At 41.4% G+C, this 121174-nt stretch overlaps 1 protein-coding gene across 1 annotated transcript; it reads left to right on the forward strand.

Annotated features, from left to right (window-relative positions):
* The first annotated feature begins 11112 nt into the window (after positions 1-11112).
* On the forward strand, positions 11113-90525 carry ASXL2 (ASXL transcriptional regulator 2). Its single transcript, XM_080813405.1, has 11 exons — positions 11113-11190; positions 40469-40577; positions 43998-44148; positions 60009-60124; positions 64714-64843; positions 65879-66022; positions 73865-74028; positions 77830-77926; positions 80098-80203; positions 82850-83567; positions 87640-90525. Exons 1-11 carry the CDS (start codon positions 11135-11137, stop codon positions 90115-90117), a joined length of 4269 nt encoding a protein of 1422 aa, XP_080669531.1. The 5' UTR covers positions 11113-11134; the 3' UTR covers positions 90118-90525.
* The last annotated feature ends 30649 nt before the right edge of the window (positions 90526-121174 follow it).

Below are 121174 nucleotides of genomic sequence, written 5' to 3' on the forward strand. Positions count from 1 at the left end.
TCAGTCAGCAACCACGTTTTAGATCTGCCATATGATAGGCACTAGGGATATTTTATATACAAGAGAGGAAGGCGCAGCCCTTATGAAGTTTACGTACCACTGGGCAAGACCAATAATTTAAAATGCGTTTATAGGGGCGCCTGGGTGGCTCAGTGGGTTAAAGCCTCTGCCTTCAGCTCAGGTCATGGTCTCAGGGTCCTGGGATTGAGCCCCGCATCGGGCTCTCTGCTCAGCGGGGAGCCTGCTTCCAATTCTCTCTCCTGCCTCTGCCTACTTGTGATCTCTGTCAAATAAATAAATAAATCTTTTAAAAAATGCATTTATAATAAATACAGTGTGATAAGCTGTATTTATTGGGGGGGGTGTAGAATGCTACTGTAGAAGCGTATTGGTTTTTGAAACCATGTGAGGATGAAAAGGTGCAAGGAGATTAGAAATTAAGAGAGAACCCTGAGGAAGATCAGTGTTAAAGGATTGTGGAGAATGAAAAGTCTCAGGTGGAGAGGCAGGAGGGAAGGGAGAGTCTGGTGTCGCGGCGCTGAACAGAGGAGAGCATCTCAGGACAGAGGTAGTGATCAACAGATACGCTAAGCAGCCAGGTAAGGTCCTTTTCCCTCTTTCCTTTTCAGATATTTGACTCTATTAGTTATTCCTTCAAAATTCCATGTGTTCTGTTTCGCTTCTAAACTCACTTAGAGAGTTTTTGATAGTTTGGTAGGTGGGGGTACTGCATCCTTGGAATTCATCTTGTTCCCAAGTAAGTAGCACTTACTGTAAGTAGCACAAGTTTGGATAACAAAGGATTTGTCGAACTTGGTCTGGGTCATCTATTCCCCTTTCATGTTGGGATGGGGGGAATTGGGCAGCTAGGGGTACTTTTGTTTCCTTTTATCCTGGTTCCATAAAACTTGATCAGGTCCATTTGACTAAAGGATTTTTCCTTGACTGCACATTTCCTTCACTGTTGTAGGAAGAGTTGTTTTAACTCCCTGTTGCTGCCTCTGGACCTTCTGTGGAGTGCTTAGACCCTCTCAAGTTTGATTTCTTCCCTCTTAAGTGGAATCTGAACTTGTAAAGCTAATTAAAGAGCTCCTTCTTGCAAAATACAGTGGATTTTGAGGTTGTTATCTCAACTCCTAGTTGGTTTTTGACATTGTTGACCATTCCAGCCTTCTTAGAAATCTTCTGTCTTTTCTGAGGGATCATGATCTTCTGATTTTCTTCCTATTCCTCTGGCACTCCTTAGTTATTCGCTGGCTTTTCTCTGACTCTGTGGCATTGGTGTGTTGGTTCTGTAGAACAGGTTTTCATCATTCTGCATATGCTCTGGGTGACCTTCTTCATTACTGTGACGTTAGTTACACCAACTGAAACTCTTGGATAGTAAGTCATATAACACTGATATAAATCTATAAAGATTATATTTTTACCTGTACATTTTAAATGCAAAATAAAATTATCTAGATGATGTAGAATTTGGGGTCTGCATATCTCTGCGTATCTAGAAGGAACTCATAAGTGCAGGAGTAATTGAAATACTGCTGTTATTTGCGCTAGAGTTAAACTTGAGTCTTAGGGGCTCTCTACATTATTCCTGGTACTGAAAGTATAATTTTAATATCTTTTTTATTAGCTGGATGGAAGAATCTGTGAGTAAAGAAATAGATGAATCAAGTGGATTTTATTTATTTTTAAAGATTTTAATGATTCATTTGACAGAGAAAGAGAACGTGCACAAGCTGGGGGGAGTGGCAGGCAGGCAAAGATGTGGGTCTTGATTCCAGGGTCCTGGGATCATGGCCTGAGCCAAAGGCAGATGTTCAGTTGACTGAGCCACCCAGGCACCTCTTTAAGTACACGTCAAAATATTTTATAATGCTTTAATTCAGTGTGGTGTTAATTTTAGTTATTCTGAGCACGGTTGCCTGGCAGGTGACTTTTGATCTTTGGTTGTGAGTTCTAGCCTCACGCTGGGCATAGGGTTTACATTAAAACAAAAAATTCTTTTGAGGAGCTACTCCGATTGTCATGAAGTAGTAATAGAAACTGTTTTATAACTAGTTCCCTGAACAATTCCAAAGGAATGATACTTTTGTTTGATAAACACTGCCCTCCTGTGGTTAAAGTAAGCTAAATGTTTTGTAAACGTACTGTGGTCTTGTTTACATTAAACTTGTGGTAAAATAATGTAATAGGAATAGTAATACAATATATAATACTATGTAATACTGATTTGATGGAATACAGTATTTTTGCTCAGAATATTTGTGGCCATTTTGTTTCTCCGTCTCTCACTCTTGGGTTTCTCTGCTATGCGTACATTTTTTCTCACTCTTTGCATATTTCCTTTTTTCTTTTTTTTAAAGATTTTATTTATTTATTTGACAGACAGAGATCACAAGTAGGCAGAGAGGCAGGCAGAGAGAGAGAGAGGAGGAGGCAGGCTCCCCACTGAGCAGAGAGCCCGATGCGGGGCTCGATCCCAGGACCCTGGGATTATGACCTGAGCCGAAGGGAGAGGCTTTAATCCACTGAGCCACCTAGGCGCCCCTGTGCATATTTTCTCATTTAAAAATTAAGTGAATTCAAAGTTAGATGGAAATGAAAAGATGGAAAAATATTAAGCTATCAAAGGAAGAGAAGATAAATTTAGAAGTGCTAAAAGAAATCCAAAGAAATAATACATTGTATGTTAATTAAAAAAAAAAAAGAAATCAAAAGAAAAGACCAATCATTTGTGATGTGTGAAGTTAATAAAAACCTCCATGGAAAAGCAACATAATGAAAAGATGAATAATAAGCTGGAAAAAATATTTGTAGGAAATGTGACAGTAAAAGTTTTATTACTTATTTATTTTAAAGTTTTACTATATTGAATGTGAAGATAGAACTCATACAAATGTAATATATACTAAGTGGACAGTGGTCATGAATAACCAGTTTGCAAGGGAGGAAATACAGTAATTCACAAAAATATATTAAAATTCATAATAACATTCCATAAAATGTTACTCATAAAATATTTCTAATGATGCTTCCCAGCAAACAACCCAAATTTTTTTTTTTTTTTAAGATTTCATTTATTTATTTGAGAGACAGATCACAAGCAGGCAAAGAGGCAGGGAGAGAGAGAGGAGGAGGCTGGCTTCCCGCTGAGAAGAGAGCCCGACGTGGGGCTCGATCCCAGGACCCCGGGATCATGACCTGAGCCGAAGGCAGAGGTCTTAACCCACTGAGCCACCCAGGCACCCCGAAAACAGCCCAAATTTACTGGTCACTTTTGGAGCATACTAGGAGAGCCAGCTAATTATTCTCAAAGTCATTAAAAGAAACAAGCACTTACCCTTTTTCTGTATGAGCCGTGCGTCCTTCAGGTAACCAAATAGTAGATGGAGGAAAAACGTGTTTTTTTTTGTTTTGGTTTTTTTTTTTACTTTTTTTTTTTTTTTTAATTTATTTTCAGCGTAACAGTATTCATTGTTTTTTCACCACACCCAGTGCTCCATGCAATCTGTGCCCTCCCTAATACCCACCACCTGGTTCCCCCAACCTCCCACCCCCCCGCCCCTTCAAAATCCTCAGGTTGTTTTTCAGAGTCCATAGTCTCTCATGGTTCACCCCCCTTCCAATTTCCCTCAGGAAAAACGTTTTTTTAGAAGGATTCTAGCTGATGAATGAAGAAGGCATGGTAGACTTTATCATCATTTGTGAACACCTAAATAAAATAACAAGTCTAGGTGGTGATCATCAGCGGTTACGACAAGAGGTTGGAATGCTGGTGGAAAACTGTTGTTTGTAATATAAAATAATTTGTAGTTTATAATATGGAACTCTCTCAAAGAGAGTTTAAGACCTGGGTTAACCAAATGTGATGTGTAGGGATCTTTGGATACAGTTTTGAGCAAAGCAACTATGTTTTGTTTTGTTTTTTTAATTTTATTTATTTATTTGACAGAGATCACAAGTAGCCAGAGAGGCGGGCGGGGGGGGGGGGGATGCGGAAGCAGGCTCCCTGCTGAGCAGAGATCCCGATGTGGGGCTCAATCCCAGGACCCTGAGACCATGATCTGAGCCGAAGGCAGAGGCTTAACCCACTGAACCACCCAGGTGCCCAAACCAACTGTTTGAAGAAGTTTATCTTGGGGGTACTTGGGTGGGGTAGGCAGTTAATCTACCCACTCTTGGTTTCAGCTCAGGTTTTGATCTCAGGGTCATGAGCGCGCTTCACTCTCTGTCTCTCAAATCTTTAAAAAAGAAAAAAAGTTTTTTTTTCCCCATGAAAATTGGGGACGTTGTCTAAATTGATATTAAAGAATTACAGTTACTTCTTGAAGATTTAAATAGTTTTTTTTTTAAGGATTTTTTAAAATGTATTTAACAGAGGGAGAGAGATCACAAGTAGGCAGAGAGGCAGACAGAGAGAGGGGGAAGCAGGCTCCCCGCTGAGCAGAGAGCCCGATGCGGGGCTCGATCCCAGGACCCTGGGATCATGACCTGAGCCGAAGGCAGAGGCTTTAACCCACTGAGCCACCCAGGTGCCCCCCCACCAGAGAAGATTTTATTAATTTCCATTTTCTAGTTCTTCGGGCAGACAAAAAAGCCTCATTATGATTAATTAAATCATAATCATTATTAATTAAGTAATCATCATTAATTAAATATTTTTGCAAATGAATGCAAGTGCCTTTTTCACTCTTTTTTCTTGCAGAATAGTCTTATATCTGGTTGTAATGTAGACAGGATTTAAAGCCTAGAGAAGGGGCACCTGGGTGGCTCCGTGCGTTAAGCCTCTTTCTTCTGCTCAGGTCATGATCTTAGGGTCCTGGGATCAAGCCCTGAATTGGGCTCTCTGCTCAGCACGGAGCCTGCTTCCCCATCTCTATCTGCCTGCCTCTCTACCTACTTGTGATATCTCTCTCTGTCAAATAAATAAAATCTTTAAAAAAAATTTCTAGAGAAATGACTTGATATGATTGTGAAGTCTTGGAATTTATTTTATTTTATTTTTCTTAAAGATTTATTTATTTATTTATTTGACAGAGAGATCATAAGTAGGCAATGTGACAGGCAGAGAGAGAGGGGAAGCAGGCTCCCTGCTGAGCAGAGACCCCGATGAAGGGCTCAGGGATGGAGGGCTGGGGGCTTGATCCTAGGACCTTGAGATCATGACCTAAGCCGAAGGCAGAAGCTTAACTCACTGAGCCACCCAGGCGCCCCAGGTCTTGGCATTTAATGTAAAATTATTTCATATTGTAAATTTTGCTTCTTGTGTAATTTTTCGTTATTACCAGCAGGAATTAGTGTAGGGCATTGTTAATTATCTGAGATGAAAATAGTGGAAAAATCAAAGGCAGGTAGCCTATTTTTTGGTTGTTGTTGTTTTTAAATATTCAGCTTTAAAAAAAATATTTATTTATTTGAGAGAGGGAGAGTGAGAGAGAGAGAGAGCGAGTGCCCAAGCAGGGGGAGCTGCAGGCAGAGGGATAGGGAGAAGCAGGCTTCCCACTGAGCAGGGAGCCTGATGGATCCCAGGACCCTAGGATCATGACCTGAGCTGAAGGCAGCTGCTTAACTAACAGAGCCACCCAGGCACCCCTCTTTTGTATTTTTCATCCCCCTTACGAACACTGGTGAAACTTTATTTTTAGTTTTTTATTTTTTATTTATTTTTTAAAAGATTTTATTTATTTATTTGACAGAGCAAGAGAGCATAAGCAGGGGGGACAGTGGTGAGGGAGATAGGGAGAAGCAGACTCCCTGCTGAGCAGGGAGCCCAATGGGCTCGATTCCAGTACCCTGGGATCATGACCTGAGCCAAAGGCAGATGCCTAACCATCTGAGCCACCCAGGCGTCCCCACTGGTGAAATTTTAAATGAGGGTAGTAACAGAAATGTAAAGTGGGAAACAATTTTGTTGTATAGTTATAGTTGATTAATAATAACAAAAGCCACTTTTGTTTATCAACCACTTATGGTAAATTAAGAATACTGCAGAATGTTTTATTTCATGTTCCTGTTTATGAGAATGTTCTAACCCTCACTCTAGCAATGAAGGATCGGGATTTAGAGTCTTTAGTCACCTAGGATGTATTCTTAGAGCTATTAGAAGCAGGCTGTTTGACCTCTGTACCTACGCCTTGAAACACTTGAATGTTTTCCATCAATTAAATATATATTTTTTAATTTATTTATTTATTAGAGAGAGCGAGCGAGCACAGGCAGACAGAGTGGCAGGCAGAGGGAGAAGCAGGCTCCCCGCCGAGCAAGGAGCCCGATGTGGGACTCGATCCCAGGACGCTGGGATCATGACCTGAGCCGAAGGCAGCCGCCCAACCAACTGAGCCACCCAGGCGTCCCCATCAATTAAATATTTTTTCCAGCCTGAATCCCTTGCTTACATTAATAGTTCTTACAGAGACCAAAACAGAGCCTCAGTCTATTCACTGCTGCGTGTCTGTAGGGAGAGGAGTATTTATTGTAATCACTTGGTACCATTTAAGAAAATCAAGGAGATCTCTTATTTGTGCTCTTATTTAAATTTGTATTATGTGGTTTTAGTGTTCCAGATTTCCTAATGATTAGTAACAGGGTGAAATTTAATCACCAGGTTGAGGACTGTATCAGTTTCCCTAGAAATCCCTTCTAGTTCTTGACCAGGGCAAGCATAACGTCTGTTGCACAAAGTGGTCTTCTTTTGTCAACTCCCGGGTTTTCAGTATGGTCTACAAAACCCTCTACATCTTCCCACTTTCCTAAGAAGAACTTGCGGTTCCTCGTAGATTTCAGTGGCTTTGTGTTTTCTTCCAGCAGCCAAATGAATTATTTGAAGGGAAGTTCTGTGTTGAAACTGAGTCTGCCTAGAATAGCAACTAAACATGGAGCAATACCCATACCAGTGCTTTTAATGTAGTTTTCTGCTTTGGGCCAGTAAGGTGTAGTTTTACTCTTTTAACTTGTTGAAAGAAATACATTTAGGTAGACTTGGCAAACTCATTGACTATTCTGCTTTTTGTAATGGGATAAAAGCAGTGTATTTCTAGTGTTAAGACAACTCTCTGATATTTCTGTGATATAATTGCCAGGTTTTTTGTTTGTTACCTGTTTTTTAAGTAGGCTCTACGCCTAACACGGGGCAGAAACTCATTATACCAAGACCAGGAGTCCCATGCTCCACTCACTGAACCAGCCAGGCACCCCTGTGCTTGTTAAATTTTATACGTTTTAAAATAATTTTATTTATTTTTTATTTAAGAAAAAATTATTAAAGATTTTATTTATTTATTTGACACACAGAGAGAGATCACAAGTAGGCAGAGAGGCAGGCAGAGAGAGGGGGAAGCAGGCTGCCCTCTGAGCAGAGAACCTGACACGGGGTTCTATCCCAGGACCCTAAGATCATGACCTGAGCCGAAGGCAGATGCTTAACCCACTGAGCCACCCAGGTGCCCCAATAATTTTATTTTTTAATCTGATTTTTATTATTTAGATCAAGTAGCTTATGACCTCATGTCAGGGTCATTCAACAGAGGAAATATAAATGTCTAATGATGTGAAAAATTAAACCTCATTAGTAACTAACATTTTAAAATTACATATCTGTATATTTAAAATAGTCACCAAGGATTTTTGAAATGATACAAATGCTGGTTAATGGTATAGTGAAACTCCTATACATCAGGTGGATAACAATTTGGTAATATTAAAATAACTTTATGCAGCAGTTCCACTTGTTTGAAAACTTAAAAAAACAGGGGCTCCTGGGTGGCTCAGTGAGTTAAAGCCTCTGCCTTCGGCTTGGGTCATGATCCCAGGGTTTGGGGATCAAGCCCTCCATCGGGCTCTCTGCTTAGCAGGAAGCCTGCTTCCTCCTCTCTCTCTGCCTGCTTCTCTGCCTACTTGTGATCTCTGTCTGTCAAATAAATACATAAAATCTTTAAAAAAAAAAAAAAAGAAAACTTAAAAATAATCCGAAACATTTGGCATTTTTCACAGTAAAAAAAGAATCAGTAACACAATTACTGAGAATTTGCCTTTTTTCCAGTTTTAAGCAAAGCAGCTCAAAGTAAAATATTTCCTTTGATACTCATGGTTATTCCATAAGTTAAAGATGTTCTTTTTTTTTTTTTTTTCAAAGGTGTTCTTATTTTCCTATACGTTATTTACCTTCTAAGTTCAGGCTATGCTTGTAACTTCTCTGAGTCTTACTTTTCTTCCTGTGAAATTGACATAACTTATTCTGCTCTTTCTTGCGTTGTTGTGAGGGTCAGATGAAGTAGAATGGCTATGCAATGTTTATAAACCATGAGGCATTGAGAAATATTTACAAATTAAGGGAGAAATGTAAAAATTTTATATGTATTATCTGGGCAGCACAATAGGAAGATAGTCTTTATAGGAAGATATGTTTTTTGTGGGTTCAGGTTTTGTTTTTTTAGTAAGTATATCAGTCTTTTGTGTTCTTATTTGAGCATCTTCTGTGTGTATGTCTCTATATAAAAGCTCTTTTGGGGGGTGCCTGGGTCGCTCAGTGGGTTGGGCCTCTGCTTTGGGCTCAGGTCATGGTCTCAGGTCCTGGGATCATGCCCTGCATCGGGCTCTGCTTGGCGGGGAGCCTTCTTCCCCCTCTGTCTCTGCCTGCCTCTCTGCCTACTTGTGATCTCTCCCTCTGTCAAGTAAATAAAACCTTAAAAAAAAAAAAAAAAAAACTCTTTCTGTGCTACATAAGCGGCATAAGTTGCCATTGTGGAAAACAATATGGAGGTTCCTCAAAAAATTTTAAAGAGAACTACCAGCAATCCTACTTCTAGGTATATATCCAAAGAAAATGAAATCAGTATCTTTAGAGAGATACCTGCACCCTTGTATTCATTGCAGCATTATTCACAATAGCTAAGAAATGGAAACAACTTTATTTTAATTTTTATATATTTATATTTTTTAAAAAAGATTTATTTGACAGAGAGATTAAGAGCATAATTAGGCAGAGCAGCAGGCTGAGGGAGAGGGAAAAGTAGGCTCTCCGTTGAGCAGGGGGCCAACATGGGGCTCTTTCCCAGGACTCTGGGATCATGACCTGAGCTGAAGGCAGCCAGCCATTTAACCAACTGATCCACCCAGGTGCCTCTGGAAACAACTTTAGTGTCTAACAACAGATGATGGGATAAAGAAAATTACTATATGAAAAAAAAATTACTATATATATGCAATGGAATATTAATCAGCCACAAAGAAGGAAATCTGCCATATGTGTAGTAGCTGTATACTAAGTGAAACAAGCCAGATTAATACTGTGGATTTCCCTTAAAAATCCATCCCCCCAATCATTCTCCTTTGTATTTAAAGAGATATACAATAAGATAACATAACATCATAATGTCTAATACACAATCCAGAATCGCTTGACAGATGAAGAACTAGGAAAATCTCAAGAACTCATAAGGAAAAGACAACCTACACACAATAAACCCAAGACGACAAAGATGTTGGAATTATCAGAGAATTTATTAAAAAAATATTTTTTTTGGGTGGGGGTGTCAGAGAGTGCGCACACACATACAAGCAGGCAGAGTGGCAGACAGAGAATCTCGGGACTCTGGAGTCATGACCTGACGTGAAGGCAGACACTTAATGATTGAGCCACCCAGGCGTCCCCAGACAAAGACTTTAAAGCAGCTATTATAACTCTGCTTCAGAAAGTCAAGTTTAAATTCAATGGAGAATGATGGTGGGGGAGGTCGATTTTTTAAAAGCAGGCATTTGACTTTGTTACGTTCAGATCACAAACTTTCAACCCATCATCTTGGCACTGAAATTCTGATGTCTAGTTTTCAAAGCCTTTGCCGAGGGCTTAGGGTCTGTTCCGTGTGTGCACCCCTAGTGGCTAATTTGGGGATGTGATAGTACGATTACGGTCAGATACACATATGCATAGTTCTGAAGTGACCTCAGGAGTGTTTCTAGATCTTCATGGTATCAGTTTCTCGAGCTCCTTTCTCTTTACAAGTTCCCCAATACTTTCTGGCTCCTAGAGACCCTCTTCCTTGTCCCATGGCTGGACAGTTGGGGCTTCATTTCTGTTTTACTGTATACTTCCACAACCACATTTGAGTTTGATGCCAAACAAGATGGCAGAGAAAGAAAGCCATGTGGGTTCCCTTCACACTTACGGGAACAAAAGGATTCTGTTTTATTGGAGTTTTAGGTCCCTGTTTGGCCACTGTTGATATTATCACTGCCAGGGCTGCTGCCCTTGGCTTGTTTGGGGGGCATAGGTCAAGGGGAAGAGGGAAAAACCTAGAAAACCCCATCTCCTTAGGGGCCCCCTTTAAGGATGCTTAGACCAAAAAGAATTCTTTTGGAGCCAATTCTGTCTGTACTTTGTTGACAGTTCTGAATTTGTACTGCCTTTGAGTCTAGGCTGAATGGTCCCAGAGGGAACAAAACCAGGAAATTCACTTTGGGGTTAGTATAACTTAAGAGTTGTGGTTTCCTGCTCCAGGCTGACTACCATTTCCAGGGTCCTTATAGCTGCTTCATGCCTTCTGTCCAGGTTTTTAGTTATAGTCAGCCTGAGAGACAGGACAGACTATGCTTATTCCTCCTCTTTTTTTTTTTTTTTTTAAATAACCAGAGCCAGAACATAGGTACCTTTTAATATCCCTACAACTGTATTATTCATTTGTTTTGGTTAAGAATTTATTGAGCACTCATGGCATACTAATCTTTGCTGGAAATGTAAAGATGGGTAATCTTTAAGTACTTACAGTAGATCCACAGTTAGGCATGTGATAGGGGGGTTGGAGGCAGAAAGTAAACAATTTCATACTAAACAATAATAATTTAGTTATTAGTCTTATCCTTTTGATCTGTTTCTACTTCAGGACTTCATGTGGTTTGTGGCTAAAAGAGAGAAGAACCTATTTTTATTCCATTAATTTTCTGTTTTTCTTATTGTCCCAAAATATAAGGGATAGAAAGTCTCTGGATATATATGTGCTGGATGAAATTAATACTTAGTTTTAATAAGAATGAGAAATGTAATTACATATATAATTATTGTAACTAAAAATAAGAAAAAATAATTTATTATTATATACTTGTTTCTCAGGTCTTAGAAAAATACCCCAATACACCCATGAGTCATAAAGAAATTCTTCAAGTTATCCAGAGAGAAGGACTAAAAGAAATCAGGTGAGTTGTTTAAATTTTATTAGTGATAATTATAATACTTGATTAGAGTATTTCATTGTGTAAGCAGTATATATTACTCCTGAAGATTGATTATTTAGTAATAACTGCTTTGCTAGTTTCTGATTTATTTAGTTGTCAGATCTTTGAAGTTTTCAGTCGTAGCACAATCACAAAACCACAAGTAAGTTAAAAAAAAAAAAATTCTTAGCTGTGTCCAACCCATGCACTTTAATTCTTAGGAAGGCCTGGAGCCATCTTCAAGCCTTCATCTATGAGTTCAGGTTTTTGATTTAATAAGCTTGTCATTAGCAGGTGAAAATACTACTGTCTAGTACAGGGAGAATGCCAGAGGTGGACAGTCTAGGAAGAAATAACCTTGGCCCAGAGGAATAAAGTGGAAAAGATACAAACAAAGCAGTATATATTTCAAATAATAGATGTATGTACAGCAAATAAAACAGCTTAGGGTTGATTAATACAGGACCAAAGATAAAACATACTTTAATTTCTAAGAGCCTTGTATTAATAATAGCACTTAATAGTCACTTCATAATCAAGACCCTCTGCCATCAAGAAACATTAAAATTACGGTCAGCATACTTGGTGTTGTTAATGTGGAAATCTGGGAGTCTGCCTGAGATATTGTTGCTAAGGTGGAAAAGGTTGCAGTGCTTTAAAGCTGCTGCTAGTTGTTCTCAAGTAGGGGTGGCATTGTGTAAACGCCCTTAGGGAAGGTGTCAAGAATTTATGGGGTTATTTTTGATTTTCAGAGTGTCTGGAAAGAAGGGGAGCACTGTGGCATGTAATGTTCAGGAATCAGGAGGCTAAATGTCTCATATTGTGCTATATAGTCCTTCACATCAAAGAATTGTTCAGCTCAGATGCCAGAGTAATAGTGAGCTGTGCTGAAATATTTGTAAATGGACAATAATAAATTTTTTGATACGTAGCTATTGCGTGTTCTAGATTTTAATTCTCATTTTCTTTAATACAAAATTGAGTTCTTGGCCCTTTGCTAACACAGCTAAAAAAATTTTATTCTGACTTGTGGCCAAATGTCAGTAGGCTGGGAATAAATTAGGTTTGTTTTATTACTATGAAACAATGAAATATAAATTAGTATTATTTCATTTTATGTAATGCGTCTCAGAATTTGTGTGAACATTTATAAATTAAAACGTTGAAATGCATTTGAGGAATTAGCTTTTTTTTTTTTTTTTTAGGATTTTATTTACTTATTTGACAGACAGAGATCACAAGGAGGCAGAGAGGCAGGCAGAGAGAGAGAGGAGGAAGCAGGCTCCCCACTGAGCAGAGAGCCAGATATGGGGCTCCATTCCAGGACCCTGAGATCATGACCTGAGCCGAAGGCAGAGGCTTAACCCACTGAGCCACCCAGGTGCCCCAAGGAATTAGCTTTTAAACATTTTTGTAAATTAAAAAAGGAATCTCTTAATTTATCAGTGATACAAATCTAAATATTTATTTGAATTAGATAAGATATTAGATTAAAACTAAAGCATAATGCCTATTTATTTAATTTTTTTACCTTTTTTTTTTTTTTGAGATTTGTTTATTTATTTATTTGGCAGAGATCACAAGTAGGCAGAGAGGCAGGCAGAGAGAGGAGGAAGCAGGCTCCCCGCAGAGCAGAGAGCCCGATGTGGGGCTTGATCCCAGGACCCTGGGATCATGACTTGAGCCGAAGGCAGAGGCTTTAACCCACTGAGCCACCCAGGTGCCCCTAATTTTTTTACTTAAAAAAAAATTTAAACCCAGTTAGTTAGCATATAGTGTATTATTAGTTTCAGAGGTAGAGTTCAGTGACTCATCAGTCTTATGTAATACCTAGTGCTCATTACCTCATGTGCCCTCCTTAATGTCCATCACCCAGTTACCCCATCCCTGCATAATGTCTATTTAATACCACCAATTTGTGCAAAGCTGTAGGAGAAAAAGACTAATTTTTGTGGTCTGAGAAACAATTCTGCTAAGGTATTTTACTATTCTTTTATAACGGTGTTGACTTATAGAATAGGAATGAGCAAGAGATTTTTTTTTCCCTTAAAAATTAGACTTTTGAAACACTGGGGAAATTGACCAGGGTATCTGGTGTATAGAGACTAGACTCCCATCAGCCCCTTAGCTCTGAATGCCAGTTGCAGGGTCATCAAGCTCTAAATTTCTAAGGCTCTATGACTTTATATTTGTCATTATCATTTCTAGGGAGCAGGCAAGAATAGTAAATAAGTAAAGAATAGTAAATAAACAAAGAAGGATAAAAAGAAGATACTTAGAAAAAGTAACCAGATGGAAGTGTCATCAAATATAGCTTCTGGCTTCACTTAGTGGTAACAATTTATAAGTAGATGTTCTTGTTTAAACTATATTGTTGTGATGCAGTTATGGGACCACAAAGCAGTTCTAACTCACCAGTGACTTCCATTTTGTTAACTCCATGTGACTTTTAGTACCTGGCTCTTGCTTCTTAACATATTTTAACACAGCTGAATACTGCTTCCTTCCTGAAACTCTCTTTTGTTACCTGAAGCGACCACAGGCATTCTTCCTTCTTCCTTCTTAGTTTTTTTGCTCAGTATCTTTTTCTTTCTTTCTTTCTTTCATTCATTCATTCATTCATTCATTCATTCGACAGGTGAGAGCGCATGTGCGCACAGCAGGGGGAGCAGCAGGCAGTGGGAGAGGGAGGAGCAGGCTCACCAAGCAGGGAGCCCAATGTGGAGCTCCATCCCAGGACCCTGGGATCATGACCTGAGCCAAAGGCAGACGCTTAATGACTGAACCACCCAGGCATCCCTGCTCTTTACCTTCTAACTTAAGTGCAATTTTCCATCTCATTGCTTTAAGTATTATATGTTGTCAGTTCTCAAATAGGTAGGGAAGCTGTTTCTCACCTTAGCCTTTGTATTCCTGCCTTCATAGCAGGAAATGTGCTTTTCTCTCAGTTCAGTCTTATTTGTCAGGTGTCAGTTTGAATATGTGTTTTTCAGAGATCTTTGGCTGAGTTTATGAGCTAGAGCAAATTTCCTTTTTTAGTGTATTAGTGTTCTGTTTATTTCCTCATAAGACTTGAAATTACATATTTTTGTGATCTTAAAAAAAATCACACAGCTTCTCTATAGCTTATATTAAGGGAGCTCCGCGAGGGCAGTGGTATCTCCTCTTCTTCCCCCTCCTCTTTTGTGCTTGGTATATACCAGACATTGAAAACCTACTTGTTAATGCGTGTATGAAGTATCAGATGTTGGAAGATCCTACTCAGATGTAGTCACAGCTTATCCTCTTGCTGCAGTGATGTGTTAAGTGATAGTCTTAAGATTTTAAGTCTTAGACAGGTCTTTTAGACAGAATGAAATAGATAATTTCTTTATTGACGATGTGCTACTTTTTAGTTAATTTTCAGTCTTCAGTCCTCAGTTCATGGCTTTTGGTCCTTTTTTCCCTTTGTAGTTTTCCATGTGTTCCCCATTCTGAAGAAGCTCACTTAATTTTGAGTAGTCCATATTATATTGTTTTATTTTAAAATATATTAAAGAGGAAACGGCCCAAATGTCCATCAAAAGATGGGTGTATTAATAAAGTGTAGTATACACATTTAAAGGTCTTAAGAAGAATTGAAATTCTGGGGCGTTGGGGTGGCTCAGTCCGTTAGGCGGCTGCCTTCAGCTCAGTCATGATGCCAGAATCCTGGGATGAGTCTCACATGAGGGAATTCTTCTCCCTCTGCCTGCTGCTCCCCTGCTTGTGCTCTCTGTCTGCCTAATAAGTAAATAAAACCTTTAAAAAAAAAAAAAAGAAGAATTGAAATTCTGATACATGCTATGTGGGTGAACCTGAAAAACATGCTAAGTGAAATAAGACAGACACAGAAGGACAAATAGTGATATAACAGGGGGAAAAAGGACAAATATTGTACAGTTCCATTTATCTGAGATACTTAGAACAGGCAAACTGATAGAGACACAAAGTAGAATAGAGGTTACCAGGGGCTGAGAATAGGGAAGATCGGAGAGTTATTGATTAAATTAGTATAGAGTTTCTTTTTGGGATGATCCGAAAGTTCTGGAAATGGACAGTGGTAATGGTTGTGCAACATTGTGAGTGTACTCAGTGCCACTGAAATCTACACTTACAAGTGGTTCGGATGGTAACTTGTACGTTACGTATATTTTGCCACAACCAACCAACCAACAAAGTATTAAACATGAAGTGATTGTCTGAGAAAGACTGATGTAGTAGTCTCTTCAAGAACTTAAAAGGGTTTTTCAGAGATGTTTTCTGCAGTCTTTGAGTTATACAGTTTTATAAGTCTCAGGGTCTGGTTACCAGACAAAAGCTACATGGTAATGTGAACAGGGAAGTTATTCAGTTAACTGGTTAAGTTATTAATTGGTTAACCAGAAGTTAACTATTTAAGGGGAGCAACCAATACCTATAGGGCTGAGGCAGTGTGCCCTAAGAAAGAGTAACTTTCAAGATTTCCCTCTATGTCCCTAGGTTGTGATTCTTATCTTAATGAAGTAGGTGGGGCTCTGGTCCAGTGGAGACAAAGATCACTGGTGCTGTAGCCTGGCCTGGCAAATAGGAAACTGCCTACTGGGTATTAGTAGAATTTGCTGGAAAGCCTCCTGCTGGGCAGTTGTCCCACATTCACTGCAGAGCCAGCTGAGGCACCAGCAGAATTTTCTGGGAAGCTACCCACAGTCATTCTGCTGAACCTTGCTGAAGGTTGGGTGCCACTGAGTGTCCCTCATGTTGCTGGGTGCTGCCTGCCATAAGAGCAGGCAGGCAAGAGCACAGTAAAACCGGAAGAAAAGCCCCCTTTCAGTCTGCAGCGTTCTTCCAGCGCTCTGCTGACAGAACTTAACACCGAGCCAGCTGGCAAAGGAGAAGTGTTTATAGGGTCCAGCTCCACTACCACAGAGAAGGATAAAGAAGGTTGAATTTGGAGGTAAAAATCAGTAAATTGATAACTAGCTCAGCAGCCTTCAGTGGTTTTTCAGTGGAATAACTGAGATCATTGTCTGGCCCCACACACCACTTTGGTTTACTTGATTTGTTTCCATCTGCTCTCTAGCGGAGTGGATACATGGCTATTTTCTGTATGGGACCTAGGATTTCTCACCTTAGGACATGGATCAGTCTTTTATCTTCACTTTTTTATGGAAAATCTTGACTGTTTTAAAACCAACTCATAAGTTTTTTCTTATTTAGCCTTTTTATCTGGTGGATTTTAGGGATTTTTTAAAGATTTGTTTGTTTATTGTTTATTTGTTTATTTGGAGTGCCTGGGTGGCTCAGTCGATAAGCGGCTGCCTTTGGCTCAGGTCATGATCCCAGGGTCCTGGGGTTGAGCCCCACGTTGGGCTCCCTGCTTGGCAGGAAGACTGCTTCTCCCTCTCCCACTCCCCCTGCTTGTGTTCCTTCTCTCACTGTGTGTGTCTCTCTCTCTGTCAAATAAATAAAATCTTTAAAAAAAAAAAGATTTTGGTTATTCATGTGAGAGAGAGAGCACAAGCAGGGGGAGAGGCAGAGGGAGAGGGAGAGGTATACTCCCTGCTGAGCTGGAAGCCTGACGTGGGGCACGATTGCAGGACCTAGAGATCATGACCTGAGCTGAAGGTAGACACTTAACCATCTGACCCTTCTTTTGAATAATTTGAGTTTTGCAGTATAATATATTTTTTAAAGATTTTATTTATTTATTTGACAGAGATCACAAGTAGGCAGAGAGGCAAGCAGAGAGAGAGGAGGAAGCAGGCTCCCTGGTGAGCAGGGAGCCCGATGCGGGGCTCGATCCCAGGACCCCGGGATCATGACCTGAGCCGAAGGCAGAGGCTTTAACCCACTGAGCCACCCAGGTGCCCCTGCAGTATAATATATTCTATTTTACTTACGTATTTATTTCTCTTTCCCTCATGGAGTATAGTAATATTGAATGCATTTTTGTCTGATAAGTCTAACATCTGGATAATCTCAGGGTTGGCAACCGCCCATTGCTTTTCCCTTGAGAATTGCTTACATTTTCCTGGATCATTGTTTATTGAGAAATTTAAGGTTGTATTCTGGAAATTTTGAATATTACATTATTTGTGATGATGACCTGAGCCAAAGGCAGATACTTCATCAACTGAGCCACCCAGGCGCCCTGCAGTTGTTTTTCTTTTTTTTTTTTTTTTAAAGATTTTATTTATTTATTTGACAAACAGAGATCACAAGTAGGCAGAGAGGCAGGCAGAGAGAGGAGGAAGCAGGCTCCCCCTGAGCAGAGAGCCCGATGCTGGGCTCGATCCCAGGACCCCGAGATCATGACCGGAGCTGAAGGCAGAGGCTCAACCCACTGAGCCACGCAGGCGCCTCCCCCCCCCCCCCCCCGCAGTTGTTTTTATTTAATATATTTACCAGGACATTTCCATTATCCCCAAAGGAACCCTGCAATATTAGCTGTCATTCCTCTTCCTTGCCTTAGCCCCAGTATCCCAGCCCTAGGCAACCAATAATGGGCTTTCTGTGTCCGTGGAGTTGCAATTTTGGGTATTTCATATAATGTAATCATAGAATACGTCTTTTTGTGACTGGCTTTCTTCATATAGTGTGATGATTTGAAGGTTCATTCATATTGTAACATTTATCAGTACTCGTTCCTTTATTGCTAAATAGTATTCCATTGTATGCACATGCCGCATCTTGTTTATCTGTTCATCAGTTGGTGGACAGTGGGGTTATTTTCACTTTTGGGCTATTAGGAATAATGCTACTGTGAACATCTGTGTACACATTTTTGTATGGGAAATTGCTTTTTATGTTTTTGTCCACAGGTTTTAGTTGTAACCAGCCAGAGGGAGAGAGGCTGTTGTGGGTCTACTCTGTCCTCACCAGGTCTCACCCACTCAATTTTAAATCATGAAATTGGATTGAAGGGGTTAAGGAGATTAATAAAGGGGCTGTTTTACTAGAATAGATGAGATGCGGTGGTTTGGATTACCTGACTAGTGCTGGAGACAATAGACTGATGTGAGATACATATTTTAAGACTTGCTGTTGGATTGGATGTGGGAAGGAAAAGGAAGGAGGAAATAAGAAATGATTTCTGGTTTTCAGTATTACGTAGCTACCATTTACTATAGAAAAGAACGGAGGAATTAAACTGGTCACGTGAGGAACTGATAAAGGATTCATTGAGCGTGTACTTGTGGGTTCAAAAGAAAAGCTCTGAATGTCAAGAGGGATGCAGAGGTCTTCAGGTGCAGGACCTGGTTATAAGTCTCAAGATTAGCAATGAAAAGGTAGAATGATCTGGAGATGTAGAGTAGGTATCTGTTGTCAGAGATAAATACCTAATATCTGTTTTGGACATCAGTGAGTAAGGAGTTCTCCTGGTGTGTTACAGAATCCAAGAATATATCCTTTTTTTTTTTTATGATAATATACTTCACTTATGTTACAAGTCTGTGTTAGTAAGGTAGGTACTGAAGTCAGTTATTTAAATATAAATGTTTACTTTTAGAAAATTGCAAATTGAAACAAAGGTATGTATCCTCCAGCTAAACTATAAATGGTCTTCTCAACCCATACTATATTGAAGTCAGCCTTAGGCATTTTATTACTTCAGCATTGCAGTATATATCTAACAGCTGAGAAGTTAAGAGACTGTGTGCAAACTGGATATTGTGGCTTATCAGAAAGAGAGCAGCTAAGCACAGACGTTAAGTATGCATACTGTGGGTAAAACATACAAAGAGTAGTCTGTAAGTCAAATGCTTCTGTATGCTGTGAGACCATTCCTGCTAATCCTTGCTGTTACCCCTCATTAGTACTTTTTCCCTTAGTCTTCTCTACAACAGGTTTTCCCCCTTCATCGGCTTGGCAACCATTGATGTTTACAGGGTACTTTTATAGCATTAAATGTGGGACTCAGGCCTTCCTTCTAAAGTAGCCATTGCTTTTGGTGCCTGTCCCCCCCCAAGTTTTCTTAACCTGCCTTGTTCATCCTATTAGCTCTATTACCTTGACTCTTCTTATATATGCTAATAGAGAAAGAGTTTTTAGGAAAGGAGAGAAAAATAACAAAATAATAATTTTCTGAGACGCTGTTCTCTTCCTGTTTTTTCTTTACATTCATAAGTAGAAGAGGAAAGACAAATTAGGAAGATTTCTTGGTTTTATGAATTTATCATCCACAGATTGAGTGTTTTCTGAATTAGGCCAATTATGAGTGGTCACAAGGATTCCTGATATATAATAATTTTGGTGAGGCATGAATTTGAATCTTGAATCTTCCATAAAATTGATGTGGGAGAATAAGTTATGTAGCTAGTAAGAGTATAGCCAACTACCTAGCTTTTAAGTTAGGTTGATCATTACTTATTTGTCATCTCTCAAAGAAGTCGAGAAGTATTTAAAAGCATTGGTTCTTTATGGAAAAAGACCTGCAAAGGAAGACTAAATGCTAGTTATATAGTAGTATTGGAAAATTTGGGGACAAGCAGATGACGTGGTTGTGGGTTTCTTGCAAATGAAGTTTCTCTAGTTGTTTACAACATCATAGCCCCGATTAAAAGAGTAATTTCTTGCATTCCTCACCCTTTTGTCCCTCCCGAACCCCTTTTCTAAGCCAGTTACGTTACTTTAGTCACAAAATATTATAGCTGGCAGAGATAATTGGGATATTACCATTACATTTCATTACTAAAGAATTAAGGCCCGTAGAGGTTGATCAGGGTCATACAAGTTCTATGAAACTAGAAACCCAGGTTTGCTGCTTCTGATTTTGCTCTTACTAGTATATCATACTGCCTCTACATCCCTAGTTTTCACTACTCTTCTGATTAGTCTCTTTGCTCTCTTTTTCAAATCAAACTTATATTACGTGCTGATATATAATAACTTTAGGATAGTTGCTGTCTAACTGTAAATGGCTTTCTGGAAGAATTTGAAACAAAAACCTCAGCCATTATAATAACTTGGATTCTGAAAGGGCCAGTACATTTTTGGGGAGAGGTGTGTGTGTGGCCCAGTGTGGGACTTGAACTCATGACCCTGAGATCAAGACCTGAGCTGAGATTTGGAGTTGGATGCTTAACCGACTGAGCCACCTAAGGGCCAGTACAAGTTTAAGAACTTATAATAATGGGTCATTTAAATAGATCTTTTTTTTTTTTTAAAGATTTTATTTATTTATTTGACAGAGAGAGAGATCACCAGTAGGCAGAGAGGCAGGCAGAGAGAGAGGGGAAGCAGGCTCCCTGCTGAGCAGAGAGCCAGATGCAGGGCTCCATCCCAGGACCCCGGGATCATGACCTGAGCCAAAGGCAGAGGCTTAACCCACTGAGCCACCCAGGTGCCCCTAAATAGATCTTTATATTGTTGTTTTGTAGAGCTCCAGTTTCTTCCCTAACAAGAGTCATTTTTCTGTTTGTTTTTTTTTTTTGTTTTTTTAACATCTCAGTCTTATATCCCAAGCAAGCACCTTTAGAGTTGAATTGTAAAGAATCCTGGGAACCAGCTAGCAAAGATCATGCTCAGTAAACAATTTGCCAGATTGAAATTCTACCTCTTCGAAGGAGTTTGAGTTTGATTAGTATTAATACATTTACTTATGAGCAAAATAATCCCTCTCATATGGTATAAGAGTATGTTTTAGCTCATCTCATACCAAAAACTAATCCTAGCACCTGTTTTTTTCCTGTCTGTCCTCATGTAAAATAGGTAGCAAAGGAAGTACAGTCACCATTGTCTGCAGCTTTTCAAGCAGAAATCATTATCCCTGCAGAGTAGGTTATTGGACTGTTTGCCAAGCTGATTTGTCTTAAAGTATTTCACTATAAAAGAGCTCAGTGTAAGAATGAAGAACATTATTGATTAAATTGATGCCATATTAACTAAAAATTAGTTGACTTTGAGTTCAGCCTGTGTTTTCTTTAACTGTCTGTTAGTCTGCTTTCGAACACACAGACTTTGTAGGGATCTCCAAAAGGATTAATGATGAAAAAATAACCCCCCAATGCTTGCATATTGACAGAAAACAGTATTCTAATTCATTGTATTAAGCTTCATGGTAGTGAGTTTATTATGGATCAAAGGGAAGCTAGTAAACCTTAGGGTCCATAGCTGATGGCTTTATGATGGCTCCTTGAAATTGAAATGCATGGGAAGAATATTAAAGAATATTCATTCATCTACATTTAACTCCAGACTGCTTTAATAGTTTTAGTATGCCATATAATTGAGGTACTGCTCCTGCTTTCTGAAATGGTTTAGACTGTTTAGCTGAGTTTAACTGTGCATTTTTAGACAAAGTTGTATTTTGGGCTAACTTGTGAATTATAAAGAAGAAATAAATGTTTTATTTAGCAAAGTGGGGGGAGGGTGCTAATTTGAAGAATTGTGGATATTGCTGGGAGGGGAAGGGAGAGTTTATTTTTTGACTTCATTGTTAAAATTAAAAGTTTTTTTCTCTTTCTTTCATTTTCTTGGGGTGCATTCCAACTCCAGAAGGTAAGAAGTATTACTTTATTCTAAGGATGTATGTACAATGATAAAGTCTCTTCTACAAGTTTAATTGAACTCACCTTTGGATGCATGATTTTTACTTTATAAGTAAACAATTAGTCTAGAACTAAATAAGAGTGAAATGAGTATGTAAATATTTTATTATATGTGTTCTTTTTTCCTTGCTGTTTGTAATAATCTTTATTTGGCCATAATTTTATTTATTTATTTATTTATTTATTTATTTATTTATTTAAAGATTTTATTTAATTTGACAGACAGAGATCACAGGTAGGCAGAGAGGCAGGCAGAGAGAGGAGGAAGCAGGCTCCCTGCTGAGCAGAGAGCCCGATGTGGGACTCGATCCCAGGACCCTGGGATCGTGACCTGAGCTGAAGGCAGAGGCTTTAACCCACTGAGCCACCCAGGCGCCCTATTTGGCCATAATTTTAGAAACCAATCAACATTTAGTTTTAAAATTATCATTTGACTTACACTATCATTGGGATACCTAGTGTTCTGCAGAAACTATTTCAGATTGAAAATATGTGGGTTAACATTTGCTTTATGGCTGTAGGATTGAAAATATATATGTTTATGTTCTGATTTAGAGACAGTATTGGTCAAATCCTCTGTGGGAGTGACACTTAGTTAAAACCAGGCTATAACAGGTTAAAATTTATAGTTTGGATCCTTTACTGAATTGGCTTTTTTCTGTGTTGACATAGCATTTTATTTTTTTAATTTTTTAAGAAAAGATTTTATTTATTTATTTGACAGAGAGAGAGAGCACAAGTAGGCAGAGCAGCAGGCAGAGGGAGAGGGAGAAGCAGACTCCTCACCAAGCCGGGAGCCAGACTTGATCCCAGGACTCTGGGATCATGACCTGAGCTGAAGGCAGCTGCTCAACTGACTGAGCCACCCAGGCGCGCTTGACATAGCATTTTAGACACACCTCTGTTTTAACAATTCCTCTGTTATATTATAGTTACATATTATAATTATCTGCATTGCCTGTGAGACATGAGAACAGGAACTACAACAATATATTTTCATGTAAATAGGCATGGCATGACATTTAGTTAGAGCTTAGTACATCTTTTTTTTCCTTAGTACATCTTTTTAACTCCAGCTAAATTTGCATTCCATTAAGTTCATTTACAAGAATTTATTCATTTTTGAGTATCAGTTTATGGAGGAAACCTTAATCCAGGTTGTACAAACAGTTAAAATTATAAATTAAAATACTTAAAACTAGATAAGAAAATTTTTGTGTTTTTTTTTTTTTTTTAAGATTTTACTTATTTATTTGACAGAGGGAGACACAGAGAGAGAGGGAACACAAGCAGGGGGAGTGGGAGAGGGAGAAGCAGGTTTCCCACCAAGCAGGGAGCCCGATGTGGGGCTCGAAGCCGGGACCCTGGGATCATGACCTGAGCTTAACGACTGAGCCACCCAGGCGTCCTCATGTGTATATGTTTTGAGGGGGACTTAATATTGATTAGATGCTTTAGGTACAAGTAACAGGAACCAAATGTGAATGATTAAAACAAAATGGGATTTTTATTTTATTTTATTTTTTTTTTGAAGAATGTGGGGTAGCTCATAACCTCAGGGGAAAGAAACAGGCTCTGAAATTGAGAGAACTAAGGCAGCTTCAGAGATCAGGTAGCTAGAACTAACGGATTGACTCATCAAAACACTTCTAGCTGGGATGAGTTAGTCCTTGTCTGTTCTCTTCAAGGTTGAATTTTGAGAAAGGGTGAACCTGGCTGGCTCACTGTCTAGGCATGGTGAGATACTTTGACTTTCCAGCGGGGTAGGTCATAGTTCCCCCAAAGCAAAGTACACATTGTTTTCCAGAAGAAGAGAAAAAACAGATGTCCACTGTGTTGCTCATGGTAGAAAATTACAAGAGAAAAGTACAAGCTACAAACAGTTGTAATAAGTAACCCTTTATACAGATTGTCTCAGTGGTAACATATGCTGTACTCTCGTACAGTATCATCATCAGAATACTGCTTTTGCTGCAGTCTACTTTGTGCTTGTGTGTGTGTGTGCGTGCACACACGTATGGATATATATTTGGACTATGCATTTTTATCACATATATAGACTCATGGATCTACTACCCATCTGAATACAGAACAGGTTCATCAACAAGAGAGTCCCTTGTGTTGCCGGTTTCACAGCCACACCTCCCTAGTGCCAGCTCCATCCACTCACCTTAACCCCAGAAAACCACTAATGTGTTCCATATTTCTGTCATTTTGCCATTTTAAGAATTTGTATTAATGGAGTCGTATAAAGTATGTAATTATTTGGCTTTTATTCAGTGTCATTCCCTGTAGATTACGTCCAGGTTGTTGTATGTGTCAATATTTCACTTCATTTTATTGCTGAGTAGTATTCAGTGACATGCTGTAGCGGAGTTATTTAATCATTCACCCACAGTAGGACATGTGAACTGTTTCCAGTTTTTCTTTGTCCTGTTTTTGACTATTACAAATAAAGCTTTTATGAAAATTTGTGTACATGTTTTTTTGTAAACAAAAATTTCCTTTCTCTGGCATAAATGGCCAGAAGTATAGTTGTTGGATGGTCTGGTAAGTGCATATTAGTTTTAAAGAGATTTTCACATTGTTTTTCAGAGTGATTGTACCATTTTACATTCTCACCAGCATTATATGTGAGATCCAGTTTCTCTGACATTGGAATGGATTCTTTGTAAATAGCATATAGTTGGGTTGGTGGGTTGTTAAGGCCAACTCTGCTCATCTTTGCCTTTTAATTTGCATATTTATATCATATATGTTTAAGGTAATTACTGATAGAGTTTATGTCTGCCATTTTATTATTTGTTTTCTGTTTGTTTCCTCTGTTTCTTGTACTTTTTTTTTAAAAGATTTTATTTATTTGAGAAAAAGAGAGCTAGAGAGAGAGAGAGAAAGAGAATACAGAGGGAAAAGGAGAGAGAGAATCAGACTCTCTTGCTGAGCAGGGAGCCCAATGTGGGGCTCAGTCCTAGGACACTGAGATCATAATCTGCGCCAAAGGCAGATGCTTAACCGACTAAACCACCCAGGCACCCCCCTTGTTCTGTTTTTCTTTTCCTGCCTTCTCATGGGTTATATTTTTAGGATTCCATATTGGTTTATTTATAGTGTATTTCTTTGTAAATGCATAATTTCCTCAGTGTTTGCTCTGGGTATTACAGTGTACTTTTGTGATTTATCAGTCTGATGGAATGAACATTTTACCACTTTGAAGTGTGGAACCCATTCCATTTAGGGTCTTAGCACTTAATGTTACAGTTTTTTGTTTCAGTCATCAAATATTAGTTAAAAATTCATGAGAAGGGTAGTCTCTAGCATGTATCCTTATTTCTATTCTTCCTTCTTTCCTGATGCTCCAGTATCCCCCCCCCTTTTAAAAAAAGATTTTATTTATTTATTTGACAGAGAGACATCTCAAGTAGGCAGAGAGGCAGGCAGAGAGACAGAGGGAAGCAGGCTTCCCACTGACCCGAGAGCCCGATGCTGGGCTCGATCCCAGGACCCTGGGATCATGACCTGAGCCAAAGGCAGAGGCTCAACCCACTGAGCCACCCAGTTGCCCCTCCAGTATCCCTTTCTTAAAAATCTTTTTTTAAAGATTTTAATTATTTATTTGCGGCGGGTGGGGGGACCCATAAGAGCAGGAGGTAGGGACAGAGGGAGAGGGAGAAGCAGACTCTCCACTGAGCAGGGAGCACAATGTGGGACTCAATCCCAGGACCCTAGAATCATGACCTGAGCTAGAGTTAGATGGTTAACTGACTGAGACAGCCAGGTGCCCTCTAGTATCCCTTTTATCTTTTTCTTTCTGTTAAAAGAACTTCCTTTAGCCATTCCTTAAAAGTGGGTCTGCTAGCAGCTCACTTCTTTAGTTTTACTGTTTCTGAGACTGTCTTTATTTCTCCTTTGTTTCTAAAGGATATCATATAGAATTCACAAGGAATTATTATAAAATTGACCATTCATTTTGTACAGCATTTGTAAGACTTTATACCACTTCCTCTGGTCTCCATGGTGTCAGATGAGAAATCGGCTGTTGATTGAATTAGTGTTTCCCTATAGGTAATGTGTTGTTTCTCTCTGACTGCTTTCATGACTTTTTTTTTTTTTTTATTTAATGCTCAGAAATTTCATTGTGTGTGGACTTTTGAGTTTATTTTATTTAGCTTTATTGAGTTTCTTGAGTATTTTTGTTTCTCTTTCACCAAGTAAGTTTTTAGCCAGTAGTCAGTCCTTTGAATACTAAGTCTTGCTTTTCCTTCTGGGACTCTTGATGGTATGAGCTTTAAATCTTCTGTTATTATCCCACAACTCCCTCAGGTTCTGTTAATTTTTTTCAGTGCTATTTTTTCTCTGTTGTTCACATTGGGTAAATTTTGTTGATTTGTCCTTAAGGTCATTGATTATATCCTCTCTCATCTCTGTTCTACTGTTGAACCTTTCTAGCACATTTTTACATTATTGTGCTTTCCAGATTTATAACATCACTTCTTTTTACAACTTCAGTTTCTTTGCTGATATTTGTTATATTTTCGTTTGTTTCAAGAAAGTTTGTAAGGGCTTATCAAAGAATCCTTCTCTTATAATTTCAACATCAGTTTTAGTGTTGGTATCAGTTGATTGTCTTTTCACATTTAGGTTGCAATTTTCTTGGTTCTTGGTATGATGAATGATTATTACATTTGGATCCTGGATATTTTAGTTGTTACATTAGGAGATGTTGGGGTCCTTTTTTTTTTTTTTTAAGATTTTATTTATTTATTTGACAGAGAGAGATCACAAGCAGGCGCAGAGAGAGGGGGAAGCAGCCTCCCTGCTGAGCAGAGAGCCGGATGCAGGGCTCGATCCCAGGACCCTGAGATCATGACCTGAGCAGAGGCTTAAACCACTGAGCCACCCAGGTGCCCCTGTTGGGGTCCTTTTAAATTCAAATCTTTTATTTAAGCAGACATTCACATTGTTTGGGTTTACCATGTGAGAACTAGACTCCTTTGGTGGACTGTGGTTCAGTAACAATTTTCAGAGCCTTTGCTATGCTATTTTGGTCTTGTTTTATCTGGTTACAGAGGCTCCCAGTAATCTCTGCTGCTTTTTTCTGAGGGGCTAGGAGGAGTTTCCACAGACCAGGCTGCCTGATGATTCTAAATGTGGGGTAAGGGAGTCTCCAGCCTGTGGGGGCAGAGAGGCTTTCCAGACCAGACGCTTATGATGGGCCTCTTTTGCTTGTGCCACTGGGCAGCTCAGCATCTCTGGGGAGAGAGGTAGTAGTCCCAGGTCCATAAGGATAAAGAGACTTCCTGGGCTGGGCTGCTGCTTGTGGTTTGATCCCACTTGTGGGTACCACTTTGCCTTTCCATTTGTAGTCTCTATTTTCTTTATTTTAATTTTTTTAGAGGGAGAGATAGAGGAAGAGGAAGAAAGAATCGTAGGCAGACCCCACGCCCAGCACAGAGCCTGATGTGGGGCTCTGTCTGATGAGCCTGAGTTCATGATGTAAGCTGAAACCAGGAGTCGGACTCTTAACCGACTGAGCCACGGAGACACTCCAGTCTTTATTTTTGAGGCTTGAGGGAAGCTCATTTGCAGTAAAAACTATTTAATTATATAAGCTTTACCATAATGTTACTTTTGTGAATTAGAAAATGCTAGGAATTGGTAAAATTAATGAATCAACTGGCTCCTTTAAAATTCTGAATCTTGGGCTCCCTGGCTGGCTCTCTTGGTATAGTGTGCATGTCTGGATCTTGGGGTGGTGAGTTGAGCCTCACACTGTCACGTTGAGCATAGAGGTTATTTAAAGAAAGAAAGTCAGATTCTGAATCTTGACATAGGTGGCTATGTCAAGACCAAGAGTTTGTGTTCAAAAGCAGGAAGTAATTTAACGAGTAGCTTTGGCTCTTTAGATATGAACTATATTGCTAAATGAGGAAGAAATGCCAGATAGCACAAAGATACAAAATTACAACAAATTCTTTCTTTTTAAAGTCCTTAGGTTGTTTTTCTTTTTTAAGATTTTATTTATTTTTTTATTTTGAGAGAGTGAGTGAGTGAGTGCTGCTTGGGGGAAGAGCAGAGGGAGAGGGACAAGCAGACTCCATGCTAAGCACGGAGTACAGTAGGGAGCTCAGCCTCACGTTGAGATCACAACCTGAGCCAAGATCGAGTCAGTCACTCAACCAGCAGAGCCTCCCAGGCGCCCTAACAAACTCTTATTTTTTGAAGTACTTAATCAAATCCATTCAATTTTATTCTCTCTCTGGCTTATTTCTTTCAGAACTATGTCCATAGCTTATAGAATTTTCTATTTTTAGTTTCTTTTTTTTTCACTAATACTTCTTTTACTCTAAATAGTATGTCCTTGTATACAACCCTCTATATCTCTTTAGTTCAGAGACATGACATGTGCTGTTCAGGAACTTGGCCCAGGCAATTAAGACATGTCAGCATCCTGATCAGCTGAAATAAAGGCAGTTGATGATACTGTTTTATATGCAGTAGATACAGCATGACCTTTTTTAGAAGGATTGTGTTTCTCTTATAATCTCTACTTTCTTTTTATTATGTATTTCTCATAAGATTGAAAAGGGAGATGCTTTAGTTAATCAGTAGTGGAAATGGCTACTGGCCTAAGTCACATACTTCGTGCGTATGATCTATTTAATCTTAAATAAACCCCCGGAAGTCTTTATTTCTTAGATAAAGACATTGAAGCAATGAGAAATTATGTAAAGAGTTAGTGATAAAACTTGAATCTATATCTGTCCGATTGAAATACAAGTCCTGCTTCTGTTGCCTCACTTTTGAGTGGGATGAGGAGACAGAGTAAGTCCCTTAAAGAACTCTTAAAGAACTCTTTTATTACTTGTTAGGTGAAAAGTTATGGTGTTCTTCTAAGTCCTCTATTGAGAGTTTGTGATTTTCTAATCTAAATACAGTTGAACCTTGTTGACTTATTTACTTTAAAATAGAGCAGAATCAGTCAGTCAAATAAAACAATCATTGGACCATATTTTTTCTGTTTTTTCCCCCCTCTTTGATGAAATGGTTTTGCTCACACCTTATTGGTACTGGACAAAGCATGCTTTTGATAAAACAGTAGTGGGGGAAAAGACAATAATGGGAAAATAAAGATGAGAGGATAGAGAGAGGATACAGACAGATTTTTCAGAATCTGTATTTATTTCTGTGACCTCCCTCTCCAAGCTAATCCTAGATTACTCTTATTTTGTGCCCTTTCACTACTCCTAATCCACACCTCTCATTTTGGGGTCCCAACTGGGCTTCTCCAAAAGTGTCTGTTTAAAAATTTCCCTGCACACCCTTTCCCTCTCCAGTAACTCTTTTCCATTTGTTTCATGGTATGTTTGGGGAGGAAAGTAGTTTTGAAGAAACGAATTCATTCAAGTATGGATGGTTCAGATGCTATTTTTTAAATTTAAAAGCTTACATTTAAGTTACTTCATTTTTAAAAGTAGGTTAGTTGTTACCCAAATGAATTTCGTGTTGGAAGAAATGCTGGTGATATGACCAGGACAGAGCAAGCAAAAGACTTCAAGGGTTTTTGTTTTTGTTTTTGTTGTTAAGATTTTATCTATTTATTTGATAGAGATTACAAATAGGCAGAGAGGCAGGCAGAGAGAAAGGGGAAAGCAGGCTCCCCGCGGAGCAGAGAACCTGATGTGGGGCCCAATCCCATCTGGGATCACCACCCGAGCTGAAGGCAGAGGCCTCAACCCACTGAACCACCCAAGCGCCCCTGTTTTTGTTTTTTTTTAAAGATTTTATTTATTTATTTGACAGAGAGAGACACAGCGAGAGAGGGAACACAGCAGAGGGAGTGGGACAGGGAAAAGCAGGCTCCCTGCCAAGGGCTAGTCCCAGGACCCTGGGATCACGACCTGAGCCAAAGGCAGACGCTTAGCCACCCAGGCACCGCAATGAAAGGGTTTTTAAGAATACAACAATTGTCAGTGAATTAAAAACCCACCAAGATTATTTATTTATTTAGTGATTTCTAAACTCGCTATTTTTCCCTTTTTTTTTTAAAAAAGATTTTATTTATTTATTTGACAGAGATCACAAGTAGGCAGAGAGGCAGGCAGAGAGAGGAGGGGAAGCAGACTCCCTGCTGAGCAGAGAGCCCGACGTGGAGCTCGATCCCAGGACCCTGAGATCATGACCTGAGCTGAAGGCAGAGGCTTATTAATCCACTGATCCACCCAGGCGCCCCTAACCTCCCTCTTTTTCAACTTAATGGTGCTGTTGAATTTGGTTTCGTTTTGTGTGGGTAGGCATGCCATCAAAATCAGTTCTTAGTTTTAAAGTTACTGGTGCTGAATTTTTAGCTTATGTGTGGATAATTACTGTACATGCATTTTTATGTTTGTATAGATAACATATATCATGTGAATGAAAGATTCTTACATGTTTATTACCTTTGTATATTTAAAATTGACCTGAAATAGGGCATTCAAGCATCTGTTTGGGGAACTGGGTGACCTCTACATTTTTTTAACCTTGGAAATCTGAGTCTGTTACTTAATCCTATTGAAATTCAAGGGATTGAACTTTGAAGGATAAATATAGAGTGTATAATAGTTTAGTCAGAGATAGGGAAGCTGATTAATTGAGGCCTAGTTTTGACAAGCCTGTTCTGTAGGAGAGAGTACAGAAAGATGAACAAGAGATTGAGATTAGAGATTAGGCTGGGTAATTTATTGCGAGGAGAAATATCAGTAAGAATAAATAAATTGGACTGGTGAAGTCCCTTAAAGTTTTTTTTTTTAAGATTTTATTTATTTATTTGACAGACAGAGGTCACAAGTAGGCAGAGAGGCAGGCAGAGAGAGAGGGGGAAGCAGGTTCCCCGCTGTGCAGAGAGCCCGATGTGGGGCTCGATCCCAGAACTCTGGGATCATGACCTGAGCCGAAGGCAGAGGCTTAACCCACTGAGCCACCCAGGCGCCCTGCTTCTGTTTTTTAAGATATTATTTATTTCAGAGAGAGAGAGAGAGCATGAGAGGAAGTATGGGCAGAGGGAGAGGGAGACAGAGAATCTCAAGCAGACTCCATGATGAGCACGGAGCCTGATGCAGGGCCTGATCTCATAACCCTGAGATTACAACCTGAGCTGAATCAAGAGTAGGTCGTTTTATCACCTGAGCCACCAAGGTGCACCAATAAAGTTGCTTTTCAAAAAAAAACAATGTGGGGGCGCCTGGGTGGCTCAGTGGGTTAGGCCTCTGCCTTCGGCTCAGGTCATGATCCCAGAGACCTGGGATCGAGCCCCGCATCGGGCTCTCTGCTCAGCAGGGAGCCTGCTTCCTCCTCTCTCTCTGCCTGCCTCTCTGCCTATTTGTGATCTCTCTGTCAAATAAATAAAATCTTTAAAAAAAAAAACAACAATGTGGAAAAGAAGTTAATACTGGTTTCTCATTCACTGAAACATTTACAGAGGAGCTATCACGTAAGCACAAGGTAGTAAGTGTTGGTCATATAAAAAAAGGAAGCAGAGGTTTCTGTAACTACACATGCTTACATTTTAATGTAAAAATAAGAGGTACCTGGGTGGCTCAGTGCAGTAAGCATCTAACTCTTGATCTGGACTCAGGTCATGATCTCTGGTTCTGGACTGAGTCAGGGCTCCATGCCCAGATTCTCTCTCTCCCTCTCTCCCTATGCCCCTCCGCATGCTGCTGTGCCCTCACACACTCACTCTGTAAACAAATAATAAATAATAAAATTAATGGAACTTGCAATGAGCAGAGCCAGATACGTCTTTATTTCCTAGCACGTGCACACACACTGTACACCGTCATTAAGTTGATGATTAACTGGTATTTCCCTCCTACCAGAGAGATGAGGCACGTTGGTGCTCATTTTAAATGTGCAATAACAAAAAAACTTAGCCGTATTTGTAATTTTGCTATAAATTTAAAAATTGAACATAATCAGAAGTAATTATATACATAACCGTAAACCTAAAATGGACCACCTCAACCTAAGTGTACACCTCTCTCACACTTACGTACCTTCACACTGTTTATACAGCCAAGTTCTAGATCTCTTGAGAAACTCAAATTCTATTCCCATTAAACCCCTCTCAATTTCTCCCCTACATCCAACCCCTGGCAACCACTCTTCTACTTTCTGCCGCTATAAATATGATTCATGTAAATGGAATCACAGTATTTCCCTTATTGGGTCTGGTGTATTTCACTTAGTAGAGTGTCTTAAAAGTTCGTCCATAGTGTAGCTTATGTTAGAATTTCCTTCCTTTTTAAGGCTGAATAATAGTCCATTGAATATGTATGTCACATTTTGTTCATCCATTCACCCATTAGTCGGCGTTGGTGGTATAGTGGTGAGCATAGCTGCCTTCCATTCACCCATTAGTGGCCAACTGGGTTGTTTCTGTCTTTTGCCAAATGTGCCTATCTCTACTAGGAATATTGGTTAAAAAGATCTATTCAAGTCCCTACTCTCAATTCCTTTGTGTATATACCCAAAAGCAGACTTGCTGGGTCAAATAAAATCCTGTAACTCTTACTCATTCTTTACCTTGCTCTCAGTTTATGCAACACCTACAGATAAGAATCGGACAAATCCATACGTTGACAAGGAGCTTCCCAGGTCATCCAGCCCATTTACTACAGATGCTGATAGCTCCTGCCGAAACATCAGCAGGTCATCGTCCAGTCTTTCACACAAGCACATAAGGTGGTGGAGGCTACTATGTCCTCAAGCATTTCCAATAATTCATAAATTCTTCCTTTAAGCTAAGCCAAGTGTGTGTCTTCCTGTAACTCCATTTTTAGTCTTGATTTTTGCTGGGAAACAGTGGCTATCGTGGTGGAAAAATCTGTGACTTTCTGTCCTTTGTATTTTCCAAAATGACCCTGCAATAAGTTATCTTTGAGTGGAGAGAAAAAAACTTAACACTGTTTCACTATTCCGTAAGACAACTCTTTAAGTACATTTAGACTCATCATAAAATCCTAAGGCCTACTCCTATTAATATTTTTGGTTCTCTCCTCATTGGCATCCCCTCCTACAATCAATCCAAAGAAATGTAAGAAATTTTACAGTCCATCTGCAAAATTCACCACAGTGGAACGCCTGGGTGGCTCAGTCAGTTAAGCTCTAACTTTGGCTTAGGTTATGATCCCAGGGTCCTGGGATCGAGTCCCACAACAGGCTTCTTGCTCAGCAGGGAGCCTGTTTCTCCCTTTGCCTGCAGCTCTCCATGCTTGTACACTCTCTCTCTCTCTGACAAATAAATGAAAATCTTTAAAAAATAAAAATAAACTGAAAAAATAAAAAGCAGAAAAGCTTTCTTAAAAATAATTAATTAGGGGCACCTGGGTGGCTCAGTGGGTTAAAGCCTCTGCCTTTGGCTCAGGTCATGATCCCAGGGTCCTGGGATCGAGCCCCGCATTGGGCTCTCTGCTCAGCGGGGAGCCTGCTTCCTCCTCTCTGTGCCTGTCTCCTTGCCTACTTGTGATCTCTGTCTGTGAGATAAATAAAATCTTTTTTAAAAAATTAATTAATTAAAATAAAATTCCCCAATGTCCTCTGGTATTTATTATGCCCATTTCAAGGCACTGATAAAAAAGCTTTAAGGGGCGGGGGGCCTGGGTGGCTCAGTAGGTTAAGCCTTTGCCTTCTGCTTAGGTCATGATCTCAGGGTACTGGAATCGAGTTTCGTGTTAGGCTCTCTGCACAGCAGGGAGCCTGCTTCCCCCTCAAATTGCAGCAGATTCCCCTATTAAGATTTTATTTAAGAAAAATCAGAAGCTGCGTTGTCTCATGATAATCATGTAATCTTTTGAGACGTTCTAGCTTTAGCTGCTTCAGGTGTCAGGACTTCCCTCATACTGTACTGTACTTCACTTTGCCTTGGCGCTGATCTCCTCAGTAACAGGGTGTTACTGCCTGTTCAGATGGTACCTATTTCTTGGAGTTAATCCAGTTATTTTTATTTCATTATATAATTCCGGTACTATTTTCCTTGAGGATCTATTCCTGCCATCATGGGAACTGTAGCTTATCGTACTTTTCTGCCATTGCTTCATTATTCATAAAAAGAAACTCTGCCAGGATTTAGATTTTCTGTATTTTCCTGAAACCAAATCTAAAACTTTCTTTTAATGGTGTAGTGTTCTAGGGGTGCCTTCATGGCTTAGTTGGTTGAGCGTCTGACTCTTGATTTTAGGCTCAGGTCGTGATCTCAGGTTCTAAGATCCAGCCCTCGAGTTCTGCTTGAGATTTTCTCTCCTTCTGCCCCTCCCCTGTTTGCATGCTCTCTCTCTCTCTCTCAAATAAGAAAATAAATCTTAAAAATAAAAAAGAAAACAGTATAGTGTTCTGTATATCTTGTGGGTTATTCCAAACTTCCTTATTTCCTTTAAAGGAAAATTATACCCAGATTTGCAAGGAAAGTATTATGATGGTGTTTGTGTGACCTTACCACATCTTTTCACCAGATGTGCGTGTCATTTACTTTCATTTCTTGGGTTTTACTTTAAAGAGTTTTTTGCTTTGGGTTAGGTTGTTTTGATTTTCTTTGGTTTGTTTTGTTTTTTTGGGTTCTAGTTACTAGATCCTAGATCGCATTATTTGTATCTTTTTCTGAGTTAAAGTACTTTATTCTTTTAAAAAAATTTTTAGATTTTCTTTTTTTTTTTTTAAGATTTTATTTATTTTACAGAGAGGGGGACAGAGAGTGAGCACAGGTTGGGGAGAGGCAGGAGAGGGAGATGCAGGCTCCTCTCTGATCAGGGAGCCTGATGTGGGACTCGATCCCAGGACCCTGGGATCATGACCTGAGCCAAAGGCAGAAACTTAACCTTCTGAGCCTCTCAGGGAACTCAAAGATTTTCTTTTTTAATTTATTTTTATTTTTTAAGATTTTATTTATTTATTTGACAGAGAGATAGAGAGTATAAGTAGGCAGAGCAGCAGGCAGAGGGAGAGGGAGAAGCAGACTCCCCGTCGAGCAGGGAGCCAGATATGGGGCTTGATCCCAGGACCCTGGGATCATGACCTGAGCCGAAGGCAGCCGCTTAACCTACTGAACCACCCGGGCACCCCGAGATTTTCTTTTTTTAAAGTATCTCTACATCCAAGATGGGACTCAAACCCACAACCCAGAGGTCAAGAGTCAACAGGTTCTACTGCCTGAGTCAGGCAGGTACCCCAGAGTACTTTAAATATACAGATCTGCAGTCTCTATTCCATAATTCTAAAATCCAACATACTTCAATTTTTTTTAAAGATTTTATTTATTTATTTGACAGGCAGAGATCACAAGTAGGCAGAGAGGCAGGCAGAGAGAGGAAGGGAAGCAGGCTCCCTGCTGAGCAGAAAGCCTGATGCGAGGCTCGATCCCAGGACCCTGAGATCATGACCTGCGCGGAAGGTAGAGGCTTTAACCCACTGAGCCTCCCAGGTGCCTCACATGCTTCAATTTTTTTCATACATTTAATACCAAAACTTGTTTGACAATATAGCATTTCCCTTAAACTGACATAAAACTATATATATTACTAGTTTATCCTATTCAGTGTAAACATTTATGTTTCAGTATGTTCAGTTATGGGATGATGTCCCTAAACGTCTTGATGGTGTTACATAATAGATGGCATATCATATTACTTTTCTAAAATTCAAAAGATTTTTATACCTAAAACATTTGGCCTTAAGTGTTTTGGGCAGGGATTGTGGACCTATGTCTCTTTTGATAGCACTGATTACGGTGTGCTGTGGTTTTGTTCTCTTTTCTGTCTTCCCTTTTCTGAGCTAAGAAAGATTTCCTCTTTGGACCTACCCACAGACCCTAGCTTATAGGGCTAAACAGAGTGGCTACTTAATACTGGAATTGAATACCATTAGATGTGGCAAACTTTCACCAGATGGATTATCGAACTACAGATAACATGTTTTTTCATTGGTCTTAATTTTCTTTTTAAGCAGTCTTTTTCCTGTTCTGCTTCTGTTTTCTTTCTCCTTACTGGAATCCCGGCTTCACCATTTACTAATCGTATGGTCTTGTTACTTAACACCCTTATCTGTTAGTTTTTTCATTTATAAAAATGGCATAACAATTTTGCCTGCCTCAAAGGATTGTTGTGAGGGCTAAACAGAATGCTTCCTGGAACTCAGCACTCCTTTTGTTGTTAACGTAGTTGTTATTGATTCATGCATATCCTGTTGCTCACTTTACTAACACATGGTCAACCATTCCCTTATTAATGGACTTTGAAGTCATTCAGTGCTTTGACATTTTTAACAATGCTGGATGTGATCCTTTCATATATGACTGTAAGTCCTTGTGGCCTTTTTTTTGTAGGATGGATAGAAGTGGGATTGTTGGATCACTGGGCTGTAATATTTTTCATTTCAGTGGATATTTCCATGTTATTCCCTAAGGCAGAATTGAGATGGGATGGGGAAGGTAGCAGTTTTTAGTTCTGCCAGTCTATTAAGAGTGTTCATTTGCCAATAACAGTACTAGCAATGGATTTCATCAATTCATGTTTTTTTTTGTTTTTTATTAACTTATTTATATTTAAAGATTATTTATTTGATATAGAGAGCACTGGTGCACACTCACACGTGAGCAGGGTTGGGGAGGGGCAGAAGGAGAAGGACAAGCAGACTTCCTGCTGAGCGGGGAGCCCGATGTGGGGCTCCATCCTAAGACCCCAAAATCGTGACCTGAGCTCAAATTGGATATTTAACTGACTGCACCACCCAGGAGCCCCTGTTTTTTTATTTTAAAGTAATTATAGACTTACAGGAAATTGGAAAGATAGTTCCGTGCAGATGTTACCCAGCTTTCTCCAGTGGTAACATCATAAAACTGTCGTACAATAACAGAGTCAGGCAATTGATGTTAGCACAGTACTGTTAACTAAACTTGGATTCATTTGATTTCTTCCATTCTGATCAGTGGTACCTTGATTTTTTTTTTTCCTTTGATCACTAGTAAGTTTGGGCTTCTCTTCATGTGTTCCAGTGACCATTTATGTTGCATGTTTTATGATCATTTATTCATATCCTTTTATCCTTTTTTTTAATTTGTGTTTTCCTAAAAGCAGCTCTCTTAGGACTGTCCATTGTTTTTTCTTTTTAAAGATTTATTTAACAGATTTACTTATTTATTTATTTGACAGAGAGGGAACCCAAGCAGGGGGAGTGGGAGAGGGAGAAGCAGGCCTCCCACAGAGCAGGGAGCCTGATATGGGGCTCCATCCCAGGAGCCTGGGATCATGACCCAAGCCGAAGGCAGAGGCCCAACGACTAAGCCACCCAGGCGCCCCAGGACTGTTGATTGTTTTGTCTGCCATTTGTTTTGCAGTTATTTATTTCAGGTTCTTATACTTCCTATAGTTTGGTTGATCTTGTTGTTTTTTTTCCCCGTACGTAGAGCTTTTTATTTTTATTTAGTCAGTTGGTTTCTCTTTTGTGATTCTTCGGTTTTTTCTCTTACTTGGTAAGGTTTATCCATCTGACAGGTCATATACTATTTTCCTTTTCCCTTTTTTTTTTTTTTAAGATTTTATTTATTGGAGAGAGAAAGCAGAAGCAGAGGGAGGGGAGAAACAGACTCCCTACAGAGCAGCTTGGGCTCCATCCCGGGACTCTGAGATCATGACCTGAGCAGAAGGCAGACACTTAACCGACTGAGCCACCGAGGCACTCCCTGTTTTCCTTTTAATGCCTTCTACTTTATACCTTTTTACTTAGTTTTTTAGTACATTTGAGATGTGTTTTAGTTGTTCTGTGAGAATTATTTTCCACAGATGTATAACATGCTATTCTGGCACAACCTAACATAAACTATTTTATTTACGACTCTTTTGGTTGTGTATGATGTAAAACCTCAGCAATACCAAAGGTAGGAATGACTCAAGGCAAGGCTTGATACAGTGACAAAAGTAATATTGCTAAAATTATTGCTGTTTTCCTGGTTTTTTTTTTTTTGCAGTTCAGTGCCTTTTTGGGTGTTGTATTTTTCCCTATAATCCTTACCCAACCCTTTCCTTGTCTGTCCTGTGTGTTGTTTACCCCAACTCCAGATACTTTCCTCATGGTCACATATTGAAAGTTTTAGGCATTACTTCCTCTTACTGCTCAGGGAAGAGAAAGAGTCTCTTTCTGGGGCTTCTCAGCAGAAAAAGTTTCTTTTCTTAAATGCCCAAGAAAATAGCTCTTTAGGGGCGCCTGGGTGGCTCAGTGGGTTAAAGCCGCTGCCTTCGGCTCAGGTCATGATCCTGGCGTCCTGGGATCGAGCCCCACATCGGGCTCTCTGCTCAGCAGGGAGCCTGCTTCCTCCCTTCTCTCTCCGCCTGCCTCTCTGCCTACTTGTGATCTGTCTGTCAAATAAATAAATAAAAATCTTTAAAAAAAAAAAAAAAAGAAAATAGCTCTTTAGATTGTTGCCCCAGATTGAGTCATGTGTCTGGTCCTGAATCTGTCACTGTGGGAGTGGGGAAGAATGGAGTGCACACAGAAGTGCTGACTGGCTTTTTCAACCAGGAAATGTGCTGTAACAGTTTGGTTTTACACCTGTGATGTGCAGGGTATTAATTCAGTCTCAACCCCCTGTATGAAGGTGGGAAAGGGATAATAGTTTATGGGAAATTTTAGGTATTGTCTCCAGAAGAGTGTTTGGGTAGATGCTAGGGAGTCAGACCACAGGTGACCAGATCATAACTCACAGAAAAGTGCAGAATTGTACAAAGGTACAGAGATTGCACCTTTTACACTTATTATGATTTGTTTCTGTATTTTGTTTTGTTCTGGCGACAGTCTAGTGTTCATTTGCCTATTTATCCTGTCCTAGAAACATACTGCTTCAATAATAGTAGCTTAGAGTACATTTTAATATCTTCTTAAGGCTCCCATCATTTTTTCCCCAGAAATTTCTTACATATTTATTTGATATAAACTTTGGCATTCTGACTAGAATGGCATTATGTGATTTTTTAAGATGGAAATTCCAAATTATATAAAAATAACTGTGAGAATCAACCTGGAGACTCAGTACTTCTTTAACAAAAAATTCTTTGAAAAATCTTCTTGGTTGTCCTCTGTCTTCTTTTTTTTTTTTTTTTTAAAGATTTTATTTATTTGACAGATCACAAGTAGGCAGAGAGGCAGGCGGAGAGAGAAGGGAGGAAGCAGGCTCCCTGCTGAGCAGAGAGCCCGATGCGGGGCTTGATCCCAGGACACTGGGATCATGACCTGAGCCGAAGGCAGAGGCTTTAACCCACTGAGCTACCCAGGCGCCCCTGTCCTCTGTCTTCTTTACAGTTTTTGACCCTCAGCACTCTCACAAGTATCAGGGGACAATGGACCCATGGTCCTGCTCTCCCCCACAGAGAACTCCTATCTTTAAGTATACCCAAGATACCTAGCAGCATCTTCTCGTAGGCTTATTTGAGATACTGAGTGGTACCAGCAGAGAACTGAGAGGGAGAGCAGCTCGAAATGTGCTCATAAGCTGCCTCATCCCTCAGGTATTAGGAGGGATTTTTTTTTTTTTAAAGATTTTATTTATTTATTTGACAGACAGAGATCACAAGCAGGCAGAGAGGCAGGCAGAGAGAGAGGAGGAAGCAGGCTCCCTGCGGAGCAGAGAACCCTACGCCGGGCTCGATCCCAGGACCCTGAGATCACGACCCGAGCCGAAGGCAGAGGCTTCAACCCACTGAGCCACCCAGGTGCCCCAGGAGGGATTTTTTTTTTTAAATTAAGGATGCCACACATCTTCTGTTACTTTGCTATTTGTCATTTTAGATAAGTACAAAAAGATAGGAAAATGTAATGTGATAACAGAAAGGAAAATAATATATTTTTTACAGATAATTTATTACAGGCCTAAAATTCTAGAAATATGGTAAATGTGTATTGGAATTAGTAAACATTTAACCACGGTGCTACATAAATGATAAATATTCCAGAACTTACTTTATACCTCTTTAAGTGAAACCGTGATATGTCTAAGTACAAGAAACCATTGCATTATATGTGTGTATGTACGTGTGTGTATACATGGCATTACTATGTTGTATAGTTAAAACTAATATATGTCAGTTATATGAATTAAAAAATTTAAAATATAAGAGATAATAGAAATGTGTTCATTTCACACCTCAGATTCAGTCTGTTGCAGAAGTGTGCAAGAAAATGTTTGTGTGTGTATGCATATATATTTTAATTTTTTTACTTTTTTAGGGAGACCAGTATTGTTTATTTGAACTGTAGATGTGTTCTTTCCTCCCTGTGTTTTACTTCTGGACCTGTAAAGTTTGTGTTAAATGAAGGGGATTATTTGTTTTGTTTCTTTTAATTTCAGCTTTACTGAGGTATAATTGACAAAATTGTAAGTGAAATACAATATTTACAAAACACATTTGTAAGATTTCTGTGAGGTCCATGTTTTCTTACATGTTAAATACTGGATCAGGATTAAGAAAAAGAATTTTTTTTTCCTTTAGATACATTGGGATGAATTTTACATCAGTTTTCTCCAGGGCAGCCTCTCTATAGATGGATAGACTTTTTATAGTTTATAAAGTGTGTTTATGTCAAATGATGTTGATCAGTTAATTTTATCTTAGTCAGTGTAACGTAGGTTACTCTGAGACAGAAACTAATCATTGGTTCCTCTTGTTCTTTCTTTTTTTTTTTTTTTTTTGCAGTGGGACTTCCCCTCTTGCGTGCCTGAATGCAATGCTGCATACAAACTCCCGAGGTGAAGAAGGCATCTTCTATAAGGTTCCAGGTAGAATGGGAGTATATACTTTGAAGGTAAATATTTCTGTTAGGGCATCATTTATAAGGTAAAAACAGGAAGTGACTACATCTAAATGATACTTACATCATAGAGACAGAACTCTGTTCTTGAAGAGCTTATTTTCAGGAAGAGGTAATATGTGTAACTCTGTATCCTGTGCATTTTTATACTAATCTGTAGGCACCTGTAGGTAGACCAGAGAACTAACTATATTTTTCATTCTGTATGACAATGCTATCTTGAAAGGATGAAGTGAAAATGACTTCTTCCGGTGCCTTTTTAAAAGACCTCATAGCATTTGAGTAGTGAGTGTTACCTTGGAGCAATAGAGCCTTGATGCTTTCTATTACTTTGTTATTTAATTCTCCATTACAAATCAGAGCTGCAGTTCCTCTTTTTTTGTAATGGAGAACGCCCAAGTTCAGAAGATCGGATTTTCTTACTTTGTGTTTGCCGGACAGTGTAAGAACTGGAATGTGAACCCAGATCTGACTGAATTCCTGAGCTCCTGTTCTTTTTACCGTAACAGTCTTGCTGATTTCTGATTCTGGCGCTGAGAAGACACCTTGACTTATCAGTGCCCTTCAGTCGCAAACAGGAAAACCAACTCAAATGAGCTTGATTAAAACAGAGAGTTTATTAGTTCATGTAACTATAGATTCTAAGAACACTCAGCCCAGATCCAGGAGCTCAGATGATGTCATTGGGGATTGATCTCTCTGCGTTCTTTTGGCTTTATTCTTGGCAGGTTCTCTCCTATCATACATGACTTCACTGTTAACCTCCACTCTGCAGGCTGTAAGTCTGAAAAGAGCCTCAGGAGCTGAAGTGGGACCCCTTGAGTTAGGTCTGACTTGGCTTAATTGGTTTGGCTTGGCCCACGTGTCCCTGCCTGAACAATCACTGTTGCCAAATGCACTGAGTCTTCTGATTGGCGATTTGTAGGTTCATGATCACTCTTGCTGTCTGGAGGGGAAGCCCTCTGCCAGATGAATTCAGGAAAGGGATTGTTTGCCAAAGGAATTATCAGCAGGAGGAGAATTAATACTCGGTATGCACTGACTATTATCCATGTGTACGTGGGACTCTGTCCCCTCCTTTTGGCTTTGAGGTGAAGTCATCACTATGCTCAGTGGTTGTGAATAGCCCACTAACGTTAGTATAGTACCTCCTTCTTACACACTTTATTAAACTTCCTGTGATACAAGGCTCTACTCCCGCAGGGAGCTTTTTGTGTTGCTTTTAAGGTTTAGCTGTTCTGGACCTTCCATATTGTTAATAACATTAATTAAATGCCTATTCTGTGCTGAACACTGTAGAGACTGTAAAGAAGAATAAACTGTGGTCCCTTATCTCTTGAGGCTCATATAATTACTGAAGTAATTGCACACTGACAGGCATACTGTGTTACGAAATACTGTATTATAAGCCATCATCGTAGTGTAGAGAAACAAAGATGCATTTTGAATAAGAGGATGTAGAAAGCTTTTGTTTTTGTTTTTGTTTTAACTTTTAAGATTTGCATTGAATGTTGGCTGATAAGTAATAGGGGGAAGGACCTTCCAGGATAAGGAACTATCGGAAGCAGAGGCACACACAGAAGGATTCAGAATGGATTTGCAACCAGAGTAGATAGAAGTGGTTACCTTCCTCTTTGTGTGGGCCAGTGTGGTAAGGGTTTGGGGGCAGGGTAAACATTAGGTGAAGATCAAATTTTGGAGGCTTTTTGAAAACCTGACTTAGCAGTTTGAGAGTGAGAGAGAGAAAGAGCTGAGGAGATGGCAGAGGTTTTTCAGAATAGTATGATCAAATCTGTGTTAAGAAGATAATTCAAATCAGATAGATTTAAGGGTAAAATGGATTGTTTGCAAGAGAGAATTGGCCTGAACTATGAGATCAGTAAAAGAGAGGCAAGGGACATTAGAGAAATAAAATGGATACTGTGGAGTGGGGAAAAGGAGGGGTGAAATGTTTCTGAGATTTGCGGCACGCGCGGTTGACCAGTTGATCCTGGACGGGTTACGAGTCTAAGCTTAAGAAGTTATATTTGTACTTAAAATACTTATCGAGCCTACAGGTCAGGAGGTCTGACTGGCAACTAACTCTGTAAAAGCTCTTCCACATTTTGAAGGAAAGGATAGCAAAATATGGGGTGTGTATTTTAAGAAAGTATATAAGAAAAAAAAAAGAAAGTATATAAGAAATGTCTTAGAAATGGCACAAGGATATAAATGTAATTGGGAAGCAGCAGTTCCTTTCTAGATCAGAGGTTATTATCTTGGCTATAATGTTGTGAGTCAGTTGTAGGAAGGAGGGTCACACGGACAGAATTATTTTTTATCTGATTATAAAATGTGGGAAAATAAAAAAATATATTGAGAGGAAAAAAGAACTAGCCATAGTTTCTTAACCTAGAAATTCACTAATATGTTTACTTGTGTATATTTTTATATACTACATGTATACATAGTAGCTCGTATTTATTACGTGCCAGGCACAATCCTAAGCATTTAAATTTAACTCGTTTAATTTCAGAATGATCTCGTAAGGTAGGTATTATTATTTCCATGTTTTAGACAGGGAAACTGAGGCATAAGAGGTTAAGATTTTGACCAGACTGCATAATTAGGAGACGATAAAGCCAGATTCAACTCCAGAAAATCTTAATTTTCTAGTTCTTGATCTTGCACCTGTCCTGCTGTATCTCTTATATACTCTGCTGACACAGGTATCTTTTTGGGTTAGCATTGTCAGTATTCAGTGTAGAAACCAAAGATTCCTGTGAGTTTTTTTAAAAAATTATTCCTTTTGGGGTTCCTGGCTGGCTCATTCAGTAGAGCCTGCAACTCTTAATCTCGGGGTTGTAAGTGTGAGGCCCACATGAAGAGTTTATTTAAAAATAGGAAAAAAGAATTGGAATTATTCCTTTTGTATTTGACTCTTGCTGTTTACTAACCAATATTTAGAAATCAATGAGATTCAAATAATGTACTGTTTCTTCCTATCCAGAGTCAACTGAACTCACAGAACTTAACAAACATGTACAAACACATACACAAGCAAGCACATATCCTTGGATGATGAGTATATCTACCTTTCACGAAATTATTATTGTAGTTTTTTTATTCTGAACATCTTCTCATTTACTTGGACTTCCATAGACCCCGTTTGTTCTAATATAAGCCTTTGTGTTGTGCTTTCATGTGATTGTCATGTATAATTTTTATCTTTGGATGTAGATGGAAACATGAGCTAATTTGACCCACAGAAGGGAGATGACAGGAATTCAGAAAATATTGCTGGTTCTGCTACTGAACCCTGTAATACTCAAAATTAATCAGCACAGTTAAGTTACAACAATGCATAATCAGAAATTTAATTCCTATTTGCTGAAATGGTAATGATTAATCCTAATTGGATGCCTGCATTTTCAGAAAGACGTGCCCGATGGGGTGAAAGAGCTATCAGAAGGTTCAGAAGAAAGCAGTGATGGTCAGTCAGATTCCCAGAGTTCTGAGAACAGCAGCAGCAGCAGTGATGGTGGCAGCAACAAGGAGGGAAAAAAGAGCAGGTGGAAAAGGAAAGGTAAATCCACCTGATCTCTCAATAAAGTCTTGAATGCTACAGGACACATGCCCTGTTAGTAGCTCCTCTGGATTCAGACCCCGGGACAGTCCGTCTCTTTCCTTTCCCTTGAGATTGGTACCGTCCAGTAGAATTTCTTGCGATGATGGAAATATCCTGTGTCTGTGATGTCCAACCCAATGCAGCCAGTGGCTCATTATGTCTGTGAGCACTTGAAATATGGCCGTTTGACTGAGGGACTGAGTTTGTTCTTCTTTAAATTTTCATTTGAATAGTCACGCGTGGCTAGTGGCTATCAACTGGACAGCACAGCTTTCTAGGTTTTACCTGGATGAATATTCAGCTCTTGGTCATCCGTAGCCTTTTTGAAGGATGCTCTGATTTGCCTCTTTAATCCTCTCTTCTAAAATTTGAGCACTGACTGCTCGAACAGCCCTCTACTTACCAGGGAAAGAATGCTTTTCATTTCTACTAGCAAAGACTAAATTTAGTCTGTTCTTCGCTCTCCCCTGCTTGGTGTCTGCTTCCTAGCTTACCCAAAAAACATTTCTTAGGGAATAATGTCTGTTGCTGCAGCTTCCCTGGGATGGAATTTCCACTTAGGGATACATTTTATTATCTGTTCTTGGTAATTATCTGTAGCTTCTTAGCAGAGTCTTCTTGAAGAGGGCACATTGTTTTTACCTCAATATTTATAAACTTAGCTGTACATGACAGGGCAGATTTAAGCCAGCTCAGGATGTTCCTTTGCAAGGACTGATATAGTGATATTCTAGAACAAAATGACGTCCAGGAATTTCCCTAGCTTGGATATCATCCCTTCGGTTTGTGTTATAGGTGAGCAGTTTTTGGATCTAGAACCTGGAGTTATATTTGTGGGAATGCTTGATTCATTAATTTTAAGTGCCTTTGGAACTATTGATTTGGAACTGTATCAAAAAAAAGGTCTGATTCATTACCATCCCTGCATTCATATGTGTGATACTCCTGGAGAGAACTGAGATAATTGGTGGCATCATTTGTGTTCTCTGGTAAAGCTACCACACATACAATTCGGGCATGTTTTGTAATAAGAGGATTTTAGCTGTAAGATCACGATCACTTGGAGAGTAACCCAGATCTCAGATGTTAGGAACAAATAGGATAAATCAAGATAAAGCTAGCTCCTATGACCAGTATTCTTGAGATAGAGATATGTTTTACGTCAGTGGTGAAAGGAGGTGTGGTCCAGGGCCTTACATTCCTCAGAGTCCACTAAGGATCTTTGGGAGGGTGGAACCGAAGTGTTAAGGGCCCTTTCTCTCCTGCTTGTACGAGTTTAAACTTTTTTCTTTAAGATTTATATTTCTTTTGTTTTAGAGAGAGTATAAGCAGGAGGGGCAGAGGGATTCCCAAGCAGACTCCATGCTGGGTGTGGAGGCAGTCTCGCAGGGCTTGATCTCATAACCTTGAGATCACGACCTGAGCCAAACCAAGAGTCAGACACTCAACCAACTACAGCACCCAGGCGCCCCACCTAGTTTAAATTTTGGAAGTTGGTGATCTAAGATTAGGAACCAAGCCAAATCATCAAGCAGGAGAAACAGGTAAGATTCATAATTTCTGGATGTGTCCAAAGACAGGAAAATCAGTAACTAAGTGAGCCAGACTAGAGATTTTGGGAACAGAATCATGGTCTCAAAGGTCGTTCCTTTTTACTTTTTTGGGTTTTTTTAAAGATTTTATTTATTTATTTGACAGACAGAAATCACAAGTAGGCAGAGAGGCAGGCAAAGAGAGAGGGGGAAGTAGGCTTCCCACTGAACAGAGAGCCCGATGTGGGGCTCAATCCCAGGACCCTGGGATCATGACCTGAGCTGAAGGCAGAGGCTTTAACCCACTGAGCCACTCAGGTGCCCCATCCTTTCCACTTTCAATAGCCACATATGCTGCAGTAGCTGTTGTGAGTAGTGGCTGTAACATATTTGTTACAGGTGATGTCTAAGAAATTAAGGTGTATGTATTGTGATATAGGAAGATCTAAGAAATAACAACAGAATCCCATTGTCAGTAGGTTAATAGATTTAAATAGCCTAACCTTGCACTATATTTGGCATTGTTACAGAAGGTATTTAATAACAAAATGATAGCAAATTCAGAATTGTGATCCAGATAAAATGTTACTGAACTGCGTTGTTATTCATTCTTCCTCTAGAAATGATCATATTATTGAATATTTATCTTCAGTTTACATTAAGATGAGATGTTCTGTAAAGCTCTTTTCTGATTATAGGTAGTCTGTTAAACTGAGAGTAGAATGTGCTATAGATGGTGTTTGGAAGATGAAGGTAAGAGGTGCACATGATGTCATATGGAATTCATGTTTACTCTTTGCTGAGCGACCAATAATGCAGAATGATTCCGTTTCTCATAGGATGTGCTTCTCTTGTTCATGGGTCATACATACGGCATATGGCATGGATGTGTGAATTTTTAGGTACATATTATATAATCTGTGAATGTTTGTGGCCTCCGGTGCAGGTTAATGCGCAAAGCTTGTAGTTAGCGGTGTTAGCAGCAGTGTGCAACAGAGCAGTTCTAAATCAGTTGCATTTATTAATAAAGGTAGAGCAAAGTAATTGTGCCTATTCCTTTGTCTTATTTAGGGCTTTAACTCTCAATCTGACATCACTTTATTTCAAATGCATTGTAAGACAGGAAGAACATTGAGATAGTATCAAAACCCACTTCCTTTTATGTACAAAAATAAAGAGCTCTGACAGCAAAACTGATACTTCTAGTTGAAAATCGATAGAAACTGGCTTGATAATAGATATACCTTTCAGCCAAATAGGAACAGAGAACAGAACTTTGAAATCCAGTCCAATATTAAAAGTAGTTTATTGATTTCCATGTAAAGTGGAAGAACTTAGAAGTTCATAGTTTTGGTTCCTAATTGTCAGACAGGAAACAATGTTCAGAGAAGAGCTTTATGGAATTCCAAGCCAAGGTAAGGTGGACTAAATCCAGGGAAAAAAAGATTAAAATCAACTTTTTCTGTTGCTTTTTTGGTAGAATCATAGCTAAGCAGAGTCTCTGCCTTTTCCCCAAAATAAAATATAAATATTGCTGCATTAAGCAATGATAGAAGTATTATTTTTATCTTCTGGTAGAGAAGGTTTATTAAATTTTGGCCTGCTTTTAAAGTGTCTTAAGAAAAAAGTTAATTATGTAAAATACACCTTTTTACTTATAAGGAATTACTAATTCTTTCCAGGGGCATAATCTAATGTTAATTTAATCGCTTGTTCAAAGCTACTTTAAATTAGGAATTTGATAAATACTGTGTTTGGAGTTATTTCCCATACCAAAGACCTGCCTGCCCTGTAATATCATTTCTATATGTAAGTTTACTGAATGGGGATGATTATGCATAGAAATGTCTCCTTTACTCGGGAGAAAAACTCCTTTGGGCACAGTTAACTTATGTGGAGAGTGATCTTTGAGAGAGATCTTCTCTTTTTCTGTCTTGTGGTTGGTGGCTGAGTGAGCGGTTTGAGCTCCGTCATGTATTAAACATGGCTCTATTAGGACTTGGATAGGTAGGATACCCAGGAGCAAGGAAAGGTACCCAGGTATGACCTCTCCATCTTTGATCAGGGGATTGTTTGAATATTAATCAGTAGCTGCAGCCTGCAGAGTTTGAGGTAGACTCTACCTGGTGTGGGAAGAAGGTACTTAAAACCAACACTGTCTCTTAACTTCTGGAAATTAAATTCCTCAAAAGACAGACTATGGTGAAAGTAAAAACTCTCCCTTAGGAGAAGGATTATGGTTTAGGAAGATTAAAACAGTTTTGGATACTTCAGTTGTTAATCAGTCTTTCAGCTATGAATCCTTCAACTATAGAAAAATGAGCTTCAGTTTTGTTGTTACTGCTTCATTATTTCTGATAGTATTTCTAATACTTGAGAGGGGCCCCTTAAATGTCTTCAGGAAGAAATAAAATAGTGATTATTCAGTAAAGCCTTTAATTCAAAGGCATCTAATATGGATAGTCTATATCCTTTTGACCTTGTTCAGTATATTATCCATTGAAATAGAAAATTCTCAGTGCTGTAATATATCTGAAAAGTAGTATCTTCTGAATGTATACTCAGTGGGTAGTAGTAATTGTCCAGCAACCTGAAACTGCTTCAGTAAACTATGTAAAACTGGCTTTAAGTGCCTCAGGTTCTAGGGGCGCCTGGGTGGCTCAGTTGGTTAAGCATCCAGCTCTTGATTTTGGTTCAGGTCTTGATCTTACGTGAGTTCAAGCCTCAAGTTCTAAAATTTGTTTTAAATAATTTAAATAATAATAATTTTCTGAAAATAAGCTTAAAAACTCACTTCTCTGCTAGGTTGCTGGGGTGGGAGTTTATTTTTAAGTCATATAACAACTGTGGGTCCTTTGATCAGAGCTTGTTAATATTTTTAAAAGTAGCTAATATTTCATGTCTATGTATTTATATGACAGCAAGCATTTTTGTTTCTAATCAGATACTAAATATGTTCCTAAGTAAGGTTTAAAAAAAAAATTAACATATAATGTATTACTTGCTTCAGGGATACAGGTCTGTGAATCATCAGCCTGCCACAATTCACAACAATCACCATAGCACATACCCTCCCCAGTGTTCATCACCCAGACACTCCATCCCTCCCACCCACCTCCCCTCCAGCAACCCTCAGTTTGTTTCCTGAGATTGAGAGTGTCTTATGGCTTGTCTCCCTCGCTGGTTTCGTCTAGTTTCATTTTCCCCTCCCTTCCCCTATGATCCTCTGTCTTGTTTCTCAAATTCCTCATATCAGTGAGGTCATATGATAGTTGTCTAGTAAGAGAGCTTTTAAGCATTGAGCAGTCCACATTGGAGCACCGGTAGATCAGGATATAATCTTGAGCAGTATTATTTAGGCCATTCATTAGATTACTTACAAAATCAAAGAAATATCTCTATTTAGACTGTTTACCGCACTCATTCCTTCTCTGGTACGTATGTACTGTTTGTCAAGTATTTGGGAAATACAAATAAGATATGGGCCCCGTCCATATCTAGAGGTACAGAAAAAGAAGCAGACAGTTAGCAAATGGCTTTAATAAGTAATGAGTGTTTATGTATCATGTTATGGCAACACCAGAGTCGGAAGTTGTTAATTTTACCTGGATTAGTAAGTATTGTGTGAGTTATAGGATATTCTAATATACTTCCTTCCATTGGGAGTATAACCTCTAAGGAAGACAGGATGTGTCATGGAGAGAAAACATACATAAAGATAAGAAGGTAGAAAGAAGAAAGCCATATGAAGATAAGTTTGGGTGGATGGGGAGATTCGTGGAAAGAAAGAAGGGGAAAGAAGTAGGGATCAGTCTGTTCATCCTTAGTGCTAGTCTCCGTTAGTTATAGGGTATTGCTGTGCATAAAGTGATTTCTTAGGAGAATTAAGAAATGTACTATGTATGGGTCAGAGAATAGCAACACCACTGACTGTTTCAAATTTTCATAGCCACATACCAAGAGGAACAAAAAAAAAAATTTAAAGATTTTATTTGACAGAGAGAGAGAAAAAGAATGCACAAGCAGAGGGATCAGCAGGCAGGGAAACAGGCAGGGAACCTGACACAGAACTCGATCCCAGAACCCGGGGATCATGACCTGAGCCTAAGGCAGACGCTTAACCAGCTGAGCCACCCAGGTGCCCCAAGGAACAAAATTTTTGTTTATAGACCTTTTGCTGTTGGTTTCATCCTCTTGTCCATTTAAGATCCGAGTTACTACACTAGCTTTTCTAAATTTTAATTTTAATTTATTTTTTTTTCTTTCAAGTTTTCATTTAAATTCCAGTTTATTAAATACACTAGCTTTGATTTGTTTTTCTACTGATTATTGTTGATTGTGGTGTCTCTCCCAGTTGGGTGGGGGCCCCCAAATATGGGGCAACAATCAGGTGTTAGCTGGTGGCGCTGGTGGCGCTGGCAGTCAAAGAATTCACCTGAGGCAGAACGAAGGAGCTAGAAGTTTATTGAATACACACCACAAGGGAGCAGCAGGCAAGACAGCAAAAGAGAGACTGTCTGCACAAGGTGGTAGGTGAGGGCTGTTTTTAAAGGGGGAGAGCTAGGACATATGGGGATATATGGCATTGTCCCCCTTTTTGGTAATTGTGCCTGATTATAAGTAGCCCATTGGTCAGTTAGGGCTTGTGGATATTGGTCAGATTAGGGTCCACTGAGGACCCTTCTGTATTAAGCCGGGGGGCCAGAAGGAGGGGCCCCTTTTGCCTGGTTCTACATTCCATTGCTCAAGCCTGTTGCCTAAAAGCAACCTCTACATTTATGTTACTTCAGTTTATTTCTAATTACTGGTATTTGGGTTAAAAGAGTTCATTTCCATTTCACTCTTGAAAAATCATTTGTTCTATGGATTTCCTTGATAGAGGATGAGATTAATTGGTGATACTAATTGGTCTTATTTGGAGTAAAAACAAACTGATAGTATAGAAGCGTGAGGGATGATTTTTCTCCAAGTGCCACTGTGTAAGATAGGATTATGAACAGTGTTTCAGTCCTTGTGGGACTTTGTGGGCCAACACACTGGTATCCTAGCACTAACCAGTGATCTGTGAAACCCAGGAAACATTGGAATGGAGGGAAAGCAAAAATCATGATTTCCCACTGCTTTGTGTTGATTTGAGAGCTAAAGAAATATAATGTGTCTTGCACTGAAATTGAATTTACACTGAAATTGCACTGAAATTAACCTGTAGCACACATACTGTCAAGAAATAAATGTAATTTGTTTTTTAAAAAGATTATAAATAGGGGCTTGATGAAGTTAAAATGCAGCATTAATACTCATTTTTCAAACAATGTCCTATTCTTAATATCTTTATCCTTTTTAAAATGTAGCTCTAGGAGATCTTGGTTCCTTATTGTGTAACTCTGTAACTCTCTGTAACTCTCCATGCCCTTCCCACACACCTCCTACCCTGTATCCTCTCCTTCCCGGTTAGCTGGTTTATTCCCAGACTTTTCATCACAAAGTAGTCTTCTCTTCCCTCCTCCATCTATTATGGACTGACACGTAAGTAAAATATAGTAAAAATGGCCCAGCGGTGTCAAATTTCTAGTACCAAATGTTTGGTACCCAAATGTTTGTTCTCACTTTTTGTATTTATTGTATAATAGACCAGTCTTTGGACTACATTTGAATAGTAATAGTCTAGCTGGACCACATTTAAACAGCAGTGATTTTAAATAATTTGTCAGTCTTACAAACTATTGGGAATGCTGTTTTTCTTTAACAGGGAAGGAAGAAAAATCTTGTATTTTTCCTTTAAAGGAAGAAAAACATAAAATGATCTTGCCCCCCCCTTCTTTGAATTGAGACTGGAAAATAACTCCACCTTCCTGAGCAAATAGTGAACTATAATGATTGTTTACTAGCACTGCAGAGGCATTAGGCCAGCTCTCAGTCACTGCTCATCCTTCCTCAGAAGTAGCTACTGTTGTGGCCTCTGTCAGTATAGATTAGTTTTGCCTGTTTAAAATTTTTTATTAAATTATATTCAGAGGGGTGCCTAGGTGGCTCAGTGGGTTAAGCCAGTGCCTTTAGCTCAGGTCATGATCTCGGGGTCCTGGGATGGAGCCTCGAATTGGGCTCTCTGCTCAGCAGGGAGCCTGCTTACCTCTCTCTGCCTGCCTCTCTGCCTACTTGTGATTTCTCTCTCTGTCAAATAAATAAATAAAATCTTTAAATAAATAAATAATATTCAGAAGAACGCACTTTATAAAGCTTGCTGGATTTTCACAAATGGGACAGCACTGTGAACCAGTGTTCAGATCTAAGAACAAAACATTGTCAGTGCTCCAGTAGTCCTCTCTATGCTCCCTTCTGGTAATAACTGTTGCCCCAAGTAACCACTGTAATAATTTCTGATAGTGTAGATAAGACATGTCTGGGACAGAACCAGAAGCTGTTCTTGAACTTAAATTGAATCATGCCTTTTGGGGGGCGGGCGCAGTAATGTTTGTAAGTTTTCATCCATGTTTTTGTATATATTCATCAGATTCTTAAAACTGTGTAGTATTCTGTTTTATTAACTATTTCCCCCAGGAGCTCTATTTACCTATTCTACCACTGGTAAACATCAGGTTATTTTTAGTTTTTGCCTATTGTGAATGCTTTTGTATCTCTTTTTGTGCTCATTTCTTCTGGGTGTGTACTTGGGAGCAGAATTAACTGTAGTGTGTACTGCCCATTCTTCAGAGCGGTTGCACCAATTTATACTCCCACCAGTGTGCGAGTTCAGCTGTTTCACACGCTCACTCATTGTTGGTCTTTTAAATTTTAGACTTTGGTTAATATGTAATAGTGTTTAGTGTGGTTTTAAGTTGTATTTTCAAAATGGCCAACAGAATTGGAGTCCTCTTCTTTGTGAATCATTTGAATATCTCTTTATGGGTGCCTTTTCCAGTCTTTTCCATTTTTCATGGGTCATCTTTTCCTTAATGATTGTAGTTCTTCATATATTGCCTTATTGAATATATATCTTGTTTGTAACTACTCCCTCTTTATGGCCTGTCTTTTTTACTCTGTAAAAAGTATCTTTTGATGAATACAATTTCCCAATTTTTAATATAATCCAGTACATCCTTAAGAAAATTGCCTCTCCCACTGACATGAAAATAGTTTCTTCTGGGCCATAAAACATGCCTTAACAAATTTAAAGGAGTGGAAATTATGTAATGTCTGCTCTCAGATCATAGTTAAACTAGAAATCAGTAATAGAAAGATAACTGGAGGGCTCCTGGGTGTCTTAGTTGGTTGTGTCTGCCTTCGGCTTGGGTTGTGATCCTGGGGTTCTGGGATGGAGCCCCACGTCAGGCTCCCTGCTCAGCGTGGCGTCTGCTGCCCAGCCCCTGGTTTATGTGTGTGCATGGCTCTCCTCCTTAATAAATAAATAAAACCTTTAAAAAAGAAAGATAACTGGAAAATAGCAAAATACATGGAGATTAAACAACACACTCTGAATAAAAACAAGGGTCAAAGAAGAAATCTTGAGAAATTTTTAAATATTTTGAAGTGAATGAAAATGAAAACAATGTATCAAAATTTGTGGTATGCAGTGAAGAAAGCACTGATCCACCTTTTTTAAAAAAGGGAAAAGACCTACATACACAAATTCAGGTTGAAGTAAACCCAAAACAAGAAAAACTTTTTCACAGTACTTTAAGAACTTAGATGAAATGGGATGATTTTGTAGGAAAATAGATTGCATAAAAATTGAACCCAGTAGAGGTAGAAAATCTAAACAACAAGTTTTCATTCAAATAGTGATATAGAAGAGCTCCCCTTCAAATGAACACCATACTTAAATGGTTTTTCAGGGAAATTCAACCATATGTTAAATGGGTCCATTTTTCATACCATACTCTAGAATAAATTCCAAAAAAATGAGGGATATAATGTAAAACATGAAACGAAGTACTTAGGGAAAACATGCGTGAATTCCTTTTAAACCTGAGAATAATGAAACTTTAAACTGTTTCTGGAAGCATGTGATTTTATGCCCTGACTCAGCAAACCCACTTCTCAGAATCAATCCACAGACACACCATCAACAATACAAAATAACATAGCTTGGGGCGCCTGGGTGGCTCAGTGGGTTAAGCCGCTGCCTTCGGCTCAGGTCATGATCTCGGGGTCCTGGGATCGAGTCCCACATCGGGCTCTCTGCTCAGCAGGGAGCCTGCTTCCCTCTCTCTCTCTCTGCCTGCCTCTCTGTCTACTGTGATCTCTCTCTGTCAAATAAATAAATAAAAAAAAAATCTTTAAAAAAAAAAAAATAAATAACATAGCTTAAACTAATGCTTCTCAAACTTGAGCATGCATCAGATTTACGTGGAGCTTTCTTTTTTTTTTTTTTTTTTTTAAAGATTTTATTTATATATTTGACAGAGAGAAACAGCGAAAGAGGGAACACAAGCAGGGGGAATGGGAAAGGGAGGAGGCTTTTTGCTGAGCGGGGAGCCTGATGAACCAAAGTCAGACGCTTAAGAACTGAACCACCCAGGCGCCCCCATGGAGCTTATTTTGACACAGATTCCTGGGCCCTACCTTCAGAGTTTCTGATTCGGTGGACCTGGGCTGGGATCTAGTAATTTCATTTCCAACAGATTTTTAATTTTTAAAGATTTTATTTATTTGAGAGGGAGAAGTGAGTACAGGGAGAGCGGGAGAGGGAGGAGCAGACTCCCTGCTGAGCAAGGAGTCCAGCGTGAGGCTCTATCCCAGATCCCTGGGATCAAGGGCATATGCTTAACTGAGCCACCCAGGCGCCCCTCCAACAGATTTTTTAATACTGATTGTGTTTTCCCTAGTGTAACACCTTAAGAGCCACTGGTTAAGACTGTAGTAATAAGAGCAAAAGTCCAGAAAGAACCAATATACTCATCATTCTGGTTGAAGAAATTATAGTACATCTGCACAGTGGAATTCTGTGTACCTATGAAAAGGAATGTGGAAGATCTCTATATTCTGTTCCAGAATGTTCCCAAGGATATATTGAATATATTAAGTTTTTAAAAAATCAATATTCTGGACAGCTTATGATACTTGATTCTTTGCTTCAGTGAGTTAAAGTATTAAAATATCTGTACTGTTTTCACCAAAACAAAAACACAAGTAAAAAAACAATGGAAGGGGTTGGCACCTAAGTGGCTCAGTGGGTTAAAGCCTCTACTTTCAGCTTAGGTCATGATCTCAGGGTCCTGGGATCGAGCCCCGCATCAGGCTCTCTGCTCAGCAGGGAGCCTGCTTCCCCCTCTCTCTCTGCCTACTTGTGATCTCTCTCTCTCTCTCTCTCTCTGTTAAATAAATAAATAAAATCTTAAAAAAAATTTTTTTTTTAAAGATTTTATTTATTTATTTGACAGACAGAGATCATAGGTAGGCAGATAGAGGGGAAGGGAAGCAGGCTCCCCGCTGAGCAGAGAGCCTGATGTGGGGCTCGATCCCAGGACCCTGGGATCATGACCTGAGCTGAAGGCAGAGGCTTTAACCCACTGAGCCACCCAGGTGCCCCAAATCTTTTAAAAATATTTTTAAAAAACAGTGGAAGGATTTAAATTAATATAAATGACCTCCTAAATGGGGAGAGAATAAAGAGGTATATACAGGGGAGGGAGCTAGACTCACATGGAAGTAAGTTGTTTTATCACTTTACATCATTAAAATAAGTTTTTAAAATGTACTTTTTAGAAATATGAAACAAAACAAGCTCAGGAATATGTCAGATTTGTGGCATAATGACATAAGTATGTTGCTTGGAATATATCTTAGTTACAGGAGACCAAACACCAATAAATCTTAAAGTTCATTCACTTGTCTTATTTTCAGTAATAGGTATGGTTTCTTTGAAATTAGATCTATAGCAGAAAGCAAATTAATAATTACAGTAATGTTATCAGGAACCAGGATTATCAAGGAAGAAGAAAAGTGATAGAATAATAGAATCAGAAAAGTTAGGTGCCAGTCCTATAATCTTAAATTTAGTTTGGTATCCATCCATGAATTTATTTTTCTCTTTCTAAAAGAAGGGCCTTTCTTGTTCCAACCATTGAAAAGTCCTAGAACCAGCCGTAACCCTGTAGCAGTGAGCACTCCCTGCCATGCACCACGTGTACTTTTAACAACATTTCCAGTTAAAAGACACCAGGGTCTTTGTAGAAGGGGCTGATCCAAGTTGGGCAAAAAAATATGCAAGGTTGCCTGAGACACTTCTTGTGGCAGATAGTGAGGAAGCTGGATACTGCTGAAGCCATGTCCCAGAGGTGGTTTACAACTTGAAGGGTCTCCCATAAAACCAGAAGGTTATAGTTTGAGTGCCAAATTCGTAATGATCGTTTTTGATTCAAACATTTCAAATACATAAACATCAGTGGGTTGATCATGACACTTCAGAATCAGTTTTACATACCATTAGTTTACTGAGACTGCTGTAACAAATTATCACAAGCCTTAAAACAACAGGTTTTAAGGTGCCTTAAAAACAACAGAAATTTATTTTCTCACTTTCTGGAGGCCAGAAATCTGAAATCAGGGTGTTAGCCACACTCCCTGTGGAGGCTTTAGGGGAGAACTCTGTTTCTTGCATTCTTCAGTTTCTAGTGGTTGCTGACTTCCCTGCCTTGTGGCCGCATCAGTGCAATCTCTGCCTGTCTTCACCTTCTTTTCTGCCCTCTGTGTCATTGGATTTAGGACACTGAGATAATCCAGGATGATCTCAGGATCCTTAACTTAATTACATCTGCCACGAGTCTTTTTCCAAATAATGTAACATGCACAGATTCTGGGGATTAGGACGTAATTTTTTGGTGGCCACCATTCAGCCCACAACAAGTACCCACTCATTTTGAAAATATACTGAGTTTGAATCTTGGCTGTGCCCCTGTCTGAGTCCTCTGGTAAACTAATTAAACTTCCTGATATGTAAAATTTAGATGATATTACAATATACAAAGAATGTGTATATTTGAAATTTATGTATGAATATATGTCCTTGGATTGAGCCTTGTGTCAGGCTCCCTGCTCAGTGGAGAGTCCGCTTCTCTCTCTCCTCCGGTACCCCCTGCTTGTGCTTCTTTTTCTTTCTGTCTCAAATCAATAAATAAAACGTTTTAAAAAATAAATATATGTCTTTAAAAATCTTTTCATGTTTTTATTTGTGTAGAAAAATGTCAGTAAGGATGCTAAGCCAAATATATCATTTAGTTATTTATGAGGGTAGAATTGGAAGAGGTTGGATGGGAATAGAAAGGACTTGTACCCATCTTACTTTTTTTTTTTAAGATCGCCCGTACTTGACAGAGAGAGACACAGTGAGAGAGGGAACACAAGCAGGATGAATGGGAGAGGGAGAGCCCTGAGCAGGGAGCAGGGAGCCCTATATGGGACTGGATCTCAGAGCCTTGGGGTCATGACCTTAGCTGAAGGCAGACGCTTGATGACTGAGCCACCCAAGCGCCTCACTTGTACCGTCTTAGAGGGTAGTTCAATGAAATTCTGTTCAGATGAACCTAGCATGCTGTTAGAGGCATACGAGATAGTTACTTTTAGTTGTTCTTACTAATAATATCGTGTTTGAAGATGGTGTAGCCACTGGAAGTAATTACAGGACAGAAGTTTCTCACCATGTTTTTAAGCCTTTAATATTTAAAAGTTAGGACAAAGTTTAAGTTTCATAGATGTTATGAGACCTGTACTTGGCATTAAGTTAGTTCCGGGAGATGTTCCTTACTGGTGGGTCCTGAAATTTTCATTACTTAGTTCATCTGGCTTGAGATATGTTTATGGTTCATTTGTTAGAAAGGGCTTTTGCCGTAAGGGGGAATGGTCCAAATAGTTTTCCCTGGTACTTACAGATAGCTTTATTGTCTCCTTTTCAGACTGCAAAGTGGAATTCTTACATACTTTAATAGAATTATTTCGTTTGTTTTCTGTTTATTCTCGGGTAGTATTTGAGGCAGGTTAGGAAATGTATATTTTCAGATTTCTGCAAACCATTAAAAGGAAGGAACAGGGGCACCTGGGTGGCTCAGTGGGTTAAGCCTCTGCCTTCGGCTCAGGTCATGATCTCAGGGTCCTGGGATCGAGCCCCACATCGGGCTCTCTGCTCAGCGGGGAGCCTGCTTCCTCCTGTCTCTCTGCCTGTCTCTTTGCCTACTTGTGATCTCTGTCAAATAAATAAATAAAATCTTAAAAAAAAAGAAGGAACATAGTCAAATATTAATAGTCTTTATTTTTATTATGTCCCTTTAAGAACATTGGTCAAATCAAAGACAGGCAGTAACAAGTGTTGAGAAGGATTAGAACCCTCATACATTCCTGTGGAATTGTAAAAATGGTATAGCCATTTTGGAGAACATTTTGACGGTGCCTCAAAAAGTTAAACATAAAGTTGATGTAAGACACCCAGCAGTTCGACTTTAAGATCTGAACCGAGAAGAATTGAAAATATATGTCCAACACAAAATCATGCTAATTAGTGTTCTTCATATCATATTTCAGAATGGCCAAAATGGGAAAAAAACCCAAATTGTCCCATCAGCTAATGAACAAACAAAATGCAGCATTTGCATACAATGGTCTATTATTCGATGATAAGAAGGAAGTATTGATCCATGCTTCAGTATGGATCAAACTTCAAAACATGCTCAGTGGAAAAAAGCCAGTCACAAAAGAGCTCGTATTGTCTGATTCCATTTATATGAAAGGTCTAGAATAGGCAAATGTATAGGGACATAATGTAGATTAGTGATTGCATAGCACTAGGGGCATAGTTAGGGAAAAGAGGGGTGATAGCCAGCCAGTACAGGACTTTTGTGGGTGGTGAATATTGATTCTGGTAATGGTTGCACAACTTTTAACCAAAGCCATTGAAATTTCACACTTTAGGTGAGTTGTATCTTACATAAATCTTAGATCAGTAAAGCTGTTGTTTTTTTTAAATTGCTCAACATAATTAGACCAAGGATGTGGTTTCTTTTTGCTGCTCAGTTATCTCAAGAATTATCCATCTTTATTTTTGTATTTTGTACGATATATCACACTGAATTTTTTCTTGATGTTGTACTTTATGTCAGTTCTTTCCCATATATCAACCTGATCATAAGGGTGGGAGTGCAAAGGCAGGTATGCCGAGTGTGATAAGTCACCTTCTTAGTATTGTTTGCTGTTGCATCCTCTTTAAATGTTATCTGCTAAGTATTCCTTTCTTAGGACTTAGAAGAATCTGTTGAAAAGCAGTTTTCCCAAACTTGTATAGTCCAGTGAACCATGCTTCTGCATTGTTATGTCAGGTCGCTACCCACCAACAAGCTTTATATGGTGTCGTTAAGCTCTGTAGTCATGCCATGAGATGCCATTTTCCTATCCGGGCCTTTTCAGTCCAGTTACTGTGGAACGGAGAAGGTGTTAGGAAGCATCTAGTCTTCCAGAGTCATCACTGGCAGTAGGGATTACTGTTTTATTATTTCTGTTTTTAAGGGGCCTGAATCAGCATTTTATTTGTCACCTCTTACCATGAGTAATGCAATGCTGAACTTTACAGAACATAAAAATAGGGTATATACTATACCCTATATAGTAGGGTATAGGCTTCTGAAGGGAAGGAAAACTGTAACTCACGTAAGGCTAAGGTTTGGGCAAGCTCTGATGAGGTCTGAGACAAGTAGTGAAGGAGAGAGGAATTACACCCGTGCAAATGTGCATTGCTTCCATGAGAGAAGTCCCGAAGCACCCTCTCCCACTGGTGGGCCGGAAACTGTTGGTTTAAGAGATGAAGGAATATTAAGAATTAAAGTTGTAGTAGAGTTTTTGAGGTAGAATGGTCTTACTGTCTTCATTTTAATGATAGGGAAGACCAGGACCCATTCTGTCAGCCCAGGGCTCTTTCACTATATCATGTTGTCTTTAGATTTACATTAAGAACCTACAGACTATCCAGCAGGGTCTAGAATCTTCTCAGGTTTTATCTAATTTGATGACTCATGGTTATATTCTGCTTCCTGTTTCAGTCAATCTATTGAAAAAATCAAAGAATGAAAAGTAATGAATACTAACACCCATCCCTTCCCCATCCTATCACCCTTCACTAGAGCTTTCTGAGGAAATAATCTGAAAAGGGAGGCTGTTTGCAGTAGAACTCCAAAAAGAAGATCCTTCCCAAAAGTGTTTGGTCACAGTTCTTAATACAGGTAGCAGCATATGATTGGGGAAGGAATGGTGCTTGATACCAACTGTGATAACCACATTATTTATTGTCATTTTTCTCTCCATTAGTATCGTCTAGACTGTCACAGCCATCCTCTCCCCAGTCAGGCTGCCCATCACCTACCATTCCAGCAGGTAAAGTCATTTCTCCGTCACAGAAGCACAGCAAGAAGGCACTAAAGCAGGTAATCATGCTGATCTGTGTATATCAAGTCTTATCTCCTACATTACAAATTCATGATTCTAGAAGTCACTGAAAATTTCTTGAAAGGGCATTAGGTCCTTTTAAGGAGAAATTTCATGCAGTTTCCCAATTTGGTTTTAATAATTTATGTACTTGAGTGTTTTAGGTTTGTGGTAGCTAGTCTTTTTATCACGTTTTAAAAGCTCTTTATTTGTTCCTAATTTGCTAAGAGGTTTGTGTGCATGTTTGTAGTTTTTAAATTATGAATAGGTGTTGAACTTTTCAGGTTTGTTTCTTCAGCATTCATTGGGATGACCAGGTAGCTTTTCTCTTTAAATTTGCTAATATACAGGCTTACATGGCTAGAATTTTCTTTCTTTTTTTTTTTTTTGAAGATTTTATTTATTTATTTGACAGAGAGAGATCACAAGTAGGCAGAGAGGCAAGCAGAGAGGGGGGGGGGAAGCAGGCTCCCTGCTGAGCAGAGCCCGATGCGGGGCTCTGTGTCAGGACCCTGAGATCGTGACCTGAGCCAAAGGCAGAGGCTTAACCCACTGAGCCACCCAGGCGCCCCCGTGGCTAGAATTTTCTAATGTTAACATATACTTAGGTTTGTTACGTATTTTTTAATATGTTATCAATTTTTTTTAAAGATTTTATTTATTTATTTGTCAGAGAGAGCGAGAGAGAGCAAGCACAGGCAGACAGAGTGGCAGGCAGAGGCAGAGGGAGAAGCAGGCTCCCTGCTGAGCAAGGAGCCCGATGCGGGACTCGATCCCAGGACGCTGGGATCATGACCCGAGCCGAAGGCAGCCGCTTAACCAACTGAGCCACCCAGGCGCCCCTGAATTTTTCTTATTTAAGATTTTTGCTTGGATTTTGCTGTTTTCTTGTATAATACTTGTACAGTTTTGGAATCAGGGTGGTTCCAGAGTTAATAAAATAAGTTGGGTAGGTCACTTATTTTTCTAGATTTTGGAAAACAATTAAGAATTGTTTTCTTAGGGGCGCCTGGGTGGTTCAGTGGGTTAAAGCCTCTGCCTTCGGCTCAGGTCATGATCCCAGGGTCCTGGGATCGAGCCCCGCATCGGGCTCTCTGCTTGGCAGGGAGCCTACTTCCTCCTCTCTCTCTGCTTGCCTCTCTGCCTACTTGTAATCTCTCTCTGTCAAATAAATAAAATCTTTAAAAACAAAAAAAAAGGGGGGGGGCGCCTGGGTGGCTCAGTGGGTTAAAGCCTCTGCCTTCGACTCAGGTCATGATCCCGGGGTCCTGGGATCGAGCCCCGCATCAGGCTTTCTGCTCAGCAGGGAGCCTGCTTCCCTTCCTCTCTCTCTGCCTGCCTCTCTGTCTGCTTGAGATCTCTGTCTGTCAAATAAATAAATAAAATCTTTAAAAAAAAAAAAAAGAATTGTTTTCTTAGCATTTCAGTTTCATCTGTTACTCATTTTATTCCTTTTTGAACTAATTTTGGAAAAAATTTTTTCTTAATTTTGTATATTTCTCTTAGAAAAATAGTCTATTTCATCTGACTTTTAAAAATACTTGCATAAAGTTATAGCAGTATTCCTTTACATTTTCTTTTTTGTTCCTCAGTGTTGTACATTTATAATGTGTCTTTTTTCCCTCCAGTGCTACTTGTCATTGGTCTCTGTTATCGGGCTTTTCAAAGAACTTGTTTTTTTTGAAATGCAAATGATCAATACAAATTCACTAATATTAACTGAATATTGACAGATTACTTTTATTTATTTTTTAATTTTTTATTTTTTAAGAGATTTTATTTGACAGAGATCACAAGTAGGCAGAGAAGCAGGCAGAGAGATAGGGGGAAGCAGGCTTCCCACTGAGCAGAGAGCCCAATGCGGGGCTCGATCCCAGGACCCCGGGATCATGACCTGAGCCAAAGGCAGAGGCTTTAACCCACTGAGCCACCCGGGTGCCCCGACAGATTTACTTTTATCCTCAGATTGGTATAAACTAAAGAACTTAATTATCAGGCAATGTCAAGTGTATAGAAAAATGGCTACTGGTAGTTTGCTGGTGCAATATAAGTTACTGTACTTTGGAAAGAAGTCTTGTGATCATCTACTAAAATTGTAAATGCACATCCCTTACAACTAAGCATTTGAACATTTTGGAACGTAGATTAGAAAAATACAAATAGGGGCACCTGGGTGGCTCAGTCTGTTAAAGCCTCTGCCTTCGACTCAGGTTATGATCTCGGGGTCCTGGGATCGAGCCCCGCATCAGGCTCTCTGCTCAGCAGGTAGCCTGCTTCCTCCTCTCTCTCTGCCTGTGATCTCTGTCTGTCAAATAAATAAATAAATAATCTTTAAAAAAAAAAAAAAAGAAAGAAAAATACAAATATACGTTCCAATTACACACAGAAAAATAATTGCATTCAAGTTTATAATAGCAAAAACTTGCAAGTAACCAATTATATATCAGCTAGGGACTTCCTTCGTAAATTATGCTATTTCTATATGCTGGATAATTGTGCAAGATTAAGAGTTTGTAATGTGATTGTTTTATATGTATAGACATGGAAGCATTGCCACACTAGAATGTTGAATCACTAAAATTAAGTTGTATTCCAACATGCAGAGCATGATACCATTGATAAAAAATAAACACATACCCACAAAATAATATTTTATTTTTAATAGAAACATACACATGTCAGTATTTTAAAAAAGCTCAATAAGGAAAAATAAATTGACTGTAGTTATATCTGAAGATTAAGGGACAAGACTGGTGGTCAAGAGAGTTTAGCTTTATGTTTGAATTAAATGGTAAAGATGCAGTCATGTATTATCTATGTAATTGAAGTTTTAAAAATTATGTGGTCCTTTAAGTATTTAAAGGAGTATTTAAAGCAAAAGCACTTTTATTAAAGAGTTTCAGAAATTTGATAGGATTCATTGCTGTCTGCCTGGATAATCTCACAGCAGATGTATTTTTATAAGTTCTTCGAAAGATTTTAAGAAATATAAGATGCTTTCTTCCACAAGAAAAAGGCATGTATTTTCCTAAACCTTGTTAGGTAATGGATGACATGTATACTATTCCTGTAATACCAAGAGTCAAATGTGTTTTCTTTAAAGAGTATCAGTATGGAAAAGTTTGTAAATTAGGTCATTGGCATGTAAAGATCTTGCCTCCAGTGTATGTTTTTTATAGTGTTAGGTGAGAAAAATTACTTCAATATAAGTTATCCTTTACCATAATGAAGGTTTTTGTTGTTGTTGTTTTTAAAATAGAATTATGAACAGAGTTTATAAACTACTGAGGGAGGAAAAAACTACTTAGTATAGTTCTTAAGAGAGGCTGTAAGTTACTTCTTTCCATCATGTATCCGATTTACACAATCACAACAGGAATAGATGAGATCAAATGGTTCTTTTAAATTTTGCATTATCCTAGAATATCTGGATATTGTGAGTGACAGGGAAAGACCCAGTGGCTGCCACCCTGGAAGCCTATGAACGTTTTCTGTGCTGATTGCAGAGAGTGAGAGCGAAGCTGTAATCAGTGATCAGACAGCACTGACGATTTTTTATACATTGTGCTTCTGTCTTGGTTGTTATAAATGTTGTAGGTGAGTGTGAGCCAGACCCCTGACTCACTCAGTTAATTTTTTCCTTTGGCAGCTTAGGTCAAGATCCGTTGTTGCACCATGCCTGTAGAACATAGCGGGAGATGAGTATGAAGAGGCAGTGGGAACCAAGTAGCCAGTTACTCCACATTTTTTTTTTTTTTTTTTTGCATGATTCTCTTGAAGGTTATTTAGCAAGGTCATAGATTTCCAATCTTTTTCCGAAATGTAGCTTAACTTTCTTAGTTTCTGTGTCTTTTTTTAAACCTCGTGTTAAAAAGTTGTCTTTGCATATTTTCATGGCTAAATTGTAGGAAGCTAACTGTCTTCTTATTCATTCTGAATAGTTTAGTGTAGTGTTTGATATAAACTAGAAACATTATAGAAATGAAACTATGCTGAAATAGCCAGAAGAAACTATACTATTTCTGGAACTAGTGTTTTCTGACTTCCCTTCCCTTCTCTTTACTGTGTTGCAGTAAATTGCTGAGGATTTGGTCATTGTGCCAAATCTTACCGCTCTTACAGGAGATAAGAATCAAGTAATTATTTAACACCTATTGTTCAAGTGTATCCTCTCTGAAATAGATGTAAGCTAAATATTTATATTTCTACATAGAGCTAATAGAAATGGTACTCTTTTTGGTGAAGGGCTTAGAATTTTATTTCCAGCAAAGATTGGAAACCTCTAATTTTTTGCTGCTACAAGTATGGAAAGTCCATGCCTTACTGGTGATTTTAAGTTCTAAAAATGTTTGTGAGTAATTCTCATATTTATACACAAGAGTAATACTGACAAAAAATATTCCGACTCTTAAATATCATTTTGGGCTTGCATTTAATTGGTTTCATTTAGGTTCTTGTTTACTTTGATAGGTTTCAAAGAAATTGGATGATCATCATGCTGCTCATCACTTAAACAGCAGTCGTTCAGTTTCTGTTATTACTAAAAAATGATTTTATTTTATTGCTTCTAATTAGTTTTCTCTTATAGGCTCTGAAACAGCAACAGCAAAAGAAGCAGCAGCAACAGCAATGCAGGCCGAGCATGTCCATCTCCTCCAACCAGGCTCTCTCTCTGAAGACTGTCAAAGCATCCAGTGACTCTGCACCCACCAAACCTGGTAGGCAGACATGGGTGTCTGTCTTTTTCCAGTGTTCCTAGGCTATTTTTCTAATTTGTATACCTTATTTATTTTCAAGTTACTGGGTTTCTTTACGTAGTCTGTTACTGCCAGATCATCAATATAAATCCTTTCAGGATAAATGGGAAAATTTTATGCAGAATCATCATGCAGTTATGAAAAAATAAATTGGCAAAATAGGCACATTAGAATGAAATCAATGACTGACTTCCAAGATGTCTAATCCAGTAATATTGGATGCCTCTAATCAGTGACCTTACAAAGTGATGTTGCCAAGACTAAACTCAGACTAAACTCTTCACCAGCTTTCCCCTTTAAAAATAAAAAGCTTTCAGGGCTCCTGGGTGGCTCAGTGGGTTAAAGCCTCTGCCTTCCGCTCAGGTCATGATCCCAGGGTCCTGGGATCAAGCCCCACATCGGGCTCTCTGCTCTGCAGAGAGCCTGCTTCCTCCTCTCTCTCTGCCTGCCTCCCTGCCTACTTGTGATCTCTCTCTCTGTCAAATAAATAAATAAAATCTTAAAAAAAAAAAAAAGACACAAGTAATCTCTAAAAAAAAATGATAAAGCTTTTGAAAAAAAAAGATAAAAAGCTTTCCTAAGAACATAGGCTACATTTGCGTTTCCATTAGATATAAACACAGGCCTTTGGATTTTTGTTGTTGTTCGTTTTGTTTTGTTTTTCATCTAACCCCCAGATTAGATACAGACTTTGTATTTTATTATCCATTCATTTTAATCCTAGCTGGTTATATGGGCCTGCCAAATTTAAACGGCATCTTGCAGAACTTTGCATTTTTGTTAGGAGGGAAGTTTACCACCAGAAGCAAATAATGTGTTGGGAGAAGGAAGTGATTTTATTTTCCTTTTTAACTCTGAATTTGCAGACTCAAAACACATTTGCAGGGTCACATTGCATCACACATAACTCCTTTCAGTTTGTATTGAATGATTTGTTCGATTGGTTTCTATCTGTAACCTCAGTGTCACCAGTCTTTGATGTATCTTTTCTCTTAGCTATATGGGAAGGAAAGCCATCTGATGGGCGGTCAAGCAGCCCTCACAACTCCAGTTCTAGCTACTCGTGTTCCGTTCAAGTGGAAAATCCCTTGCTAGGCTTGGGGAAGAAGTCATTCCAGAGGTCTGACAGGCTCCACACAAGTAAGTTAATTTACAAACTTTGGTTCTGCATCTTAATTTGTCAACTCTGTGTTTGAAATTCATCAGCTCTTTTGTGGTTTGGTTCTTTTTCTGGCAGTAGGTTGTTTTGTCCGGCATTATTTATGCCTTACTTCTGTGCACAGAAAAGGAGAAGGACTCATATTGAAACATGGTAAACTGACCCTTTTTTCCTGCTCCCTTTGAAATCCCACTAAGATGGGAATATGGAAATACAAAAGATTAGAATCACAAGGGTGAAGAAAACAAGGAGACAACAGATCAGCAAGCAGTGTCAAGAAACTGATGAGAACTGGATGCTGAGCAGCTGATGTCAATAACAAGCAAGCTAGCTAAGGCTGCAGAACACCAGAAAGAGTCAAGAATAGGAGACCTCGTATATCGTAGTGGGGAAGGGTGAAGTTCAGGTTTGAAAAGTAGAACCTTTTTTGAAGGTTAATAAGAAGCAGTTTGATGCCTCACCCTGGCAGGAGATAAGTGGTTTATTTTTGAGGTGAAATTCAACCATACAGACTTCAAACTCAGAGATACCACTCATGGCTAATGGCAGATAATGAGACTGTACTGAAATCAAGAAAAATATAAATACTAATAGTGATCTGCTTGGCTTCCAGAATGCTAGTAGTAAGGCATATTTCTTTTCTTTTTTTTTTTTTTTTGTAAGGCATATTTCTGTCACTACAGCTTCCTTCCAGCCCCAGCTGTGTTCCAGCAGCAGACGGGTGGATTGGTGCCTTAAGAAATTGAATAGCCTTAGGGCCCCTGGGTGGCTCAAGTCATGATCCCAGGGTCCTGGAATTGAGCCCCGCATTGGACTCCCCGTTCAGCGAGGAGTCTGCTTCTCCCTTTCCCTGCTTCTCCCTTTCCCTGCTTCTCCCCTTCCCTGCTTCTCCCCCTACTTGTGCTCTCTCTCTCTCTGCCAAATAAATAAATACTATCTTTTTAAAAAAATTGAATAGCCTACAAAAAAACATCTGCAGGCAAATTTATAGATTCCCAGCTAAATAGAAATCATCTTGGTCACACTTCTGGGAAGCACACAATTCTGTAAGACCCACCTATCCACCCAAAATTTTGAGTCAGCCTTTTTAATGCCTTTCCATTGTGATTATTTATGATTATCTTTGAAGAAGACACATGAGACACAGAATCTGAAATCTAGATTCTGAAGAAACAGGCAATTCAGGAAGATTTAAAACAAACAACTTTAAAAACTGTAATACCCACAGAAAGATATAAAAGATGATATTGCATCCATGAAAGAACAGACTGCGGTTTTAAAGACCAAAGAATAAGCAAAGAGTTCCAGATTATATAAAAAGTATTATATAAAAAGTATTATATAAAAAGTAATAATAGATGGAGCATCTGGGTGGCTCAGTCGGTTAAGCGTCTGCCTTCAGCTCAGGTCATGATCCCAGAGTCCTGGGATCAAGCCCACAGGGAGCCTGCTTCTCCCTCTCCCTCTGCCTGCTTTTCCCCCTCCTTGTGCTCTCTCTCTCAGACAAATAAATAAAATCTTTAAAAAAAAAAATAGTAGGACCATCAGAAAGAACAGAAATTGAAAGGGGGGTTAAGATAATAAGAGAAATAATAAAATTCCAGAGAATTGAAAGCCACAGATTCCAAAGATAAAAGTTCATAATTGGTGTCAAGAAACATGAATAAAGGGCACCTGGGTGGCTCAGTGGGTTAAGCCTCTGCCTTACGCTCAGGTCATGATCTCAGGGTCCTGGGATCGAGCCCCCACATCGGGCTCTCTGCTCAGCGGGGAGCCTGTTTCCCCCCCACCCCCGCCTATCTCTGCCTACCTGTGATCTCTTTCTCTCTGTCAAATAAATAAATAAAATATTTTTTTTTAAAAAAGAAAGAAACATGAGTAAAAGGAAACCTGTTCCAAGGCAAATTCTTTCAAATTTTAAAACACCCAGGATAATGTGAAGATTCCAAAAAAGCAACCAAAGAGAAAGAAAATACTTCATATATAAAGATGTAAGAATTGGGTTGGTAAACATCTCAGTAGCAGAATAGAGCCTAAAAGATATGCAGCAATGCTGACAAAATTCATAGGATTAGTTTATACCAGACCCATTTATAGGTTCCAGCCCCTTCCAAGCTGTTAAGTGTGACAACAGAATTAATAATATTTTTAGACTGTGCTTTTTTTGTTTTGTTTTTATGAAATTATTTATTAAAAAATAAGAGGGTGCCTGGGTGGCTCAGTGGGTTAAGCCTCCGCCTTCGGCTCAGGTCATGGTCTCAGGGTCCTGGGATCGAGCCCTGCATCGGGCTCTCTGTTCAGCAGGGAGCCTGCTTCCTCCTCTCTCTCTGCTTTTCTCTCTGCCTACTTGTGATCTCTGTCTGTCAAGTAAATAAATAAAATCTTAAAAAAAAACCAAAAAACAAAAGAAAAGCCGCCTGGTGGCTCAGTCAAGTTAAGGATCTTACTCTTGATTTCAGTTCAGGTCATGATCTCAGGGCCATGAGATCAAGCTCTGGATTTGACATATTAGTATACCTTCTATAAGTATGTAATTTATGAATATTTTTAATCTTTGGTAGTGGAATTGATGATCAAAGGGTATGCTTAGTTTATGACAGATACTACCTCTAACAAAAATGCACCATTTTATAGTCCACCCAGAAGCAAACCAACGTTTACAAGGAAGTTGTCTGGCTGCTGGAAGGAGGACAGTAGGCAAAGAAGCTGGCACCTCCAGCAAGTTGTAGACTAGGTTCTTGAATTGTGCCTGGTAATCTTTAAATTATTTCCCTTCCTGCCTTACCTGTCACTTAAGCGTGTTCTTGGGGAGCAGGAACAAATTCGATAGGTTCTGCTCTCTGCAGGCGCCAGGGCACCTGAGTCACAGCTCCTGCGGGACTGCAGATGCCTCTACATCCCCTAATGTAGCGTAATTTTCCAAAAGCACTATAATTAAAATTTTTTTTTAAAGATTTTACTTATTTATTTGACAGACAGAGATCACAAGTAGGCAGAGAGTCAGGCAGAGAGAGAGGGAGAAGCAGGCTCCCTGCTGAGCAGAGAGCCCGACGTGGGGCTCGATCCCAGGACCCCTGGATCATGACCTGAGCCGAAGACAGAGGCTTTAACCCACTGAGCCACCCAGGCGCCCCTATAATTAAAATTTAAATCAGTCCCAGAAAGGCAAGTTTGGATTTCAAGAATTCTTTGGGATGCCTGGGTGGCCCAGTCGTTAGGCATGTGCCTTTGGCTCAGGTCATGATCCCAGAGTCCTAGGATCGAGCCCTGTGTTGGGCTTCCCGCTCCGTGGGAAGTCTGTTCCCTCTCCCACTCCCCCTGCTTATGTTCCCTCTCTCTCTGTCAAATAAATAAGTTAATTTAAAAAAATTATTTCTCCTTTTCTTTTCTTTTTTTTTTTAAAGATTTTATTATTTTCAACCAATCTCTGTACCCAACTTGGTCTTGAACTCACAACCTTGAGATTTAGAGTCACACACTCCACTGACTGAGCCAGCCAGGTGCTCCCAGCTTTCAAGAATTCTTACTTATTTTATTTTTTACTTATTTATTTATTTTATTATTTTATTATTTGGCAGACAGAGATCACAAGTAGGCAGAGAGGCAGGGAGGCCGATGCGGGGCTCTATCCCAGGACCATGAGATCATGGCCTGATCCGAAGGCAGAGGCCCAACCCCCTGAGCCACTCAGGGGCCCCTATTTTTTTTTTTTAAGTATTTATTTATTTATTTCAGAGAGTGGTGGGGGAAGAGGAAGGGGAAGGTGGGAGGGAGCAAGTGAGCACTTGCACAAGAAGGCGGGGCAGAGGAAGAGGAAGAGAATCTTAAGCAGACTCCCCACTGAGCTCAGAGCCCAACTCAGGGCTTGATCCCCTGACCCCTGAGATCATGACCTAAGCCAAAATCATGAGTTGGACAGGTAACTGAACCACCCAGGTGCCCTCATGATGAGTATTTTTTAAGTGTATGGAAGAAGCTGTACATTTTGTGTAAAACAAATAATAAAAGTAAATTAGATAATTCACATGAAACGTTTTTTAGTTTACATTGGTATAATTTGTTTTAACTTCAATAAAATAGTGTATATCATGTATTTTTACATCCGAGATTCAGTCAGGGGAAAAAAAACATAGCTTAGATTTCAAGTATAATATGATGGAATACAGCAATCTAAAGTGGGAAAAATTAAAAAATAAAAAAGAAACAACAAAAATTAAAAAATAAAAAAAAACAAGGTCAACTTTACCAGAATTAGAGGACTTAAACTTTAAATTTTAGAAATGAGCCAGTTTGTGTGAGGCATATAAAAATATCCTCGGGCATTATTTGATCAATAATAGATCAGAATAATTTACAACTACTACTTCTCCATCTCACTTAAGGAGTTCAGTTAAAATTTTAAGGGGCCACCTGGCTGGCTCATCAGTGGAGCATGCAACTCTTGATCTCTGGTACATGAGTTCAAGCCCCACACTGGCTGTAGAGCTTTCTTTAAAAAATTCTTGGGGCGCCTGGGTGGCGCCTTGGGTGACTGCCTTCGGCTCAGGACATGATCTTGGAGTCCCTGGATCAAGTCCCACATCGGGCTCCCTGCTCAGCAGGGAATCTGCTTCTCCTGATGACCTCTCTGCTCTTATACTGTCTCTCTCTCTCTCTCTCTCTCTCTCAAATAAATAAAATCTTAAAAAAGAAATTCATTTTTTTTTAATTAAAGTTTGACTCCGATATGAAGGTACAAAATGAATGCACAAAGCTGAAAACTATTCAAGGAATGCTGACACTATCATTTCATCAGTCATATGGAAGAGCAGAACTAGGGTGCTGCTCTCATTCCCTGGAGCCTTTGTAGAATTGTTCATGCAAGCCAAAAAATGGTAACCACCTATGGGTGGGTGTATAATTAAATGAATCATGCTACATATGTTGGACTATAGTGCAGCTTTTTAAAACGAAAGAGATAGGGCGCCTGGGTGGCTCATTGGGTTAGAGCCTCTGCCTTCGGTTCAGGTCATGATCCCAGGATACTGGGATTGAGCCTGGCAGCGGGCTCTCTGCTCAGCAGGGAGACTGCTTCCCCTTCTCTCTCTCTGTCTGCCTCTCTGCCTATTAAAGAGGGTACTTGATGTTATGGGCACTGGGTGTTGTATGCAATTGATGAATCACTAAATTCTACCTCTGAAACTGATAATCCAGTATGTTAATTAAATTGAATTTAGATAAAAAAGTTAAAGAAATATATTGGGATTTGGGGGCATGTGGCTGGTTTGGTGTATGGAACATGTGATTCTTGGTTTCAGGGTTGTAGGTTTAAGCCTCACAGTGGGTGTAGAGATTAAAAATAAGGTCTTTAGAAAATATATATGTATTTTATGTCTCTGTTACGAACTTTTTTTTTTTTTTTGAAGATTTTATTTATTTATTTGACAGAAAGATCACAAGTAGGCAGAGAGGCAGGAGAGGAGGAAGCAGGCTCCCTGCCAAGCAGAGAGCCCGATGTGGGGCTTGATCCCAGGACCCTGAGATCATGACCTGAGCCGAAGGCAGAGGCTCAACCCACTGAGCCATCCAGGTGCCCCTCTGTTACGAACTTTTAACCTAAATAGTTAGTAGTCAGAGTTCATGCCCTTTATGATGGCTCTGCCTCTATGCAGTGATAAAAACAGAGTCTGAAGCCCCAGTGCTGGGTTCGAATTCCTGCACTCTAATTAACAGTACAATTTTGGGCAAGTTACCAGGTCTGAGCCTCATTTTCTTGATCTGTGAAATGTACAGTAATAGTGTCTCATTTCCTAGGGTTATATGAAAAATAAGTGAATGAACACATATCAGTGTTTAGAATAGTGCCTGGCACTAGTGAAGCTTCTAGAAGTGTTTGCTGCTGCTGTTACTGATCATTATGTGGAATTTACTGAGACCTGATTGTCTTTATTCCTGATTATTTTATCCCCATCTTTACAGTCATGTGCTTTATTTCTTTAATCATTTCATGCAGCACTGTTCGTTATTTTATGTCTGACAGTTTCAGTGGTAGCAGTCCTTTTAGGTCTAAACCTTTTATTTTTGGTTTCTATTGACTCTGTCATGGTAACGTGTCTGGTGGTTTGTCAGGGCAGTCTCTGTATGAGATAGTGCTGGATTTTAACCTGTAGGATCCTATGGGCCTAACTTAAGGGAAATCCTTTCCTCTTAGGAGATATTACTTTTGCTTCACCTTCAACCAGGAGCAGAGGTTATCCACATTCAGGATTGTGTAGCTTTGTGCATGTATTTCTAAACGTAAAATTTCTGGATCTTAGATTCCTTGCACATTAAATTTTGCCATGTATTATAAGTTTTCTTCCAGTAAGATTATATTAATTTGGGACCCATCAGCAGTATTTGACAGTTGTCTTTGCTTTTTCCGTGTGTAGTTTCATCACTGTATTGCAGTATCTGCCATTTTGATAGACAAAAATGTTCATTGGTTTAATGGGCATTTAAAAAAATATCGGGGGCTTGGGTGGCTCAGTGGATTAAAGCCTCTGCCTTCGACTCAGGTCATGATCTTAGGGTCCTGGGATCGAGCCCTGCGTTGGGCTCTCTGCACAGCGGGGCGCCTGCTTCCCCCTCTCTCTCTGTGCCTGCCTTTCTGTGTACTTGTGATTTCTGTCTATCAAATAAATAAATAAAACCTTTTAAAAAAATACTAATACCATAAGATTTGTTTATGGTTAGTCAACTATGAATTACCTGTAATTACCTGTGCTTATTTTTCTCATGGTAATATTTCTTTCTTGTTAATTTATAGATGCCCTTAAACTTTTAAAAAAATATCTACCAGTCTATTTATTAATTTAAAGTAAGCTCTATGCTCAGTGTGGGGCTTGAACTCAACAACCCAGAGATGAAGAGTCGCATGTTCTACCAACTGAGTCAGCCAGGCACCCCATGTGGATGCACATTTATTTATTTATTTTAAAAGATTTTATTTATTTATTTGAGAGAGAGGCAGAAAGAGTGCACAAGCCATGGTGGGGTGGGGGGAAGCACAGAGGGAGAGGGAGAAGCAGACTCCCCACTGAGCAGGGAGTGCATGTGAGCCTCTGTCCCAGGACTTTGAGATCATGACCTGAGCTGAAGGCAGACACTTAACCCACTGAGCCACCCAGGTGCCCCTAGATGCACTTTTAATATGAAGAATTGTAACGTTTTGTCAGGATTTGCAAATTTTTTTGGCAAGTTAGTCTTTTGTTTATAATATTTTTTGTCATGACTATAACCTTTTGATAGTGACCAAGTTTCTTGAAACCACTAAGCTCTTTAGTTACAACATTTTTAGGTAATCAGAATTAAAATTGATGAAAAAATTCCGATGGCGAAGGAAAAAGGATCTCAGTATGATATATTATATATAGATTTGAATTTTTCTGGATTTCTTTTTTAAACAATTTTTATTTATTTATTTCACAGACAGAGATCACAAGTAGGCAGAGAGGCAGGCAGAGAGAGAGGAGGAAGCAGGCTCCCCTCTGAGCAGAGAGCCTGATGTGGGGCTGGATCCCAGGACCCCGAGATCATGTCTTGAGCCAAAGGCAGAGGCCCTAACCCACTGAGCTACCCAGGCGCCCCTGGATTTTTTTTTTTATAATTTTGTGTATGTGTCATGCCTTGCTTTTGTTCATCTTAGAAGAAATTTCTAAAATCCTTTTAAGTGTTACTTCTTCACAGTGTGATATTTAAAGTAGTTACAACTGTGATTTTTTTGCACGGCAGAGTAAGCTATACTTAAAATAGAAACAAGAATGTAAAGGAGGCCCAAATGATTCTTTCCCCCTATTTTATAGGGCAAATGAAAAGGACTAAATGTGCTGAAATTGATGTTGAGACCCCAGACTCCATTCTGGTGAATACAAACTTGCGAGCGCTGATCAACAAGCACACCTTTTCCGTCCTTCCTGGAGACTGCCAACAGCGACTTCTTCTACTGCTTCCAGAGGTGGATCGACAGGTGTGCTATTTTCATGCATAAGCAGTTCTAAAAAACCCTTCCGAAGCTTTCTTCACTCATCCCCTTTAACACTCCTTAAAACTTTTAAAATAGCTTTTTATATATACTTATAAAGAAGTGGTATCAAAGGTGCTAAAACAAGAAATAAGAATATTTTTATGTAAGTATTCGTAAGAGTTTCGCCCTGTAAGTCTTAGGAAAATACTCTTATCAGAATGTCAAGATCATGGAATAAACTTTATGTAGCTATCATATTAGGAAGTAAGGTATTCAATGAATACAGTCGAAGAGGAAGAATTGTCTTGCCTAAGACATTTAACAAGGATTTTTGAATGGATTTTTTTTTAAGAGAGTAAGGATGTTAATTATTTTCATTCTTTTGTTAGATTTTTTAAAAACAAAAACATTTATTGCTTTCATAATTGAGAACTTTCAAGACCCAATATAGTTTATACTCTTTAAAAAAAGATAGCTAGAAGAAATACCAAAGGTTTGGGAATGTCTGGGTAGGGACCAGAGAGATTAAGAGTGGTCAGTAATAAGGTCAAGATCTGAGATTTAAGCTTTTATCAAGGAAAGAGTGACTAGAAAGTCACTCCCCCTTCTGGTCATCTGTTTCCTCCTCTACAAAAGAAAGATAGAATCATTATGATTTTCTAAGGTTTATTCAATTCTAGAGGTTTTTTTATTCATTATTTCCAAACACATACTCTGTTCGAAGTAACCTGATGGGCTCTCCCCTCATTTCCTAATCATGATAAAAACAAGATGAAAGAGAGGCATTTTCCCTAGTTTACAGTAAAAAAACTAAATTTATACCCTGGTTTGTGGTAATATACCCTGATTTGTGCTAAGAGATCAAGGAGGAGTAAGGTATACACCTCATCTTAGCTAATTGACTATGTCAAAAATAAAATATTTCTAACTCAGAATATCATCTTTCTATTAAACTGTACTGATGTTAGTTTCAGTAGTGTAATGATGTGAGTCAGCACATAGGAAAGCAGGTTAGATTCCATTTCCAGGGAGACCAAGTAAGTCTGCTACACTACCAGCAATGGGGTAAAGAAGTAAGTAGAGCTGATCCTTCCCAGCTACTGCTTCTCCCTCCTTAAAACTTCTTGGGAGAAATTAGAGCTTGGGGATGCCCACCTTTTGGTTCGAACAAGTTAGGAGGCTGACGTTTCTGCAGAGTTTTTAAAGAACTTCTCATTGGGATTTGCTCTCATCTATTTTTAAAGGCTCAGGTTATTAGGTTGGGAATATGCTTGGACCTAACTGAAGGCCTATGAACTCTAGTGCAGGTTCCTTAGAACGGGCTTTTGACTAATGGCCCTTATCCTCTCTCAGAAGAAGGATTGCCACATAAAATTCTAGAACGAAAAGGGACTTTATAATTTATCTATTCAATTTCCCGTGAAGTGCAGTCCTGTGGGAAGTTCTTAATAGGACATTACGTGGCCTTTTTTGAGTATGGTGAGAACACATGGTAATTTGAGAAATAATAACATCCTTATATCTAGAAGTATGGAGCTCCAGTCAATTTCACTGTCTGATGCAATTTAGGGTGCTTGTAGAATCCTGGTTATTACTAGGACGGAACATTGAAAACCGTATTTCATTGTCTGAGTGCCCAGCCATGAAGTTAAAAGACATAATTTAGACCAGAGAACAGACTACAGGAGGGGAATGGATTAAAGCACCTCTCTAGATATATTTAAAGATCTGTCATAGGAAGCAGGTAAACTTGTTTCTCCAGAAAGCAGATGTGAAGTTAAAGTAACATTTTTTTAACAGCTGTAGCTGTTAAAATGGACTGACTTTTATGGTGGAGTAACTTGCTCGTTCCTGGACCATTCAGGCAGAGGTCAGATGACCTGTTCTTACAGGGGAAACCGTCACCCCTCTGCCCACTCTCTAGAGTACAAGACGGCAGCCAGCAAACTTGGGCCAGTTTCAGCCCACTGCCTGTTTTTGTAAATAAAGTTTTATCGACGTATGGTCACTTGCGTTAGTTTACATGTGGCATAGAGCTGTGTTCGTGCAGCAGCGGCAGATGTTAAGTAATGGCAGCAGAGGGCCTATGGCCTTTCAGAGCCTCAAATACTTGCAGTCGCTCCTTTGACAGGAAAAGTTCACCAGTTTCTGCTCTAGAGCTGGGCGGGAGTTGGCGGGGGGGTAGATAATGTGGGCCTGATAGGTATAGAAAGTGAGGCTGGTGGGGAAGAGTTCCTCAGTTGCTAGGATGTCCCAACAGTTACTTAAATTTTCTCTGAAAAAATTGTCTTTGACTTAAGGGTTACATTTAAATTTTTAATCTACCTAGGATTTTTTTTTAATTGCTCTGAAATTGGGGTTCAACTGTATTTTCTACTTATTAATAGCCTCTTGTTTCACCACTACGTATTTGATACAGCCATCTTTTTCTCACAGTTTGAAATCCCATCTTCATTATGTATTCTGTTCAGTTATAGGCAGTGTGTGTTTATGCGTACTCTCTCATCTTCCACTTGTTTCTTTGTTCCTTCGAGTGTTAGTAGTAATACTTTCAACTGCAGTGGCTTCGTATGTGGTATGTTTAATAACTGGAAAGGCAGTTTTTTTGTTTGGTTTTTTTCCTTACGAACTTGAAAATCATTTTGTTAATGACAACTCTGCATAAGGGTTCTGATTGAAATGTAGATATTAACTGTGGGGATAATAGCAATTTTATTCAACTTTTCTGTCTAAATCTTTTTCAGATCTTGTGTTTTATGTCCTTAAATAAGATTTATGATTCTAAACCATGATAGGAAGTCTAAAATCTCTAATAGAAAGAATCTTAAAACCTTTTGGCAAGATACCACAAATCAAGTCCCGAGGCAGATAGAGGAAATATTTTTTGTGAATGTGACAGTTTTACTATGAATAGTATGTAAGGGATCCTCACAAATTGATAATAAAAATAAGTAGCCTTTCGGAAAAATATGCATAATGATAAGCATTTCACAAGATGGCAAATCTAAATATTTAATAAATATGCAAAAAGGTGAACGAAACTCCAGTAGTCAAGATAAAGGAAATTTTTACCATTTCAAACCCATTAGACTGGCAGAAATTAAATAGTCTCGTTAACGTATATTGTTCACAGGACAAAGAGTACACTCATATATTTCAGGTAGAAGTATGAATTGTTGTAGCCTTTTTGGAAAATAATCTAACAGTACCAAGTTACAGACACAGATATTTCATTGCTTTTAGAATTTGTTCCACAGAGGTAAAAGCTCTAGTGTATTCATCTTTGCCAGAATGCTTTCTGCAGGTTGGTTGATGATGGGAAAGTACTGGAAACAAGGTGTGTGTCTATGATTACGAAACTGGGGGATGAATTGAGGTGCATGCCTACGATGAAACAGTGTGCAGCTGTTATGAAGGAGCGAACACTCTGCCAGTCGACTTGGAGAGATTTCCCCAGTGTATTACGTGAGGAAAAGAAGATTCAAAGCTTGGTCACAGTTTTATAGGAGAAATAATAAACATCCCAGGGAAAAACCTTCTTACATGTAGATTTATTTGTTTGCAGATGATTCTTTGAGTGTATGTAATGGGGAATGGAATTGAAAGAAGGGCGGAGAGGTAAACAGGAAAGAAATTTATCAGAAAAAGTGATATATTATAAAATAGAAGTATCCAGGATGATATAGTCAGGTTTCTATAAACTTAAATGTATATATATTCTTCTCTAAAATGAAAGAAAGTACAATTCCACATGATACATTTGGCTTTCTTTGTAAGCTTCTCTTGGCTTGTTCTTTGACCCAGGTTGGTCCAGATGGTCTGATGAAGTTAAATGGCTCAGCCCTTAACAATGAGTTCTTCACTTCAGCAGCCCAAGGCTGGAAGGAAAGACTCTCAGAAGGTAAATGTTCAAATTTATTTGCCTCCTAGATTGTGTATGTACTTGGAGCTACTATGAGGGCATGTTGGCACCTCTGTGCCTCAGTGAGTTTTTGAGCAATTTTAGTAGGCTAAGGACAGGATGTTTCCGTAGCATAGAACTAGCTATCCTGTGTGAAACCCTGTACTGACTTTTTTGTCTGAATCCTATGTAACCAGGTCTGGCTCCAGGTGGAGTCTAGCAGTGTTTCTTCAAGAATTCAAAGTCACCTTTGAATTTAGGGAAACTAAAAAAATAGATTTTTTAGTCCCTCTTCCTAAAGATTTTGATTCAGTAATTCTAGGTGAATGCCTAGGAATTGAAATTTTAATAAGCAGAGTACAGAATTAGAGTTACAGTGTTCTCTTATGTTTGTTTTTCAGTACACGTGGAGTACAAACTAACACTTGGAAGGTCACATGAAGGTGTACCGAGACATAGCCTAAAACAACTGTGAGAAGCTTTAAAATGAATACACTTGTAAGGAGAGCATTAGGAATGCTACTCCTTGCTGACATTTTGTCAGATCAGTAGCATTTAGAGTTAATTGACCAACTAATTAATACCTGTATTGCTGACCCGCAGTGTTGACATTTGCCTTCCTGTTGTTTTTGGGCAGGGTGGGGGGAAGCAATTCTGCGTAGAGATGCTCTCACTGATTACTCTGTCCTATCTCTTAAAGATTTCCTTGAGCAAAGACCACTTTTTTTTTCCGAACTGCAGTCACATACACACTTTAAAACATATGCATTACTATTACCTTTCTTTAAGAATGATTTGATGAAGGATTTTTGCCCTGCCTAACTCCCCCTTTTTTGTTTGTTTGTTTCTGAGAGAAAGAGAGACCAAACTGTAGCAAGAGGGAGGGAGGCAGAGGGACAGAAAGAATCTTAAGCAGGCTCTAGGCTCAGTGCAGAGCTTGAAGCAGGGCTTGATCTCTGGACGCTGAGATCATGACCTGAGCCGAAATCAGGACTTAAAACGACTGAGTCACCCAGGCGCTGGCCCCACCCCTGGTTCCCCCACCACCCAGTTTTTTTAAAGTAGGTAATGTTATCAGTGGTACTTTGATTGTTATCAGTGTTTCTTTTCTTTCTTTTTTTCTTTTTCTTTTCTTTTTTTGCATATGAGCAGTCACTGCTATGCCTAGTCATGTGATTGTATTTTATGAGCAGCAAAAACTTTGAACGCTGTACACATGTGAACAGAAGTCAGTATGTTTTATTCGTCATTCTCTGGTATACAGTAGACTCCCTGAAAAAGTAGTTCTGGGTTGGATTCTGACAGGCAGAGTCCTCTTTTCTACTCCCGTGCCCAGGACTATGTCCTTCAACACTTTTCCTCTCTATCCTTTTACCCTGAAGAAACCTAAACTTGAACACTACCGTTTCTATTTTTCCTTGATGTCCTGGGTATTCGAATATAAAAAAGAGCAGGCTTTCTGAGCCGCAGTTTGAAGATGGCCCACCCAACAGATTCAGGTGTCCTCTGCTGTCGGAGTGGGAGGGATGGAGGTAGTTGGTGGTATATGCAAGTAAATGTCATATTCAGAGTGGCGGGGTCATTGGCATGTTCAGTGCCTTATGCCAGGGCAGTAGAGCGGTCCAGTTTCTGGAGCAGTTAGAAAACTGACCCCTCCCAAATAACTCCCTGCTGTTTTAGTGGAACCTCGGCTGCCTGGAAGCTGGGTCCCAGGTCACAGCTGTTCATTATGCAGTAAGAGACAAAAGGCACAAAATACAACTTGCCTAAGGGAAGCAGAACTTTAAAATAACAGAATGCCCAATGGCATTATTTACTGAAACCATGTGACTTTTTTTCCAGTGGAAAAGAAATGACAAATTCAAAGTTAATGATAAATCTGCAGGGAGTATGATGTTTGGAGCAGGAGGGAGGTGTGCTGTAAGAGAGCCCAGAGGAAAGGCAGGTGGCCTCAGCTGAGTACTGGAAACTGCACACAGTGGTGTGTAAGCACTGTATGTCCCCCAATGGCTTCTAGGGGCTCCTTTCCAATGAGGAATTGGGGGAAATTTCTCTTACCTTTACATGATAGTATTCTGACTCCACCAGTTTTTCATGATTTACAAATATTTAAAAGTTAAAAACAGCATATTTTTGTTGAATATCCTTTTTTCCCCTTTTTTACATTATAGGTGAGTTTACACCTGAGATGCAGGTGAGAATTCGCCAAGAGATTGAGAAGGAGAAAAAAGTAGAGCCTTGGAAAGAACAATTCTTTGAAAGCTACTATGGTCAGAGGTAATACCAAGACAGCTTCTATAAACCAAATGTGAATTCCTACATATGTGTCACACAGTGTTTCATCTTAACTACCTTTGCAGAAATTCTAGTCCTCAATTTCCTTCTATTATTTTCCCAGGTTTTTTTCCTTTTTTTTTTTTTTTAAAGATTTTATTTATTTATCTTACAGAGAGAGTGAGAGACAGAGACAGAGCATGAGCAGGGAGGAGGAGGCAGAGGGAGAGGGAGAAGCAGACTCCACACTGAGCAGGGAGCCTGACACGGGGCTTGATCCCAGGACCAAGGATCCCCTGGGGTCATGACCCGAGCCAAAGGCAGATGCTTAACCTGAGCAATGCAGTGTGCAATGCAGGCGCCCTCACCAATTCTTCTTAACCAAGATATTTTTTCTTTTTATGAATCACGGGTGTACAAAATTGGGTTACTTGACTCTTGACACGTTACCATTGTGAGTGGGATGATTTCATTTTTAAAAAATTATTATCTTGAATTGGAGTCCCTTTCTTTGAATAGTCTGAATTGTTCTTCCAGTAATTTTATAAGTTACAAGAATACTGAAGTTTTTTTCTAACAGTTAATTCTCGCACGAGATGGTAGTTCATCCCATCTCATCATCACCAGGGAGTTCTAGGAATCCCATAATATGAACCATTACACCCAAGGCATCTTTAAACAGCCTCTTCTCTCTAGAAGGCACTCTGGCAGGTCTTTATAGCTGCATGAAGATACAAACCCTGTTCTCAAGTGGATGGTTTTCCTAATAAAATCTCAAGAGGATTTATTTTCCTAATAAAAAATCTAAATAGGAGCACTTGGGCTGCTCAGTCGGTTAAGCCGCTGCCTTTGGCTCAGGTCATGATCTTAGGGTCCTGGGATCGAGCCCCACATCAGGCTCTCTGCTCAGCGGGGAGCCTGCATCCCCCCCATTTCTCTCTGCCTGCCTCTCTGCCTACTTGTGTTCTCTCTGTCAAATAAATAAATACAATCTTTTAAAAAAAAATCTAAATAAAATGTTAATGGGGACATTTAAATAGATGACAGTGGAGCTCTGTTGTTTGAGGTAGAATTGAACATCCACAGAGTTACTGGTTTTTCTTCCTTCTCTTCTGCATACCTAATGGCAGACCTCAAGGACACTCCGTAACCGCAGTTTGACAACTACTGGGTCTTTTTCTTATCTGCCAGTAGTTCATCGATCCCCTTTATGGTCACGTAGGAAGTGATTCCTTTTGTGGTTAGAGTCTCACGTAAGGGCGCCAAGAGTATGGGCTCGCCTGGCTGGCTAAGTTGGTAGAGTGTGCAACTCTTTTTTTTTTTTTTTTAAGATTTTATTTATTTATTTGACAGAGAGAGACATAGTGAGAGGGGCAACACAAGCAGGGGGAGTGGTAGAGGGAGAAAGCAGGCCTCCTGCTGAGCAGGGAGCCCAACTCGGGGCTCGATCCCAGGATCCTGGGATCATGACCTGACCCAAAGGCAGACACTTAACGACTGAGCCACTCAGACGCCCCTGAGTGTGCAACTCTTAAAATTGGGATTGTGTGTTTGAGCCCCATGTTGGTCTTTAAAAAGAGTCTCATATATTGATATTTCTACACTCTTGGTATGAGCTTTGAGCCCTTCTACAGAAATGGTGGTATTTCCATTAGACTCTTGTCACAGGTAGCTGTCACTCCGTAAATATTGTACATTCCCTCCGTAGGCAGATGGAGCATTGTAGCAGTTTTTGGGTCTTTCTGTTTTCATCTGTTACCTTTTTTTGGCCAGCATTTACAGGAGGACTGTTCTTTTTTTTATTGTCTTATTTTGTTGTTAGTCACTCTATCTCAGAGGTGCAGTACTGATCATTTGAAGTCACCAAAGAGGGTCTCCTGCCTTTGCCTGTTTAAACAATGTGCGAAAAGACTATGAGGGGGTCTCCGGTGACCCCTGCTGAGTAGCCTAGTTCTAATGAGGCCACACTGTGGAAGTCCCAGTTTACCGTCACTCCCAGGATAGCTCAGAGGCATTGGTCTCAGCATTATGGAACTATACTAAGTGAAGTGTAAATGGGCTTTCCAGAAATTCCAGAGTTCTAATTTTCAACCTCTGGAAAACATCGACAGCGACCTCCTCCTGTCTCCTCAGGGGCCCGTAGACTTCTTGGGCCGTCCTCTCCGCAGGTGCTACAGAGCAGAGTTGATGAGGGTGCATGGGTCTCGGCCTTCTTTCACTTCCTGTGTGGGTAGCCTGTGCTGCTTGCCTCTAGACAGGGTAGCCCCTTTCATAAGCATAAAGAATAATGATAATTAACAGTATCGAGCTTTAATATGTGCTAGGTGCTGTTCTAAGTACTTTATATGCATTAATTTCATCACACCAACAATATAAAGTAATGAACCTCAGTATATGATGAGGAAACTGAGATACAAAAGACTAGTGACTGACTTAATGTCACATGGATGTATCAGAGTCAGGATTTGCCTCCAAACACTTGAGATCCAGAATTTCACTAATCATAATCATAATAATGGTGATGATATATGAGGAAAAGCTACTCTATGTCAGGTTTCTTCCAGGCATTGCCATATACTATTATCTCCTAATACGTTTAGTAACATGGGCCATTTCTCAACTAGGATATTTTTTTCTTCCACCTTTTAGTTCTGGTTTGAGCCTTGAGGATTCAAAGAAATTGACAGCCTCGCCAAGCGATCTCAAAGTAAAGAAAACCCCAGCTGAGCAACCAAAATCCATGCTTCCTTCAGAGGCCTCGCCTGTCAGTGTCATCCCAGGAATTCCCCAGTTAGGATCAAAAGAAGAAGTGGTGCAAATGCCATCCCCAGTAAGAAAAGAAGAGCATGAAAGCCAAGATACGGTGCAGCCAAACCCCAAATCCACAGAGCCCCTGCTTCCTTCAGCAAGCAATACGCAAGAGCTTAGCAGCGTTCTTCCCATCAAGTGCCCAAAGGATGACGATTTCTTGGAGCAGAAGCCAGTGGCCTCTGCTGAACAGGAGTCTGAGAAAGAGAATCATCTCACCACAGTTCCTAGTTATAACAAAGATGAAGGCCAAGAAGCTTTAATTACGTCCCCAAACAAACCCAAGAGTCCTGGGGTGGAAAAACCAGTAATGAAGCCCGTGACAGAAACCGGTCCGCAGGAGATTGCTGCAAAAGACCCTGCATCAGTCTCGGTTGATCACAGCCCAGAAAGCCTCAAGAGGAAATCTTGTCTCATCCAAGAAGAGGGCCCCATGAGCTGGGAGAAAAGGCCACGTGTCACGGAGAATCGCCAGCACCAGCAGCCATTTCAAGTCTCGCCACAGCCCTTTCTCAGTAGAGGGGACAGGATCCAGGTGCGAAAAGTACCACCTCTCAAGGTAAGAGAGTGGGAAGGATTGAAAAAGGGAAAATGTCTGAACACTAAGTTTCTGGTCTTATTAAATACCAAGTCATTCATAGTATTTTTTAACACAGAAGCAGTTGTATATATTTGATAAGCACGTAACTGCGTTCTTACATGAACAAAATTATGACTAAACAGACATTTAGATCTGCATTCCTACAGATCTTTATTAGTCTTTTGGTAGTAAGGAAGGTGCCTGAATATCTAACTAATGTAGACCACCTCCACCCATCCTCCTGGCTGGCCACTCTTAAGATATTTGTGGACATTATTCTGTCTCATGTGACAAAACAAGAAATATAATAAAAAACAGAAGGAAGCCCTTGGTGTGATCAAGAGATCTTTGTGGCAAGAGCCATGACATTTTAAGTGTACCTTGGTCCTTTTCTTACTGCCATAACTGATTGGATGTTCCGTGGCTCTAGAACTACCTTTAGTTCCCCCCTTTTAAGGGAAACTTGTGTGGCTGCCATGAGTCACTGCTGGTTACTTGAGGGACATCAGTAAGGTAGACTAGCCTTGCTAAGCTCTGCTGCTGAGGCTTTGTCCCTGACTTTCATGTTAGCATTCTGTTGCTACTTAGCAAATATTTCACATTCATATTTCACATATCCTTATCTGAGTATACAAGACTGCATCTAACCAGTAGTGAGCCCTTTAAAGCCCAAACACATTTTTACTTCTGAGCTAAAGGTGTACTAATACTTGGACTTGTGCTTTATATCAGTTTGCAGTTCATTTTTTTGTTTAGTAAATAGTATATATTAATAAATTCTTATTAGTGGTGTTTATTAATACTGTTGTGTCTACTGTCAGCCCAGGCATTGGGTAGTATTCATTCACGCTAGAAATATAAATAGAAAAAGAAGCCACATAGAAATACTTTTTCCCTCTTTTTCATTTAACTTAGATGAACCAAAGCTAGTTCCATCAGATAATATCCCTTAGAGACATTCATTTGCTCTACTTGACCCATTTAATTTACTATGTATTTTTCTCTTGTGTTGCTTCTTAATTACTAACTGTATGACGTTCTCATTGCTTTTTAATTTTAAGATTTATGCACTTAGGAATCTCCCTTTTTTAAAAAAAAATGTTTGCCACTTTTCCACCCTTAACATACTTCGCATGCTTTGCCAGAGATTGTGATTTTTTATGAAAATCACTTTACAATTCTTTTATCCCCCACTCTTTACTGTTATAAAAATATTAGAAACCTTTCAGTAATGAATGTCAGTCAGAACTTCTGTGCAGACCTGAGAGCTGAGTTACATTTTAGGTTTTACTTAATATAGATGATACTGTGAGATGTGTTATTTCTATTTCCTCATCTTTATAGAGGCTGACTTACATCCTGCTTGGTCTGCTTCTCTAATCCAGAGAGTCCCCATACTGAAAATTAAAGTCCACCATGACGTGTTATTGTTACTCAATTTTTTCCCTTTCTTTTGCTTTCTTCTTCTTCCTTACCCCCTCCACCCTCCTGCAGAATACTTTCTACCAGAAGTTGCTTTAATAAACTCTTACCTTAGGCCTGTATCTCAAATTCCACTTTCTTTGTTTCTTTCTTTTTTTTTTTTTAAAGATTTTATTTATTAGACAAAGAGAGACACAGCGAGAGAGGGAACACAAGCAGGGGGAGTGAGAGAGGGAAAAGCAGGCTTCCTGCAGAGCAGGGATCCCGATGCAGGGCTCAATCCCAGGACCCTGGGGTCATGACCTGAGGCGAAGGCAGATGCTTAGCCATCTGAGCCACCCAGGCGCCCCATCAAATCCTACTTTCTTAGACACAACTTAATGTAATTTATAACAGAGCAAAATCTTTTAACCAAAACTTAAGTAGATAAATAAAATCTTATTACAAATGTTATACGTGTGTATATATGTTATATACATGCATATGTAAGCACTTATATGTTATAACATGGATGTCTGTAACATAATACATACAGAGAGAGATGGAAAACGGTGTTTCCTACTTGGTATACATCTGTTCTATTTTATTAAGATTTTGTTTATTTATTTGAGAGAAAGAGTGAGGGAGAGCACAAGTGGGAATGGGAGCTGGGCTGGGGGGTGGTGGGGGAGAGGGAGAAGCAGGTTCTCCAGGGAGCAGGGAACCCAACGTGGGGATCCATCCCAGGACCCTGAGATCATGACCTGGGCTGAAGGCAGGGGCTTAACCAACTGAGCCACCCAGGCGCCCCATCTTTTCAGGATACATGAAGAAAATCAACCTTGTTTTACCAGGGTAGGGCTTCTTGTTAATTTGTTACCAATGCCCAGACAACATAAACAGGTTATAGAGCTATTTACATAAATTACTGAAACTTACTATTTTTATGTATTAAAAATTTCTCTTTGAACCACTTTTAATGAATTTAATCAACATGTTAGGAATGATTTTCAGTCATTACAATAGATAGTGTTTATTCTGCTAGGTATCTTGTTATTCTCAAGACTGTTCTGATGTAAGGTTGTTTGTCCCTATCTACAGTTCCCCTCAACAACTGTGCTTTTACTTTCTTGGATTTAATTTTCTGGTTTTACCTACTTTCTCCCCTTCCTAGTGGTCTCTTCTAGGTGACATTACCAAGGGGCAACAGTTGCTTCTTTCCCTCTGTTGGTAGCTTCTGAAATACTGTGCAGTTAGATGTAAAAGAGATTCAGTGTTAAGAGATTAGGTACATGTCCTGATGTAAGATGTGTGGACTGTGACAGCTGTGACATGATCCCATAGCTCTTACTTCTGCATGACAGAGAATCCATTTCTCAGGACTGCTGACCTTTTGAGAAATGGATATTGCAAATAATGAAGAATTTTTAGTGACTTTATTATTCTTAATTTAAGGACTTCCAGAAGGATGACATGCATTTTCTTAGAGCCCTTTGGCTTAATTTTTTTTTTTTAAGATTTTATTCATTTACTAGACACACAGAGAGAGATCACAAGTAGGCAGAGAGGCAGGCAGAGAGAGAGGGGAAGCAGGATCCCTGCTGAGCAGAGAGGCCGATGCGGGGCTCGATCCCAGGACCCCAAGTTCATGACCTGAGCTGAAGGCAGAGGTTCAACCCACTGAGCCACCCAGGCGCCCCTTAATTTTTTTTTTAATTAAATGCCCTGTAACATCTGTCACAGTTATTTGCTCCTTTAAATTCTGGCAACTTACTAGAAGAGTCCAGGCTTTGATGCATTCTCATTTAAGTCTGATAGCTTCCAAAGTATCGTTTCAGACAGGAATCAGATTCCTTTCAGCTGTAGTATTTTATGCTGTGAAAATCAGTGGTTTCAAACTTGGTGATGTAGCAGAGTTTCCCAGGAAGTGTTTCAGAAGTGCATATTTTTTCTAGAGTTCTAATTTGTCAGTTTTGGGAGAGGACCCAGAGCACATTTATTTTTAAACAGCTCCCCAAGTAAGTATAAAGGCAGTCACAGGTGAAAATGACTGTGGTGAACATTATATACATTCTGTCTATACTCCCTTCGTGTGGATGGACAGAGTGGGGTGCATCTGTGGATCCCACATGGTCTACCTTCCAGTGCTGTCTAGACGCCTCTGTCATTGAGCTAACTCAGCCTGTCTGCTTAAGTGTGCGTGTGTGTATGTGCATAGAGCAGAAGAGAGCAAGAATTTTCCTCGCAGCTTAGAAGGAGAGCTAGGAGGAAAAAGACAGTGGTGCAGTGGTATGCTGCTGCTCTCACACATGCATGTGAAAGTGCAAATACCCTGCGAGGTCTGTACCTTAAGTAAGAAGCAGTTGTGAGTAGGAATGCCAGGCGAAGGGAGTTGTGTTGAGAAAAGAGGCATAGCGATTCGGGGTGGGGAGGGTGTCGGGGGAGGAGAGGCTTTGGCCCCAGGAGAGGAGGTGGAAGGACCCGAGAGGGGCAGTCGAGTTGTCTCCACGCTTAGGTCTCTCGGCCATGGACCTCCCATTTGTGTCACTGGTGTGTAGTGGTTACTGGAACAATTTAAGTGCTCTGGAAGTTGTGTTTTTCTTGTCGATTAAAACTAAGCTCCGGACTTTTTTCTCCCTCCTCCTTTCAGATCCCGGTCTCCAGAATCTCCCCCATGCCTTTTCCTACATCGCAGGTCTCTCCCAGGGCTCGTTTTCCAGTCTCCATCACTAGTCCTAACAGAACAGGAGCCAGAACTCTCGCAGACATCAAGGCAAAAGCCCAGCTGGTCAAAGCACAGAGGGCCGCCGCCGCCGCCGCCGCCGCTGCCGCCGCCGCCGCCGCCGCAGTTGGAGGGACCATTCCGGGACCTGGCCCCGGGGGCGGACAAGGTCCAGGAGAGGGAGGTGACAGGAAAACTGCTGGAGGAGGGAGTCCAGACTCAGACAGAGGCCGAGAACCTGGAAAGGGCCCCACACTGGAATTGGCAGGAACTGGAAGCAGGGGAGGTACGAGAGAGCTTTTACCCTGTGGTCCAGAGACTCAGCCCCAGTCTGAGACCAAGAGCCCAGACCAGGCACAGCCTCCTCGTGTCTCTGGAGCACAACTACAGCAAGCCCCCTCAGGGCCTCCAGCAGCTGTCGGCAGGGGAGCGCGCGCAAGCGTCCCCTCTCCAGCCCGCACTGACGCCTCCCCAGCAGCTGTAGGGCAGCTGACGAATGAACAGCTGAATCCCCCAGGGGCAGCGGCCGCGGTGGCCTCTCTCGCCCACCTGCAAGCTCCCGGGACCTGCCGGCAAGAGAACGCGCCCTCTGGTCCCACAGAGTCTGTTCTCCGCTCGGGTGCCTCACCTGTTCATTTTGCGGCCGACGGCACCGTTGAGCCCAGCGCAGGTTCCAGTAGGAATGTGCCAGACCCTTCGGCCTCAGCAGAGACATCTGCTGGCGCTTCAGCAGCTGTGCCTCCCTCTCCTTTAACATCTTTATTGACCGCAGCCACTTTAGAAAAGCTTCCTGTACCCCAGGTCAGTGTAAGTGTAGCACCGACGGGAGCGGCTCAGTCCTCGAGCACTTTGCCAGTAGCTTCTAGCCTTAAAACTCCAGGAACGTCTTCAAATTTGAATGGACCCCTGTCAAGGCCAAGCTCTAGTATCCCTGCGAATAACCCTTTGGTCACTCAGCTGCTTCAGGGCAAGGATGTTCCCATGGAGCAAATTCTGCCTAAACCTCTCACCAAAGTTGAAATGAAAACTGTTCCACTGGCCACGAAAGAGGAGCCGGGGGCAGCAGTGTTCACAGGCAGCGGCACCGCCGAAAACAGCAGCAGAGAGGAAGGTAGTGAGAGGCAGTGCCTCCCAGCTCTGCAGCAGCTGGGTAAAGCCTTGCCAAGTACGCAGCTCCCCCAGGTTCCAAGACCGCTTCAGCTCTTTTCAGGTAAGGACCTGAGGGACTCTAGCATTGACGCACACCAGTACCAGGAAGGGCTCAGCAAAGCCACCCAAGATCAGATCCTTCAGACTCTCATCCAGAGGGTTCGGAGGCAGAACGTTCTCCCATTTGTGCAGCCCTCCCAGTTCAACTTCACTCACTCAGGTTTCCCGTTAGAAGACATCTCCACAAGCCAGAGGTTCATGCTGGGTTTTGCTGGCAGAAGGACATCGAAGCCTGCAATGGCAGGTCACTACTTACTTAACATTTCCACCTATGGCCGGGGTTCAGAGAGCTTTAGGAGGACCCATTCTGTAAACCCCGAAGACCGTTTGTGTCTAAGCAGCCCCACAGAGGCCTTGAAAATGGGATACACAGACTGTAAAAATGCAGCCGGAGATAGCAGCAGCAGCAAAGAAGATACCGACGAGGAAAGTTCCGGTGACGAACAAGAAGCCATCATGGTGAAGGAGGAGCCGCAGGCTGCCCAGGGCCCTGGCAAGTGTGAAGCGAGTTCGGGAACCCACAGTAGAGAAGCCCTGTCTGCCAGTGATTGTTTAGCAAAAAAGAATGTGAAGGCGGAGACACCTGTGCACGAGCAGACCACGTTAAGCAAGGAGAGTTACCTGTTCACGAGAGGCCAAACATTTGATGAAAAGACCCTAGCCAGAGATTTTATTCAGGCAGCGCAGAAACAGATGGCTCATGCGGTGAGAGGCAAGACGATGCGTAGCAGCCCTGAGCTTTTCAGTTCGACTGCTCTTCCTCTGACCGCAGACAGTCCCACCCATCAGCCTCTCCTCCTCCCACCACTGCAGACCCCGAAGCTGTACGGAAGCCCCACCCAGATTGGGCCAAGCTACAGAGGCATGATCAATGTCTCCACCTCGTCCGACATGGACCATAACTCTGCTGTCCCGGGGATGCCTGACTGTAGCCAGGTGGCCAGCAACGTAGGCGATGTCATGTCCTTTTCGGTGACTGTCACTACCATCCCTGCTAGCCAAGCGATGAATCCCAGCAGCCATGGCCAGACCATTCCCGTTCAGGCCTTTCCAGAAGGAAACAGCATAGAGGACACACCTTCGAAATGTTACTGCCGATTGAAAGCCATGATCATGTGCAAGGGGTGTGGAGCGTTCTGCCATGACGATTGCATTGGCCCCTCGAAACTTTGTGTCTCCTGCCTTGTGGTTCGGTAACAAGACTAGAAAGAGGATACCTGTGAAGGAGGCAGGGAGGGAAGGATTGATGAGATGTGGGGTTTTTTGGTGTCCTTTCGGAATCACAGAAATAAATAACTAGGTTTCAGTTGTCTTAAGAGACAAATGTTACTTAATCAGGAATACAGAGTACAGATCTTACATTTTAGAGGAAGAGCACCTTGTATAGTAAGTCTAGGTCAAGCAAGACTTCGTGAATTTGTGACAAGTTTGCACTTACAAAATCATGTAAATATGTCACATTTTGTTTTAACATTGTTTTCCCAAGTGTTTAGGTAATGATGTATTTGAATTCAGATTTATGTTCCACTTCACGTGACTCTGAGAAAAGTTTAATGCCATGCATGGTTAAAGGAAGCGGTCTCTCTTCTCTCCCTTTCCTAAGAGGCCAGGAAAAGGAAGGAATGAAGGAATGGTCTGGAGAAGTGACCGTTCAAGCTGATTATGTCATGACGGTCTGATTGCAGGCTTTACATAAGATTATTCAGCCTTGGCGGGATTGGATTCAGGGTTTACTCAGTCCCTTTACCTTAAACAGGACCTTCTTAAGTTCAAATTTTTGATACCATTTTAACTTTACAGGTAGTAATTCAGACTCTGAAAGCTCTTGACCTGGTTCTTGGCTTCCACAAACGAGCACTGTTGCCAAGCTCTCTGCTTGCAATTTGTGCCCGCCCCCTGCCCTCCAGGCCCCCTACCCTGCCCCGAGAACGTGAATGTGGCCCAGGATGGGTATGCCCCCACCCCCCCACCCCGCCCGCCCCCCCCGCCCCCCCCCCTGCTGTTAGCGGGCCCGTGCGGGGCAGCAGTTCCAGCAGTAACATCCGGGTACTCCGTCAGTCACGGGAGCTTACAAATGGGGTGCGGGGGAGATGCTAGTGGAGCAGGAACAAAGAGTGTTAGTGACGGGGTGGTTTGAACTGTGTGTCTTATTGGGCAGAGACTCAAAAAGTGCAGAAACTGAACATAAAGAATTTCGGAAAACGATTTTAACACTAGAAGCAAGGTAGCCTCTCTTCCTCTTCTTGCCCAACCCTGATCCCTCACGGTCTGAAGTCCACTGTTGTGCAGGAGGGAAAGCTCCTTGTTGCCACATTTGCCTGTTCTGTTAAGCTTGTTTTGACCTCCCAGGCATCTGAGGAGTATAGAGTAATCTTACTAGATACTACTTTGAACACAAAGTGCGCGTACACACACACACACACACACACACACACACACACACACACACACACACACACACACACACACACACACACACACACACACACACACACACACACACACACACACACACACACACACACACACACACACACACACACACACACACACACACACACACACACACACACACACACACACACACACAGTAAAAGACACTTCTCCTGTTTTAAAAAACATATCCTCTGTTTTAGATTACTGCTGTCTATGCACTAAGAGTCTCTAATGTAAAGGGCTTCAGTAAATGGTTAAGGGAACATCTAGAAAGGAAGAGAAATTAACTCCAAAGTTTTGTTGCTTGTTTTTGTTGGTTCTTTTTGGTTTTCCTTTGTTGTTTTTTAAATCTTGTCACCAGTGACTGAAGAGTTTTTGAGAACATACATTTAGGTCCTGATTAAAGAACATTAAAATGAATCTACAGTTTACCACAATTCGGTATTAAAGAATTGGGCATTGTCAATGTGCATCATTTGCATATTGATTTCAAGTTTGCTGATTTCAGGTGTGTAAAGTAAGAATATTACTGCAGCCTAGTACACTTACAGCTGTGCTTAGTGTTCAGGATGTGATACTTAACCAAATGCAGAACAGTGTAAATTTACTAAGTCACATTCCAGATTAGGAGAAAGTAGACAGTAATACTCTTTGCTCTTCCCCATTCTGTTCCCCATTCTTCCCCCGTATGCTTTTAATACTTTTAATACTTTTGAACCCCATAAGAAACCTACTACTTCACTGTTTTCAGTTTTTGCTTCTGTTATTTTTTGTGGCTCAAGGCAAATACAAGATTATTTGTTCTAGTTTCAGCCAAGACAATAGGATGTCCTCCTAACTTCCCTTTTTCTTCCAGCACACACATAGCTAAAAAATACGAAGGCTACAAGGATCCTGGGATAAGGAGTAAGTTCTTATCCATGATCCAGTAAGAAAGAAACATGGTTCGGTTCCCCAAACTTTCAGTACTCCACGCTCGGCTTCTTCACTCCCCACGTCAGTGCCAGGCCTGAGGGCTGGTCTTTGTGCTGGAAGTGCCTGAGTATTTCAGAACCGGCACCGTGCTAAACGTGAATTACCGATTCGGATTGATCAAAGTGAACTTTCTCCTTTGCACCTTTCCTGTCATAGGAAGCCTCTCCTCCGCGGTTCCCCTAACCTGAGGTTGGACGGACTAACCAGGAGAGGAGGAGAGGGATCAGGGATTTTCAAGTCCATTGGGAGAGCAAACCGTATCGTGCCTCTTCTTCTTGACCAGGCTCTTGCAGATCGGTCCTAAGCATTATTATTCCCCAGATTCTCTTAACAATTAATACTCAGCTAATAAAATACTTGCATTTGTGAATGTCCCTAAAACAGGATTTGTCAACGAGGTACACTGCCTCAATCTTGACGGAATGAGAGACTAGGTTCTCTTGGGTTGGTAGTAAATTGAATACAACCTGTTTGTCTGTTTCACAACAGTGGTTTCAGGTAGAAAGTCATTCATTTTCAGAGCTGAGCAGAAAAACAGCAGCAGCAATCCAAACACGTTAACAGTCTGGCCCTTTTGAAAATGAAGCAGTAGGAACAAGAAAAATCTTTATATTATTGAGGGCATGGTACACCGGTATCTTTAAAGCAGTTTTTTTGTCTTAGGTTTTCGGAGTTGCTTTACCATTCAGCTCAATCTGAAAGGTTGCTAATAAATGCTAAGCTTTTTTTTTTTTTTTTTCTTCCCTAAATGGCATTTAGTTGCACTATTTCCAGTGACTAGTCAGGCATTATGCCTGATGCTTATGCCTCCAGGGTATGCTTCTCGAGCCTGAGCCTTCGGATACCTTCCGTTGTAGGTCACCCTGGGGAGATAGCATTAACAATAACTATGTCATCTCAGTCTTAATGACTGTTCTGAGTTGTCGACTAGTAGAGAAGGCGCCCTGAATCTGAAAAAAAAAAAAAAAAAAAAAAATTGACAAAAATTCCCCATCCTGTTAAACATCCTGGGGTGGTTCGCTCTACTATTCCTTAACCCCTATGCTCAAGATACTGAAACTATCTGTGGTATCCCATGTAACATTTCTAAGAATAAGATCTGGCAAATGGGACATTTTTCTTGGAGAAGGGGAAGCACATTTGCATGGGCTGGGAAGGCACCCAGATGTAGGGATTTTAGGAATTATCTCATTCAAACAGCCAAAGGAAGACCTCATTGCCTTCCCCGGGAGGGTGTAAATTCATACATACTGATGACTTGACAGTTACCATCTTAATCGTTTATTATTGCCTTTCTCCACCTAAGAGCCCTTAAAAAACTCTTGGGTGAAATGATTTGTTATAATGAGGGGGTCTTCTCTGGTCATTACACCACTATTTATTTCTAGAACTCTTATCAGTGAGCACTGCCAGGGTTTCTCTGTGACCTAGAGGTTGCTTTTCATAGCAAGGAGGGAGAAGTCCCCGTTGCATTGCAGCAACGTGCTAAGTAAAAAAACTTGGCCAACGGTAGTTTTCAGCTCAATTTATAGAATAGTCCAAAGAGACTGAGAAACATGATGATGGGCAGGGATCTTTCCTACCATGTTTCAATACCTACGTACCTATTGAAAGGGAACAATAGGTAAAACATTTCCTAAAGTTGAAGTAAGAGCTTCATAGATTCTTGGTTACTTTATTTTTTTTAATGCTTTACATTTGATACAACTATTAAAGATCAATTTTAAAAATAGCTTTCCAGTAATATATTTTAAGTAATATATATTTTAATATCTATGTAAAAAGTGACAGTGGAAGACTTCGAATTTCTCATATATGGTATGTTTATGTAGGACCTCACTGTTAAGGCACAAATTATTACAAAGGAAGTTACTCTAAAGACACTCAGATTATTTCCAAAAAAAATGCAATAAGGGGAATAGTTTTGGAGTTTATTTTTTATTTTAAAAGAAAATCGACTTATTTACCACAAGCTATTTTTTTTCCTTCTGGCTTATAAGGTTTGTACAGACTGGTTTGGTAAATGCTAAACTTTTGTGTCTTTTGCCTTTTTAAAGGAATTGTTAACATTGGAATTGAGGGTATGTACAGAGAAGTTGGTGTCAACACCATTTAAAAAGTCATATTTTTTCACAGATATAGAAAAATCATTTTACATAAGAATTTTAAGTATTTGCAATAAATATATGTATATAGATTGTATGTATTCATATATTCTTATTTTTCATTTTATTATTAAGTAAAAGATAATTAAAGTGAAAATAAAAACCTTGGAGTTTTTGGTGAATCTTGAGGTCTGACATCCATCTGAGAGCGGTGCGGGAAGGGTCCTCAGCCGCTGCCTTATATTACCATTGGAAGATTACGACAGATTGTCTAGAAGAGTAAAATGAGAAATTCGGTGATAAACAGATCAGGGTAGCACATTTCTTTCAGAACTCTAGTAAAAATATTAAATTTGCCTAATCTGTCTGTCTCCGTTTTCACCCTTCAACTGTTCCGTCTCTTAACCGTGGGATGTTATTGGGAACTTCAAAAACAAACACAAAAACATGGTGCGTGCATTTTTTTTTTTTTTAATGTGCCCACTATTTGCTTCTAAAACAAAGAATGGTTAAGAAAATATCTCAGGGGTAAAGATAGGTTTTTCTTTCTCAACAGTGGTTAATAATTCATTAGCAAACATTCACTGCCACCAGCTTCCAGATGTAGGAGTATGTGAAGAAACAATGTCATGAAGACAATCGAAAACTTGTTTTCTGTTTCCCAGTTCTCTGAGAAGTGAGTTTCCTAACCAGTTCTGTATCCTTCCTGATTGGTCCAGAGAGGGAGTTTCCTAACCAGTTTTAGGTCCTTTCCTGATTGATCCGGAGAGCTAGAAGAGCTAGGAGAACTTGGATTTTGATCTCACTAGTGTCAGAAAGGGAATTTATGCAAACGAGGACTGAGCCAGATACTAGGACGGCTTAAGTCCCCTTAGTCCCCATACCTACAGATAGCCTGGATCCTGCTGTTCAAGAGAATTTTGTAGTTGCAAAAACTTGGTTTTCGGATATGATTGAAGGAGCAGAATGGTACCTAGATAGTCTTTGGTAATAAAGGTATGTAGCCCATTCTTTAAAAATGAATATAGACTGGATGAAATAAAAAATGTCAGAACTTCACGAATGTATCTTAGTGACCCATGAAACTGACTTTTTGTTCTAGTTCCCTAGTTCTCCCCGTAATCGCTCAGTTGTGATTATTTTCACTGATAAAAAGCATATTTTGGAAATTAATAAGGATACAAGAATGCTGTTTAAAAGATCGCCTTGTTATTTTCAAAAATTGAAATTTCAAACATTGTTGCCCAAAGACATTGAAGATCGTTTACCAGTCCAAGAGAACAGCATTCTAAATCTTTGCTGAAAATATGCTTTTTCTAAAGGAAAATTCTTACGTCTCAGGGAACATCTGCATCCATGTAATTCCCATATATAATAGGAGTGAAAGTGAAATATTTAAATGTGTGTGAACCAGCCCATTATGGCCGTTTCCAGACATGTACTCCCCCACCCCCAGCTTGCCGTTTCTTGTAGATATTTGTGATTATTTAAATGGGCCTCCTACCTCACCAGAAGTGAAATTCATATTCAGGTTAATGACCTAGGGGCCTAAATGTATAGTTAGTTGGTCTGCAGTTGAATGAAAGAATGATATACTAGAACACAACTTCAACTGGAATCCCCAACCATCCTTTACTTACATCACAGTCCAGAAAGCTGTGTTGGATGATTTGACACTACTTGACCACAAGTGGTCTTAAGAAATAGGATTTTGCATAATGTTTTCTAGCTGGTTTTGTGTACAAATCATGTTATTCACTAGCTCATATTTCTTGGAGCACCTACTATGTGCTAAGCACTGTACTAAGGTTCGGGTTCTGCAACGGTAAACAAGCAGCCATGTAAATTCGTAAAAGGTATTCCTAACATGGTAGAGGCCATACAGCGTGTGTCTAGTTCGGGGCTCAAAGACTACTGTGTGCTGCCTGTTTCCCAAGCATGATGGAAATTGAAGTGTAAATGAGTTACGGAAGGGAAGCGTTTGAGGCAGTGAGTGAAACACTGACAAAACATGAAGCAAGTTAAGGAAAGGCATTGCCCCTAGTGAAATAACAATGTGGAAGTGAAGAGCCATGTTAGTAAAATTTACCTTTTCTGAAAACAATCACTGGAAGATGTAGAATTCTTTTTTTTTTTAAGATTTTTTATTTATTAATTTGACAGAGATCACAAGTAGGCAGAGAGGCAGACAGAGAGAGAGAGAGAGGAGGAAGCAGGCTCCCCGCAGAGCCAAGAGCCCGATGCTGGGCTCGAACCCGCGCCCCTGGAAGATGTAGAATTCTTAATAGAAACTTCAAGAAATTTCTTAGTAACGTCTCAGTTGAAGAGAATCCCTTTCAATTAATTCTGGACAGTGCATCCGGGAAGATACTAAAGATGATAGTAACTAACCCTTTCTAATAACTGTTAGGTAAATAATGCAGCATGCTTGTCACTGATGTTCAAACCGAAAGGAAACTAAAGGGAATTGAAACTTAACCTTGATTTTTATCTCGTACTCTGGTGAGAAGTGTATCCCTTTATTTTATATTGTTAAAGAGATGTTGCATCCTTGTTTTTTCTCCATAATGGATAAAATTAGTGTACAAAGTTTTTATCCTAATACTGTAGAATTGGCTCCCCCACCCCATCTCTTAAGTCACAGAACTTGAATTACAAGGAACTTCAGCAGGACCCTACCCCTTTTTGAGTGGCCTAAATTCCCAATTCTTCCTTTGAGAATTTCTGGTTTAAAAAAAAAAAAAAATTCTTAAAGGATAAATCGTTGTATTTTGTTAGTGCTTATTCTTGAATTTTCCTTACCATTTATTGTTAACTTAGGTTGTTGGATTTGTAAGTCAAAATCTGCGCGCCAAAATAGCATATTCACCTTTTAGTCAAAGAGGTATTTGGCGAAGTCCACCGTGAAATGCCTCAGCTTTGTCCAGGAAGTAGGATGGTGGGTATCCTGTATTTTCCTAATACTTGTTGACCTTACGCAGAAGATTGGGTTTCTTCTATCGAGACTGTTTAAACAGGAATCTCTCTACCTCCATGGAGCTTTCAGTCTTACCTGATAAAGGGCATCCCTAGAAAGACTTCTTGTAACAGGAAGGAGGGCCCGGGCCCGGAAGGGGGAGCCAGAGATGACCAGGCCGTGGAGATGGGATGACCCGACAGCTAGTTCTCCTGAAGGATAACTTCCAACTCAATGTTCGGTTCTTCTAACTCAAAAGAGGCTAAAGGGAAATGAAAAACCTGCTGATTCCCGTCTTGACTACAAAACCCAGAAAATGCCTAGGGGAGAAGAAAGGTAAACCTAAGATTGGATTTAAAATAGGTTTAAGTAAACTTTCAATTATTCTTAACTTACTCTTTTATGACAGTTTTTTAAGGTTTTAAGTTCACATAATGTTAAGTTGCCATGACTAGAACATTGATTTGAGACTTATGGGTTAAGTGATGGTTTTCTATTGAATTATCCGGCGGCAGCTTTTGCTGCTGATCAGGATTTAGGGTTGGGCACGGGTGTCCGTTAAATAATGCCAACATTGCTCATAAACATTATTAAGCCAACTTGAGTCAACACTTAATTTTAATAACTTCAATCATGGATCCTCTTCTTAAATATTTAAAATTTAATCCAATAAGAAAGAAATGCATTAAATTTTATCAAAATATTTGAAGATACTTTAGAACTATTATTTTACACACGGCCTATTTCCTTTCTGTGCAAAGTGTGGTACAAAAAAGTTTTACTTTGTTACTTTCTTTCCAAAAGCCAGCCTCTCATGTTTTCAGATGGCTAGAGCTTGGAAATGATAGAGTTAGACGTGGGCCCTAAGTCAGCAATTCTCCTTTTAGGTTTTCCGGCAATAGCAATTTGAAGACACGGTTAGGGACCCCAACTGAACCTGCATTAATCACTTAACACCAACTTCAAATTAATGAAACTCCCGCAGAGTCTCCTACTTGGTTTCCCCTTTGTTGCATGAGGAGATAGACTCTGGGCTGGGAAGAAGCTGATGATTTGTTCTTTGATAATAAACTACTGATTGAAGGATAAGTTCTTATTAAATTCACAAAATTCATAGAACCCATGAAAGATCTCAAGTATATGGTTAATGAAACTCTAGACATTAAAAGCCTTTCTCTTAGTCCTAAGTGCTATGACCTATTTTTTTTTTTAACCACCTTAATCCTGTGACTCACTGCATCACACCCCAAAACTTTCACCAGCGCCAAGAGAAATCAGAATGGAAGACATGACTTTAGGCTGGTCTTGCTCACTTTAAAATCTGCGCACATAGGCCTTAGCACTTTGACAGACAAAACTCTGCCTTTTAGCTCCCTCTCGCTATCGTCTTTATTCCTCTCACTTCCAGACTGTTCCTTGTCTTGGTTGTATAAAACTGCCTTCCTCAGAATTGAATGTATAATGTTTATGCACATGGGCAAATTGTATTTTCTCTTAATGACTCATTTAAGTTGAATAAAGGCATACAGTTTTTACTCTAGCGATCGTGCCTTCTCTTTTCCAAAGAAACCAGATACCATGTTGAATGACCTGCCTGTCTGTGGCTCCTTTGCTTGCACCTGACCGCACAATTATCCCTGGGTCCTGGCTAAATTTGGGTCCTACAGAAAGTGCCAGTCTCTAAGCAACACTCGAAGAGCCAAAAAGAAAGTATTACGTATTTTAAGGATAACAAGGAGACCTATACTACAAAGTCACGGTAATCCCAGCAGGGTGGTAATGGCATGAAGACAGACATACAGACCAAAGAAATAGAATAGAGAGTCCAGAAATAAGCCTTCACCTATATGATCAAGTGATTCTCGACAAGGGTGCCAAGACCAGTCAATGAGAAAAGGGCAGTCTTTTCGATAAATGTTGGCAAAATTTGATATCCATATGCAAGAGAATGAAATCGGACCCTTACCCTATACCACATACAAAAATCAACTCAAAATTGATCTAAGACCTAAACATTGAAAGCTAAAAATATAAAAACCCTTAGAAGAAAATTAGGAAAGCTTCATAATTTGAGTTGACAGTGATTTCTGGCATTTGCCAAAAGTACAGGCAACAAAAGAAAAAATAGAAATGGGGTTTCATTAAGAACTAAAAACTTGTGGGGTTTTTCTGTTTGTTTTTTTTCTAAATTTTGTTTATTTATTTGACAGAGACACAGCAAGAGAGGGAACACAAGCAGGGGGAGTGGGAGAGGGAGAAGCAGGCTTCCCGCTGGGCAGGGAGCCTGACACAGGCTCCATCTCCCCATTTGCAGGTCATAACCTGAGCCAAAACCAAAAGCTGTATGCTTAACCGACTGAGCCACCCAGGCCCCCTTCCTCTGCCTTTTTTTTTTTTTTTTAAAGATTTTATTTATGTATTTAGGGGGAGAGAGAGAGAGAGAAAGCTAGTACACGCATGCCCAGAAGCAGGGGGAGAGGCAGAAAAAGGGAGAAAGAGAATCCCAAGCAGACTCTTCACTGAGCACAGAGCCCCATGGGGGGCTTAATCCCATCACCCTGAAATCATGACCTGAGCGGAAGTCAAGAGTCAGATGCTTAACCAACTGAGCCACCCAGACACCCCCTGAAGCTTGTTTTATAGCCCATAATTATAGCTCGCATTCTGTATGCTTTTGAGAAGAAAGATGTGTATTCTGCTGCTGTAACATAAATGTCAATTAGGTCAAATTGGTTGATAGAACTGTTTGTGTCGTCCATATTTTTGCTAACTTCTGCATACTCGTATCAATTATTGAGAGAGGAATATTGAAATCTTTAATTACAACGTAGATCTCTCTCTTTGAGGTTCTATTAGTTTTCATATATATATATATATATATATTTTTTTTAAGATTTTATTTATTTGACAGAGATTATGAGTAGGCAGACAGGCAGGCAGAGAGAGAGAAGGAAGCACGCTCCCTGCAGAGCAGAGAGCCTGATGCGGGACTCGATCCCAGGACCCTGAGATCATGACCTGAGCCGAAGGCAGACGCTTAACCGACTGAGCCACCCAGGCGCCCTCGTATATTTTTTAATAGACTTTTAAGAGCAAGTTTAGATTCACAGCAAAACTGAAGGGAAAGGACAGAGTTAACATACACCCTCTGCCCCCACACATCCCCCGTTATTAACCTCCTATACCAGAGTGATATATTTTTTTAAATCAGTGACTCTACATTGACCCATTGTTATCACCCAAGGTCCAGAGTTTACATGAGTGTTGTAACTGCTATGGGTTTTGACAAATGTGTAAGGACTTATATGTACCATGATAGTATCAGAGAGAATGGCTTCAGTGCTGTAAAAATCCTCTGACCTCCACCTGGTCATCCCTCGCTCCCCTTAACCACGGATCCTGTTTACTGTCTCCATTGTTTTGCCTTTTCCAGAATGTCCTGTAGTTGGAATCAAACAGTATGTAAACTTTCCAGATTGGCTTCTTTCTATTATATGCATTTAAGTTTCCTCGTGTATTTTCATGGCTTCACAGCTCCTTTCTTTACAGCTCTGAGTAATATCCCACTGTTTGGCTATACCGCAGTTTACTTGGTCCGTTCAGCTACTGAAGGACATCTCGGTTGCTCCTAAGTTTCGGCAATTATGAATAAAACTGCTATAAACTTCAGTGTGCAGGTTTTTGTGTGCACCTGAGTTTTCAGCTCATTTGGGTAATCAGCAAGAAGCATGACTGCTGGATTATATGGTAACAGTATGTTTAGTTTTGTAGAAACTGTCAAACTGTCTTCCAAAGTGGCTGTACGATTTTGCATTCCCGTCAGCAAAGAATGAGAGTTCCTGTCTCTTTGCATCTTTGCCAGCATTTCGTGTTGGTAGTATTTTTGGATTTTAACCATTCCAATAAGTGTGTAGTGGTGTCTTGTTGTTGTCTTTAAAGATTTGTTTATTTGACAGAGACAGAGACAGTGAGAGAGGGGACACAAGCAGGGGGAGCGGGACTCATTCCCAGAAGCCCAGGATCATGACCCCACCAGAAGGCAGAGGCTTAACAGCTGAGCCACCCAGACACCGCTATATGTTTGGCTGGAGGGGGCTGTCGGTGCTCCTAACACTCCCCACTTCAAGGGTCAACTATATATGGTTGATATCTTAGGAGATGGACGCCAGGCCCACCTACCTTAGGCACCTCCCTCAGCCATTGCTACTCTCCAGTCCAAAGCCAAAGTCTGAGAGAAGCCGAGAGTTTCCTCAGGCTCAGTGGGGAACCAGAACAGCAGGCTCAGTATTCTTCATGTTACCCACGCTTACCTAGCGTCTAGCTGCTGCACAATGTTAACACGCACGTGAGGCAAGAGACCTACATTTAGACCCCGCCTTTCCGCCACTTGGGAGGCATGGTCAATGGGGCCTCTGGCTCAGGTCAGGATCTCAAGGTTGTGGGATCGAGCCCCTGGTTGGGCTCTGTGCTCAGTGCAGAGTCTGCTTGAGATTCTCCCTGCCCCTCTGCCCCTCCAGCTCCTGCTCTCTCTCTCTCTGAAATAAATAATTTTTCAAAATAATAAAGCATAAACCTGCCCTTCTCGTTCTGAGCTCATTCCCACCCTGCTGGAAGGGCTTTCTCCTCCACCGATGACAGGAATGTATGGCTTCCTCTATGGTCAGTCCCCTAAAAGGCAGTGTAGAAAACCAACTTTAGCATTTCTGAGAAACGCCTTTTTATCTCTCAAAAATCCCTGGCTCTCAAGACTATTTTCTCATGGTGACCTTTTAAAAAAGTCTCATCCGTAGCCCAAAGTTGAGCCACAACTGCTTTGTTTTAGCCAGCCACCCCCCCCCACTTCACCTTTCTCTTCCCTCTGGCGATAAACTCCAGTGGGAGGGAAAGGGTGGCGGGGAGCCTGGGCACAGGGAGGTTGAGCTCCCAGGAAGGGAAAGTACATTATTACCCAATAATTATGGATTGCAGGTGCCAATTAGGTTGAAGAAAAAGCTTGAAACACTGAGATCCAAGGTATTGAGTGGCAACTGGAGATGAGAGCAGGAGGTTTACAACTGGGTGAGTTGGAGAAAAAAGCCCATAGATTTCAGACATCTTTCTCAGTTCTGCATACGTGAATGTATATTGAATCAAGTAGAACTCTTCATTTGCAATTTTAGGACAAAGAGAAAGCAAGGGGAAGGAAGTTTTGTTTTTTGATTTTTGGTTTTTGGGTTTTTTTTTTTTGAAGCACCATCAGAAAGAGGGAAGAGTTCATTAAACTCTCTAATTTCAAATTATATTTAATTTGATGTCAAATTCTACTAAAATTATTAAATTCCACAATGCACAGCTGACGGGATAAACAAAGGCATATCAATGTTATGTACTGCTTGAAGTGTACTTGGGAATAAAAAAAATGCTCACCTCTCCTCAATTTATTTGCAAAATGTATATTTAGACAAACATACAGTTATGTCTTCTGTTTGCTGAGTCAATAAATCTCTAATACTTTAATTGCAAATAGTAATATTAGCCATCAAATATTCATTGAGCACTAACCATGAGCGCGAGGATGGGGACACTGTGGTCCCAGAGGGGAGGAAGGACCAGAAGATGGTGACGCACTTCACAAGGAGGCCAGAGCCTCACACATGAACGTTCAGTGGCCACTGGCCTTTGGTGGAGGGGGACATCTGGGCACTTCTGTTATTTACGGCAACTCGCCTACATTTCTATCGCACACCTACAATTTACAGAGTGCTTTCCAAAAGGTATCACATGACATCCTCGTTACTCTCCTGCTGGGTAGAGATTATCATGCTTGTTTAACGTGTAAACATCTGAGGCTTCGAGGGGATAAAGGGTTGCCAGTCGCACAGCGAGTCAGCAGTAGAATCGGGAGCGGAACCCCATGTCCTCGAGTCCCGGACCCAAGTGCACGTCTGCCTCCCTTCGGGGAAGGGGAGCGCTTGCCCTGCTGTGGCTGTGGCGGGCCTGCTGGATTTTATTCCTCCTCTGGCATTACCACCCGCTGGGGAGGAGTCCCCGGCTCCTCCAGGGGAAGAGGCTCTGCAATTAGACTAAATATAGTCTGCGAGAGGCTGCATCTCGTTTGGACTAATTATCCTGTCACCCATCAGAAGAACAAAGAGTGAGGAATTTTCAGGCCTCATCATTTCCATTCCTCTCTCCCTCACTTGAGCTTCCGTGGGATCAGCCCGGAGACAAATGTTCACAGAAAAGACATGCGGGGGTGGGGGGCACTGGGGAAGGTCCGGGCTTCCCACACCAGCACAATGACTGCATTTAGAACTGGAAGGAAGCTGGCCGGGGGACAGAGCCCTCCGTCCGGGAGACTTCTGGACCAGAGACCGTGGACAGAGCAGCTTGCGTGATACGGCGACAGCCCGTTTCACAAAGTCCTCCTTGTTCTTCCCTCCGGCAAACACTTACTGAGCACAGGTGCGAGCCACGTGGGGCGTTTATGAAAGAAGGCGCTGTGAGGAAAGCAGAAGAAACCCGCCCCGGATCCCTAAGCGTCGGATTCAAAACCAAAGTTAGAAAAATTCAAGAGGAGAAAGATACCTGGGTCGAGACCTGCGCTTGTACCAGTAAGTTTGGGGGTTGAGTTTCCTTACTGAAGGCTCATATGTCAGGGGCAAGTTTAAGCAAGGAAATGGGGTCTCAAGGAAGCCTTTACAAAGTTCTCCTTTAAATTAAGGGAGAGCCATAGAACACCTGGCTTCGACAGTAACAATTTTTTTTTTTTTAAGCTTTTATTTAGGGACACCTGGATGGCTCAGTCGGTTAAGTGTCTACCTTTGGCTCAGGTTGTGATCCCTGGGTCCTGGGATCGAGCCCCGCATCAGGCTCCATGCTCGGTGGGGAGTCTGCTTCTCCCTCTCCCACTCCCCCTGCTTGTGTTCCTGCTCTTGCTGTGTCTCTCTCAGTCGAATAAATAAATAAAATCTTTTTTTAAAACAAGACTTTATCTAATTGAGAGAGCAAGAGTGAGAGAGCAGGGGGAGGGGAAGGAGGAGAGGGAGAAGCAGGCTCCCTACGCAGGACTCGATCCCAGGTCCCTGGGATAATGATCTAAGCGGAAGGTAGACGCTTAACCGACTGAGCCACCCAGGTGCCCCAGTAACAAAATTTTTAAAGTGAAGAACGATGCTTAATAGAACACAAAATTCTGTTAGGCACAAGAATTACAAAGAGTTCTCATCAATTTTTTTTTAATATTTTATTTATTTGTCAGAGAGAGAGAGCGAGCGAGCGAGCACAGGCAGACAGAGTGGTAGGCAGAGGCAGAGGGAGAAGCAGGCTCCCCGCCGAGCAAGGAGCCCGATGTGGGACTCGATCCCAGGACGCTGGGATCATGACCTGAGCCGAAGGCAGCCGCTTAACCAACTGAGCCACCCAGGCGTCCCAGTTCTCATCAATTTGTTACTGTCATGGCTGACTTAGATGTTAGAGGCCTAACATCTGCAGGTGGGCTCCGATCAACTGTTTGATCAAAGAATCTGTAAGCACATCTGTGACAGGTTTCGAGTAAAATACCGCATAGGAAAAAACGGAGGGCACGTTTCAGATCACACGTTTGCATATTTTAAAACCGAATCTCAATTTTTAGAAAAGGAACATGGCTTGTTCAGCCTATGGGACGTGAAATACAGAGTTCAAAGGGTTCACAGCCTGGTCTGAATCATCATCTAACCCAGATGACATGACTCACACATCCTGTGTCGGGCACTCCCTCGTCGCTACTCAGGCTTCATCAATAAGGTACCGATAATCCACTACGATAAGGCGAGCGGAAATGGTAAGTAGTCTTGCATTTCAAGTGCACAGCCTAGCTTTCCTTCCGGTCCGTACGCGGCTTCAGCACAGGATTCTGCTGCAGAACCCCACTCTGAGACAGGAGCTCCCCAGAAGCTGGAGGAGAGGGAAGGAAGCTAGAGCCCTATGCAACGCTTCCCGAAAACACTACAGAAGGCAAAGGAGGAAGCTGAGGTGAGGATCCAGGACTCTTAATGCTAAGAAGGTTAAGACTGGCCATTTCCATTCTTTCTGGGCTTGGTAGCTACCCCCAACCCAAGTCCTTTGGTTCTCTCCTCTGTCTCTCTCTCTCTTTCTCTCTGTCTCACTCTGTCCTGAGCTCATGCTCTCTCTCCCTCCTTCCTCCCTCCCTCCCTCTCCTTCTGGCTTCGTGTTATTTTGCCTCACTAGTCCTCATCCTCTGCATTGTCCGAAATTTGTATTGCTTTGCTGCACAGATATGAGAAAACCATTAGATCCAAAGCCAGCCACTCTGGAAGTCTGGGCTGCCCTAAAGACCGAATTGGATTAATTACACCCAGACAAGCTTTTCAAACACTTTAAAAAGAAAGAAAACCAAATGGACTGAAAACTTGGGTTCAGTGGCCTTGAGATAATTTGGTTCATTTGCATATCTTGGTAGGGTTTTCAAAGGGTGGAAGAGATAAGGCCTTTTCCGGGAACTTTTTTTTTCTTTTTGTAAGTAGGCTCCACACGTGGCCTGGAGCCCAACGTGGGGCTTGAACTCATGACCCTGAGATCGAGACCTGAACTGAGATCAAGAGTCAGACAGTTAACCAACGGAGTCACCCAGGTGCCCTCGGAACTTTTTGTGAGAGAGTCAGTCAAATGCAGTTCTAGTGCTGAGTACTCTGAAGACAGACTTCCAGATCCACTCTCTCTGCCCCTGAGAGGAATAAGCTTCTGGTTCAAGAAACCCTAAGAGCCTCCTGTAACAGGGTAAGTGTCATAGAGCCTAGAACCGAAGGGCTGGTTTTTCTAAGACTCACATGGGTGGAATGTGTTTCTCTCCCTTCGTGACCCAAAATAACCAATTGTGGAATAAGCAGGTCCCCTCTAGACTGTGGTTTCTCAGCCTCAGCGTACTGAAATGTGGGGCCAGGTGAGTCTGTGCTGGAGGGCTGTCCTGCGCCTTGCTGTGTGTGCAGCCGCCTCCCGGACCTCCACCCATTACGTGCCAGGAGCATGCACCGCCCCCGCCACCGGGTTATGACAAAAATGTCAAAAAAATGCCTTCAGACTTTGCCAAATGTCCCCTGGGCAGCAAAACTGACCCCCTGTTGAGAACTACTTCTTTAGAGAAGAAGATGGAATGTTCTGTTCCAAAATATACATGTAAGATATCAAGTTTTTTAAAAGTATTTGGGAAAAGAGGATGTTTTAGAAGAAATATGTTGATGATACCTTCATAGTTTGTGGGGTGCCTGGGTGGCTCAGTGGGTTAAATGTCTGCCTTCGGCTCAGGTCATGATCTCAGGGTCCTGGGATCGAGCCCCACATCGCATCGGGCTCTCTGCTCAGTGGGGAGCCTGCTTTTCCACCCCCGTCTGCCTGCCTCTCTGCCCACTTGTGATCTCTCTCTGTCAAATAAATAAATAAAATTTTGAAAAAAAAAACCTTCATAGCTTGCAAAGCATGGCTCCAAGCTGTTATTTCTGCTAAATTATAAGCTTCCAAGGGCGGGAACCACATGCATCTTTCTTATTTATTGCCACAGTCCTGGGATCCAGTATAGGGCTGGAGACATGCTAGATGTTTAATTAACAGTCATAGGATGAAGGCAGGATTTCTTGAGCAAATACTATATGACAAGTCCTATGCCATCCATTTCCTATATTAACTCTAATCGTCACGATGACACTAATAGGATAGGCGTTAAAGTAAAACTCTTCAATAAAGCAAAATCAGATATTGGGTAATTGTTATTTGCCTCCCCGTTCCTGTCCTTCCCCCAGGCTCTGCTCTCAAATGGATGAGCTAACGTTCTTACGGACCAGAGTGGGGAGAGCTGCAACTCCTTCTGGGGAAGTGGGCGGGCAGAGAGTGAGTCCCTGTGTCCTCCGCGTTCTTCCAGCCTGATTTCCCTGGTTCAAAAGACACCAGGGGTGCCACGGTGACGAGGAGATTCCTGGAATTATTGCTCCCATACTGGGGACTCCAGCCAGTCTCGGGACTCATCTTTGTCCCCATCAATACTTAAACCAGAGTAAACAGTACTCAGGTGGCACCAAACCACAGCTGAGACTGGGAAGGGCTTAGCTCACATTGTCAGGACACTGGGAATCCAAGTCATTTCGTTCATTTCTCGAAATGGTTTGCTTGCGTTTTACAAGATTGACCTCTTTTCAGCCTACCCATCACCTTATGGAGGTGTTTTACTGTATCATCTCTATGGTAGAAACGGGGAAATGGAGGCCCTAAGAGATCCCATGCCTTGTTTCACATCACAAGGCTGCTTTGTGGTAACCCAACATCCAAACCATGCAGGGTTGGGCTGACTCCTTACTCTGCCAGACAGTACAGAGCAGGACGCACAAACTCTCCGAGTGCTGAGCTGGTGAGAGCCATTCCTGCATTCCATGCGTTAGGATTCCCTGCATGGTGCACGGTGGTGGGTCACAGTCTCTATTGTGTGAGCTGGGGAGGGGCAGATGAGCGAGACCTGGCTTGGGGCCAGTAGCCTCTAAGCGACTCCACGCCGGGGTGCAGCAGGCACAGGGGATGAGCAGCGGGCAGGACCAGACTGGCCTGGCATGAACAGGCAGAGGCAAACACGCAGCGTCTCCCAAGGACCCGAGGGGTGTGAGGCAGCACCCAGACGGGGAGCTTACTCACCTCTGCTGCTGTGGCCCCGGCTGGATGGCGGCCTCCTGGAGTCGTTGGCAGGGAAGAGAGCAAGCTGGACGCAGGAGGAAGCTCGTGTTCTTTACACGTACCCTTTTTTACACGTGCTCTCTCGTTCTTTACAAAGTGTTACAGTGTAGGCAGCTGCTCTGTCACCCGATGTGCGTCCGTCCGGGAGTCGGGCTGGTCAGAGACATCGAGCACACAACCGATTCTAGCACAGACGGCGGAAGCCAGCCTGCTCTAACTTAGGGAGGAGCCACGGGTCGCATGACCCCATCTTCCTGGTCTGGGGATCCCACGGCAGGGAGGCAGCCAGACCTGCTTTGGGAGATGGAAACGGAAAAGGAAATAGACCCCCAACACAGACCACGTGAGCAGGTAGTCCCAGAGGTGAGCCGCGGAGGGGCGGGGGCTGCTTTCAGGAAAGGAGAGCAGGGTGTGAGGAGCCCGGGAGGCAGGGGGGGCGCTGCCCGGGATGGAGCCCGCTGCCTCTCCCCACCCCCGGGGCAGGGCTGCTGTGTAACAGGTGCGCTGGCCCTCACCTCCCAGGGTGCTCTCTTCCCTCTGCGGGGAAGGCCAGGTATGAGCACTTAGGACATCCCTCTCCTTTGTCGGTGAACCCAGGTCATATATTACTATGAAAATGATTTCCTATTATTTCATTAATCAAATTCCGCCCACGCAGGGGAAAAACTCAAAAAGCCAGGTCTTCCAATCTCATTTATTTTTTGATGCGTGGGAAGTTACTAGTATATATATTTTTAAACATGTATTTAGACTATTTTTTTTTTTTAACTAGGCTCTAAACTTTGTTGCAGATCCTAGGGACATATGACACAGGAAGATTCCTGCTCTCTCTGGCATTGGTAATGTGCTAGGGAAGCAAGGCGGGGAAGAAAGCTGTGTGTAAACAGATAGTATAATTCCAGATAGCAATCCTCATATCCTGAACTTTCCACCATGCACTACGGTTTCCCGAATTACTACACTTATTGTTCTAGATAATATCCCGATGCTCACTACACGTGATAGTTTCCCTGCTCCTCCGTGTCCTGGAGAAAGCATGAACCCGAAATGCAGGTAAAAAGCTTCTTTTCGGCAGAGCCACTTAGCTCTGAAGCTGTTATGTTTCCAGTGGGCTCGTTTGGGTCATCCCATTTCTCCCAGGCACTGTTAAGTCACATCTGCCGCCAGTGAGTCGGCTACGGCATTGGTTTGCCGCAGTGGTTGAGGAGGTGAGAAGCATCGGGGAAGAGCTTTCTGGGTAGGCAGGACTTTGTAAAGGTGAACAGTTTCACCTTCGGCGGGTTGGAACAGGCTGAATAATGGGCCCCTGAGATGTCCGCACCCTAATTCATGGAAGTGGTGTTGCTTTATACGGCAGACAGAAGGGCAACTGTTTGCAGGTGTGATGAAGGTCAAGATCTTGAGTTGGGGAAATGCTCCTGGACCATCTGGGTGGGCCCAGTGTAATCCCAAGAGTCCTTATGAAAGGGAGGCAGGGGATCCGAATGGGCAGAAGGCGATGAGAGCAGAAGAGGCAGTGTGTTGAGGGCTAAGGAATGAGAAGAGCCTCTAAGAGCTGGAGAGGCAATGAATTCTCTCCCAGAGCCTCCAGAAGGAAACAGCCCTGCAGACCTTGATTTTAGTCCCGTAAAACTCATTGGACATCTAACCCCTTGAACTATTAAAAAAATAATTTTGGGGACGCCTGGGCAGCTCAGTCAGTTAAGCCGCTGCCTTCGGCTCGGGTCGTGATCCCAGGGTCCTGGGATTGAGTCTCGCATCGGGCTTCTTGCTCGGCAGGGAGCCTGCTTCTCTCTCCGCCTCTGCCTGCCACTCTGCCTGCTTGTGTGCTCTCTTTCTGACAAACAAATAAATAAAAAAATAAAAAAAAATTTCGTGTTGTTTTAAGCCACTAAGTTTTTATAATTTGTAACAGCAACAGCAGGAAATCAGTGCATGTGTGATTTTCATCCAGACCCCACAGCAGGAAAATGTATGAATCCTTCTCCTTCTGGTTCCATCTCGTCCATCTGGTTGCAGAGCAGGACTCAGTTTGGGAAGCCAGAAAGAATGATAGAGTTGTCTAGGGAAGGAAGGTCACGCAAGAGCAGGCATCTGATCTCCTTTTTCTCTAGCTACTAAGGGTACACCATGGCCTCCTGCCTTCTTCTGTAGTCTTCCATCAGGAAACATAAAAGGGAGCCCTCCATGCCTTTCTCTGTGCTCCCAGCTGAGAGGGGCTGCATCGATCTGGGAAGACCAGACTGATCAGGAAAGATCAATCTGAACTAGTCCTGATATTGATTCCCTAGCAGCCCATTGAGGAGTCGATAAGGAATACATGAGCAGAGGAATACTCAAGGAATTCAATTAGTCACCAAGCATTTATTGAGCACCTCCAGTTTGCCGAGAACTGCATCGATACCAGAGGGCCAGAGATAGTGAAGCATCGTCCCTGACCTTGAGCAAAGGCAGATGTGCACACAATGAAATATAAAACGATACATCAAATTCCATAATAGAACGTGCCATAGGAACACAAGGCACTGGCGGTAATTCCGACAGCGATTAGCGGTAGCCCCGTTCAGGAAATACCATCTGATCTGGGCTTTTTGAAGGACGCACAGGAATTTCACAGAGAAGAAGAAATCCGTGTTCCAGGCAGGGGAGGAGAGACCCACAAATGCATGGTCTAGTAGCCTGTAGTCGCTCATCACGCCCCTCTCTTCTTTACCGTCCGGACCCCACGTGGGGCTCCATTAACAAGAGGACACTAAGTTTCATGGAGAAAAAGTGTGGGTAGGAGTCCTGCGCTAAGGACACTGGAGACCCGAAATTGGCAATGTGTGGGAGGACAGTTTCCTTCCAAATGCAGAATGACTGACCTTGTAGTAGCTGACCCCCAGCCTTCTCTTCTTTGGCTGTTCCAGATCCAAGGTCACATCTTAGTCCTTATTCATATGCAAACCAGGGGTGGTGGACCATTTCTCCCTTTTTACCTACATGGAGACCACTACATAATTGTTCAGAAATGTGTTTTTGAAACTCTGAGCACAAGACATTGTAGAAAAAAAGGGGGGGGGGCAACTTGGTCCCCTCCCTCTTTGGGAGCTTTGTACTATCACTCAATGAATTTTGCTTTACTCTATGACTCAATAAACTTTGCGTTGCTGTCCGTCACTGTCTGGTCTACCTCTTTGTTCCTTGAAGAAGAGGCAGGCCTGACCAAGAACCGTGGGCACTAAAGGAAAAGAAATCCTATAACAATTCCTTCATAACTGTGAACCATAGCCACGAGTCAACCCTAAGGCAAAACTTCCAGATCAGCCCCAGGCAAGACAGTGAAGCTGACCACTTTTGGCTTTTCTTTCCCTCACCCCGTCCAGTCCCTCCCCTTTCCAATTCTCCACCGGGAGCTGACCATGCTCTGGAAACCCTTTCTTAAGGCTCTCCCACTGGCCCCCAAACCTGCTCCACCCCCCTGCTGTGTCCTCGACCAGGGGCCCTTGGGGCGTGTTCTCTGTCACTACCTGCCCTCCACAACAAGCCCGTTTCCTTCTCTGTCTCCCAGTAGAATGTGTGCATCTTCCTCTTTGCAGTGACCTTGGCCATGCAGCCTTCCTATTGGCTTCCCAATGGAGAGGAGGGAGGGCGCGGGGAATCCCCTCCCTGCCTTTAAGCCTGGGGTCCAGTCACTCCGGCCAGCTTCTCCTCCGCCAAACTCGACACTAGGTATCAGTTCCTTTGCTTTCCCGGCCTTAGACCCCGCACATGAACGGAGACCTGTGCTGAAGGCAGCCGGGCAGGCGGTGGGGACAGCGAGGCTGCAAGCCCTCTGAAGGGGACAGGCATTTCCAGGGCCGGTGGGTGGCAGGGCCGATGCCGCCGTTGCCTGACTCCCCGAGGCCCTGCGCTGTCACCCGTGGAGCGGCACTGTGGGCAGGCACCTGACAGAGTTTTGCGTCTCATCAGACCTGCTCCTGGGCCAGAAACGCAGGTGGCAAAAATGAAAAATGAAGGACAACCCACCACCACCACCAAAAAGAGAGAGAAACTGGGGGGTGGGGGGAGCAAAGAATGCAAACCAAGCAACGACCCTTAGCTGGAGAGAACGCACTGCCGGGGACCAGAGGAGAGGTGGGCGGGGGATGGGTGAAGCCAGAGATTAAGGAGCGCACCTGTCGTGAAGAGCCCCAGGTGATGAATCACCGTATTGTAAACCTGAAACTAATGTTATGTTGTGTGTTAACTGGAATTTAAATAAAAAATTTAAAAAAAAAAAGGAATTTGGTCAATGTTCATCTTGCATGTACCATTTCAGCTTTCCTGGCTTCTGTCAGGAAACTTACCAAAGTTAAAGACTCCCAAAGTCAGCAAGCTCACTTGTCAAAGTTAGGTCCCTGTCCTCCCACCAATGCTGAGAGACGGGGACTCTGTCTTCAGGGCTGGACTGGAACAAACAGAACATTCCTTTGGCAGCCTTGAGTTTTCTCGGCAGGCCCTTCAGGTGGGGCTTCCGTCATCCCAAGGATGCGGACTTGAGCTGCTGGCAACTGTGTCTGTTTGTTCAAGTCTTTCGACACCAGGCGCCTGGGTGGCTCAGTCGGTTAAGCATCTGCCTTCGGCTCAGGTCATGATCCCAGGGTTCTGGGACCAAATCCTTTGGTGGGCTCCCTACTCAGAGGGGAATTTGTTTCTCCCTCTCTTTCTGCCCCGCCCCCCCCATGCTCTCTCTCTCAAATAAATCTTAAAATCTTAAAAAAAAAAAGCCTTTCTAGGCCAAGGTTGAGGCCTGGTTGAGAAAAGGCTCGGAGGAGCCTGGCTGGAGTTTGGTTGAGGAGGGAATGGTGGTCACCACTCAGTTGGCCTTGTCCCTGATGACTTTCCAGAACACGTCCCTGTCTTTGAGACACCTTGTTATTTTGTTGCTCTTGGGACCCCAAAGATACATCTCAATAAATCTTCCTAGTCTCCCAGTAAGTGTTCCTTTCTCTTAAGCTACTTGGCCGGGGTCTGGGGTCAGCAGGAAGCAATCCCTAACCAAGACAGATCACCTTACCTGTGTCTACGCAGTCCACACACGTCTCATTTTTGAAGGTTAGGTGGCCGGTCCTTCTTGCTCATGCGTCGCAGCTTGGTTCACAATGACTGAAGTCGTTTTCAGATTTGTCTTTTTGTTTGCTTGTTTGTTTTTAATCCTCTTGCTGGAGCTACGGACAACACAGGTAAGAGGTACTTTTTCCTCCTCCCATAAGATCCACAGACTTCGGAGCTCCTTCCAGCTGGAGCACGGGGCGTCTCTTCTCCCACAGCCCCATCTCAGGTTTCGTTTCTATGGATTCTGGTTTGTGGAATAGTACCTTGGAATTGTTTCACTGATATTTGTAAATGGCTAGTGAGGTTCTGTGAGAATTAAATGAGATACTATGCAAAGAGAACAGAGCACAGAGCCTGGCTATCATGATTAGTATTGATGGTTACTGAGTAAAAAAAAAAAAAATTAATATTGACCTTATATATTTGTATTTTCTTTCTTTCTTTTGATTGATTTATTTATTTCAGAGGGAGAAAGGGCTCCCCTCTGCACGAGTGGTGGGCAGGGGCTGAGGAAGAGGGAGAGCGGAAGCAGACTTCCTCTGAGCACAGAGCCCAACCTCCTGGGGCTGGATCCCACCACCCCCAAGATCTTCACCTGAACTGAAACCAAGAGTCAGATGCCCCACTGACTTGAGCAACCCAGGCACCCCTGTTTGTATTTTTTTTTTAAAGATTTTATTTAATTTTTTTTTGACAGAGAGAGATCACAAGTTGGCAGAGAGGCAGGCAGAGAGAGAGAGAGAGAGAAGAGGAAGCAGGCTCCCTGCTGAGCAGAGAGCCCAATGTGGGGCTTGATCCCAGGACCCCGGGATCATGACCTGAGCTGAAGGCAGAGGCTTAACCAACTGAGCCACCCAGGCAGCCCGGTTGTTTCTTTTTATCTACACGGTAGCACCTTCTCAGTGTGTGTGCTGCCTCCTGGCTCAGGCCTCAGGGTCCCTTCTCTTTTCTCTAACCACCAGTTGGCGATTCCATCCCGTCCTGTGTCCTTACTACTATCTGCAGGGAGGCAGAGGACACTTGTGTCTCCAGCCCGGACCTCTCTGCTGTTCTCCAAGCACGTCTAACCGCCCACTCAGCATCCCCGCTCGGATCTGGCATCTCACACCCAACAGCCTCCCCACTCCGGCTGCTTCTCCCGGGGGCCCCTTCCGTCTCAGCAACCGCAACGCTCCTTCCAGCTGCTCCAGTTAAAGCCTCCTGAGTCTTCCTTTGACTCATGTTTTCCCTCTCACTCTTTACAGCCCTGGCCTCCAAATCCTTTGGACGCTATCTTCAAAATATATTCAGAATCCAGTCACTTGTCACCACCCTGCCTAAGACACCACCACCTGTCACCTGGGTCTTTCACCTGCAAAAACCAGTCTTCCTACTTGCACGCTCGTGTACCCTCAGCATTTCCGTTCTGACCTTGGCCCTCCTCCTGCTCCTGTCGCATATCTGGGGATGGTCCTGTCTTCATGGGGGAGGTGCAGTGGAAGAAAAAACACCTCTTATTTAAAAATTTTTTAAAGATTTTTATTGGGGCGCCTGCGTGGCTCAGTGGGTTAAAGCCTCTGCCTTCGGCTCAGGTCATGATCCCAGGGTCCTGGGATCGAGCCCCGCATCGGGCTCTCTGCTCAGCGGGGAGCCTGCTTCCCCCTCTCTCTGTCTGCCTCTCTGCCTACTTGTGATCTCTGTCTGTCAAATAAATAAATAAATAAAAATCTTTTAAGAAAAGATTTTTATAAATAAATAAAAAGATTTTTAAGAAAAGATTTTTATTTATTTATTTGACACACAGAGAGAGACAGCGAGAGAGGGAACACAAGCAGGGGCAGAGGGAGAGGGAGAAGCAGGCTTCCCACTGAGCAGGGAGCCCAATGCGGGGGCTCGATCCCAGGACCCTGGGATCTTGACCTGAGCTGAAGGCAGACGCTTAATGACTGAGCCACCCAGGCGCCCCAAGAACACCTCTTATTTAGAGCGAGAAACCATTTGCAGAAGCTCCCTAACAGAGTTCCCTTCACGTGCCCACCCCTAAACCAGTCACAGCCAAGAGGGACAGATCCCCGGACTGACCTAGACTGACTGGGAACACCCTGTGTGATGCGGGGGACCGAATTATCTTTTCTGACGAGTAGACCTCTGAGCAGCAGGGAGGCTGTTTGTTGAGGAAGAAATGGGGCACGGATGCTGGGTGAGTACCCAAACAGAGTCTACCACGACGTGGGAGGTGAGAGAGTCAATGGCAGAGCCCACTTCCTTTTCTGAGCTGCTTAGAGTGGGTGGCCCCAGATCCACAGGGCTTGGCCAAACACCCAAGAAGGGATAGGGATGTGGCAGGGGACTTGGGTGTGTTTCTGCCAACGGGAGTTTCCCACCTTTGAGGGGGGAGGGGCTTTATTTCAGGTTAATGGAAGAAAGTATTTAACAGTGTTAGTATCCTCGGGCTACGTAACAGATGCCCACAAACTGGGGCTTAGAACAATAGAAATTTGTCCTCTCTTGAGTTCTAGAGCCCCGGAGTCAGAAATCAAGGTGTGGGCAGGGCCACGCTCTCCCAAGGCGCTAGGGGGAAGTGGATTCCATGCCCTTCCCTTACCTTCTGGTGCCACCAGTGATCCTTGGTGTTTCATGGCTCATGGCTACCTCACTCCTGTCCTGACCTCTGTTGTCACATGGCCTTCTCCCTGTGTGTCCCGGCATTCTTTGTGTAAGGACATAGCCGTATGGAGTTAAGGACCCACCCTACTCCAGTATGACCTTATCGTAACTGATTACGTCTACCCTATTTCCAAGTAAGGTCACCATTTAAGGTTGGGGGTTAGGACTTCAACAAATTTTGGAGGTGGGGTACATGAACGAACCCATAACACTTACATTTACAGTATTAATTAGAACGTGATTTTTCTTCACTTCTTCCTTTCTAATCTGAGCACCCCTTTTCATTTTCATGCCTAACTGACTGATTTAGAACCTCCAGGCATTTTTTTAAAAAATTTTATTTATTTATTTGTCAGAGAGAGAGAGCGAGCACAGGCAGACACAGTGGCAGAGGGAGAAGCAGGCTCCCCGCGGAGCAAGGAGCCCGATGCGGGACTCGATCCCCAGACGCTGGGATCATGACCTGAGCCGAAGGCAGCCGCTTAACCAACTGAGCCACCCAGGCGTCCCCCTCCAGGCATTTTTAACTATAAGTTTCCCTCTATGTACTGCACTCGCTGCATCCCATGCATTTTGGAATGTTGCACTAAATTTTCTTTGGAGACTGTCGTGTGTTGAGGCTTGGTTTGAATTTACTATGTCAGTATTAGTAACTGAAATTTTGAAGATAAATATGTATAACATGTGTTCCTTTCCTCCCTCTCTTCCTTCCTTCTTCTTCCTTCCTCTTTCTTTCTTTCTTTCTTTCTTTCTTTCTTTCTTTCTTTCTTTCTTTCTTCTTTCTTCCCCTCACCTTGAAAGAGTAAGGGTCATTTACTGGAAGAGTAGCTACAGATTGAGAATTACAGTGCTTACAGAGAGAGCATAAAGACGTTGTGTATTAATGTCCTATTTCCTAATTGTTGTTCACACCTGGGTTATGTCTTTCCCATTAGTGCTCACGGGGCCAAAGCTCCATCCCACTGCACACATCCTGTCAGTCCACAAATTACAGATGCTGTGCTTGGGAGGAAGCAGCCGCAATAGACTGTAGAATCTTAAGACTAAATATGAAATTTGCATTTTTCATTTCAGTGCACCACTGCTTTAAGTTTTCTCTGTAAGCCAGCAACTTTTTGTCTCGTTAATCACCTTCATTTCACAGAACCGGTTTTAAGACCCGTGGGTGGAATTAACTCCAAGATGTAGTGTTTCTATTTTTCAGCTTCCTAGGGATCGGAAGAGCCCAAGGCCCCAAAGGGAAGCGTCTTCTATTGTTTCCCTCTGAAAAAGATGCTTTCCTTCCCCTTCCTCCAGCCCGCTCCCCCACAGCACCCAGCATCACTGGGGTGCGGAGGCTCTTCCAGTTCACAAGCGTCCCCCGTGAGCCCCATGTGGGCCCCCTCTCTCCAGCAAAGTTCTCCCAATCTAATCACATCTCGGGACCCAGCATTCTCTTCCTGCCCTCTTTCCCCAGGGAAAGATGCTTCTGCCACTCACTGAGCCCACTGCCTGGAAACGACACTGAGGATTTCTCTGACTGCATCTCCTGGCCCAGCGACACCCCTTCCTGCACTCTCTCCCGGGAGTGCCCAGCCCCTGGATTTCCCGCGGGCAGTGTGTATGGACCAGGATCGTGGCTCCCCCCAACCTTGCAGACTGGGAAGGGAAGCTGGCCCTTCCTTCTAGCCCTGTCCAGGCAGCGGCTGGAAATCTGCCGCTGGGGGTAGAGCGTGGCACGGGGCGTCAATCTACTCATGGTAGAGTTCAAGCAGCCTTAGTCCAAATAAAAAGTCGGACTGTCAGCTCTTCCTGCCACCTTGTCCAGACCTCACCTTCCTGCCCTGGGCAGAGCCCCTCCCAGCCTGCTGCTCGAGCAGATGCTCCGGGGCTGCTCCTCTTCACCTGCCTGGGCGGGAGCCCGTTAGCTGCTGGGAGCTGAGGCTTCCCTTGCTGAGAACAGGCTGGGCTCCGAGCTGCCAGCCGGCCCCATCGATCGATCGTGGATTGCGCAGGGATGCTTTTGACCTTTCAAGGTTGGTGGAGACTCAGCAGTTAAGCAGTTCTGTTATTAAATGTTTCCATCCGGGGTATGGTTTCTCATCTTGTAATTCAGAGGAGAAAAGGGACGTTTTTTTAGGGACTGTAACACTGTGGCAGTTTAAAAAGTTTTAAAGAAACAAAGATGGTTACAACTCTCATATGTTTTCTTTTTGGCATAGCTTTTTAAAATTTTTCTGTCGCTATGATGGTATTTTCTGCCATTAATAATACCTATTTTTTATTGAAGAATAGTTGGCATATTTTTTTAAAATTTTATTTATTTATTTGACAGAGAGAGACACACAGCAAGAGAGGGAACACAAATAGGGGGGGACAGGAGAGAGAGAAGCAGGTTTCCGGCCAAGCAGGGAGCCTGATGTGGGGCTCGATCCCAGGATGCTGGGATCTTGACCTGAGCCGAAGACAGGCGCTTAATGACTGAGCCACCCAGGGGCCCCTAGTTGGCATATTTTTTTTATTGAAGTGTGGTTGAAGTGGAGTGTTACATTAGTATCAGGTATAAACACAGTGATCGGACATCTCTGTACGCTCTGCGGGCTCACACGAGGGTAAAGGTTATTTGTCACCCTGCGACACTGTCACAGTATTGTTGCCTATATTCCCTATGCTCTATCTTCCATCCTTGTAACGTCCTCCCCCCATGACTGGAAGCCTGCCCCTCCCACTCCCCTTCACCCACTTTGCCCATCCCCCACCCCTACCCTGCTGGCAACCACCAGTTTGTTCTTTTAATGGGTCTTTTTCTGTTCCCCCTCCTCCTCCCCTGCCGCCCACTCCCTCCCCCGCCATTTGTTGAGTTGTTTCATATTTTAGAGTGCACACAGAAGTGAAATCATGTGGCATTTGTCTTTCTCTGATTTATATTACTTAGCATAATACCCTTTAGGTCCATCGACGTTGGCAAGCTCTCGTTCTTTTTTTACGGCTGAGTAATATTCCGCTGTATGTGTATACCACATCTTCTTTGTTCATCTATTGATAGACACTGGAGTTGCTACCATGTCTTGGCTAATGTAAGTAATGCTGCAAATAGGGTGCATACATCTGTTCAAATTAGTGATTTTCTTTTCTTTTGGCATTATTGGATCATATGGTATTTCTATTTTTAACTTTCTTAAAAACTTTTTTAAAAAAAGATTTTATTTAATTATTTGATAGAGAAAGAGACAGCGAAAGAGTGAACACAAACAGTGGGAGTGGGAGAGGGAGAAGCAGGCTTTCTGCTGAGCAGGAAGACCAACACGGGGCTCGATCCCAGGACCCTAGGATCACAACCTGAGCTGAAGGGAGACACTTAACGACTGAGCCACCCAAGTGCCCCTTTATTTTTGAGGAACTTTTTGAGGAACCTCCCACTGTTTTCCACAGTGGCTGCGCCACTTTATAGTCCCAACAACAGCGCATGAGCATTCCTTTTAAAAATCAGGTTACTTATTCTTTTTTAGCATTGAGCTGTGTAAATCCTTTATATATTTTGGATATTAAGCCCTTATTGGACATATCATGGCAAATGTCTTCTCCCATTCAGTATGTTGCCTTTTTGTCTTGTTGATGGTTTCCTTTGCTATGCAAAAGCATTTTATTTTGGTGTAGTCCCAGTAGTTTATTTTTGCTTTTGTTTCCCTTGCCTGAGGAGACATCGCTAGAAAAATGTTGCTAAGACCAATTTCAGAGAGATAAGTGCCTATGTTTTCTTCATAGTACATTTTATTTAATAAGTATTGCCTGAGGGGCACCTGGATGGCTCAGTGGGTTAAGCCTCTGCCTTTGGCTCAGGTCATGATCTCAGGGTCCTGGGATCGAGCCCCGCATTGGGCTCTCTGCTCAGCGGGGAGCCTGCTTCCTCCTCTCTCTCTGCCTACTTGTGATCTCTCTCTCTGTCAAATAAATAAATAAAAGTCTTAAAAAAAAAGATGAGTATTGCCCCAAGTTTATTTTTTTTAAGATTTTATTTTGAGAGAGAGAGAGAAAGTGAGCATGAGGAGTGGCAGAGGGGGAAGGGGAAGCAGGCTCCCCACTGAGAAGGGAGCCCAACGTAGGGCTTCATCCCAGGACCCTGAGACCATGACCTGGGCAGAAGGCAGACACTGAACTGACTGAGCCACCCAGGCACCCCTTGCCCTAAGTTTCTATACAACCTTTATGGTTTTTTTTTTAATTAATTAATTTATTTGACACACAGAGATCACAAGTAGGCAGAGAGGCAGGCAGGGGGGGGAGTGGGCTCCCCACTGAGCAGAGAGCCCGATTCGGGGCTTGATCCCAGGACCCTGAGATCATGACCCGAGCCGAAGGCAGAGGTTTTAACCCACTGAGCCACCCGGGTGCCCCCCGAAGCATGTTCTTATTCTGGTCATTCCTCCCCTCCGCCGGCCCATCCGCCTCTGGAAGAATCCCTCTCCATTCAGAGAGCAGGACAGGCACCCCGGGAGCTACTGCAAATGCCGTGCTTGGCAGTTGCTGAGGCTCCTTCCAGCATCCATTTCTCAGCTTTTCTAGAAAAACCGCATGGGAGTCTCACCCTCTGTCATGTGGGTCCTTCACGGATCACCTCTGAAATGACGCCTCCCTAGTCAGCGCTCTGATCTGGGACGCTGTGGTGTGTGTGGGCCTGGAAGCCCGGGCGGCGGCGCTCCCCGGTGGCCTCCTGCTCCCCTCAGCGGTCACCTCCTTACCAGTTACAAGCAGATGAGCGTGAGACCAAGTAGGTACACTTAGTGTTGGAGTCAGTCAGTCTAACCAGATAAATGTGATATATTTAATGGGGGCTTCGAATTTCCCTGCTCTGGCGTGTTTCGTCATGGATAATAGCAAGCAACAAACTCGAGTCCCTGTCAGACACGGCTGGTGACCCAGACATGGACCGGTGAACCAGACCTGACCTCCGCTTCGCGAGCCCATCAAGCAGGAACCCCCGTGTGTCCTCCGCGCCTGCAATGGGCCTGCCTCACCACTAGAAGGCAAAGGGGCAGTGTTTCTGCCTCGTTTCTTTTCTGGGAGCCGGAAGCTCTGGGAGAAGGTGCTAGAGAACAGAGCGTTCCTAGGCTCCTGGAGTCCCAAAGGGGGTGCGGGGCAGGGAAGGAAGCCACCAAGGTGGGAAAAGAAGGAAGACGACGTGAACTGACAGTTTCGGGTGCCCTGGATTCTGGGTTAGCCACTTCCGCACACCGAACTTGCTGGATCCTTTCAGCCGCCCGACTGGCACAGGAGGAAACAGAATCAGGGGGACAGATCACCCTGCCCAGGACAACGGAGCTAACTCCAGGGGAGGACGGATGGAAGCAGAGGCTGTCGATGCCCAAGCCCGGGCTTTAAGGCACGA

Source organism: Martes martes (assembly GCF_963455335.1).
Source record: "Martes martes genome assembly, chromosome: 9".
NCBI classification, from domain to species: Eukaryota; Metazoa; Chordata; class Mammalia; order Carnivora; family Mustelidae; genus Martes; species Martes martes.

Excerpts from the sequence above, each read along its gene's own strand:
- ASXL2 (XM_080813405.1), top strand. The coding sequence starts at position 11,135 with ATGAGTCATAAAGAAATTCTTCAAGTTATCCAGAGAGAAGGACTAAAA. Across the intron at positions 40,578-43,997 it reads TGGGAGTATATACTTTGAAG|AAAGACGTGCCCGATGGGGT; the intron begins GTAAATATTTCT and ends CTGCATTTTCAG. Across the intron at positions 77,927-80,097 it reads GAAGGAAAGACTCTCAGAAG|GTGAGTTTACACCTGAGATG; the intron begins GTAAATGTTCAA and ends TTTACATTATAG.